The following is a 106143-nucleotide window of genomic DNA, read 5'->3' on the forward strand; positions in this document are numbered from 1 at the left end:
ATTAGGTAAGACATTTTATCTATTTTGTGTTCATCAGTATCTCCAGTGCTTAGAAGAGTGCCTAGTATATAGTAGGTACTCAATAGATACTTATTAAGTAAATAACCCTAAGTCATTAATTTCCCCTTTTGGGCTTAAATTCGTTTAAGATGTGTCTGTCACTTACACCCAAAGTCCTGACTAATACACCATGAAGTCAATGGTCTACTCTAAGCTTTTCTCCCTTTCTCTGAGATTGAGACCCTTCATCTTCCTTTTACCACTCAGCAGATGCTTTTTACTCAGCAAGTGACAGAAAACACAAGTTGAACCAACCAAAAAAAGCGGGGGAGGAATTTATCATGTCATGCAACAGTGGTGTCAAGACAGAGTACATGTCAGAGAAGCCTGCATTCAGTGCCCTAATGGTATCATATGTAAGACTTGGTTTCTGTCTGTGGGGCAGATTTATTCCAAGCTGGCTTCCTCATGGTGGCAAAATGCCACCTGTCACTCTTTTGGCGTTATATTAGTCTTCTTGGGATGCTATAACAAAATACTATAAATTGGGTGTCTTAAACAACAGACATTTATTTCTCCCAGTTCTGGAGGCCGGGAAGTCCAAGGTGCCCGCTGATTCAGTTCTTGGTAAGACCCCTCTTCCTGGCTTGCAGATGGACATTTTCTTGATATGTCCCTTACTTGGTGGAGAAAGCTAGCACTCCTCTTATAAGGACTCTAATCTCATCATGAGGATCCCACCCTCATGATCGTATTTAACCCTAATTTCCTCTAAAGGCCCCACCTCCAAATATCACATGATGTTAGGGCTTCCACATATGAATACCAAGCAGTCCTTTCCCCAGCTTCCCTAGCACATGGCTCAGACTCCACCATGGTCTACTGGACCACTTCTGCAGTGAAATTCTTCCTGGCTGTGTAGACTCCAAGCCTGGTCCTCCCAGAGATTCTATGAATTACCCTGATGCCTATAATAAGGTCCTTTTCTGCATAAAAAAGCCTAAATATATTCTGTTGCATGTGTTGACCTTAAACAAATAGATATTTCTTTAGCAAAACAGATTTATTTGGAGACAACAAAGAATTACGATGGTGAACCACATGCAAATCCAGAGAAACAAAGGAGACTAATTGCTCTTTTATGGATGTAGGAGGGGCTATTATAAAGAGTCCATTGGAGGAAACTGAAAGTTCGAAGTACAGTGACTTTTCCTTGGCTGAGTTATGGCAGTCTCCCATTGACTGAGCTGTTACTGGGCAAGGGGAAATCTTTTCTTCCTTCAGCTGAGATAGTAAAGTAGTATCACTTCCTGTCTGAGGTACAAAATATGTCTCTTTCTGTAAGGGTTGTTGAGAGACACGTGCATGAGAGTTCTCTCTTCTAATCTCCCAATTCCATTTTAAATGAAGTTTCTGTTTATTAATTTTCACACATGCAACCAGGAACCCTGGCTGATATACTCTCACACCTTCCAGAAGGGGAGATAGGAGTATCTTCCATTAGTCTTCACGGAAGAACAAGGATGCATCTTTTCCCAAAGCCACAGTTAATTTCCCTCGCATCTTATTGGCCTGAGCTGTTTCATATGCCCAATGTAGTCACTTTGTCTAGGGTAAAACCATATCTGATTGACCTTGGCTTGGGTCTGGAAGCAGTCACTCTAGCAAGGTGATAAGAATTAATTGATTGGGTTAAAACAATTAAGCTCCTCCTGGAGCTAGGAGTGTCAGTTCCCTCTAAACTCAAGTAGCTGCAACATGATGGAGGTGGGAGGAGGAATTGTGGGGGAACTAGCACAGTGTCTACTACATTAAGGGTCAGTAAAGTTTGGCCTATGGGCCAAATTCTGCTTTCCACATGTTTTTATATGGCCTGTGAGCTAAGAATGGTTTTAACACTTTTAAATGGTCGAAAAATAATCTAAAGAACATCAAACTTTATATGATTATATGAAATTCAAATTTCAATGTTCATGGTTTTATTGGGATACAGCTATGTTCACTCATTTGTGTTCTGTCTATGGTTGCTTTTGTGCCATAATGGCAAAGTTAAGTAGTTTCAACAGAGGCCATGTGGCCTGCAAAGACTTAATTACGTCCCAGACTTTTACAGATAAAGTTTGCCATCTCTTGTACTGCAGGCTGCTGGGAAGTGGCTCACTTCTCAGGGAGTGCTTACTTCTCCTATTTGCCTATCACTGTCACCAACTGTTAGTCACTTCTGGAGGCATGATGTGACTCACATTTTCACTATGTTCATGAGGCTTTGGAATACTCTTTCCAATACTTTATAAATTTTTTTTTTTTTTTTTTTTTTTTGTCAAAGAGGCCTGTACTATACAGTACAGGGAGCTAGGGATAGATGAGTTTTGTTGCAATCAGGGACGAGTGTTTTGTTAAAGGCCCACATTTTCCCTAGCTACCCCATGAGTACATATATTTTTTGTTGCAAATTATGCAATTCCTGTATATGGAAATTTAGTATATGAAGAAAATGACATTTTGAATCAATTTATATAAATGGTATGAGACAAGCTATTTGAACATAAACAAAAACAAAAAACAATTATTTAATTCCTTACTTCCCCCCAAAAAATTCCATTTTGATCACAATTTTAAATGAAAAAAAAAAAAGTACTAATGGAAAACAGAGGTGCATTTTTTTTTTTAATAATAAGCTTGGAGTGATGAAGGTTTTTTAAAGAAAGACCAAAAGTCAGATACCATAAAGGAAAAAGATGATAAGAGTTGACAACATAAAACTGGAAAAGTTCAACATAGAAAAACTACCCTAAACAAGACAAATTGCAGAAAGGAAAAAAAGTTGACAAAGTAAAACCATGTGACAAATTGTTAATATCCCTTGATTTCATAAGTTAATCAGCAAAAGACACGTACAATGGAAAAATGGCCAAGGATGCCACGGTTGGTTAATTTAGCAACTCATCAAAATCATCGAAGACCCAGGCCCAAAATAAGCTGGGAGTGGCATCCTAGACAGTGGGAAGAGCAAGTGCAAAGGCACTGCGGTAGAAACAAATTTGGCATGTTCAAGGAACAACAAGGAGACCAGTGATAGAAGGGGTTGAGCAGTGGGAGATGACTTTGGAGGAGGGAGGGGAACAATCTCTTTAAGCAGGGATTTAAAACTCAGAATCACCTGGGGAGTTTTAAAATATATGGATGCCTAGGTCTCAACTCAGTCAATTAAATCTGAATTTCTCAGGGTGAGGGTCTGAGAGTTCTATTATCTTTTTAAGCCCTCTTATGTGTAGCAAAGGTTGAAAATCAATGTTTGAGTTTAAGTCTAGTATTACACTGAACAACCAGAGTTTTGAACAGAGAAATGACATTCTCTAATTTTCACTACGTGGAGCATAGACTGTAAAGGGTGGGAATAGATGCTGTGAAAACAGTTGGGAGGCTGTTGTCATCGTCTAAGCCAGAAAGGATGTTGGCTTGAACTAGCATAAGAGCAAAGGTGTTTGTGTGTAAAGAGAGTGGGGCTGGGACTCAGTGGATTTGACTGTACGTAGGAAGGGCAGGCATGGCAGAGGAGAAAAGGGAGAAAACCAGGGGTGATTCCTAGTTTGTTTGTTTGTTTTTTGCCTCAGCAACTGGGTGAATGATAGTGCTATTGACTGAGATTGGGGAAGAGTAGTAAATTGAGAGTACTGTTTGACGTACTAACTTTGAGAAAAGCCTATTAGACACATTAAATGGAGATGCCAAGTATATATGAGTCTTGGGCTTGGTGAAGAGGTTCAGGTGAGAGATATTAATGTAGAAGTCATGTTAAATGGATCCCCAATCCCCGGGCCACAACCAGTACTGGACAGCATTTGTCTAGCAGGCTTGGTGGTAAGAGTAAAGGAGAAATGGGGCAGACCACAGGCAGGAAAAAGCCATGTGTTTGGACTTTTTAAAACATCTTTGAAATACTCCTGGGTCAAAGAAGAAATAATGGTAATTAGAGAATATTGAGAGCTGAAAAATACAAAATATATTCCACATCAGGCCTGTATGACTCAAAGAAGCGACACTTTGATAGATGTTGATAGCTTTAAGTACTCCAAGTTGGGAAGAACTTAGAGATGGATTAGTGATCTGTACATAAGAGGTTGAGCAAATGACATAAGACTATTCACATTAGGGATGTTCAAAAGTTATACTAGAAAGGAAAACAACAGAATGCCACATGAATCAGCTTGGCTACCACCTTGTGGTCAAAATATAAACACTGATCCTCTAGATTTATAAGGTCTTTGAGCACAGAGGATTTTTCTCTTTTATTCACTACTTTCATTCACTACCTCCAGTCTCTAGAACAGCACTTGGAATGTCAAAAGCATTCAAAACTATTGTCAAATGAATAAATCCAACCAAAATTATGACTTAATTACATCAGGATACAGGGACAGAAAATGTACATGCATATGCTAGCAGTGAGGTGAGAGTGAAATCCTTAAATTTTACAGCAGGAAAACACTAGGTTAATGCCTAAAATTGAAGACTTATGAAGTAGCAACGGAAGCATGTGATTTAGAAAGAGATGGTAAATACTAAAAATGAAACAAAACATCAAAAAGACTGGATGCCTTTGAGAAAAGAGAAATGAGCAGACTGCTTTAAAAAAAAAAGCCTTATAACATCATTCAATTATTTTAATCAATGGGCCTGTGTAGTGAATTGCATGGTGCCCCACCAAAGGATATGTCTATGTCCTATGAACCTATGAATGTGAAGTTTTTTGGAAACGGGTCTTTGCAGATATAATTAAGGATCTCGGGATGAGATCATCCTGGGTTATCTGGGTGGGCCCTAAATCAAAGGACTAGTGTTCTTATGACATAGAGGAGAGACAGAGAAGAGGAGAAGGCCATATGAAGACAGAAGCAGAGATTGGAAGTATGCAGCCACAAGTCAAGAACCACCTGGAGCCACCTGGAATTGAAAGAGGTAAGGATTTTTCCCTAGAGCCTTTGAAGGGAGTGTGACACTGCAGACATCTTGATTCTGGACCTCCAGAAGTGCCAGAGTAAATTTCTGTTGTTTTAAAACACCAAATTTGTGGTATTTTATTATTGCAGCTCTAGGAATTGAATACAGAATGAATAACTGATATAAAATGAAAATAAGAAAATTTATTTGATTTACTTCACCACACTGTTTAGAAGAGCAAATAATAGGTACAGAAAAAGCATTCGATGAAAGTCAACACTTATTAATGATATAAAAAAAATCCAAACACTTCGCAAGCTAGGAAGAGAATAGGCTTACTTTAACCCACTAAAAGACTTTTAGACTAAGTAACAGCAAAAACTGTAATTCTTGTTCTGCTTCTGCAATATACATACATGTAAAATAAATGTGTGCTCTGGAAAGGCAGTATTATATCATTGCAGCATGGTATTAAATATGGAGTTTTAAAACTGGGCTCCTGAATTTACTAGTTATGTGACTTTCAGCAGATTATGTAACCCTTCTGTGTTTCATTTGCCTTATCTGCAAAATGGGGGTAAATCTACAGCAAACATCATACTTAACAGTAAAACCTTAAGTCAGGGACAAGACACCATCAGTACTGCTTCTATTCATTCCTGTACTAGATCCCGACCAGAGCAGTAAAACAAACACAAAAAGACAACTTTTAGGGAACAGCACTCTTCAGTTGTTTCCAGGGAGTGAACCAGGAGAGGGAAAGACTAGAGGTCAGACAATTGAGAGTGAGAAGTAAGGGGTGGGCAGAGATAAGACTTAGCAGAGTTGAGTCAAGTTCTCCAGTACCCTCACACCCTGGGAGCTGGAGCAGGGGAAAAAAAAGACAGTGGGGGCAGGGTGGCTGGGAGCTGAATTGGTCAGTGTCAGAGCTGAGGATAGGGTACTACCAGGGGCAGTGATGCAGTACCCATCCCTGGCACCCAGCATGGGCAGATCCCTAGCCTCCTCCAAGCAAAGTTTCCACTCATGTAAACATCTACACTCATCAGTATAAAAAGCTTCAGCCTTTATTAAATAAAAAGGAGGTACAAGACAGATAAAGGAACAGGCTAGGGACCCCTCCTTCCAACTACACATGTACAGGCATACAAACACGGACACAACTGAGTAAATGACAGGGATGATTTAGGGGACAGACTGAAGGGCTGAGGGAGGCAACACCCTCCGAGAGTGAGCCCGGACCCAAGGGTGGGCTGAGACCTGGGCCAGGGGCAGCCGTTCCGAGGGATTATGTTTGAGCAGCTTGGAGATGAGGTCCTGGGCTCCTGTGGGCACAGAAGTAGGGAACTTCAGGTCTACCTGCAATAGAGAAAGGCAAAGGAAGGACCCCATTAGTTTCATCCTGGCTGCTTTTTCCTTGACCACCCATTCTATTTGGAGAGTTACGTAGACCCCACAGCTATGTTCTTCGTATTCCCAGCCCCTGACCTGTGGTCAGCACAAAACCCCAGCCAGGCACCCAGCTCTCCCACCTTGACGATGCGCCGATAAGTCTCATTGTGCGAAGCACTCTCGAAGGGTGGGTTTCCCACCAGCAGCTCATAGCAGAGCACTCCGATGCACCACAGATCCACCTTCTCATTGTGCGTGCGCCCCTCAATCATCTCTGGAGGAAGGTAGTCCAGGGTGCCACACATTGTCTTCCTCCTGGGTTGGGGGAGTAGTGGGCAGGGATCCCAGAGACAGATGGCTTCTGCTTTTCCTGATGCCCTATGGCAAGGGGCCAAGAGACCCCAGGATGCACCAGGACAGTGTTCCAACCAGGCTCTGATAGGGTCTTGGGGTAGGAGTGGGGTGAAGATATAAACCAAAGCCCCAGAGGTGGGCTTACATACTACCTCAGCATTTCCACACTGAGATATTTCTTGAAATAATCAGCTGGGAAGGCTGATTAAAGGAAAAATTGGGGACGTCTCTAATGTTCATCAAGAATGTCCCGTTTAAAAAAATCCAGGTTACATCTCTACTATGCAATACTATGAAGCCACTAAAAATGATGTGGGAATAGATTCAATGATATGGCAAGAGCGTTCCTATATATTTCATAGAAATCTAGGCAACCAAAAAAATGCGAGTCTCCTATTTTTGTAAAGATATTACTGTGTCTATATATTTAGATAAGGACGAACCCAAATGTCTCTGGGTAACATGATCTGGAGTGAATTTATTCTGAATGTCCCAGTTTCACACCCAGGGCTAGCCTCCTGGTCTACCTTACCTCAGGGAGGGGGCGTGTACAGACCAGCCGAAGTCAGCAATCTTTAGCTCTCCTTGGAGCCCCAAGAGCAGATTTTCTGGCTTTATGTCTCTGTGAATTACCTTCTTTCCGTGGCAGTATATCAGAGCATCTGCCAGCTCCTCCATGATCTGGGAAGGCCAATGACAGGGAGTCAGACAAGGATGGACCTTTAACTGAAAGCAGTATTCCCCCAACCTTGCGCCCCCTGCTGGCGCCCCAGGTGCCCACCCCTTCCCAACCGTGGCCGTTCGTTGCTCATCAAAAGTGCGGCTTTTCTGTAGCTCCTTGTAGAGCTCCCCACGGGGGGCATACTCCAGAATCAAGTAGATCCTCCGACGGTCATAGAAATAGTTGTAGAGACGCAAGATGTTGGGATGCCTGGGAGAAGAAATAGAGAAGGCCTCAATCTGCATCCTGGTATAAGAAAATGGGAAAGATGACAGGTCTCATGTGGGGCAAACTAGGCTCAGACTTGGGCCAGTCCAGGGACAGTTGGGTTGGCAGCGGTAAGGGGGTGCTGGAGGCAGCTCTCTGGATTCAAGGCTTTGGCCAAGATTATAAGCTCAATAGCTAAGTGGCTATAGCTGCAGAGAAAACAGTCTGGAAGTGGTAAGGTTGAAAAGAGGAGTTAGGGGCTGGGAACAGGGGGTATTGGCCTAGAAGGCCTTGGCCCTTACTGCAGATGGGCCTGGATTTCGATCTCCCTGCGCAGCTGGTGCTCCACACCCTCTTTCTCTATCTGAGACTTGAAGAGGACCTTGAGTGCCACGATGAAATGGCTTTTCTTCTCCCGAGCCAAGTACACATTTCCAAACTTGCCTTTGCCCAGAGGACGCCCAATCTCAAAGTCGTCGATCGTGAAGGACCGCCTGATCAGAGGGTGGGGAGAAGGCAGCTGAGTACCGGTTTTTGGATCACTTGAGGTGTTTGCCTTCTCCCTGTACCTCAGCCCATCCTGCCCTCAGCTGCATTTCTCTTCCAAGGAAGTTGAAAATGGACAAGACTTTCTTGCCTGCATCCTTACTCGTCTTGTCTTTAGCTTCTACCTCCCTCATTTCCCACCTGGTCACTCTCCTATCCCACTGTTGCCAAGGCTTGGGCACTTACATTAAGTTGGGTGTCCCACTGCTGTTCTGGCCAGGGGCAGCTAAGGAAAGAACAGTTAAGTTGAGGCTGTCCTTTGACATTTTCATCCCTGTACCCTCCCCAGGCTCTAGTCCCCTTGAATCAATCCACTTCCCCTTGTCTCGGTTACCTGTGGTCTGCGCATTGGAGCGGTTCATGAGCACAAGTGAAGATGGGGTGGTAGGCTCCTTCTGGAGGACTCTCTGGGGCAGGGTGTTCAGGCCAGAATAAGCCTGAAAAGGAGTATGGGGACCTCTGAGGGTGCCTTTGTCCCATTGACCGGGTTGGAATGTGCCGCAAGCAGCATTTCAGTACTGGCTATAGAGCTACCCACCCACAGTTCAAAGAGGAGCACTGAGACCACAATACTGCTACTCAGCCCCAAGACTTCTCAGAACCCCATATTAATGGTTATTAATAAACAAGCTAAGTTGGCCTAAGATAAGGAGTAAAGGACTTAGCCTAACACCTAGCATTTTACCTCTCTGGCCCTGGCCTACACCATATTCTCAGGCATGAAGCTGTCCAACCTCCATAGTACTGTCCATAGGACCACTCATTCACCCAGTTGCCTACTCCTGAACACCCACAATTCAAGAAGTTTTAGCACAGGGGCATTCTCACAGTCCCCTAAAAAGCTCAGTCCAGTAAGGCTTAGATAAGGTCCTTGAGGCCTTGAGTGTTCGGCAAATATTAGTATTTACCCCTTGCAAAAACATGCTTTAAGGACACTGAGGGCTACTCTGATGGCCTTGGCCCACTTCTCACTTTTAACTTCTGGATAATATACACAACTTTCTTTTGGGAGTGACCAATGTAGAAGGGACAATAGTTTCTCATTCAGTCTCCACTCTTGACAGGGTCACTCAGTGCTCTGTGTGGGAGGGAGCTGGTGGACAAGAGGACAGATGGATCCTCCAGGATACCCACGCCCCACAAACAAGGAGCAAAGCCTGTGTGGGCCCCTTCCTTCCTCTTTAGCCAAGAGAGGAAGAGAGCCTTAGTGCCACTACGAACCTGTTCCCAAACAGTGATATTAGTATAGAATTTAAAAATAAGCAAGTTGGACAAAATAGAGCACTAGATCCACATATACTTAATATATAACATATATATTTATATAATGTAATATATATATAAAACAAAGGTGGCATTTCAAATCAGAGACTCTTCAATGAAAGGTGTTGGGACAACTGGAAAATAAATCTGTTTAGATCCTTATTTCCCACCAGTCATTAAAATAAATTCCAGATTATTAAACTTATTTTTTCAAGACAAGGGTTGGGAGTCATGGCCTGAAGGCCAGACTGCCTGCTCCGTCTCAGTTATCATTTGTATATGACAGGTAGGTTTAGCCCTGTAGAGGTCCTCAAAAGGCTGATCAGATTAAAGATGGCAGCACCTGACAGGATGTGGCTGCAAATGACCAGACCAGGTTCTGCCAGCAAATTCTTGGAGCATAACGGAGAAGAAAGTGCTCAGAGGATCGCCCTCTGCAAGACCTCAAATCTCCAAGCAGGTACTCGTCTTGAGGGTGGGGGTAGGGTAAGTGGGAAAGCCCTTACCGTTTGTCGGCAGTAGGGCCAGGGGTAGGCGTTCTCTTTCTGGGTCATCCTTAGAGGGAAAGGGAGAGGAGAGCTGAGCAAAGAAGAAAAACAGTCGTTAGCAGCAGAAAAAGTAGGGAGTGAAAAAGGAAGGAGTCGGACCGAACTAGCCAGAAGTGACGGCCAGGGACTGGTGAAAGGGAGCAGGTCAACAAGCTGACCGCATGAGGGCGCACCCGGACCCTGGCTTTGCCGTTCCAGCCTGCTACCGGCTCCACTCCTTTCCAGGACCCTCTCTACCCTTGAGCGCCCAGCAGCCGGACGAAGTGCGCGCGGATCCGCCCAACGGACCCCTGACCTGCCTGATTACCTGCTTTTCCCCGGCGTAAGGCCTGCGAAACGAGGTCAGCTCACCTGGAGCCCGTGGCGCTGCCACCTTCCTGACTGCTCGCAAACAACTGAATAGGATCGACCGCGCTGCCGCCGAGGTCCTTTCAAATCTCCCGCCCTGGCCCCATTGGCTGAGGGCGCCTTCCATGCCCAATCTTCATTGGCTCGATGTCCCATGATGTAGCCCGCGGGGGCCCAATAGAAGAGGCGGAATGCAAGGCGCAACACTCGTGGATTCTGGTTTAGGAAAGTTTCTCTTATTTCCCAACCAAATATTCTCATATCTTTTTTTTTTTTTTTTGCATTTAAATCTTTAATATAACTGGAATTTACTCGTATGTATGTGTGAATTGGGGTCTGTTTTCTGCCAGATGGAGAGCCAGTTACTCCAGGACCATTTGGTAAATAAACTACACCATTCCCTTTGGAATTTAATATATGTGCAGCCGAAGCGAGCACTTCCCTGTGGAATTTAAATGCTACTCTTTATATATGAAGTCATTGTAGATACTTGGATCTATTTCCGGACTCTTTATTCTGTTACATTGTTTGTTCGTTTGCTTGTGTGTTTATTCTTGTGTCATTACTATTTTCTTCCTCAAAGTTTTTCGCTCACATTCCTAGTAAGAATTTTTCAATAACAGACCTTTCTCTGCAGGTCTCCTGAAGAAGGCCATATTATTCCGACCAACTCATTTTCCACTGCCTGCCACGCTCCCTACTTCTCTGCTTTTCCAATCCCAAATTTCATTATGGAGTTAGATAAATACATCTTAGACTCTTCTATGAAGTGACTAATGGATATTTGTAAGTATTATTGCCTTTCCAGCACCATTCCTCTTTCTTCAAATAATAACACCCTAACTTTGCTTTAGGGAACCACCTGTCTCTCCATTCTGTGCTGCTGGTTTCTGTTGCTGCCAACTCCAAATCCCTAACTTGATGAAGATCTCTTGTTGTGGGCATTGTGGTTATCTAGCCAGCGTCCATTCTCTGAGTGATTCCCACTTCCTGAAAGCACCTAGAATTTTGTGAGAGGGAAGCTGACCCCATCCCAGGTCCAGGAGTGGACCTTATTTGATTTACATCAGTCAACACCTTTTAATCTGGGATCATGGTCACTGATTCAGGGATAAGCATGTAACCTAAGAAGACCATTTTGTGGGAATTTTAGAATTCTCTAGAATGCTGGGCAAAAATTCCTTTTCTCCTGTTGGAAGTGGACAAGGAAGCACACAGCCTGCACTGCTGCTGCTGGTGCTCCTAAAGGGATCAGCCTGAGAATGAAGTTGACATTGCAAAAGGCAGAAGAGAGGCCTGGGAAGAATCCAAAACTTTGATAATATTGTTGAGCCTCTGGATGTCTATTTCAGCACTTTCCTCATATGAAACAATAGGTCTTCTTTCCTAATGCATTGAGTTAAAGAGTTCAGTTATTTGCTGCGAAGAGCATACTAGCTATTACACATCTACAGACCTAGAATGTTCTTAGTTATTTAGGATGAATGATACAAAATTGTTGATAGTGAATCATTTTGACCTACAAAAAATACCAATTTTATACAATTCAATCAAATATAAATCAAATTCTTATGGGTTTCTAGATCACTTCATAATGCTTTTGGCTACAAGTGACAGAAAATTCAGTTAACAATGGCATAAACAAGGATCTATTTTCTCTTACATAACAGGAAATCAGAAAGTAGGTAGTTGGTTCAAGAACTGAACAATATTAATGATCAGAATTGGCCTATCTGTAATTCTCTTAACATTTTCTTATGATTATTAGGTAGCTGCCAACTGTCTCTGTCTCTTATCAGGAAAAGCAGAAGTCTTTCTAGAAGTACCCAATAGATTTCTCATTGGCCAGAATTGTGTCACATGACTACTGCAAAGCGGGCTGGTAAAGTGAGTATCTCTTCTAGCCACAGCAGTTAAAGCAGCAAGGGTGTGTGTGGTGGTAGAAACAGGTGTGTGCCACAGTCACTTAGTTTCATTCTGGAGAGCCTATGATTAATTTAAAAAATCAGAGATCTATGCATGATGAGGTATCTATACAGATTTGAGGATCATGGCCACCCTGCTGCCATTTGTGAAAACTCATTTTGCTTCTGGCAGTTTTCACTTTCTAAGATCAGAGATTTCATTTCAATTTCAGTGCCTTTATCAAAATACCTGGCATAGAAAGACTAGCCAATAATGAGCTTTAATAAAAATTCTATCACTTGCAGTATACTTTATTTCTCAAGACATAATGAAAGGAGACTTTTTCTGGAATCTATCAGGGGACATAGTGCATGGGTAGGATATGCCTGACAGATCCTCTGTTCCCTGGAGTCTTTAAATACCCGCTTGCAGATTATATCAGAAGCTATTTGGCTTTTCAGGAATATTTGATGGGTCAGTATAAAATCTGGATTTGCATTATTCATAAAAACAAAACAAAACAAAAACTGTTCTATTAGCTAGGCAACTATCCCGTTCCAGTTAGTATACAAAAGCTCAGTTATATACTCCAGTGCTTCTCAAATCATCTATGAGGAAGAACCAGTCTTGATTATTTTCCATCTATCGCAGATGATACTTTTATAAAATACAATAAAAATGAATTCTTTGAAAAATGCAATCTAAAAATTATAAAAATTACAAGCCCACTTTTTTTTTTTTTTTGGTTAGAATCAACATATATAAAAATTCTCTGACAACTGCTGTATGAGTTTTAAATATACATGAACATGATAAAATTTACACAGGCTAGTTAAAGGTAAGTTTCTCTATCAACTTTATTTTTTACAAATTCTATACTTATCCTGGACCTGAAAGAAACAGTTCATGAAGCGGCACCAGTCTGTGAGCCACACTTTGAATACCACCAAGCTGCACTCATAGGGATAAATGCAAAATTACACTCTGCTCTTTTTGGTCAGGCACACTCAAAATTCACTCTTCTGCCCATATTCCCCAGGTTTATAATGATATAATTTAGCAAGTTCCTCCAAGTAATTCTTTTCTTCTTTCGTCTTGCTTTGCTTTTTGCCTCCCAGTTCATGTTAAGTGTGGATTCTGGCTTCTGGCCAAGTAATAGTGAGAAGTGTAGGCGAGGGGGAATTTTCACTGGTCTCTTTCCAGGGCTGAGTTTTCATGTGAATGAGAAGGGTCAGAATTGTGTTGTGTTCCAAAGGTCAGAGCAGCGGGACTGGGATACAGTAATGTTCGTGAGGCGCAGATATCAGTTCCTTTTATTTCTGACAATGGAATATGCCAAAAAGAAATTTCAAAACATGAATTCCCATCATCAGCCAATAAACCCCTTCCAGGAGTGAGTAGTAGACCCAGAAGGGTCTTGAAAAGGCTTGTCGTGAGATCCTGGCCAATATCCCCAACGTCTCTCTACTAAGTTGTCCTCCTTAAGGTAAACCTGAGGCAATGATGCGGAGTTAAGTAGGCACATCTAGACATGGCTGCCCTTCTCCATCCAGACTCCTCTGATCATCCCCAGGTCACACTTCATTGCTGGGGCTTGCTCTCGGCTATTAGAGCCCAAGTGTTCGCCTTTGGCACAAACCACAGGCCTAGACTAAATGTGCCTCTGCCAAAATTTCCCTGCAGGACCTTAACACCCCACTGGGCTGTCCACCTGCAGACTCTGAGCCTTACAGATCTGTACCATCAGCCCCATTCAAAGCTTTGCATTTGTGGTACTGAATTGTCTTTTTCTAAGCCTGATTTCTAAGCCTGGTTTTTCTAAGCCTAGTTCACTATTTTTAAAATATTTTCTCTATCAGTACTATATATTTGAAATAAAAGGGGCTAGTGTCTGTCTTTACTAAAAATCCAGATCTTTTCTGAATACCAGGTTTTCAGAACATATGCTAGGATGGCATATGTAGACAGGTATGAGTAAAAAACAGGTTGGAAAAACAACAAGGAGTGGTGGGAGGTGTGGCAAAGTATGTGCCTGAATGGGTGAGTATTACCAATACTCAGCACTATTGGATTATTATATATGAAAATATAGCTTAAGTATGGACAGATCTTTCAGTTTTTAAAGAGAAGCTAGATATCTAGATTTACTTTACTTTTCAACCATCCTTTCCTCCCCAGGAACTCTGTCCTTACCTAGTCACTCAAAAGGGCTTTTAGAGAATAGCATGCAGCAGGGTATAGCAGAAAGACCATGTTCTTGGATGTTACAGGAGTTGCCTCTGGGCTTGCCATTTGCAATCTGTGTTACTTGGGAAAATGTTCTTCTGCATATCAACTCTACAGTGGGCATAGTTATATTGCCTTGCAGAGTTACTGTCAGAATTATATGAAGTAAGGTGGCTAAAGCACTCAGCACAGTCCCTGGCATACGGTAAGCCCTCAATGTTAGCTATTATTATGACTAATAAATCAGCTGTCACCAGTAGATGAGAAAAGGATCTTCTTGTTGAACTAATGTCAACTAATAAATGTAGAAGGAAAGATAGATTTAGAAATTATTGTTTTGTAATTCCTTATAAAATAATTTAGGTAAGATGCTCTGCTTTGGGCGGGTAGTGAGGGGGTATAGGATTGCCAACTGCCAGCCTCACACACCTTCTTCATTAGGTCACCAGAACTCCTGGGCTGTTGCCTTGCTAAATCATCAGCAGTTCTCAATTTGGGCACACAGCTTCTGCAAAAAGGGCTAGAGGATTGCCTGTCTCCATCTTGGTGTATGTGACACAGTGGCTACTCTGGCAGAAGGTGGGTCATGGGTCAGAGAGTGGAGAGGAGGGTATGGCACAGATTCCAGCCTGGGCAGGTGGATGCCTGCTGCCCAATTCCTTGCCAGTAGTTCAAGCCTATTATACTAACAAAGGTGCTATTAGTTAAGGAAAGAGATGACAAGGAAGAAATTTCACACTGGGAAAGATGAGGTCTATGGGGTGTTTGTTCTGGATTATTTTGGTTTTGTTTTCAATATACTGGAAACAGCAAAAATACACTTGGCTCTGGGCCTCTAGTGGCTGCTGAGAAGTCTGGAGAAAGGTAGTATTTGTATTTACTATCCTTGTGTTTTACTTCAGGTTGACATGGAAAAAACATCTGAGATGATTAAAACATAAAAAGAAAATTTGGAGTGAAATTCTGAATATAAGAAGACAATAATAGAAACAATAATTAATAATAATAAAAAGAAAGATTGCTTTTGCTTAAAAAAGTAGCACAGCCCTTTGAATAGTAGAACATTCAGCCATATAGCTAAGGAGAACCTTTAACTTTGGAACTAGAGTTTCAGGAATTTTTGTCATGGTTCTAATTCAGCAGAGGCAGAGAAATAAGGATGCACAAAGATGTTCATGGTAACATTTTAAATAATGAGAAGAAAAGTGCAGACAATCAGACAACCAAAAATGTGTACCTTTTTTGGTTTAATTGTTTAATAACAGTAGTCCCCCTTATCCACCAGGGATAGTTCCAAGACCCCCAGTGGATGCTTGAGACCGAAGATAGTACCAAACCCTATACAGCAGGGAATAATGACAAGTTCAATGCAGACGTAACCATGCAACCATTGTAGGCTTACCTATGTAGTACATGTCAGCAAAATTGTAGCTTTTTTTCCCCCTATATATTTTCCATCTGCAGTTGGTTGAATCCACAGTGTGACACCCCTCCGATACAGAAGGCCAACAATATATGCTACCCACCAATTAGTAATTTAGTAGCCGTGTTGGTAATCAGATTGACTGTTGTGGTACCACAGTGCTTGTGTTCAAATAACCCTTACTGGACTTAAAAATGGCCCCAAAGCCTAAGAGTAGTGATGCCAGCAATTCAAATATTCCAAAGAGAAGCTGTAAAGTGCTTTCTTTAAATGAAAAGGTATGTATGTATAAGAAAAAACTTAGTAAATACGGTTGGACCTCCATATCCACAGTTTTCTCATCCACAGATTCAACCAATTGAGGGTCTAAAATATTTGGAGGAGGGGGCTTCCAGTCAAGATGGTGGCAGAGCAGGTTAACACTGTGCTTGCCTCCTCTCATGAACACATCTAAATTACAGCTAAACTACAGAACAACGATCATTGAGAATCACCTGAAATCTAGCTGGCTACGAAGGGACATATGAATCTATATGTTCATTGCAGCATTATTTACAATATTTAAGATATGGAGGATACCTGGGTATCCATCAATGGATGAATGGATAAAGAAGAGGTGGTACATATATACAATGGAATATTACTCAGCCGTAAAAAAGAACAAAATCTTTCCAGCTGTAACAACATGGATGAACCTAGAGGGTATTAGGCTGAGTGGAATAAGTCAGACAGAGTCAGACAGAAGAAGACAAATGCTATATGATTTCACTTACATGTGGAATCTAAAAAACAAAACAAATAAACAAAACAAACAAACTCATAGATACAGAGAACATTTTGTTGGTTGCCAGAAGGGAAGAGGTTTGGGGGATGGGTGAAAAAGGAGAAGAGATTAAGAAGTACAAATTAGTAGTTACAAAATAGTTATGGGATGTAAAGTATAGCATAAGGAATATAGTCAATAATATTGTAATAACTATGTATGGTGTCAGATGAGTACTAGATTTATCAGGGTGATCACTTTGAAATATAAATGTCTAATCACTATGTTGTATACTTGAAACTAATATGATACCGTATGCCAACTGCATTTAAAAAATGAAAAGAAATTATTAAAAAACAACATAGGGAATCTATCTTAGGGTAAAAATTGTTATAATTATGTTATTTTTCAGAATGTTGTGATGTTTGAGTTTGTAATTTCTTGTTATTTCTTTTCTCATTAAATAAGTGTTCACCTTTGTAAAAAATGTTAGAAAAAATGTTACATTGTTGCTGATGTGTACCATGTAGTTTGGCCCAAGATGGTTGCATGGTTACCTCTGCACTGAACATGTACAGACTTTTTTCTTGTCATTATTCTTGTCTTTAAGCAATACAGTGTGACAACTGTTTACATAGCATTTTCATTGTATTAGGTATTATGAGTGAGCTAGAGATAGTTTAAAATGTACAAGAGAATGTGCATAAGTCATATGCAAATACTACACCATTTTATGTAAGGAACTTGAGCACCTGCGGATTTTGGTATCCAAGGGGGTCCTGGAAGCAATCCCCCTCAGATACCAAGGGATGACTGTGCAGCTTGAATATGCTGGACAAAGGAATGATTTACATTCCAGCGGGACAGAGTGGATGACACCAGATTTCATTAAGCTACTCAGAACGGTGGGCAATTTTATGGATTTTTTATTTCTGGAATTTTCCATTTAATATTTTCAGACCTCAGCTGACTGAGTATCTGAAACCTCAGAAAGCGAAACTGTGGATAAGGGAGGAACTACTACAATTTACAGAGTTATCCTCGAATTTTAGGTGGACTACTGCAATTTACAGAGTTATCCTCGAATTTTAAATCATAATTATAAGGACTATGGAATTGTAGTTCTATGACAATGATAATTGAAAATACTGGATTACAAGATTAGGGACACTACTGGCAAGTGGAAGTTAAACCACCAAAATTTAAAACAATGGTTTAAGATGAGTATAAATTACTATTATTACTTTAAAATTATTCATTATTGCTATATTCTTACTAATAAAGAACATTTATTACTCCAAATACATTTTGTGAACAAGAATAGGGGACTGTTCATGAACAATTCCTGTGTTAGGATACCTAAAATATCTATGAGATTAAAGGTATTACTATTTTAATCGATTGATTTGACAGAAATAGTTAAGATGAAAATAAAATTTCCAAAATTTGTGCTTTAGGAGAAAATTCAGACACTTCGGGGAAAACAATTACAGAAATACTGTTTTTGTTTTTCTCACATAAAAAAACAAGTCGTTTTATTCTGAAAGGCGTCATTTCGAGTTCATCGGATGCTGGAAACGGGCAATCGTCGTGACCCCGCCGTAATTTGAACACATAAAAGCCAGTCTTCGTGACTTCACCATAATTTGAAAGCGTAGCCTTTTGAACATGGACTCAGAAGTACACCAGGAAACCTCCTAGGAGTTATTCCTTGAAGGGTCTCGGGAACATACGTAACATCAGCAACTAGGGCCGGAGTTTTATCCTCCACCCTGCGGGTAAGATTTTGTCAGCGTAATTCTGTGAGCCGCAAGTGGGCTAGACGCACGCGCACATAGAAGTTAAACTTCCCTGGACAAATTGTGCGCATTTGGTTTAAAGCCCAATTCTTTAACCTTGGGATATATTGAGCTCATTCAAGATAGAAGCGATTTTATGTCTTTGAGATTTATCTCTGGGGATCATAAAGCCATCACTGTTCTGGCACCTGCAGTTCTGGCACCTTAAACAAATCTGAGCTATAATCCTGGCCCTGCTGGTGACTCAGAAAACTTTTACTTAGCCTCTCTGGACCTAGGTTTCCTCGTTTGTAGACTGGGTATAATCACCCGGTCTTTCGCGGAGCGGTTGGACCTCACTGGCAGTGATGGGAGTCAAGCCGCTCATACATGCGTGCTCCGTAAACGACAGACGTTACTTTCGTCTGGGTCTCGTTCATGTTCACCCGTCGTTGTCCTTGGTTTAACTCCAGAATCACATAATTCAAGTCACGACCTTGACGACGTAACTAAGCCTTAAAAAACTTCGGAAAAGTGCTTTACAAGTAGCGTTGGTGGTATAGTGGTGAGCATAGCTGCCTTCCAAGCAGTTGACCCGGGTTCGATTCCCGGCCAACGCACGTCCTTTTAAAACCTTTTCTTCCTATGTTCATTCCGTGGTTCTGCCCCGGCGTCACCTTCGTAGAAGGTTGCTTGAGGTGACCAGCTTTCTGTGACCTCGGTGGGGTGCACCCCTCACCCTCATCAAAATAAGCGAGTTGGAATCTGTTCTCGGCATTGCGGACTCGGCGTTGGTCGCCGTGCCAATCCACAGACATGAAAAAGGAGAGACGAAAGGAAACAAAAAAATCCCAGTCTCGGCACCCTCGTTGGTACGGGGCGCCGGCCCAGGATCCAGTGCTGCAGCGGGAGAAAGAGGCTTATTCAGTTTCAAGCTGAGACTGGAAACTCGTATTTATGTCAAGGAGAAAGCACCGGGCAGGAGGCCAAGGCCGGCTGGCGGCAGGATTACGCGGGCTGTGTCAGTTTTGTGCTGTTGCCCGTATGTGTTTTTTAAATTATCGTTAACGAACACGTCTAATAAGCATACGTGAAAATGTTGAAAATAATAATAAACAGATCGAATGGAGAGAATAATGGCCAGTTTAGCTACAATGCAAGTTATTCGAAGCATAACAGAAGCTCAAAATTTAGAATGTGAGCTCGAGAATCAGGACAAACTATTCCTCTTCCCACTCCCACCCTACTCCACCCCGGTCTTCTTTTTATCTCCATTCTCAGGCCCAGGACAGTACTTCCTAAATAATTAGTTTAAAATAGATCTCTATAAAAGGTAGAACACGCTTCTCCCCGTCGGGGAATCGAACCCCGGTCTCCCGCGTGACAGGCGGGGATACTCACCACTATACTAACGAGGAATGAACTGCAAAGGAGGCTCTCTGAACCCTGGATCTGATTTTTTCACCGAGTTCGGCGTGCTAACTTAGAGATTCCTGAGGATTTTGTTATTTAGGCCACTGAGAAATGCTCACCTCAGACCTATGCACTTTCTTAACCACATCTAAGCGCGAGTCCCCAGAAGGGCGGAAACGAGCAAGAGTCACCGAGCGAAATAGAGGCCTCCGAGACTGCAGGGACCTAAGTTCTGGGAGAATCTGGATTCTCCCAAACACATTCCTGAATAGGTCCCACCCCTTTTCACTGTCATCCACAACTAAATGTTGACGAGCATCAATCGAACAGAGAGCAGGCTCTGGCGGCGGTGAAGAGGCATCGAGCAGGGAGATGGAAAGCAGAAGCAGAAAGTGTCTTGCCCAAGTCCAGATCTTCTGAGCTCTTCCTAGAACGTCAGGAAGGACTGCGCATCGTTTCTTCCTGGCACCTAAATATTCATTCAGAATAAAATTGCTCTCTGCACATCCGTTCAGGGGATCAGTTCACACTAATCAATTTCCAGGGAAGCCTCCTTAGATCCGTTCAAATACTAAGTACCTTAAGAGTGCTTTAGGCTCTGCAAAAACTGAGGGAGGGCTCGTCCGGGATTTGAACCCGGGACCTCTCGCACCCGAAGCGAGAATCATACCCCTAGACCAACGAGCCACCGTGAGAACTCCCTTTCACGTGCCTTGAGAAGAATTACCAGACTTGCTACAGTTCTGATATTGTGAATTTTGGCGTGTGCTCAAGGACCCTCCGTCCCGACGCTGAATACTTTGATACAGGGATCTGGGAATCTCTCCGCTCGGGGTCCGCAAGTTCCGACTCCTCCCAGGAAATAACGTTGAGGAAGTGGAAGGGAGTGGTCTCGGCCTCACCCCCGCTCGCCCCTCCAGGACTACCTTGAGCACCCGAGTTCCCACTCCCTCCAGTTACTGTCTCGCTGCCATACCATAACTTGTAGTCTCAACACTTACTGCTTCCTCCCGCGGTTATCGGATTCAGCAATCCGGCTCAGAGCTTTAAAGAGACAGCAGTGGACTTGCCTGGTTGCGGACAATTAATGAGCCCTGAAATCTCTAGGTGAACCAGCCCTTATTTCTGTTCTTGCATCTGTCCATCCTCCTGGAGTGACGAGCAGGGCCAGCTCCAGGCTAGACCCTTCAGTAGCCCACGGTCTCGCTAGACCATGTGGAAGTGCCCAGGCGAGGTAATAATTCCTGCAGCCAAGAAGACCCACTGAAGAGGCGTCATTGAGATGAGTGGCTGGTGGGTGGGGTAGGGGAATCGGCTTTCCAACCTGCTTGAGTGGAGTGGGGCGCCAGGCCCTGTTTCCTGACGCTTAACACCCCTACCAGCACTCTCCGCTTGTAAGATCAGGTGATCAGGTTTCTCTTGCCCTCCTGTCTATCCTCCTGTCTCCAGTTCCCTCCTAGCACGGCTGGGAGGGAGAACCTTCTACCAGAAGGTAAGGACCTCTGAGGCAAGCGCCCACTTGGTATGGTCCAAGACCAGTAGTCCCTGACTGTTCGGTGAGCCTATATGCTCTTAATACACACTCGCCATGCTCTCGACCGGGGGCTGCCAAGAGCCCTGGCAGGATCTGGTGGGACAGTTGCAGGCCACGTGTTCTGCCTTCCCTCAGCTCAGTACCTACTCTGGGGAGTCTTCCCAGCAGGGTTCTGACCTGTCGCGACACTTGAGCATCTCTGTGCTGAACCATTTTGCTCCATACCCTAGTGGTGTGATTTGTGGGGTCTGGCCCTTCCTAATCCCTAGCCCACAGATGCTTTGGTCGCGGCGACTTCAATGAAGGGTTCAGCTTTTTGCTTTTTCTTTCCCGGGTGTCCCTGGCCTGACAGTGGGGGAGGGCAGCAGAGAACAGCCTAGCCTTTCTTGTCAGTGTCCCAAGCCTTTCAGGTGGATGAAGAAGAAGCCCTCAGGGCTGATCTGGCACCTCCCACCGCCACCCCCGCCCCCCCCCCATTACCCTTTTTCAATCCCTGTCTCCCTCCAGCTTTCCAGTAAGCCTCCAGTCACCTCTCTCTTACCTTGTCTCAGACACTTAACCTTCACAGAGGTGGAGGCCTAAGACCCTTATAAATCACGATGAAAGCTATGGCCTTTTTTCCTGGTAAAATTCATGCAATATTAGGGAGTTCAGAGGTATCCTGAAACTCCTATCCATGAGCCCCACTTTTGGAATCCAAGAACTAAAGTGTAAACAGCTGATTATGGTTTACAATTTGGTGCCAGTATTTTACATTTTAACAGGAGCCAAAGTTTGGCACAAAAAAGATTAGATTCTAAGGTATAACTTTGGACAGTCACAATTGTTTGAAAGAGATTGGATGAGAAAGAGTGAAAAGATATTCTTGGTGACTATGAGATGGTACCAACCCCCACCCCCACCCCCACCCCCAGCACTTCCCTGAAGTAGAACCCTGGCAACATCCTGAATTTCTTCTCCCTCTTCTTCAGACTACACATTCTATCAGTTACTGAGTCCTATATTTTTTTATATTAAATAGGTCCCAAATTCATCCCCTTCTCTCCATCTCTCCTACAATTAACCTAGTGCAAGCCTTTGACATTTTCATAACTAACCCCCTCTCCCACACACACATACTCTCTGATCCCTTGTTATTCTTCTATGTAGCATTTATCTAGAATGTTATATAATTTAATTTTTAAAACATTTCTGTTGTGTTTTTTTGTTCCCTGCTGTATTTCCTGGACCTAGAACAGTGGTTGTTATTTGGTACAATAATTGTTTAATAGAACATAAGGCAAATTTCCACGTGGTCTTTAAGACTTAGCCTGCCTCCTCCAGAAAGCCTCCCTTGACCACTCTCTACTCTCAGGCCCAATGAGATGCCACTTTTGTTCTCTGTATTCTCACAGCATCTTGTGGTGTGATTGTGTCTTCCTTCTAATGAGCTCTCTGAGAAAAGGGGCTGTGCCTTATTCATTTGGTTATGCGCAGGATACAGCCCACCGCTTGGCACAAATCAGTCTCAGTGTTGCTGCCTCACTTACTTATCTGTCACCTCTAGATGACGATTTCTTCAAGCCAACACTTTTGCTCGGATATCTTACAGTGGTTCTTGGGCCAAGGGATGGTGTCTAGACCTTTCTGCCTATCTTCCAAGGAGGTTGAGGCCCTGCCAACCACCTATAGATCCTACGTCTTGCCTCCTTCTCCACCGCATTTACTTTTACCCTAACCAGCCTGGCTTCAGTGCCCCACAAACGGGCACTGCCCTTCCATAGGGTCTGGAGATCCCACCGGGAATACACACTCTTCTACTCCCACCCTGTCCACAGGGTCCCAGCCCTTCAGCGACCTTTTGCAAGAAACCAGAGGTGGCCAGGCCAGACATCTCTGCTAACTCCTAACCCTGATTGCCAGCTTGTGGAGATGAATGAAAATAACTGTATATAAAGGGCCTGGTATAAGAGCTACATATAGAAGATGCACCCTCCCTGCTCCATTTTTAAAATTTAAAAATTTATGATATATACATGTATAATTTTGAGGCCTCAAACCAAAATAAATATATTGAAGAACCAAATAAAACAAACCGACTCAGTTTCTCGGGGACATCCTGGGGTAGGGCATGGGAGGTGGGGCTGCCTCTCCGCAAGGTATAGAGTGGCCACCTGACTAGCCCACTAGCACCAACGGGGTGTGGCATCAGCTGGGCAAAAGAAGGTGTAGGTGTCAGGATTCCTGCCCTGGTCACAGGGTGAGCTTTTAAAGTGTTAGTATCATAGGACTGGCAGCTCTTCTCAGCAGGAATTCTGAATGCTCTGAGTGTGGAACTATAACACTTGCGTCTTTTAGTATAGATTCAGAGACAAAAAATAACAAATCCAAGAGTGGAACATAAGGCACCGCTGGGATTCGAACCCAGGATCTCCTGTTTACTAGACAGGCGCTTTAACCAACTAAGCCACGGCGCCAACGTTGCTCGAGCTGTTCCAGATGGTGCACTACAAGAATGTACATCCTGGAACCTGGCCACATCAATTTTTTTCAGGTTTCCCTAAAATTAATTTTGACAAAATAATTAGATTTGATGTCAAACATCAATCCATGGATCCCCAATGTTGAAAGAAATAAATCGAAGATCTCAACCGTAGCCAAAAATGCTTGGTTGGGGAGCATCCAAGAGTCTAGGAGTTCCGAGACGGGAATTTCTGGAACACTTATGGAAATAAATTTTTTGTCTTACCTTGGATATAAAGAAAGTAGAGTACGAGCGGGGGAGAAAAATTCAAAAGACCACACGTAGTCGGCAGGATTCGAACCTGCGCGGGGAGACCCCAATGGATTTCTAGTCCATCGCCTTAACCACTCGGCCACGACTACATGGCTACACTTATCCTTCTCCTCCAAAAGTCTTCTTAGTTTCTGGGTCTGGCAAACCACCCCTTTACGATTTTGCGGTTCTGGGGCTAGGAGATTGGTGGGTGTGAACATCGGAGTAGGATAGAATCGTAATGGAACTTTCACTAGCAACCCCGCCCCACACTCTGCCTTTCTGGGGTCCTCGTCTCGTTTCTTCCCTTTCTTTCATCGGCCTCCAACGCGCTCCCAGGAAAGAGAAGACGCGGCAGCCGCCGGGAACCGTTCCTTCTGCCCTAGCCCAGAGAATGTCCTTCCAAAGCCTGGAGTGTTCAACAATTCAGGTTTCGAAAAGCCATGGGTCGTTTGCGATCCAGAGCCAAGTGGCTCCGGGCAGAAACTTCCTGGTAACGGCATGTATAGGAGATGGGAAGGAAAAAACAAAAACAAAAACAAAACAATAAAAACTCAATCCTGGCCCGTACGGGGATCGAACCCGCGACCTTGGCGTTATTAGCACCACGCTCTAACCAACTGAGCTAACCGGCCAGCGATGACAAACGTTGGCTTCAACTACATATACCTATATCAAGAGGTATAGCAGCAAAACCGTTTCAACCTTTTAAGATTTTTTTTGTGTGACTTACCCATGACTCAAGAGCCTCCCAAATACAATCTGGAAGCAATCTCTTAGAGGGCCAGGAATGACCTCTGAACAAAATTTTCTTACTATGCTAGTCTTTTAACATTTTGATCTAAGGGGTGTGGCTAGGCTCTACCTCTCCATTGAGCAAGCAACTCCCAGGAAAAAATTGGAAAACCACCAACCAAATACATAAGTACCCCCAAATATTTGATTGTGCAATCCCTAAGTCTACGGATTCTGACTTAAGAATTCCTACCAGTCTCACAGTGTGGATCAAAGATTTGCCTTAGGCCTAGCCCATGGGAAACCCACAGTACTGACCACTTGACTGGTGTTCCATAGTAGGTTTCTTACAAGCCTCTCTTAATGGTTGGCATTCCCCTCACTCCCACTTCCTTATATCCATCTTGTACTTCCCATTAACTCTAGGCTTGCATAATTGACTTCCTCCTCAGCGCAACCTTGCTGACTGAGACCATCAAAGTAATGTTCTCTACCCTGCCCCCACCTCCCCAATTTACTCCCTTTAGGGTAGATAACAACCAAACTGACTTTTGGTATTATTCTTCCACTGGACCAGCTCTTCAAACCAGTTTTGGCACTGGTGGAAAACAAGGGTGGAAATGATGGTAAATGATGGGCCAGCTGCCAGGTCAGAAAGTCTGGGACTCCAGGAGCACAAGTGCAAAACATCACCAGAGCTTTATTACAGTCCAAGGGACTTGTCACAAGTGTTAGATAGGACAAGAGTCTCAAGGTCTGGGCTGTTCTTACTAAATGCTATTCTTTTAACATTTTGCTAAATGTTAATTTCCATCTCCTCTACTTGCTAAAAGTAAATGAAACTACCTATAACACAAGGCGAGTCTTCTGTTCCTCTGGCCCCTGCCACAATGGCAGAACCCAGGGTCAGGGTCACCTGTGAATGCAGGTGCTTTAACCCCAAGCAGAGGTAAAATATCAACAGCGCCATGATTTGCCTATTTCCACACTTTCCCCAAGGTGGGCTAGCACCAGAATATGAAGGAGAAATTACAGTAGGGTAGCAGTTTATGAATACAGGGCTCTGGGGTCCTGGTTCAATCACAAAGAAGGCAAGGGCTACGACAAGGGGGAGGAGCTGGGGCCTAGCTCTCAAGGGTTCCAGCAGACAGAAAGAACTTTCAGGCCATTGTTGCAGTTCAGGTTAGCAGGAAGAAGCAAATGCCCCTAGAGAGCTGGAGTGCTCAGGCTCCTGGATAGAGAGACATGACAGTTGGATCGTGGGATTCACACGAGTCAGGAGAGGGAGCTCCCCACATTGGAATCGCTGTAGCCGAGGAGATTCTGAGATAGGAAGAGAGGAAAACACATGCGCTATTCATTTGGTTTTTAGTCCTCATCTACCATTCTCTTCCCCAACTCCAGAAATCCTCTATCAATCCCTCATCCCTCTTCCTCCTGTGACCCATCTATCTACACCCCCACCCTTCCATCCTTACCTAAAGGGATGATCTTGGAGGGTTTCCTCTCAAGCTCAAATGAAAGCACAATAGGGCGGAGGACAGAGAGGCTGGTACAAAGTGTCCGGAGGAAGAGGGTCAAGGGCTCATCAATCTTGGCTGAAGACTAGAAAGGGAAACTGAGGATTAAGCAGAACTCAAACTCCTACATCCTCTACCAAACCCTCAGGAACATGGGTATCCGAGACCCACCTCCTAGCCACATCTCACCTCAGGTTGGGCTCCAGGCCCTGTAAATTGCAAGGCCACTTTCCCTGGCCCTCTGACAAATTCTAGGAGGGAGGTCCACTCACTAGGACACAGCCCTAGTGCTGCTGCCACGTGATGATTCCTACAGGTCACCACAGCTTCAGCAGTTCCATCCTCCACCAGAAGCCTGAGGGGGGGGAGGGGTAAAAAACAAACTCTCACAGCAAACCCACGTGGTGAGTCACCTGAACTCAATATGCCTCCATCCCCACTGTTTTATCTTTAACTTGTTTACCCTTAGTTCATTCAAAAATATTTATCAAACAATTCCCCCAAGCTGAGAATTATGTTAACACAGGGACAGCACACAGGCGAAGTTGTGTAATAGGGAAGTAAATGGTGCGATGGGTGCCCACCTTGTGCTCTCACCTGATGCTGGCCTGGCTTACAGATGTCTGAGTGGGGCAAGTGGAACTCTGATGAGTACACCTCCCCTGGGAAAAAAAAAAAAGTGGTTGGAAAAATCCTCTTGGTCTCATCACATCCCTCTGGCACCCTACACCCAGCTTAGCCTCTCCCCTCCCATACCTGGTGGCAGAGGCTGGTACAGTGAGCACACACCCAGAGGAGCTGAAGGCTGAAGACAGAAACAATATGGCAAGAGGCAGTGGCACGGAATGGGGACTGCCCACCCTGTAGCAGTTCAGCCAGGTAGATGTGGGGCAGCGGAGCACTAAAAAAATGATGGGGGAGGGAACTGTGTCAAGAAATAGCCAAAGGAGTGCTGAAAGCAGGGTGTGTCTGGAAGGACTTTATTTGGGGCAGAGGAAATCACTCTGACTCAACATATTCTGTTAGGATTGGAGAAGACTGTAGTTATGGCAAAAATTCCTGAGCCAGGAACATGTGTGGAATACAGATGTGAGGATGTGAGATTTGGGGATCAGAGCCTGGGGCACTGACCTAATTGTGGTCTCCGGGGGAAAACTCAGGACCTGCATATAAGTGGATGACCGGAAACAACAGTAAACATTGTGGGATCTGCAAGAGGAAGGAGAAGGAAGTCAATTTGAAGCTGAAGTTGAGACTCTATCAGAGACTAGGCTACTCCTCTGAGGGATGTTCCCTAGCCCAGGCTCTATCAAATCAGAGGGAAGAATGAGGAAAGGACTGGTCTGGAACATCTCATGAGAGTAGAGGGCATAAATTCCAGAGTAACATATAAAATGTAATTATCAAAAAAGAAGGTGTCATTGTAGCATAGTTAGGTAGGGGTGACCATTCAAAAGAACCATATCAGTCGGGAGAGGCAGCAAGGCCAGCTTCATAGATCTTCACCTGGAAACTCTTTTCTCCAGCTGGTTAAAGTAGACTCGGGCTCTTGGAAGGAGTCCTAGTGGTGGAGGCAAGTGTGGGCCTTCAATATATATGTCCAAGTGAGGGGGAAATTCACAATCAGCAGTCTCCAGAGCTACGGTTAGCTTCACACACCGTCTTCTGGCCTCAGTGCTCCCTACAGGATAGGGGAGGGGTCAGTGGTATCTTTCTGGACCATAAAGTCCCATCGCTCCATTTCATACCTTCCCTTAAAGGAAGTGTCATTACCAGGCTTTGTCCAGATAGGGGCCGGAAGTGGCTCACACAATGTCCGTGACAGAATCTCAGCTGAGAAGGACACCAAAGAATCTGTGAAGCTGAAGGGTCAGAGAAATACAGTGAGAATGAAGGCATAAGAAAACAGAATGGAGAGTCAAGTCTAAAGACAGAAAAAGGAGCTAAAGTATCTGTTAGAACATCATCTAAGATCTCAAAAATTCTCATGCTGTGTCAAATCACACACTAAAAGTAACAGGATTTATAGGAAAAATAGAATTGTGGCAGACCGCTCAAAACCTATACAACTTTGTAACTAACCAGAGGCCTTATCAAGAAGTACACCAGCTGAGTTAAATCTGCTCTTGCATTTATGCCTAGAATATGTCAGTCCATCATTTGCAGCTTAATATGCTGGAGCTCATGCTCCCACCTTCAAATTAGATCCTTAAAAACATTCACTTCTAGTAGAGACCAGTTTCATAAAAATTACACATACACTCCACTACGGTTTAATACAGGGGAAAATATCTCTGCAGCTTCTTCATTTGCATTTGCAGGTACCCCAAAAGGTTGATATGAAGGGAGTACATCTGTTCCTGAAGCTATAAGCTAGGTACTTCTTGTACTAAAAGAAGGCCCTGCTCTATAGATTTTCAGCTTTTGTCTTTACATTTTAAAAAAATTTCTTATATTTCCTTTTGTTGCTAAGGCTGCTCATGATCATTTCAAAATAGTAACATTCTGGAGGGGCAAGGGGAATCAGGTATGAAACACAATTCCCATCGTACACTGACATCTTTCCTCTAGGAGCTAAATCACATGAAAGAAACACAGAAGCAGAGATAGGACTGTGCACCAAACCTAACGACGGCAGAGGAAGGGAGAGCAGTCTAATGAGCTGGAGAAGCTGAAAGACATTTACTTGCCACTGAGCAGGTCGGTCAGTGAGGACTGAGGCAGTGCCTTGTTGATACCCAGCACATCTGGGATGTTCTGGGAGCTCTCAAGTTCCAGGGTCCACTCATCCCGGATAGTGAGGCAGGATGTACAACCAGCCAACTCCAGAGGACGCTGCGATATGCAGGATGAACTACCCTCCTCAAACAACATTGGTGTCTGCCAGGAAATTGGAAGACAACAGTCTCTGATCCGGAAGGAGGTTCACAAAATACTATGACCCAATTTTGTGTTCCTTCTGGAGCCTAGTGAAAGAAGTGATCTAGAAATAGACAGGTCTTCTATTTGATCTAGATCTACCCTTCTATTAGAAGAGCTAGACAGTGACCAGGCACTGGCACTTCCTCTCCAGACCCTAAACCAAAAAGAAAGTTTTCTGGGGAAGGGTATAATGAAACTGAGCACTCACGGGAGGGCCAGGAGCCACAAGTCGGTATACTTGCCCAGGGTGCAAGAAATCGAACCAGCGGACTGAGGAGCCAAGAAAGATGAGGAGAACCTGTAAGGAAGGAGAGCAAGATGCTGGGGTTCCAGACAGGTCAAGCCCTAGATCCCTGCAATGCCAGCTTACCTTTTGATTCTTGTTCTCATCTCCCTTGAGCTCAAGTGAGCCCCATCCAGTTCCCTCCTTCCTCTGGGTGCTCCCAAGCCAGCTCCCTGATACGTAGAAACTGAGTGTGGGCTTGTGCACCTCTGGACTGGCTCCTGGGGGAATACAAAAGTTCCTCTTCATCAGTGCCTCCTTGTGGGACAGCAAGAACAACCGGCTCTGTCCTAAGTGGGGATCCTTGGGGAGGGTGGGCTCTGTCTGAGGAGATGTTGATGAGGTGGCTGAGAGAAGGAAGGGTCTGGGCACAGGAAGGATCAGGGCATCAGCCAGGAGGAACTGGACGTACACTCTGTTGGGAGAGACAAGAAATAGGTGTCTTAGTGACACAGACACTGGGTGTGCAGGCCCCAGCATTCTAATATCTGCACCAGGCCCTGCCCCTTCCCCTCAGAGACTTGGCGTACAGCCACCATCCCAAGAAGCCAACCTGGCCTGCTGCTTCTGGATGAAGCCCGTCATGCTCAGTTCCTTCCAGGAAGGAAAGTTGCTTCTGACATTCCTCTCTATGACCAACTGGAACCTCTCTGCCCGCACCAAACAGCCTAGAAGAAAGAAGTTTTCTATTTTGACAAGAGGAGAGAACTGTGGAATGGGAAGTGAAGCAGATCGCCCTGCAGGTCTTGCTGCCCAACACAAGCCTGACCTGACCTCCACTTTAGAGGGATGACACCTCCAAGGAGAAACCATTCCATCTGCATGTCCAATCCCACCCCTGGCCTCCTAGGCTGAAAGGCCTTGATTCTACTTTCTCACAAATCCCTAAAATGCCCATTCCTAGATCTAAGATGCTTTCCAGGATTTTCCTGTCCACAAATCTCAATAAGTCCAAGTAAGACCATCATTATTCTTCCAAACTAAGAATGCAAGAAATAAGAGCTGCCATCCTGGTGTGCATATTAGGCACTATGGAAGGAGAAATGAATATTGGGAATTGGAGTTCTGGCTAGGGAACCCCTTGCTTCCTTTCTCTACCTGCCAATACTGGTCTTCCAAACTTCTCCCAAAACCTATTGATTAACCTATGTAACTTCAGCATCTCTAGAAAATCTCAGCAGGTACTTCCTCCCGAAGCCCCCATTCCTAGACCCTCCACTCTGCTACCACCACCTCTCCACCTTTGGACTCCAAACCTATGAGCCGGGGGTCAGTGATGGGTTGTGAGTGCTTGTTCAAGAGTAGGCAGGGGAGGGAACCACTTTGATCCCGAAGTTGTAGACAACCTTTATGAGATGAAGCCACTAGGATCCCAAGTAAAACCTAAAGGGAGATGAAAGCCAACGTATCAAGTATTTATTAAGCAAATATTGAGCATCTACTATGTGCTAGGCACTGTGTTAAATGTCAGCTACAAAGTGAACACAAGAGACATAGCCTCTGACCTCAAAGAATTTATTTTCAAGTGGGGAAGACATATGTGAAAAAAAAACATAGATGCGTTCACATCGAGGTTAGAGGTAGGAGAATAAGCATCGGACATAATAAGAAGTTTGGATTTTATTTTATGTGCACTGGGAGAAACAAGGATTTAAAGCAAGACAGTTTTGTAATCCAAGTCACATTTTACCTCACTCTTTCTACTTGCTGTCGCTAGGGGTCAAGAAGAGACGGAGTAGTTTAGTTAGAAGGCTAGTCAGTAAAAATGACAAGAAATGACTACAGTAGTGGTAGTAAGGATAGCACAAAGAGAAAGTGCCCTGAGCCCTGCTGGAGCCCCTCTTACATGAGCTGGTTGGAAGGTGGCGGGCAGCAGACAGAGCCAGGACCAGGCAAGGCGCTGATTGAGTTGGTAAGTGGTCAGGTGTGAAGCCTCTGGGAGGGGCAGAAGGGTCTTAGGGTCAAAGGAGGCCCAGGCCCTGCACTCCCCTTCCTCTTTCAGGGTGGCCAGAGTGGGGAAAGAGCAGGGAGTCTGCAGCCGAGCATACTGTAAGGGAGAGAAGAAAAATCAGATTGTGTATTCCATTTGTACCCTCCATATATTAGCTCTGCCACCCAACTTTCCTCACAACCTCATACCTTCTGGAGTGGACAGAGATGTGGCTCTTCAAGGATCTCCTTATGTGCATTCCGACTGGGGATGCATGGTGGAGACAGAACATTCAGGGTAGGAGCCAGCAGTTGTAGTCCCAGGCTGGAGTTCCCAGGAGAGACATGCTGAAGGAACTGGTGGTGTCTCAGCACATGGGGACACAGCCTTGGCCAGGGAAAAATGGTGAGTCACTTCCCCCAAAGACCCTGCTTCTTCCAAGATCCTGCTTCCCTTACAGAGGCGGTGTCCTACTCCCACTGCCAGCCCAGACTCCTCATCCTCCTTACTTGCGAGCCAGCTCCTCCAGGGCCTTGGTAGCCCACAGGTAGAGGGGAAGTCCTAGCTGATATTCCCATACCAGCTGCTCATACAGGGAGGCCCCCTGGGCTTGGGGGGATGTCTGAGTCTCAGGCTTCTGACGAGAGAATCCTCGAAGTAGAATGGCACCACGGAGACAAGGGGCTAGCACTGGCCTTCTTGTCCCTCCACCCACTGACTGAAGGAGGTGAACATCCTGGAGCTGGAGAAAGGCAGAAAAAGTGAAAAAGGAGAAGTGAAGCCAACTCAATGACTCCAGGCAGTTAACTGTAGTTTTCCATTTCCTGAGTTCTAACAGAAACCCAATTTTTCCTATACAGGCGATTTCCTTTCGGCCTCCATGCCTTACCTTCCATCACAACCCACTGCCCTTGGGGTAAGGCTTCATCTTTCACAAGCTTCACCCAGTCTTTCCATGGACCAGAGGACTCCTAGCTGGTATGGCTTACCTACTCACCAGGCCACCTGACATCATTCTGGCTCTTCCTATAACTGTGCATCTCTTCCTCCAGTTAGAAGGCCCTTCTATGAAGGAGAGACACTCTGGTCCCAACCCCTTCTCCATGAGCCCCAGATTCTACTACTTCCTGATCTGCACTCTCATCCAAATCATTCTTAACGAATGCACATACTCCCCGACCCCGATACACACTTATTTTTATATTTTTGCTATAAAGGTTCTCACCCTGCTACCCAAAAAAAAAAAAAAAAAAAAAAAAAAAAGACCAGCCTATAAAGGTTAAAGAAGCTGCTGAGAAGGCCTCTCTTTATCAGCAGCCCTGATCCCTCATGTACCTCCAGACAGACTCCTGGTCGCACCACCCGCCTGAGGCCATGGAATTGCTGGTAAGCAAGACAAAGCCCCAGCTGCCCATCCAGTTCATAGAGGCCAGCAAGCTGATTCAGCACACCCGTGACCGTTCCCTGCAAAAAGGTCAAAGAGCCAGTTGATCTCTATTTCCTTCCCCTTTGAAGATAAACATTTCCTGCCCCTCAAGCTCTAGGATCTCTTCCCTATACTCACCGTATATGATAAGAGTCTGGAGTCCCGGACAAGACCTTTTTGCTCCTTCCTGTCTTGGGAGTTGCTGGGCCTAGGGTGTGGCTTGGGGTCAGCCTCTAAGAGGAGTTCGTCTGGCTCTAATTTTAGTTCCAGCTCTCGCACACATTCTGGTTTCAGCGGCAACAGACGGGAGGAGGGACTAGTTGTCCAAACATGGTAACGGTGACCATGGATCTTGGATACTCGAAGCTCTGTCAGCACATAGGCCCTACCAGGCCAAAGGGCTCGGTGCCAGACCAGCTGGGCAGGGACCTGCAGAGGCAGGCAACATGGTACATGAGATGCTTCCCACAATGCTGTCCTTTTGCCAGAGTCCCTTTCCATCATGATTTGACCTCAAAGATCTGTTCTTCATGAGCTTTCCTTGCTTCTTCATCTTCCTTGTTTATAAATTAAATTTTAAACCATAGAACTTTCAGGATCTCTCCTCTCAAAGGAGATGCCAAATGTTTCCTAATTCCTCCCCCAAGATACAAACCATCTGTAAAACTTCCTCCAAAACACATAAACATTCCATTTAGAAAATTAGGTCCTTTTTGACTTTTCCCTATTCCACCCCATAACATATAAACAACTTTCACTTATTCAATCAACATGCACTGGGTATGTAGGTATGTATCTAGTATGGAAACAGATGTTAAGGGAAATATAATAGACTATTCCCTCTCTTCTAACATATTTTAAACCACTGGGAAACACAGACGTAAACCCAAGTCATAATATGGGGCCATGTATGATCAAGTGGCAAAAAGAATACACATTTGCTAAGTTTTCCGAGAAAGAGAGAGGAGGTTAGGATGTTGGAATGATCAGGAAGCCCAAGTGAAAGAAGTAAAACTTGAACAGGGTCCTGAAGGACATCTCCAGTTTGTCAAAGTGGAGAGAAAGAAAGGTGATTCAAGCAGGAGGCAACAACATGGAAATGTGCAGAACTCAGAACAAGCAAGGCAGTGAAAACACTGGCAAGGATGAAGAAAAAGGAATGTTCCTGGGAGGTGCTGGAGACAAGATGAGACAGCCAAGTTGAGGGGGAAAAAAACACACTGAAGACTTTATAAGAAAATAAGATATATCAAAGCAGGAAAATAAAAATAAACATCTGACAACAGGGCATTATATGGACTGGGGAAGGATGGTTGTTGAAGAAATTTAAGCACGAAGTAAAAAGAGACTGTTCTTAAGTATACCAGTCTTCTAGGGTATACTCCTACAGGCACAATGGTACTGTTGCCATTCTGAGGGCCTTCAAAACACAGTGATGGTCAAGACACTTGAACTTCAGTTCCCTGTGCTCAACTTCACAGACCTCTAATCTACTCTAAAACCAGCTGAGTATCACCAATCAGACCTTGGATGTCACAATTCATTGTAAGGTATTGCTAAGACCTCACTTAAGCTTACTGACTGTGCAAAACAAGTAGTTAATAATGGTTTGACTGAACAAACAAATGAATACTGGTGCTTCTGCTCTCCCCCAACCCTCCTTTACTCATTAACCTTTCACTAGGACCTCCAATATTGCAGGCCCTTCTCCTTTATTCAGACACTGAGGTCCTTCCCTTCCTCTGTTCTAATACCACATCACCATGGCTAATTCCACAACTCCTTTCCTAAGGCAAAAAACCTACTTGAGGAAGACAGACCCATGCCACCCCAGTGCCAAACGCTGATAGTGACCAGCTGGGTCCCATCACTGTTTAGCAATCTCTTAACCCTGACCTTTACTCCTCTTTACTGAGTCCAGTCCTTCATTTTCAAGAAATGACCTCACTCTTCTACTATAGAAGAGATTTACTGGGGTCATCTAGAGTGACAGTATGTCCCTTCAGTAGCCCACAAACACACCAAGATCACTCCTCTCCTCACCCCTCAGGCTTATTCCAAAGCCCACCTCTGTACCCTCATAACCTTGTGCTTGGACATGTACTTACCACAGCACTTATGATCTTGAACAGTAACTATTGACTTAATTATCTGGCTGAGAGCTTCAATTTTGTGCCTCTGAACTGACCAAAGTGCCTAGCATTATATTACATACTCGATAAAAGTTGAATCTTGGTACAGGTGATTCTCTAGTCCTAAATAGCCTCCCCTCTCTCCTAGTGATTTAAATCCTGTCCAATCTTCAAGCCTCAGATCAAGTCTAAACTCTCTCATAAGGCTTCCCTCCACATAATAAACTCCAGATAACGTGCTACAGCAGTTACAAACTATACCACACATCTTAGAACTTACATACTGTTTTGCATTTCTCTGCTTATTTCATAAATCAATACCATATAAAATCTACAATAAGATAAACTACCCAAAGGGTTTACCGGACTTCGGTCACCCTGCAGAAATTCAGAGATTTCTCTCTTGACATATAATACATGAATGAGCCAATCCCACTCTGCACAGACCATTTGAATGGTCTCCAGGAGACTTAAAATATTCTAATGTGGAAAAAAATACAAAAGCTCCTCTTTAACCCAGAAGGAAAAAGCAGGATCAGAAATTTGGGTGGCTTCTAAGAATTTTTAGTTTTAGCATTTTTAGATCCATTATACTCTAATCACTGTTATTTAAACTCATGACACACACAGACACAGTTAAGAATTCTAATAGTGCTAATAAATTTCAGTTTCCTTTTTTTTCTAATATGCATGTTAGAAAGGCTTTTCATTCTTTAATTGTTTTGAATGCTTTTGGAACCCTGTTCAGATAATTTATAAGACATATAACAATAATTGGTGTATACATTAATGATTTTAAAATTTTACCAGTTGATAAGAGTCTACAATAAGTACCAAGTTATAAGTCATATAACAATACACTTTTAAAAAGTGTATATATTTAATGTCTTAAGAATGTTCAGATAAATAATTTCCTTGGTCATCCTTCTAATGTAGGGGAAAAAAAATCAAGTGATTTTGGCAGATTTTCAAAATGTCACACACAATACAAAAGTTGTCTACTCAAATGAACTGCATGGCAGGCAAGTCCATTCCCCACCTCCTGTACACAGAAATGACGTTACCTGGAATCTTCCCTCAACATCACTATTCCAGAAAAGAACACTCCACCTTTCCTTTGTGGTTCCTCCTAAGATGTTATCTTTCCTATTAAGAGTTCTAACACCACTTCTATATCTCCATGCCCCTGAACTGACCCCATTCCTCACCTGAACGATGATGGACACATAACTGCCAGTTTGGCTGCCAGCTGGGGATGATTCACCAAGAGACAGGACAAAGTAAGCTTTCTTTTGACTTTTCACCAGGGCACTCAATCGAACCAGCTTCCCAGCCAGGTTTGGCTGCACGACTTTGAGCTTGCTCCTAAGGAAGGTAGAAAGAAGAGAGAAAAAATCATTTTTATTTCTTTTCTTTTACCCAACAAATGCCTCCCCTCCCACATAAAGAAAAATCCAGTTGTGATGTAAAATTTCCCTATTTCCCCAGCGATTCCAAAGATATTATTCTAAAAGAGGCCCTATCATTCCCTTGATTTGGAACATTCCATCTATATTACTCTCAATACCCTCTCACCTTCTTTCCACCGACCCATCATCATCCTCCCAGTTTCACAGTGCTCCCTCATCCCCTAAAGAGGGAAGAATTACCTGTGCCTGAGCAGGCGGGAAGCAGCCTCAGGGTAGAGAACAGAGATAGGGGTGAGAGGGCCAGCACTGATGGTCAAGGGAAACACTGGCACAGGGGCACCCCAGAGCTCCAAGTGCCCTTCTTCTGAGAAATTACCCCTGGCAGGAGGGAGGTAACTCCAACTGGGGAACAGAAAGAGATGGCTCAACCAAGAAAGGTCCAGATCTATGAGCTAAAAAAGACCAAGAGAAAGGGTTAATCAAGATCCTCATATCCCATTTAATCCCTTCTACCTTTGCTCCCTCAGAGACTTAACTGCCTCACTCCTAGGTACCATTCTTGTTAGGATCTGAGCATCTAACCTCCCCTTCCTACTCACCTCACAGCCCAGGATACCAGTGTTATCTCTCACATAAAGATTTCCATTCCTGCACTTTTGTTCCAAGTCCCCTGATAGGTCTGTTAGTGTCCCTAAAAGTAAAAGCCGCTCCCGGGGCAGGGTCCCACTTAGTCCAGCTTCTTGGGCCCAAGCCTGGTACGCGGTACTGCTCCAGGACAGGTGGCTGCAGCATGGGAGGTGCTGGTGGGTCTTGAGGTCCTGTACTGAGACAAAGCTGCAGAGTGAAGGAAGCAAAGTCTTACAAAGCTGTATCCAAGCCTAAGAAGTTAATTTCAACCCCAACAAATCCCCCCACTATCCCAAGGAAAGGTCAATGGGGAACATGGACTAAGAAAGGAGGTTGTTTGATTAACTAAAGGCGGGGAAAGCTGGGGTGAAGAGTCTAAGAAAATGAGGATGGGATCTGGGTTCAAAGACTGGGTAGTACCAAGGGAGAAAGTAGAAAGAAAGTCTGCTGAATAATATCTTGAACAAGATAAAGCCACAGAGAAGACTAAGAGAAATGAAGTAGGAATGCAAAAGCAGCCTGAGGAGATGAATGTGGGGAGAACATTTTACAGAATATTTTACAAATAGCTCCTTCGATAGCATCTCAGAGCTCTTAAACAGAAAACTCCAATGGGGCCACTTAGGCATCGGCCTAATGGCTCAAACTCAATGGACCTAGCCGGGTTTCCTTCCTAGTCTAGAAGATCACAGGACTAGAGACTAGCTGGGAAACTGAGGCTGAGATGGGAGTTAGTATCAAGAGTTTCCAAATCTCAAGAGATGTATGAGATCGGCCATTCTTAAGCAAAGTATTGCAACACTGCTGAGTCACTATTGTGAGGTATATCATGGATAATGTGATAACAGTTAAATTATCAAAGTTGTGATAGATTCACATCTTTGTAATACCATTATTCCACACTTGCATTCCTATGATTTTTTGAGTAGAAAAGAAATAGGATATGGTTACGAAACATCACAATTTATCCTGATTGTACTCGTAAAGATCAACCACACATGAGTACTGAAGCGTGGGAATGTTGTTCTAGATGGCTCACTGCCCTTCCATATCTGCTTCATTCTTTCTCAAATGGCTTTGAAGCAGGTAAACAGCAAAGATAGAAACTGACATGCGTTGAGCCTCTCTTACTATACTATACTGGGTCCGTTCACGCTTGATATTGTATTGAATTTCACTAAAACCCCTTGTAAGACTACCAACGAGGAAACAGAGAGGTTCAGGTACACAGTGGTGCAGGTGGCAAAGCTAAGTGCACCTCACTCAAAAGTCCATGTTCTTTCTGTGTTTCTCTACTTCTCTAAATGCCCAGGCAAAAGCAGTGGGAGAGAGCTGTTTCTTAGACACCTTCAGGACAGAAAACAATAAAAACAGGGGTCACTTTTCCCAGATTCTTTAGGGTTTGGGTCAGGAACTGAAGGTGATAACCTCAAATCCTTTGCATTTATCATTGCTCTCCAACTTTCAAGGCCTAGCACAATGCCTGGCATACAACAGGCACTCAATGAAGGAGAATGAAGAAATGAATATTTATGTCTGTCAAATAATTTCTATTTTACCCTTATTCACTTTATGAACTCGTCATGTCTATATATTATACTATCAATTTTATATTTATCTTGAATAACAAGAAACTTTAAAAAGGTTCCAAGTTTTCTAAAAATTGCTGACTTACCACTTTTCAATTATTCTAGTAATATCAGAATTTGGAGAGATTTGGATCTTCCTTTAATCAGACTGTGATCACCGAGGCCACTAGGCATACACTCAACTCACCAGTGGGAGACCTCAACCCCACTACAATTAAAGACTTCATGGAAATCACAATTTCTTCAACTATGACTGGTTGATAAGTAGCTCTCCTGTCCCAGGGCTTTTCCCATACTAGTAGGACAGTTTCAGATGAGAGCTCATTCTATATTTAAAAAAACAACGGAATCTTAAAAGTTATGAACATAGACAAGAATTATAGGAAAAACAGAGTCCAAAGGAGAAGAGTTACATAGGAGGAAAAGAAAAAAGCCCCCAGGTAAAAGGGCTCTCAGAAATTAATTTGGAATTACGATATCATTTAATCCTATCAAATAGGCCAAAAAAAAATTTTTTTAAAAGGCAAAAACAAGATATGAAAAAGGTTCAGGATATAGATATATACTGGTATGTGTGTCAACTGGCACAACTCCATCGGAGAGTAATGCGAAAACAGCCAGTGAAGCTGATAGTGTGCTTATTGGATGAGGCTGTACCTCCTCCCTTCAGAACACTGATTACTTAAGGAGAAGGGGTAGAGAACTGGATCAGGATAGAGCACTTAGGGGACTTTACCAAATCTCTAACACTTTACTTCTTATAAAAGAGAACTGAAGCAAATATGGCAAAACGCTATGGTTTTCAAAACTGAGAGTTAAGTATCTGGCTAAACACAATGCCAAACAACACAGTTTAGTTCAGCTGACATTTTTTCATAGGCGAGACTTCTCAGTAACGGAAGCAGTGCATTGATTTACATTCTGGAAGACCAGAAATTTTGGTTATCACTGGTTTATTGCATTTGCGATTCTTTTTGTCTTTATTCTGAGGATATAGTTGAAAGAAAATTTTCCTGTTCTGTGTAGTTATGAATAACATTGTAATTGTTAGATTCATTTGTTTCCCTCAGTATTCCATCTTAGGATTTCCCCCCTATCCTTGTTGAATTTAATTTTTTTAAAAAATTACATTTATTGGGGTAACATTGGTTAATAACATAATTTTCAGGTATACGAGATTATAATTCAACATCTATACTCTATTGCGTGCTCTTTATATAGTCCAATTTCCTTCCATTACTGTATATTTGACCCTCTCTACCCACTTCGTCCTCCCCACCAATCCTGTTTCCCCTCTGGTAACCATCACTCTATGAGTTCATTTTTGTTTTGTTTGTTTTTGTTTTATATTCTACACATGAGTGAAATCAACCAATTTTTGTCCTTTTCCATATGACTTATTTCACTTAGCATAATACTCTCAAGATCCATCATGTTGTTGCAAATGGCTATATTCCATCTTCTTTATGGCTGAGTAGTATTCTATTATGTGTGTGTGTACACACACACTTCATCTTCTTTATCCAATCATCCATCAATGTACTTAGACTGTTTCTATGTCTTGACTATTGTTAGTAACGCTGCAATGAACATAGGGATACATATATTTTTACATATAAGTGTTTTCATATTTTTCAGGGAAATAACCAGAAGAGTAATTGCTGGATCATTTAGGTAGTTCTAGTCTTAATTTTTTTGAGATACCTCCATACCATTTCCATAATGGCTGTACTAATTTACATTCCCACCAACAGTGGACAAGGGTTCCCATTTCTTCGCCTCTTTTTATTTCCTATTGATTCATAATAAAGTCCATGGATAAGAAAATTACACAGAATTTTTTAAATGTTTTTTTGGATAACATGGAGTACAATTAAGCTGTCTTCTCACCAAAGATCCCTTGCCTTTACAGACTATGACAGATTGCTAGGCTGAGTGAAGTGTTTCTCAAACTGCTATAAGCAGGTTAAGGGAGTGCCAGGGAAAAAGTATCCTGTGCTCAAAAAAATCTGGGAAATGACAAATTAAACAAAGCTAAACAGATTTCTACCTTTTTTATTTTTTAAAAAGATAAATGCACAGTGATATGTATATTCACATAATAGAATACCATACAACAGTTGAAATAAATGAGCTAGAGCTATTAATATGAATAAATTTTGGAAGCATAATTTTAAGTACAAACAGCAAATTACAAAGGATATATAAGGTATAGTACCATTTATATAAAGTCTAAAGGTATGCAAAACTCTACTGTATATTGCTTGGGGATATACACATGTGAAGTAAAAATATAAAGATATCTACAGGAATAATATACATACTCAAGATAGTGGGTACTTCTATGACAAGGTAAATAGGCTTCTTTTTGCAGTACTTTTCAGCCTTTAATGTTAATGAGCCTCATGACCCTCCTAGAGAAGCTTATCATATCCAATCTCTCTCAAATTTATTTAGCCACGGTGCTTTTTTCTTGTGGTACTTTATTAATATTGCCTAGAACAGTTTAGGAAATGCTAGCGTAGTTTAAAAAAAAAAAAACCTTCAGAAGATCTTAAACTCAGGTCTTCTTAAACACAACTATTTGCACCTAGTGAATCTTAGTTACCTAATATACAAAATGAAATAGTATCAGCCTCTCTCCCCACTTTGAGAGCTTTTTCCAAATTTTCTTTCAATCTTCTCCACACCCTCTTCCTTCCTTTCCTTGTCTCTAAACTTGACTTAAGCTAATTTCGGAGAACTATAGGAAAAGGAAAGCAGCTTGATGGAGAATGGAAAAGTCTGGCAGAAGGGGATTGTGTTTATACCACCTTTTCTTCCCCTTTGCAAGTTTCCCCTCACTCTTCTCAGTTCCTTCCTTTAAATTCCAAATTGAACTTCTCACTGAAGCTAACCTCTCCTTACCTGTAGCTGAGGGGCAGTGTAAAACCTTGGTTCCTTCCCTGGGACAACCAGGTAGTCTTCACACAGTCAATTATCAACTGAGTCAACTGGACGTTAGACTCTTTGCCAGCTGGACACAGGGTCTCTTGGATGAAGGCCTGGGCAGCCTCAAGCCAGGCTTGCTCCTGAGGAAAGTAAATCTAGTAAGAACATCTTCATGACCATCCTGCCCACCAAGGAAATTCTGGGAAGAATAAAGGAATAGAAAAAAGAAAAATCAAGAGGGTATGTAAATGAAAAAGAAAAGTAAAAAAGTTTAGAGCTTAAAGAAACCTTAGAAGCCTTTAGTCCAGCCGTACAATCATCAGCTCAGAGAGTTGGCCATCCAGCTTTGGTCTTGTCTCTTTCTTTAATAAATCTGTACCAATCCTTAAAGTGCTCAACTAGAATATATATTCCTCTGTGAACCCTTCTATGATCATCCCAGGCAGAATGCTGCTCCCTCCTTGGAACTCCCACAGCACCTTGCACCTATCTCTATTAAAAGCAATGATCACCAAAGATAGTGGTATTCCATTTTATGTAGGGTCTGCTTCTAAAGCCAGTAAGTTGAAAAAAAGATTGGTCAAAAATCACCCTTGAAAAAAATCCTTTGAATTGGATATAGTACTATATAGTAACTTATATGGAAATGGAAATGTATCTAATAATAAACAGTACATTAAAAGAAAAAAGACAAAGTATAATTTTTAATTATTCCACTTTTTTAGTCATCCATACATTTGAGTTCCCATAAGCTAAATGCATATATGATACAATCCTACTGGATGTTTCCTGTTCTGTCTTTTCGGCTAAGATGTGAGCTTCCTAAGGAGGACATGAACCACCTTTATATACTCACCATAGATTCTGGACACATAGTTCCCGCTCTATGTAGATAACTCTAGGACATGGGACCAGCTTGGCCTACTCCTGGTGCTGGGCAGTTTTAGTTTTAAATTCCAACAGAATTCAACAAAACTTAGAGGTAGGTCTTTTATCCTTCTTGATCTCCAGTGTTAATTCTAAACTATTACAGTTCTATCCCTGTTCCTCCAATGCTCTTCTATTAGCCTTCTGGTCAATACTCCACATTCGGTGAATATTTAGCAGCTTGGAAACAGCTCGAAAAACCAGTCTTCAAGTTCTAGATGACTTCAGTGTCCTCGTGAACAGTCCTACCACTAACCTTCACCTTCATTTCACCTCAGCCAAACACTCCCACTCATGTCATGGTTGTCAAAACTGGACCAGGTTATCATTCAGAACTGCCCACCAATATAATCTAAGCTCAGGCTCTCATACATCTGTCTTTCTCTCTTGGTCATCTTTTTTACTCCTATTCCTCTGAGAGGTTGTCCATTGCTTGGCAGATTGAACACTACTGTTTCTCAAAGTGGTACCTCAGAATCGCCAGTTTTATTTAAAATGCAGGTGATTTTTGGGTGACCTCAACTACTGAATCAGAATGGGGGGGAATGGAGTCTGTATTTTAAATAAGCTCCCCAGATTGATACTAATATAGGTTAATATAAGTTTGAGAACACTATATATTTTCTTATCAATGACCTCATCCACTGGATGGCTTTATTAGCTGATTGTTCCTATATCTCTACTTTAGTTGATCTCTCTCTAGAGCTCTAGTTATATCCATGTGCGATCGGATTCCCCACCTGGCCAACCTACATGCACCAAGGATGCCCAACATTGAACTTTTCACAAAATCCACTCCTCTTCCAGTGTTCACTAACTTAGCAAATAGCACCCTCAACCAAATAGTTCTATCTTGACTCCTTAACTCCTTTCCTTTCCCTACACAAGACCCAAGTCCTTTAGATTCTATCTCCTTGATTTTTATTTTTTTTTTACTGTCTTCATCTCTGGTACCTCAACATTGCCGCCATGGTCAGAGTCATCATCTTCTCTCATTATATTTCAACCACAGCCTTCTAATTGGTACTCCAGTCCACTCTCTACACTGCTACCTCAGGAAAGGGAAATTAAAATGTCACCTACTTTTCTGTTTAAAACCCTTAATAACTCCCAATGGTCCTCGGGTTAAAGTCGCTGCTTAACAAGACTTATAAGACTGTCAGCTTTGACCCCTCTACCACCATCTAATTGAACTTTTTGAGTTTTTCAAAGACATTTTCTCTGTCTCGCCTTCGAACATGTTTTTGCCTCCACCTTGAGACCTCTTACAGTGTTTTGTTTGTTTGTTTGTTTTTTGCTTTACTAACTCCTACACGTACTTTGGGTTTCAAAAGCTTTTCCTGATAACCAGTTAGAGTTGAATCAGGGGTTTCTCTCAAGAACCCACAGCCCAAAGTTCGCCATTAGTCTGCTCCTGGCTTCCTACTGGTCTTGATGCCTAGAGAGTGGAACGAGACGTGTTTAAGGCTCACAGTAGTCGCTGCAGTAATGAACAAATATATTCGCAGAACCAGTGAGAGGGGGTAGGACGAACAGCCTCACAGGCTCCCCATCACCCGTGCGCGGCCAGCGAAGTCAGGGAGGGGAAGAGGCAAGGTGGAGGGAACAGAAAAGAAAATCCGGGACAGACAAGAAAAAAGGACGAGGGTCAGAGAACGGCACTCACGGAGCCTGGAGCTTGTGCCGGGTGAGCCGTCATGATACGCCACAGGACTTGCTCCTGGAAGGTGAGCAAAGCGCCGCTGGCCAGAATGATCAATAGAGGGCCGACCTGTGACGTCATCAACGGGCGCGTTCTCGGCTCCACCTCCGGCTTCTCCCCACCCTACATCCGTTAAGACCTCTCTGTTCTACTCTCACCTCTGCCCCGCCCTCTGGCACCTCTGCCCCGCCCTCTGGCACCTCTGCCCCGCCCTCTGGCACCTCTGTTTCTATTCCCCAGTGATATCCTGTCTGGCAGTCCCTGGGACGGGGTGGAGGAGCTCAGGAGCTCAGGACCTCAGACACAGCCGGCCTGGTTGATAACTCGTAAGCATCTTTGGATCTCCCAGATCTAGCCAAGCAGAGAGAGGTGTTTCCTCTTTAACACAGCCAGAGTATATAATTTCTATATTACTGTAATTATTAACTGTTTTTCCCCACTTGGGTGTGAGTACCTAGAAGCTTTATCCCACTTATTTTATTTATCTTTGAATTTTGATGCGTAGAACAGTGCTTGTTGCTAAATGAGACGTGATAAATATTTGTGGATCAAATAATGAAAGCCATTGCTCTCCCTAATTTAGTCAACCGGCCAATCATTTCATGGTTTAGCAGGCAGTGGAGTGCACAGAATTTATGCAACTATGTGGCAGGCACTGTTCTAGGTTCTGGGCTTACAGTAGTGAACAAGACAGAAATCCCTGCTCGCATGGAGCTTAAATTCTAGAACAAGGAGACTGGAAAAAAAAGGTAAAATGTGCGGAATATTAGTAATAGGGAATGCAGGTGGTGGTGTGTCTCTTTTATGTAGAGAAGGCTTTACTGAAAAGTTGACTTTATAGTAAATAATTGAAAAACATGAAGGATTCATATGATGGGGATCAAAGAGAAGGAATGGCCAGTGGGAACAATAAACAGAAAGGCCCTGTGGTGGAAAGAAATGCAATGAAGTCAGTGAGGCTGCAGAGGAGGAGAGATCAAAGCTGTAAAGTGAAAGAGGAGTATTGAAGGCCATTGTACAATTATGGCTGCTTCACATCATTTTTGGACCAAGATAGAATAAACATTGATTATGATATTGTACATATAAACATCGTAAGACAAAAAGAATGCTCTAGTCATTTAACAGGAAAATAAACACTTTCATTCTACAAGTTATGATATCCTAATTCAACTTCACTTTTGATGCGAGCTGTCTGTCAAATGTTCCCAAAACATTTGAGAGTCAGGAGGCTTTGTCTAGAAATAAATGACAAAGATTTGGGGTTTGCACACTGGAAACACAGCTAGGCAAAAACCTAGAAGTGTTCCAAAGAAGAAAAAAAAGTCAAGAGTTCTTACAGTAAAAAGTACATTCTTGAGAAATATCAGTTCTGCATTCTTAGCCCTAGGATTGATCCAGGATAGTTATCAAACATTAAGTGGCCTAGATGATGGTTGCCAAGTGGTCTAGAAGATGGGTGCCAGGAGGTCTGGTCACGTCTAGTAGTCTGAATAATGGATGTCAGGTGGTATGGATATGTGAGACTTTCAGGGGGGTACTCAAAGGGTTACCTCGAGTCTAGAGTGTGTCCGGATGTATATCCAGATGTATATCCAGGTGTTGCCACAGGACTGGAAATTTCAAAAAGTTTGTTTTCAGGCTAGTTAGCACAAGAATAAGTCTTTCCTCATGCCTCAACCTTCATAATGCTAATAATTTTAGCAGCTTGGTTAAAGCGATGCCATTTTATATATTCCTGATCTTTACTCTTTTCTCATCTCTATTCCTTATTGCATGAACTTGTTATGCACTGTGGTGCCAAGTTCTTTATAAAGTGAATGTTTGCAATTATTTCTCATTATTTCTTCAGAGATGTGTTCCTTCCATTTCCACCAAAACAACAACAAATCTCCAGAAGAAACTGAAACCTGTCTCTCTCCCTCCACTCCAGCCACACTGTCTCCCTTATTAGAACATTAATGAAATCTTAGTGAAAGTCCCAAACCTAATTATTCCTTTTGCTTTCAGTATTTTCTCAACTCCAGAAGGCCCTCTCTATTTATTAAATCCATAGAGATGTGCCCTATATCCTGAGATTTACTTTTTTAATTTGTATTTTTCAATTAGAGTTGACATTCAATATTACTTTATATTAGTTTCCGGTGTACAGCATAGTGGTTAGACATTTATATAATTTATGAAGTGATGCCCCATTATGGGATTTACTTTTGATACTTCTTAGGAGACAGAGTTGAGTTTATGCTACAGTGATCAGAGGGAGTTGTACTGGAACCCCCCACTTCCCCAATTCGTGTGAGGTTAGGAGCTCAACCTGGTGGAAGCATACAGGACCAAATGAGAGGGGCACTAGAGAGCAGGAGGCCACTGAAGTAAATCAGGCTTAATTTAATAAGTGTCTTAAAGGAAAGTAATGGTGGAAAGATGTTAGGGAAGCATGGAGAAGAGTAGCTGGTGTGTTTCAGAAGGAGAGAAGTGTGGAGAATTGGCAGCTGTTTCAAACCTGGTGATTTTGAACAGGCTATGCTTGTCCAGGGGACTGCTAGACATATGGGACCAAAGTCAGGAGAGGGATCAGGGCCAAATGGATGAATCTGGAAGTCACTATATGGAAGTGAAAGCTGAAATGTCGTGGTACACTGGAAGTGCTAAAATGTAGAGGAGAGTCTATGGCCATGCTACCCTGGACAAGCCCGATCCCATCTGATCTTGGAAGCTAAGCAGGGGTGGGCCTGGTTAGTACTTGGATGGGTGACCACCTAGGAAGACCAGGTGCTGTAGGCGTAAGAAATAAAAAAATAAGGGATTGTAAGCTGACAAGGTTCTTGCAATCTGTGAGGTCAAGCAAGGGTTGCCTCACCTAAAAAATAAAAATAAAAAATAAAATAAAATGTAGAGGAGAGAGAACCAGATAGACAGAGAGCTAAGCAAACAAGGGTTTCCAGAAGGAGCTGGAAGGCAGGTCTGAGATGAATTCAGGGAGTTCCTGGAGGAAAAGAAATCCAGGAGTGATCAGATGCCAGGGATCAACATGTGGCCTCTGTCAGAAATGAACCAGAGAGTACTTATTTCAGCAGCTTGGAATCGTACACAGCCAACGTAATAATTGTTATGTCTGAGGTAGGGCTGGAATTAGGGTGAGGCAAGTGAGGCACCTAAAATTTATTAAATTTTGCACTCTAGGTGCCTCACTTGCGTTATTCTAATCTTGGCCCTATATTGGAGAGGGGATTGGGAAGGGGAGAAGGATGGGGATAATGACTTTCACTTTTTACTCCAAACATTTCTGTGTTGCCTGACTCATTAGAAAGACCATTGGACTGGGTATTGTGTTTCTCTGGTGCACCACGTCAGCTTTCTTTCCCTCATCCCTTCCAGCTAGCTTTGGCTGATAGAAAACAAAATAGTTTGTGCAGAGACAAGGACAGGAGAGAGAATCCTGTTTATTCTCTTTATCCCTCAATGCTGTACTTGTGGCAATGGCTTCCTTTGCCCTATTGGATGCTCTTTCATGGCTCCACATCTCTCTCAGCTGATAATACCATTCCTCCCTTTGTCGGTTCAAGCCTACAGGTGGTAACCATTTTCTGCAGTTGTCAGGCTCTGGATTCCCCACTGTACTATGTTGGTCCCTTAATCCTGCTCATATCTCTAAGTAGATTATTAAATTATTATTGATTAAATCCTATTCAGTGTGCCATCTGTTTTGTGATAGGATATTGACTAATACAAACATACATTTATGTATTATGGTTTCAAAATGCACAAAAATATGTACATAGTAGAAAGTACTAAGTGTTTTGAGTTACAGAACTAAGAAACAAGTCACTGTAATGAGCCTCAGCTTCTGCATCTGTAAAATGGTTTTTTTGTTAATATCAAAAGAGATCATGCCTTAACGGGTGCTCAATAAATGTTTCCTATCATTGTTATTGTTACTATAACGAGCAAGAATATGGAAGCTAAAAAATATATACCTCCCACTCTGCTAGGAATTAAATAATTTCTTTCATTAAAGAAAGAAAAAAAAGTGGAAGAAAGAAAAAAAGCCAAGGGAGTAGGGATAGGGAAACTGAGTCCTGGACACGGTAGATACTTCTCATTCCGTTTCCTGCATTCAGAGTATCTGTCTCTGTCACAGTTTGCACGGGAACAAGTGAGGCGGGGATATGGAGCTGACTGTATTTTCACAAACGTCAACTCAAGATAGATTTATGGGATAAACCACATGCGCGAAGAACCTCTCTAAGAATCAAAGGACGGACTCGGCGGCAGCCCCTCCCCTGGCGGGAGTAAGAGAGCCCCCAGGCTCCGCTTCCGGCCGCGGCGCACGCAGATGACGCATTCAGCGCGCCACGATTCAAGGAGCTCCGGGACTGGAAGAACCGCTTCCACGTGCGTATGGCTAGCGATCGGTGGTTGGGTTCCCTTTCTTCGCTGCACCCCTTCGACACACATCCCAAGCCTGATCCAGGTGGCTTCAATATCCCCACCAAGCCGAGCTGCGTCCGTCGGGGGCTCGCCGGCTTGCTTTAATGCAGGCGTGTATTTGACGCACGACGAGGAGACCTGGCTTAAACTCATCCCCTCTCTCCCAACGAAGACAATCTGTAGACTCCCTATTTTATGTCAGGCACCATGCTAGTCGTTAGGTCTACAGCCCTGATGTAGACATCTCTCCCTGCGTTTTTGGAGCTTCTATTTCACTTGGAATGAGACGAAAATCAAGTGGTTTAATAAAATGATTTAAGGATGTGATAATTCTCGTGAAGGAATTATGTGATGGAGGACGGCTGTGAGGGGCCTAACCTTAGAAAAGGTGATCAGCTTGGGGTGGAAGGGAGGAATCAGGACTAATCTGGCAGAAGTAATGTTTCATGAAATGAGGCCTGGCCTGAAAGGGGTAGGGCAGGGGAGGCTGGTGAGTGATGTAAATCAAGAGTTCAGTCAATAAATTTTAGATTTTTTTTTTGCTTTTTAAGCCCCAGGTATTGTTCTAAACCTTGGAATCCAATACAGTCCATGACCACATGGAGATTTTGTTCTAATTGGGAAGATAGTTCTAAAAATAAAATGTCAGATAATAATTTCTATATAAGAAATTAAAATCGGGCCATCCGATAGTGACTACTCAGAGTGGTTGGTCAAGGAAATCCTGTCCAAGGAAAATTTCTCCTGAAAACTAATAACAAGAAAGAACTAGCCATGCAAATATCAGGGTGATAAAAATGCCTATGGGAAGGGAATTTGGCAAGTTAGAGGACTAGAAAAGAAGGCAGTGTGGTGATGTATTCTGGGTGAGAAGGAGAGTGGCCTGAGATAATGTTGGAGAGGTAGCCAGTGGCCAGACCAGGTAAGTCAATGTACTGACTTGGAATGTTTTACCATGTGTACTGAGAAGCCATAATCTCATTTATGCTGACACATGGCAAGTGGATTGTGGTTGGGGCAGGAATGGAATCAGGGGTACTGGTCAGGAGACCAGTGCATTAGTCTGAGTGGTGGTGGTGACTTGCTCTAGAGTGATGGTAACAAAGATGAAAGGATGTGTACAGACGTGGGATATGTTTGGAAATAAATCTGCTAATGGATTGGGTATAGAGGGCTCAGAGAAAGGAATTAAGGTTGACTTTTGTGCTTTGGCTTGAGCAACTGAATAGGTGATGGTGATGGAGAAGACTGGGAGAAGATAAATCAAAATTTCTGTTTTAGCCCAAACGGGCTATCATCTATGTTTATGAGACATTTATGTGGAGATATTATGTAAACATTTGAATATCCTAGTGTAGAGTTTCAGGGAGAGTCAGGGTTGAATAAAGTTATGGAATCTGTTGGCAGATATTACCTCGAATCATGTGAAATTGCCATTTTTGGTCAAAAATGGTTGATTGCTGACAATTTCACTGGTTCAGTTTATTAGATGGTATTTAAAACCACAGGTCTGGATGAGGTCACTTAGGAAGAGCATGTAGAAGGAAGAGAACAAAGGACAGAGCCCTGGGCACCCAACATTTAGAGGTAGAGCAGAAGAGTATGAGTGAGCACAGGTTACTGAGCAGTAGCAATCAAAAGATAGAGGAATATCAGGAGAGTGATGTCGTTGAAGCCAGCAGAGGCTGATGTTTCAAGAGATAGGGAATGAATAAGTCAAATACTTCTGAGAGGTTGAGTAAGATAAGTGACCTCTGGATTAGCAACATTACAATCCTTGGTGACCTTGACAGAATAGTCAGATTCGGTTTTGAGTAAGTTAGGTTTGAGATACATATTAGTTAGTTGTCCAAGTGGAGAAGTGAGGCAATGACTTTCTCTTCCTTCTTCTTCCTTGGGAAGAGGCCATGTATACCTGTGAGCCCCTGTGCATGATCAGGTTTGAATGAGTGGCACAGATGCGAAGCCCTGAGCACTGGGGCAGCAAGGAATGCTTCTTAGAGTTGGTGAGATCTCTATGCATCTTGAAGAATGGGAGGCTTTGGATAGGATGGGAGTAGGCATAGAAATTCTCGGAGGGTGCAAAGGAATGGAGAGGAGGCCAGGCAGGGTTTGTTGAGTAATGCCAGGGTCCTGCTGAGAAGCAGTGGCATCAGAAGTTGGAAGGGTAGTTGGGGATAGGTATGGAGGGCCTTTGAATTTCAGGCTAAAGGCTTTGGATTGACCTTGAGCAGGGACATAACATTTTGAAGCACTGAAATAAAGGAACTATCATTTGACTTCACCAGCCAGGCCAGTCCAGCTCATCCTCCAGGTTTACAATTAGATGCCATTTCTTCCAAGAGGTCATTCCCGACTCCTAAAGTATGAGGTTGGTACCCACAGTCCCTTGGCCTTAACCACACTGAACTAGAAATGTATGGGTACTTGCCTGTTTTCCTCAGTAAAATGTAAGCTCTATAAGGGCAGAAGTAGTGTTTGTCTTGTTCACAGTTGTGTTCCTAAGAACGTGGCTGGGGCCCAGCAAAGTGCAGGTGTGCAAGGGACCACATGTCATGGATATACTTGTGCTCCCTGGTCCCACATCACTAAAGCCTACATTTTGCAGGATTAGTTAAAACTTACATTTTCAGGATACCTTGTTTCTCTGAATGCTCCTACTATTTTCTCCACTGATCCCTATTGTCTCCAAAGCCTAAGCTGTACTTGAAACTTGAAATTGGTTCAACAGATAGGCTACAGTTAATGTTATTTCTTAGGAACCTAACTCGTTTCCAGCAAGGGACACCTGAAGAGATGTCCTCAGTCCTTCACTTCTATGTTCGTCCCTCTGGCCATGAGAGTGCAGCCTTTGGCCACACTCAAAGGAAGCTGCGAGGGAAACTGCCAGAGCTGCAGAGTCTCAAGACCGAGCTGTGCTACAATGTGAACTGGACAGGTTGGGACAGGTTTTGGATTCTTTTTTTTTTTTTTTTTTTAATGCCTACAGAACCTGGTATTTCTAGGTGGTCTCCCATCTAAGTACAAACCAGGCCCGACCCTGCTTAGCTTCTGAGATCAAATGAGATCAGGAACATTCAGGAGGGCATGGCTGTAGACAGGTTTTGGATTACAGGTTTGGGATACCTTCAGGAGGTATCCCAGTGCCATTGGCAGTGTCTCAAGGTAGCCTTGCTTTGTCTCCCTGTAGCTGAGTCCCTTCCAAGTGCTGAGGAGATGAAGAAGCTGATATGGCTCTTTGGCTGCCCCTTGTTACTGGATGATGTCGCTCAGGAGTCCTGGCTCATTTCTGGTTCCAGTGACCTGCTGCTAGAAGTCGGACCCAGGCAAGCTTCTCTCCTGGGGCAAGCTCCTTCCATGTTCCAGGCACATGATCTCTTCCAAACGCACTGCCCACCCCTTCCACTTCCATTCTTTCATTTCTTCCTCTTGTGATCCTTGGGAGATTTGTTGATCCTTCTCTGCATCCCACTCCCTGCCTACAGCCATGTGTATGCCTTCCTCACATAAGAAGATGTGCTACAATGTGAATGTCTTTGAAGAATGAACTAGCTCCCAGACATATTCTGGAAGTAAAACTGGTTGCATTCTGAGAAGTTGAAATCAAAGCATTTTTATGCTAGGACAGTTATGGTTTGATTTGAATGACCTTTGAAAGCAGGTTTCTTGGTGCCCAGGTCTGAGGCTGGAGTCCACTGGTAGCGGGTAAGAGATGGGCAGTGGCTGGTTAGCAGTGGGCAGGATCCACCTTCTCAGCTGGGGCTCTCAGGTCCTAACCATATGGTCCACTCCTCAGGCTGAACTTCTCCACCCCGGCATCTACCAACATTGTGTCAGTGTGCCAGGCTGCTGGGCTGGCGACTGTGGACCGTGTAGAGACTACTCGTCGCTACCTGCTCTCGGTGAGGTAGTAGGCAATCAGGGTGGAAGATCAGGAGGAGATGGACCAGAGACAAGAGATTGGGTTCTGAACTATGAGGAAATAATGGGAGAAGCAGAAGGAGGAGCTCCTGGCTTTAGGCCTGCCCTGTTTGCAGGTTATTCACTGCCTGAGGGCACCTGGTTGCAGAACGAATGGGACTGAAATCCAGCCTATGCTCCCTTTACTAATCTCTGTATCCTGACATCATTCCTGGGAGGGGTATCTATTTCTAATCTGAACAAAGGTGCCTTATGGGCTAGCAGTGGGCTGGACCTGTATGGCTTGGAGGATGGTGAGTGGACCATTCTGTCTATTCTTCAGCTTACTACCCCTGTCCTCTCTGTGTGTCTCCGCCCCTAGTTTACCCACCCACCTTCAGCTGAGATGGAGGCTATTGCTCTGGCTACCCTGCATGACCGGATGACAGAGCAGCACTTCCCCTGTCCCATCCAGAGCTTCTCCCTTGGGAGGATCCCAACACCCCTTGATGGCCCAATCGATATACTGGCTGAGGGCCGGCCTGCCCTAGAGAGAGCCAACCAGGAGCTAGGTGAGCAGAGGTCCCTGGGAGGAAGGCCCACGCTAGGCTTGTTGGGGTACGGAGACCTGGGAAATGGCGGCCTGAGTGTAACAGTTCTTCTGGGGTTTGTGTCCTAGGTCTGGCCCTAGACTCTTGGGACCTGGATTTCTACACCAAGCGCTTCCAGGAGCTGCAGCGGAACCCTAGCATTGTGGAGGCCTTCGACTTGGCTCAGTCCAATAGGTGAGGAGGGATGGGGATATTCTGATGTCTGAGCCTCTGGAGGTTGGAAGGAAAGAGCACAGGGACTTGCTTTTATGGTTTTCTCTTGCCTTAGGGACCTCCCTGAGTCTGTTTGAGGCCTGGGCTCCCCATCTATCTACTGGTCTACTTTCAAATCTTGGTTTTCTCTTTACTTTGGATTTGGACAATCCACAATGACAGAATGTTTGAAGATTATAGGAATGTACTTTATTATCTAAGTATGAGCTGGCCGTAACTCTGCTGTTAATGCTAGTGAGAAGATATGGCAAGGCCTGAGAAATGACCCCATATTTCCACCCTGCCTTCCCCTCCTCCGTCACCTTCTGCAGTGAGCACAGCCGACACTGGTTCTTCAAGGGTCAACTTCACATGAATGGGCAAGAGCTGGCACAGTCGCTGTTTGAGTCCATCATGAGCACACAGGCATCCTCGAACCCCAACAATGTCCTCAAGTTCTGTGATAACAGCAGGTAGGCTATGTTCTAGGCTGGAGGTGGAGAGGCCCCAGGCCTTGGTGGGGTAAGCACAGATCCCAGGAAGGAAGCAAGGTCCAGAGTGGATGTGTTTACAGTGCAATCCAGGGGAGGGAAGTCCAATTCCTGCGGCCTGAGGACCCCACACAGCCAAGCTGCTTCCGGCAACAGCAGGGTCTGAGACATGTTGTCTTCACAGCAGAGACCCACAACTTCCCTACAGGTGAGCTGAGTCCCAGGAGGGATAAGTCAGAGAGTGTAGGGTAGGGTGAAAGTCCCAGGCCCCTAGTCTGGGCCTAGGAAAAACAGTCTGGTAGGCAGGTTGTCCTCATTTTCCATGGGATGGTCAAAGCTGGGGTTTGTTTCTTCAGTACCTATATCCCCCTCTCTTCACAGGAGTAGCCCCCTTCTGCGGTGCAACCACGGGCACAGGGGGCCGGATTCGAGATGTCCAGTGCACAGGCCGTGGGGCCCATGTGGTGGCTGGCACTGCTGGCTATTGCTTTGGAAACCTGCACATCCCAGGTCCTATCTCTTTCCTCTAGCTATCTTCTCTTCCAAATTCCTTGTCCTGGCAGGCACTGAACATTTTTATTTCTTAGGTCACAGGTCATCCTGGGTCATCTTTTCTTGGGAGGAGGGCTCTAGAGTAGCTGGCCTTTCACCGACCATGGTCAGAAGGACTATAGGCCAGGGAGACCCATGTTGCCAGGCTTTGTAGAACCACAATTTTCTTTATAAACTGGTGTCCACTCAGCAAGAAAGTATGATACTGACTAGAACTTATGACCACCGCCTTCCTCTAAATCCAATTTCTTAGACAGGCTTAAGGATTCTGGTCCTAAAAGTCAGAAGGAAGTCTGATGTGGAAGGTAGGGAGCAAGACCAGTGCTTTATGGCAAGTTCTATACCTTCCTAAAATAGGACTTCCACTATACAGGTAGTCCTTGGTGACTTTAACTCTTCTTGAAGGACTGACTACTCTGTCTTCTGTCTTCTGACTTTCTCTTTCGCATCCAGGATACAGTCTGCCCTGGGAGGATCCGAGCTTCCAGTATCCTAGGAACTTTGCCCAGCCCCTGGAGATTGCCATTGAGGCCAGTAATGGGGCTTCTGACTATGGCAACAAGTTTGGGGAACCAGTGCTGGCCGGTGAGACTGAGGGACATTGGGAATAATAGACACCTAGTGCCAGAGGTGGGATGGAATGTGTGACCGAGTGAGTGCTGAAGACACTGGGTGACTGGAACCCGTCCCCTCTCCCTGTGATGTCCATATTCTAGGCTTTGCCCGCTCTTTGGGCCTTCAGCTCCCAGATGGCCAGCGGCGTGAGTGGATCAAGCCCATCATGTTTAGTGGGGGCATTGGGTCCATGGAAGCTGAGCACGTGAGCAAGGAGCCTCCAGAGCCAGGTAAGAGCCACCAGCTTTCTCCAGATCTGGCCAGCTTTCTGCCCAGCATGTGGAGCTGCAGAAGGGGAATTTAGAGGACACGTCAGTGGTTAGTTTTTAATCTCTCCTTGATGCAGGTTTTAATCTCTCCTTGATGCAGGTTTTCAAGGCAGGACAGGGCTTTATGCCAGAGGGGTCATCTCAGTCTATGTTACCTCTGTCTACTTCCTGGTTTACTTCTGCGTGGCAAAGGCCTACCCTGCTAAGTCAAGGCATCCAGTGTTTATTCAGAATGTGCTGTGTGCTTGGGCTTTTATTTGCTAGCTCAGTTAAATCAGGCAAACATTTATTGAGCACCCACTCACTGTGTACTAGGTTCTGTGCTAGGTGCTATGGTGGAATCAAGAGAAAGGCCAGGTTTCATTTATTGAATAGGTGACCGAGTCACATGGTTCAGCATTTCAGAGATAAAAAAGGTTATGCAGTGAAAACTCCTTGTAATGGCTATGTATAGTGCCATATGTATAGAGTAACTGGGGGATCACTTCATAAATTATATAAATGCCTAACCATTGTGCTATATACCTAAAACTAATAAAAAACAAAACAAAACAAAAAACTCTTTCCCTTGATTGTCAGCTACCTAGTTTCCCTCCCTAGAGATAACCAGTGTTAATCTCTTTTGTACCCCACCAGAGTTATTTCTTGCGCATGTAAACAGACCCACATGTATTTTTGACCCTTTAAAAATAATAATAAGTAGCACATGTGCACACTTCTTTTTCTTTTACTACTTTATTGAAATGTAGTTCACGTACTATAAAGTTTACCCTTTTAAAGTGTATGAGTTAGTGGTTTTTAGTATATTCTTAACGTTGTACATTGATCACCACTAATTCCAGAGCATTTTCATCACCCCAGAAAAAAACCCTGTATCCATTAGCAGTCACACATCCCATCCCTCTTCCCTCAGCCTCTGACAACCACTAATCTACTTTCTGTCTCTATGGATTTGCCTATTGTGGACATTTCACATAAATGGAATCGTCTAATACTTGGCCTTTGTGTCTGGATTCCCTTAGCATGATCTCTTCAAGGTTCATCCATATTATAGTGTATATCAGTACTTCATTCCTTTTTATGGCTGAATCATATTTCATGTATAGATATGTTACATTTTGTTTATCAGTTGATAGAGAATTAGGTTGTTTCTAATTTTGGCTGTTACAAATAATGCTGCTATAAACTTTTGTGTACAAGTTTTTTTTTATGTATTTACATTCTTACTTATCTTGGATATATGACTAGGAGTGGAATTGCTGGGTCACATGGTAACCATATTCAACTTTTAAAAAAGACCGTTTTCCAAAGCAGTGTACCATTTTACAGTCTATGAGAATTCTGATTTCTCCAAATCCTCACCAACACTTGTTTATTAGCTTTCTGTTTGATTACAGTCATAGTGTGTATGAAATGGTAGGTCATTATGGTTTTGATTTGCTTGACTGATGTTGAGCATTGTTTCATACACTTGTTGACAATTTGTATATCTTCCTTGGAGCAATGTCTATTCAGATCCTTTTTAAATTTTCACTTGTGTCCTTTCTCTTTTTTTCTTTAGTGAGTCTAGCCAGAGGTTTGTCAATTTTCTTAACCTTCTCAAAGAACCAGCTCTTTGTTGCATTTATTTTTTCTATTTTTTTGTTTCGTTTTCAATTTCATTTATTTCTGCTCTAATTTTGATTATTTCTTTCCTTCTGCTGACTTTAGGCTTCATTTGTTCTTCCTTTTCTAGTTTTTTATGATGAAGCGTTAGGTTGTTTCTTTTGGCTTGTTCTTGTTTTTTTGAGATAGGCCTGTACTGATATGAACTTTCCTCTTATGACCGCGTTTGCCGTGTCCCAAAACTTTTGATTTGTTGTACTATCATTATCATTTGTTTCTATGTATCTCTTGATCTCTCTTTTTATTTCTTCTCTGACCTAGTTATTCTTCAGTAGCATGTTGTTTAATCTCCATGTATTTGTGGTTCTTCCTGCTTTCTTTTTTCAGTTGATCTCTAGTTTCAAGGCATTATGATCAGAGAATATGGTTGGTATGATCAACCCTCTTATATTTGTTGAGGCTATCTCTGTGTCCCAGTATGGGGTCGATCCTTGAGAATGTTTCATGTGCACTAGAGAAGAATGTATAAGCAGCTGTTTTGGAATGGAAGACTGGAAACGTCAATTATGTCCAGTTGGTCTAATGTGTCATTTAAGGATGTTATTTCCTTATTGATTTTCTGTTTGGATGATCTGTCCATTTCTGACAGTGGGGTATTTAGGTCCCCTACTATGATAGTGTTTTGGTCTGTTTCTCCCTTTAGTTCTGTTAGTAATTGCTTTACATATTTCGGGGCTCCCTGATTGGGAGCATAGATATTAATAAGTGTTATGTCTTCTTGGTGCATGATTCCCATTATCATTATGAAGTGTCCCTCAGTATCTTTCTTTACCTTTTGATGTTAGTACCGCTACTCCTGCTTTTCTCTGAATGCCATTTGCCCTTTTTAAATTTAAATTTTTATTTATTTTATTTATTTTTTTAGGTGAGGCAACCCTTGGTTGACCTCACAGATTGCAAGGACCTTGTCAGCTTACAATCCCTTATTTTTTTATTTCTTACGCCTACAGCACCTGGTCTTCCTAGGTGGTCTCCCATCCAAGTACTAACCAGGCCTGACCCTGCTTAGCTTCCAAGATCAGATGGGATCGGGATTGTTCACAGTAGCATGGCCATAGACCTTTTCTTAATTTTTAAATGGGATTATTTGTCTTTTTTTGATAGAGTTTTAAGAATTCTTTGTATATTCTGGATACTAGACCCATATCAGATAGATAAATGATTTGCAAATAATTTATCCCATTCCATGGGTTGTCTTTTTACTCTCTTCATAATGTCCTCTGAAGCACAAATGTTTGTAATTTTGGTAAAGTACAATTTACCTACTTTTTCTTTTGTCGCCTGTGGTTTTAGTGTCGTGAGTGAGAAACCATTGCCTAACCCAAGGTCACAAAGGTTTACTTGTATGTTTTCTTGTAATACTTTTATTGACTTTTAGCTCTTCTATTTAGGTCTCTGACATTTTAAGTTAATTTTTATATATGGTATGAAATAGGGGTCCAACTTCATTCTTTCATATGTGGATATCTGGTTGTCATAATACCACCTTTGGAAAAGACTTTCCTTAGCTGTTGAATTGTCTTGGGACTCTTGTCAAAACTCAGTTGGCCATAAATGTATGGGTTCATTTATGGACTCAATGGTTTTAGTACACCGATCTGTATATACATCTGTCTTTATGCTAGTACCACACCATCTTGATTACTGTAGCTTGGCAATAAGTTTTAAAAGCAGAAATGTTTTGGTTGTCAAGGTCCCTCAACTTTCCATAGAAATTTTAGGTTCAGCTGATCGATTTCTGTGAAAAAGGTAGCTGAGTATGTTGATTCTATAGATCAGTTTGGGGAGTAGTGCCTTCAAAACAATCTATGAACGTGGGGTCTCTTTCAATTTATTTAGCTCTGCTAAGATATTTTATAATTTTCAATGTATGTCTTATATTTCTATTGTTAAATTTATTCCTAAGTATTCTTTTTAATGCTATCGTAAATGGGTGTGCATACTTCTGTACCTTGCTTTTTTCACTTAGCAATATATCTTGGAGATCATTTCATACTGATAAAATTATATTGCTTCATCATCTTCATGTGTAATTCTCTTCTTTGGTGCTTTAATTTTTCATTGTATAGATATTCTGTAATTTTATTTAATCAGTTCTCTGTTGTTAACATTTAGATTATTTCCTAAATTTGGTAATACATATAATGCTGCAGTGTTTAATTTTGGACATAGGTGATTTTGTACCTGTGCAAATAAATCTGCAGGATAAATTCCTCGAAGTGCGTTTACCCAAAGAATATGTGCGTTTGTAATTTTGATATCTCTCTCCTAATATTACTTCCCCTTATCCTCACACTTTGTTATATGCATTTCTTCTGGTCACATCCTCGGTGTTCTGATTCTGTCCTCTTTCTTTGCAGGCATGGATGTTGTAAAGGTTGGGGGTCCTGTCTATAGGATCGGAGTTGGGGGTGGAGCTGCTTCATCTGTACAGGTAAGTAAGAATAGTTGCAGGTATCACCAAGTTATTATCTTTGATATCTCCAGGCCCCTTGTGTGGGTAGGGTATGAGAGCTCCCAATCCCCCTGAGCTAAGCCATGCCATATATTCCCCAGGTGCAAGGAGACAATGCCAGCGACCTGGACTTTGGGGCTGTGCAGCGAGGAGACCCGGAGATGGAACAGAAGATGAACCGTGTGATCCGGGCTTGTGTGGAGGCCCCTAGGGGAAATCCTATCTGCAGCCTCCATGACCAAGGCGCTGGTGGCAATGGTGAGAGAAGAGGCTGGGACAAGGGACTGGAGAGGCATCAAGAATCTGCAATACTGCTCAGCTCTGGGTCTCAGTCTCCATCCGCTGCACATTCTGGACAGGCTCAAGTTTGGGGGGTGGAAGCCTGCTGTCATGGAATAGTTGGTGGTGAGGGTGCAGCAGCGATTCACACAGGGACCCACAGAATTTGGAGGCCAAGGACTGCCCTTTGTTCACCTGGTGCTAACCAGATCCAAATTGCCACCTCTCCCTGGAACCCTGTCACCAGGCAACGTCCTGAAGGAGCTGAGTGACCCAGCTGGAGCCATTATTTATACCAGCCGGTTCCAGGTGGGTCTTACCCTAGCTGGCCCACTCATCTTCCCCCTACTCCTAGCAAGAACATGAAATTTAGAAGTACCCACTGACCCTTCTCTTTCTTTTTTCCTCATGGATGTTCAGCTCGGGGACCCGACACTAAATGCCCTGGAAATCTGGGGGGCTGAGTACCAAGAGTCGAATGCACTTCTGCTGAGGGCCCCAGACCGGGACTTCCTAAGTCGCGTTAGCATCCGGGAACGCTGCCCAGCTTGCTTTGTGGGCACCATCACCGGAGATAGGAGAGTGAGTTGGCCCCAGTAGCAGACACTGTGGGTGGGCTTGAGCTGCTTGGGTACAGTTGGTAGCAAACATGTTGTAGGAAACAGGCTGTAGGAAGTGGGAAGGGCTAGGGATTTACAAGGAGAAGCAAACAGGGTGGAAAGGACATTTCTGCCCTGCTTTCTAAAGTACTCCCTGCTGCTGGTCATAGACTCATTCCCTTTGGGCATTGTCCCTGTGGTCTATAGATAGTGCTGGTGGATGATCGGGAGCATCCTGTGGGGAGAAATGGTGAGGGAGATGACCCACCAACACCTCTCCCAACCCCTGTGGACCTGGAGCTGGATTGGGTGCTGGGCAAGATGCCTCGTAAGGTATGTGGAGGTGAAAGGGAAAGCTGTGTTTCTTCTTTTCCTGGTCCATTTATGCTGGTCGTGCTTTGTCACCCATGTGCTCAGCCCTCTCCCAGGTGCTCACACCCTTGTTGCCATCTGTGTTGCAGGAGTACTTCCTCAAGAGGAATGTCCCCATGCTGAAGCCTCTGGCCTTGCCCCTGGGACTGAGCGTGGGCCAGGCCCTGGAGCGGGTTCTGAGGCTGCCTGCTGTGGCCAGCAAGCGCTACCTCACCAACAAGGTCCTCTCTGAAGCCTTGCCCTGCCCCTCAGACCTCTGCACCCTCCCCTCAGCTTACCTACCCTGATCTCCCACTCTTGGGGACTGCTGTGGGGGTCTACCAGGCTCAAGGGAGAAGGGCAGACAGCCTGATGGCCTGGGTCTCCTGCTGCCCACCCTCAGAGTCAAGCTCTTGTTTGCATGTTTGGGGCGAGCCAGACCTCCTACCACTCCTGTGTTCCTAGTCTCTTGTGCTCTTGTCAACCTCACCTGGTTCTACAGGTGGACCGCTCCGTGAGTGGCCTGGTGGCGCAACAGCAGTGTGTCGGGCCCCTGCAGACCCCTCTAGCAGATGTGGCAGTCGTGGCACTGAGTCACCAGGAACTCGTAGGGGCTGCCACGGCCCTGGGAGAGCAGCCAGTCAAGAGCCTGCTGGACCCCAAGATTGCCTCGCGGCTGGCTGTGACTGAGGCCCTCACCAACCTGGTGTTTGCTCTAGTCACTGACCTGCGGGTGAGTCCCCCACAGCTTCTGCCCTGGGGCACCAGGCCTTTGAGACATGCTTATATTCACCATTCAGTTGTTCTTCTTGTTCTTCATGCATGTGGCCTCCCAGGCCCTCTGTCCCCACCCCGGACTTCTCATCTCTCCTCTCCACTAATGCCAAGTCTCCACCACTTCCCAGGATGTGAAGTGCAGTGGGAACTGGATGTGGGCAGCCAAGCTCCCAGGGGAGGGTGCAGCTCTGGCTGATGCCTGTGAGGCTATGGTTGCACTGATGGCGGCCCTGGGTGTGGCAGTGGACGGTGGCAAGGACTCCCTCAGCATGGCAGCCCGGGTTGGCTCTGAGACTGTGTTGGCTCCTGGTGAGATCTGGGAGCTGCAGGGAGAGGGGCGGGACCTATAGGTTTGGGCTGGCACCTTACTCTCTTATTCCTTGCTTTGCAGGATCACTGGTCATCTCAGCTTATGCTGTCTGTCCAGACATTACAGCCACTGTGACCCCAGATCTCAAGTGTCCTGGAGGGAGAGGTCTGGGTTCTCCTCACTGTTTTGTGTATTCAAAGTCTGGTCCTTTATTTGGGGTCTGTGTTGTGAGTGCTGGGCCCCCTCGTTTCTGCACTAGGACTGCAGTGCTTTCTGGGACTGGTGGTCTGAGTATCCTACTATTGGGAACTTTAGTGCTTGTGGGCATCTCAGGAAGGGGTCCTCCTCAACCATGCGTTATCTTTTCCTTTACCCCTTCCCTGTCTCTCCAGGCCATCTACTCTATGTGCCTCTGAGCCCTGGGCAGCACCGGCTAGGGGGTACAGCTCTGGCCCAATGCTTCTCCCAGCTTGGTGAGCAGCCTCCCAACCTGGACTGTCCTGAGAACTTGGTGCGTGCCTTTAGCATCACCCAGGGGCTACTGAAAGGTAAGTGAGGCCCCGGGGGAGATGTTGCATGTGGCTAGAACATGGCAGACATTCAGCAGCTGAGCATGAGAGAGAGGGGCAAGAAGGAGGAGACGCCCTTCTCTCTGGTTCTCTATGTGCCCATATTCTCACACATATTCTACTCAATCAGGAAGGGGGCATGGAACCATCAGGTTTGGACCCTGAGGTTGCTGAGCCTTTTTCTCCTTCCTCCAGACCGCCTCCTCTGCTCAGGCCATGATGTGAGCGATGGGGGTCTCATCACCTGCCTGCTAGAGATGGCCTTTGCTGGGAATTGTGGGATAGACGTGGATGTGTCTGCTCCTGGGGTTGATGGTGAGGAGTCCAGGATCTAGACCTATGGCTGCCTGCCCTACCCTGCAGTCCTCATGTCCTGTTAATGAATAGAGTGCCCCCAACTCCATTTCCCCTGAGTCCCTTTCTGTCTTCTCTGACCACTGAGCCAGATAGCACCCATTGTTCCCAACTGTACCCCTCCGAGACCTCCTGTCTACACTGATGCCACATACTTGGTCCTATTCTCCCAGGCCTTATCCCACCCTGATCCCTACCTCCACTTCCTCAACCCTTGGCCATACTCCCCTGACTCTACCTCTGAGTTCCTAACAGCATACAAGTCACACTGACACCCCGTTGGCTCTCCCAGTGCTGCCTGTGCTGTTTGCCGAGGAGCCAGGCCTGGTACTGGAGGTGCAGGAGCCATACCTCGCCCAAGTGCTGAAGCGCTACCGGGATGCTGGCCTCCACTGCCTGGAGATGGGCTGCACAGGCCACACCGGGCCCCATGCCATGGTAAGGAAGTGAGGAAAAGTGGCATATGGTGGGGAGATCTGGTTCATCTGCCAGCCTAATAGAGGCCCAGGTTGGGTATTCTTGCTCTTGGCCTCTGATGGATTTGTCCCTCTCTAGGTCCGGGTATCAGTGAACGGGACTGTGGTTCTGGAGGAACCTGTTGGGCAGCTACGAGCTTTCTGGGAAGAGACAAGTTTCCAGCTGGACCGGCTGCAGGCAGAGCCAAGCTGTGTGGCAGAGGAGGAACAGGGGTTGAGGGAGCGAACAGGGCCCAGCTACTACCTGCCCCCCACCTTCCCCAAAGCTTCCCTACTCCATGAGCCTGGTAAGGGAGTGTATGCAGAGGTTTGGGTTCTTGGGTACTTTGGGCCTAGATGCCTGGGTGCACCCTGGAAAAGGTATCTGGGGGTTGGGGTGGGGAGGTAGCCCTCTGGTTCAAAGATACTCCTCCCCTCAGGTGGTTTCACCCCCCGAGTTGCCATCTTGCGAGAAGAGGGCAGTAATGGAGACAGGGAGATGGCTGATGCCTTCCACTTGGCTGGGTTTGAGGTGAGCAGTGTGGTTGGCAGAGCTGGGACTGGGCCTCGGACTGTGTGTCCTCTTATACTTCCCCTACCCATCCTGCCAGGTGTGGGATGTAACCATGCAAGACCTCTGCTCAGGAGCAATCAAGCTGGACAAATTCCATGGTGTGGCCTTTGTGGGTGGCTTCAGCTACGCAGATGTCCTGGGCTCTGCCAAAGGTTGGTGTACAGGCTTCTGCTCACTCCGTCACCATACATTCTTGAAGAAGTGCCTTAGCTCCTCCTCTTCCTTGACTGGGCATTGATTGGCCTTTCACCTCCATAAGGCCAGTAGAGAGTGAGCACATTCATTCTGGGCCATGTCCCAACAGAAGGCCTGCTGGTAACTTAAAATGAGGTGGGTAGCTGGGTGGGGCTATGCTACCCTGGAGGGCACACATCTGTCTAAAGGGGCAGCTGCTACTCAGCTTCTGCAGATTGTCCTGTTGGAAAGCTGGCTTGGCATGGCTAGATCTGTTTTTCAAGAAAAGCCAAAAATCCAGAGTGTTCTATATAACTTTATTTTTAAATGTTAGGCAACCGAAGTAAAATTTTTGATAATACTCTGTTGGCCAAGCAAAAAACTTAACATGGGCCATATCTGGCCCAGGAGTTGGCAACATCAAATTTAAGCAGTTAAGCCCATTTCTTCTCTTACACTTATATACGAGACGGGGCGGTTCTGGGGCAGTATAACAATAGGATGGAAAAGCAGCTGTCCAAGTCTTACCCTAACTTCCCTCTTCCCTCCTAGGGTGGGCAGCTGCTGTGACTTTTCATCCCCAGGCTGGGGCTGAGCTGAGGCGCTTCCGGAAGCGGCCAGACACCTTCAGCCTGGGCGTGTGTAATGGCTGTCAACTGCTGGCTCTGCTGGGCTGGGTGGGAGGCAACCCCAATGAGGAGGCAGGGGAGATGGGCCATGACTCTTCGGCAGCCCAGCCTGGCCTCCTGCTGCGCCACAACTTGTCTGGGCGTTTCGAGTCTCGCTGGGCTACTGTGCGTGTGGGGCCTGGGCCCGCCCTGATGCTGCGAGGGATGGAGGGTGCTGTGCTACCTGTGTGGAGCGCCCATGGTGAAGGTCAGGCTCCAGGAAGGCAGGGAGGAGGGTCTGAAGGTGGGGGCAGGGTGAGGGCATGAAGGAGCTTTGCTCTCACTCCCCTTCTCCTTTCCTCCCAGGTTACATGGCATTTTCGTCTCCGGAACTCCAAGCCCAGATTGAGGCCAGGGGTTTGGCTCCACTGCACTGGGCAGATGATGATGGGAACCCCACAGAACAGTACCCTCTGAATCCCAATGGGTCCCCGGGGGGAGTAGCTGGTGTATGCTCTCCTGATGGCCGCCACCTGGCTCTCATGCCTCACCCCGAACGGGCTGTGAGGCCTTGGCAATGGGCATGGCGACCCCCTCCATTTGACACTCTGACCACGTCCCCCTGGCTCCAGCTCTTCATCAATGCCCGAAACTGGACCCAGGAGGGAGGCTGCTGAGCAGGTCAGGGAGGCTCATCTGGGCCTCATAGTTTGTTGCTGCCTTCTTCCTTATCACCTTCAGAAGCACCCATATTATTTCCAAATGTATCTTTTAGACAAGGACCAAAATGCCAAAAGAAACCTCAGCTAATGTTATCAATCTGTCCACTTTTGCCTTATGCTATTTGATCTGTTTTTGGTTCTGCTATAACATATTTTGTCCTTTATGGGCCCAGGAAGCTGCATATAGTGCAGAGAAAAGAACCTGCAGTATAAAGTTAGGATTCATGGAAAGGAGAGGGTTCCGTTGCTCCACTTCTTTCACCCACTTTGTGCCTCATCTCACTCATCTGGGCTCAGAGGGATGTTTTCTGCCCTCCTTCCTCACCATCATTGTGGTTTAAGGGGTGGGGCTATACAAAAGCATGCAAGTCAGGATGTCAGTGTTATCTGAAAATCAGCAGAAGCGTTTTGGATTCCTCGTTAAAAATGTAGCATTGTGTTAAGTGTAAGCAGTTGTTTGCAGAAGTTTCCCTGAAGGTGTCTGGGCCTCTGAATTCAGATTCCTGATTTTTGATTCTCCTGTTTTAACAGCTCCTTTCCTGAATGGTCAAGCATTCTCACCTTAGAACTGAACCTTAAGCATTCATTCATTCATTCATTCAGTGAATGTTGGGTGATTAGCTACAATGTCAAGTGCTATCACTGCCCCAGGGAATTTATATCTAATAGAATTTAAAACAATAGCTGTATATGGCACCTACCAGGAGCCAAGCATGTGCTAGGCAGCTTGTATATATCTAAACTGTTTCTCACAGAATGCAGCAAGGTATATATATGATAGCCTTTTTTTTTTTTTTTTTTAAAAAGAAAACAAAGGAAGAATTGAGGTTAAATTGCCTAGAGTTCACACAGATTATAAGCAGTAGAGCCAGGGGCCTATGCTCACCCATGCTGCTTCCCATTGTCCTGCAGTCACATTTCCTGGCAGCAGCATTATCAAGAGTTCCTGCTAACAGCTATCTGTTGCTACCTTCACTCACAAGACTGTGTATAGAAGTCACTTCCTTGTGACTGCTCCGTTAAACAATGCAAGTCAATTTGCCCCTAAGTATTCTAACATTTTGATTAAAGTTTCTCTAAAACCAGGTGGGTACCAGACTTACCAGGGGGATAATGACATAAATTATATAAATGTCTAAGCACTATGCTGTATACCTGAAACTGAATGTAACATTGAAAAAGTTTCCCCGAGAATGGAGATATCTTAGATCCTGGAGTGTACAGGGCCTAGTGGTGGGTAGGAGGCCAGAAATGAGTCATAGCTCTCTGAGAGAGTAGCCACCCTAATAAGAAGCTGGTCATAATGAAACCTAAAATTATGGCCAGGTGAAAACTTTCAGAGCTTTTTGTCATTGTTTTACAAACGGACCTATCTTGAACAATGGGGCTAGTAAGGATCATTTTTGGCATTTGAGTGTTCCTGACAGGAAAGTTATATATAATTTATAGACAAATGTACAATTTTGGGGCTGATACCATGGGTTAGATGTTGTTTACCAAGCAGCTGATACAAGAATAAGATTAAGTGTATGATAACCTGATTGGCTGTGATAGGTAAATTTATACATTTTGGTGGTGGAGCAGGTATCTGGTTTGGATCACCTTGGCCAAGCAAGACCCACCCGCAAACACTGCAAGGACCAAGTCCACTAAGCTTCTCATTTCTGTATCCAGTGGCTCCTCAAAATAATGACATCCCCTGGCTTCCCTTATAGCTATAACTAAATTCTGGCCAATGGGAAAGTGATATATACAGCTTCCGAGTGTTCTTAAAGGAAGGGTGCATGCTTCTGTGCATTCATTGCTTCCAGCTGTCTGGAATGAAGATGCGATGGCTGGAACCTCAGCACGATATTACTGTGAGGTAGCTTTGGAGATTGGTACCATGCAGAGCAGAGTAACAAGATAGGAGGAGCCTGGGTCTTTTGACACTGAGGAGTACACATGAGCCCTAGAGAAGCTACCACTGGATGTCAAGTGTAGGAAATAAACTCTTGTTTAAGCCCTATTAATATAGGTTTCCTGTCACTTGTAGCCATATGTTTTCCTGTTCAACCCTTATTCAACCTTTCCTATTCAACTTCTCCCTTATTCTTCAAGGGCATTGGTCTTTGGTTCTTAGTCTTGTTCTCCACCTTAATTTCATCCATTATTCTGAATCCACGTCATTGACCATTTAACACTCTGAAGTTTTCTCCAGTGACTTCATTCCACCTCAGCCAACCACTTCACCTTGGATTTTGTCATCAACTAGATCTGCTCTACCTCCAAACTCACGTATTCAAGCACCTTACTTCTGACTATAACCTCTCTTCCTTCCATCTTGCTGCTTTATCTTCAGTACTCAGATTTCAAAGTCATTGGGACCTCCAGATCAATAATTATGTTCCCTCAATCTCTTTCCTTCTTATCCAACCTCCAGTAATAGCTTTTCCAATGCCCTTTAACTTGAGCCAATATCTTTTCATCAAACCCATTCAACAAAATTCTGACCTATCAGACAAAAGGCAGGTTGTCTCATAAATTCATTATTACCTACGGGGTAAACAGAATGGGAATGAAAAATAGAGATCAAAATTAATGAGAGAGCACTCAAGTGGAATGATGATAATGTGCCGCAAACTGAAGGGGTACAATGACTTCAGCTCTATGCCTGAGGTCTTAAAAACCATTTACAAAAACCTCCAAACCTAATAACTAAGTCTTATCCTTTTTTGGGGTCCTATCAGCACTATGCTGTATGCCTGATATTCTGGTGAAATCCTTTGTTAGACACTGGAGGCTCTTAGAGTAACACACCTCCCTTCTTATCCTGTCACTGTTGTAATCTTTTTTCATCATTGCAATCTTACATTGAACTATGTGTTTCTTTGATGAAAGATCTGTCTCCTCAGTAGTGTCTCTTCTGTGAGAGCAGTAACTCCATATTTGCTCTCCACTGTATCCTACTACCTAACACGGTGCCTGGCACCTACTAGGTGCTCAACAAATACATGTTGAGCAAATGAATAAATGTGAATGTTAACATTCATAAAGATTGATACATATTTTTCCTTAATATAAGAGTGAACTTAGTGGATTGGGTTTATGGGTGGCTTTCCTTTGCAGGTCTTCTCAAGCATTTCCCCTTTTAATTTTTCCAGTCATTCTGTTATACATTCTGGTCATCACATCAAATGAAAGATACTATGTGTGTGTTCATTTGGGGGTGGGGAGACAGAACCAGTAAGTCTCGTCTTTTCCTTAATTTAACACCAGGTTGGCAGGCAATGTGGCTCTTCACAGAAAGATAGAGCACTAAACTGAACATGCATTATAGTCTGTCAGCATGTACTGTACTGGAAGAAGCATTACTAAAGGGGCTGAAAAGAGGGAGGAAAATGTGCAAGGGGGTCTAGATGGGACCACCTGGAGAAGGTCACTTTCTCTGGAGAGGCTCCCAGCTTCTCTAACAGGCTAGCCTACCCTTGGGTGTCCCTCCAAACAATATCTGAGACACCCAACCCAAACCAGCCCATGGGCAAAGGGGATAGGATGGACAGAAAGGAGGGGGGTGTCAGACAGTCATGAGCCTTTTGAAGGGATGGAATCTACAGCAGCTGAGTCTTCAGAGTCTCAGGGTCTGGGTAAGCTGTACTCCCCTGAGCACCTGCTATATTTTAAAACCCTGGGGTGGAAATCAAAGAAATCTTCAGTTTGTCATTTGACACTTGGGGGCAGCAAACACACATGGTGGAGCCCTGAGGATTGCTGCAATTGGACCTGGGTCTTCGGGGTCTGGGTCTTGGAGTCCTGTTTTGGGTTTCAGGAAAGACCTTTCTCTGTGAGCAGCCCACCAGAAGCACCTGTGACTGGCCCATTATCCCCAAGAAAGGGTGGGTTTGCACCGCTTCATCTGCCTGGTCAGGCTGGAGGAGCATCCTGCAGCTATAGAAATGGACAAAGCGTATGATACAGAGCCCCATCAATCTGTCATTTGGGTAAGAAAATGGTCAAAGGCCTCCTCCTAGGGCATATACGTGGAAGGAGAAAGACTCGTAACAAGCAATTTCAATGAAGTATTTTTTTAGTGGAAGCTCAGAAATCATGGGAGCCCATAGAAGGGGCTGTGGCCCAGACTTGAAATCAAGGAAGGATTCTTGGGACTAACTGAGTCCTGAGGGATGAGTATCATCCTCAGAAGTGAGCAACACAGCAAGTTAAGGAACTGAAAAAAAGTGTCTGGAACGTTAAGTATAAATGAGAAACAGGACAGACACTAACAGCATATTAAGGAATCTGACTTTATCTTATGAACAATGGGAAGCCATCTGAAGGGATTTATATGGAGGAGAAACAGATTTGCGTTTTTTAAAGATCACTCCAGCTGCAGAGGAGGAAGATAGGAGAGGATGTGGGGAGTCCAATAAGAAAGCTTTGCAGTCTCCAGACAGAAATAATGCTGGCCAGGATTGTTGTGCTGGCAGTGGATATGGAGAGAAATGGGAGGATTTGAAACATTAGGAGGTAGACACAGCAAGAACTGGATATGAGGGGAGAAAGAAAGAGGGGCCAATGACTTCTTGCTTTGACCACTGGGTGGGTAATAATTAGCTGTGATAAGAACACAGGAGATGGCGCATGTTTGGGAGAAAGTTGATGAGCTTTGCTTAGGAGGTGTTGAGTTTGAGGCATTGGTGGGACATTCGAATGGAGGTTTTTCAGAAGCAGTCAGAAAAGATCTGGGGTGGAGATAAAGTTTTGGGAGGCACTAGTATATGTATGGGTAAGATTATCTAGGATGAATGTGTAGGGCCTGGTAACCCAACATTTAAGGGGCTGGCAGAAATGAGGGAGGCATTAGAAGAAATGGCTTCACTAACAGTCTAACCAACTGAGTGGCTTCCTACTGCCCAAGTCACTGTAATATCCTGGGATGCCCCGTGGGAAGGTATCCAGGGCAACAGAAAGGACTAGGGAGGCAGCCTGTTATTCACCACTGAATCCTAGCCTTGCTGACCCTGCCTTCACCTGAGAGCTAAAAAAGGTTAAAAACTCCTGCTTAATAAAAATATGTGTTGACCTACCTCTTCCCAAAGGGATGCTTGTGTTGAGTTGTATTGAGTCAGCTCTCTGGTCTGAGTTCAGGAGGTCCACCTCTTAGTTCCCTCAAAGTTGGGAAGGGGCCCTGGGATGCCTGTCCCCAAAGCAAACAACTACATCAACTGCATGCAGGGTATTGGATAAGGGCATATCCCAGGGTTACGGAATCAATCGGTTGCAGGCCTACTTCAACCAGTGAGCTAAGAGCTGGACATACCCTCATACCTTCCTGAGAAAAGTGGCTGTGGGCCATCTTGGCCAATGAGATTTGTCCCATGATACCCTTTATCCTAGCTACAGCTAGCTAGACCAGGTATCTCACACGTCTGGCTAGTGGCCTGGGAAGTGGCCAAGCAGGAGAGCTGGCCAAATAGGTACTTTCAGATTGAATGTCAACTAATGAGCCCAGTTGATCCTGTCTCTTGGAGAGTTTGAATTTGAACGTGCAGGGGGAGTTAGCAATTGGGAGGGCAAGAAGAAGGGTCAGACACAAGGAGAGAGGTGAAAGGTGAGAGGAAAGTGGAGCCAAGAGTAGGAATTTACCATGTTAGGGTGGCGGCCTTCAACCCTACTCTTCCAGAGGAGGTCTGGCCCTGCACCTCTGTCACTTCATGGAGGTCTCCTTCCTACCACCTGGAAGCACCTAACTGACCTATGCTCCAAGAGCTCAAGAAATCTGGAGGGCCAGAAGTCCCCAGCTGTACAAGACTCATAGCAGAACATGATGCCTAGCATGCCAGAGATCCAAAATGAGAAAGCTGGGAGGCTGTCTCCTTTGTCTCCATAATCGAGTGTGAACTTCTCTTGGCTCATGAAGAGACCCCCGCCCCTTGTACACAGTGCCAAGACTCTGTTAACATCTATGTCCTTGCAGTTCCTTTTCCAAGGGTTCCCTATCTACTTTACTGCTCACAAAGCAGCCAGAACTGGTATTGCCCCCGGGTAGGGAGCAGGGGCAGATGGCAGGCCAGCAGAAAGGGGGAGGGAGACAGAGAGGTCTACCACTCCACATCTGAAAGAGAGGCAGCATAGGGAAGACCTCTCTGACCTAGCTCTCTTGGTTTCTCATGTCTGGGCTCCTTCTCTCCCTCTGGGGTCTTTAACAGTCCCCTCCTCGATAGAATTTATCCTGGATCAAACCTAGTCCACTGTCTTTGCCCAGAAACAGATACAGATTCAGCTATATTCATACCTCTTTTACTCCTAACAATGTTTTAGAGATGAAATGAGGCCGAGAAGTTTGATGTTAGCCATCAGAAGTGAGGAGTCCAAATTCCTTAGTATGCTCTTTAAAAATCCTGCATGTGGCCACTTCTCCAGCCTCATCATTCACAGCTGCCTGCCACCCATTCCCCACTGTACTCTTGCTAAAGTGATAAACAAATGCTCCTCAACTCACGTCCCATAAACCCATTGTAAATGGAAAATACCATAAGTCAAAAATACATTTAATACACCTAATCTACTGAACATCATAGCTTAGACTAGCCTACCTTAAATGTGCTCAGAATATTTATATTATCCCACAATTGAGCAAAATTATCTAATGAATGATCCAATTAATATACTGTAGAGTATCATATTGTACATTGCTTTTAGTCCAGCAAATGATCAAAATTCAAAATTCGAAGTAGTTTCTAATAAATACATATGGCTTTTGCACCATCATAAAGTCAAAAGAAAAATCAGTAAGTTGGTGGTGTCTGTACTTGCATTTCCACAAACACCCTTTTCATTTCCAAGTCTTTGCTCCTGATGTTCCCTTGTGCCCCCTGCCCCCAGTGTTACTAAATTATTAGGGTTCATAGGTATGGTCAGCACTTGGAACCCTGTGGGTGGGATGGCTTTAGGATGAGAACCTTCTTGCTCAGTTCTTGCCCAGGAATTAGGTGACATCTAGAACCCCTGAGGGCATGGGTTGTCTCCTGGGTCCCAGAATTCACACTATTAGGTTTATTCAATCACTCAATACATAATGGATCTATTATGCTCTAAACACTGCCAGGTGCTAGGGATCAAAGATGAATGGAGAAATTAGCTGGGAGGATATAATTAAGCAGAAACTTTAAGTCCACTGAAAATCTATATATAAAAAAACAACAGAGGGTTTAATCCGTGCTTTTGTCCAGGTGTGCTGGGAGCAATACGCACCACCCCCCTCGTTCCCACTCCCTCACTGCATTCTCAAAGCAAAGATTTGAGCGGGATTAGATATATAATCCCGGGGGTTGGGTCTACATTTCAGGAAGGCGTGAGGACTGAATCCTAACCTGGCCCACACCTGGCCCCATTGTTCCCTTAAATCGCTGCATCTGATCCGGGATTTAGCGGCCTGTTTGGCAGCTCATTCGCCGTTAAGAGGCCAGGAGGAAGGGAGCTGGGTGGCCCTGAAACTGTTTTTCCCTAACTCTGAGACCCTACCTAGACATTGGTCCCTTAGACGAGCAACGACCCCTAAGTAAGGAATGTCTCAGGCAACATTCTTAGAATGTGTGACCCTTTTAAAAGGAGGAGACTGCCGGGTGCGAGTTAACGACCACAAGGACGTCACAAACCCTAAACCGAAGATTTAGTTCCTGCAGTCCCGCCTCGCAGTCTCCTGAGAGCGTGACTTCCGGGAGCAGCACTACTTGGGCGGTGGCCGAAGGCGCAGGCGCCAATTGGCCAGCGCGGGCGCAGGGCGGGGCCAAATCTTAAAGGGCCAGGAGCTAAGGGAGGCCACTGGCGTAGGTAGCTGCCGCGGAACCTTGGAGGGTCATGCCACATGGTCTCATGTAGGTTTCTTCTAAATCTTACTAATGCCCGTACCCTAGTCTCAGGCCCATGGAACCCACGCGAGACTATCCACTGTTCGGGGGCGCCTTCTCCGCCACTCTCCCTCCCGGGGCCATTGACATAAGGTGAGAAAGCTTGGGCGCCAATGGAGGCCAACCGGGTGGGTTGGGGAACCAAGCCGGGGTCAACTAGGGTTTGCTTTGCCACTCTCCAGCGACCTCCGACCCGTCCCGGACAATCAAGAAATTTTCTGCCATCGGGTGACGGACCAGAGCCTGATCGTGGAACTTCTAGAGCTGCAGGCCCACGTGCGAGGAGAAGCGGCTGCCAGGTGAGGAAGGCAGGCCGGAGGCTGGCCAATGGAAGGGACGGACCCGAAGAAGTGGGCGGGGTCTTGGCTGGACGGTTAATCAGAGCAAAAAGAACTCCAAGGGCAAAACTGTTATCAATCACCAGACGTGAGCAAAAGTTTTGCTTAGGGGGGAGGGGTGCGGTGAGAGAGACCCCTTCATGACACTACTTCCTCAACTACAGGTACCACTTTGAGGACGTTGGCGGGGTGCAGGAGGCTACGGCTGTGCAAGTGGAGGCTGTACAGCCCATCCTTTTGGAAAGCCTGGCCCTGAGGGGTTGCTGTGAAGAAGCCTGGGTCCTCTCTGGCAAGCAGCAGGTAGCTAAAGAGTGCCAGCAGGTAAGGGCCGGTGGAGTGAGATGTCCTGGAGGGGTAAAAGGGATGGCCCTAGGGGATTAGGTAAGAATCCTGACTGATCCTTTTAGGTAGCAAAGGATGTGACACTGCACCAAGCCTTGCTGAGGCTGCCCCAGTACCAGACTGATCTCCTGCTCACCTTTAATCAGCCCCCGTAAGGAGAAAGGGCATGTGGCTCATGACTGGGGTCCCCAGGAGAATCAGCTGGGAGGGGGAGAGCAGGAAGACTGAATGGTGGGGTCCTCCAAGGAAGTGGGAGTGGGCCAGAGGTTTGAAGTCACAGATACTCAGGTCCTCCAGGGAACAGGAAGTGGGAACTTCCAAACTGGAGGCCTGAATGATGTTCTCTCTCCATCTGTTCCCCCACTCTCAAGCCCTGACAATAGGTCATCTCTTGGCACTGATGACCTGTCACTTCCACCCTGGAGCCTGGGTGACTTTGAACAGCTTGTGACCAGTCTGACCCTTCATGATCCCAACATCTTTGGTCCCCAGTAAAGATGGTGAAATGCTGCATGGTGTTGCTAAAGACTTTGGACCGTATTCTGGGTGAGAAACAAAGGGTTGGATGTATTACCCAAATTCCTTCCCTGTGCATAAACATAAGACACCTCTCTGCAGAAATAAACTTGCTTTATAACCAAAATAATCTCTGTGCCTTTGAATCTAAATGGACACCTGGGACCCCCCAATTCCCTTTGGTCTTATAGGGAGGAGTTAAAAGTTGTACATGGGATCAGAAGGGATCCAAAGCTGGCAGTGGAGAAGGGGAGGAAATACACTTTGGAGTGACTGGTTTAGCCCTGAGGAAGGGGTGTGAAATGTACAGGAGGACAGGTAGAGAAGGTTTAAAGCAACACTCAAGGAAAGGAGGGAAACTATGCCTTGTAGTGATTCAACCCTGAGAAAACAGATAAGGAATGAGATTGGCTGTCTCCTCCTGATGAAAGGTCACCTGATCAGAAGTCACCAGATCATAGTAATGGAGGCAGAAGTGTCCAAGGGGTGCCAATTTGGTGGATTGTGGAAGAGTGGTTGTTATTTGATGTATGTGTAGTAGAGGATGCGCAGCTGGTCCCAGAAGAAGAGAGAAAGGATGGTGTGGGGGCCAAGTCGGAAGTAGGAGGCTCCGATACCCTTGTACATGCCAAAAATGCCCTCTGTCCGAGCAGTCTGCAGCAGAACATCCAAGATCCCCCGGTACATGAGGCCCTGAGAGCAAGGGAGAGCATAAAGAAGGAGTTTATCAGAGTTTACCAGGGGTCTCACCTCTGCAGGCTGCCTTTTAAGCTGTCCCACCTGAACCCAGCAATCTGCTTTTCCCCACCTGCTGGCTTTCCTTGCCTGCCTGTACCCCAGAGCACTTCCTTACCTTGCCCTGAGCATCTGTGGGCTGGTTGTAGAGCCTTGTGCTGACCACATCAAAGGGTGTCATGGCCAGGACCACTGCAATGCTACTCACCATGGAGGCCACCAGAGTCAACTTCCAGCTCTGAGGAGGAAATATCTAAGCGGGTAGGGAAGAAGAGCTTTGTCGATTAGCCAGTCAATACTAGGAAAGGACAGGTTCTTCTCTGGGGAGATAGCAGAGAGCTGGTAACTCAGGGAGCTTCCACTCTACCAGTTATAACACCGAGTGATAACACTGAAGAACTCAGATACACCTTCTGGGGGGAAATGACAAGAGAGCCCTCCAGCTATTCTCTCACACTGAGGTTGGCACTGACCCCTCTAGTGCCCACTTCAGCTTTCACTCCCCCTGCCCACATTCTCAGGGTGGTCCCACCCCTTTCCCCAGGCAGTACCTCCCACTGGGTCATGAAGTCCTTCGTGGATGAGAAGGTGCACAGCTGGGTGGAGGAACCGACGAAAACTCGGGGCAGGCAGCCCATGGCCCCACGCCACAACCCCACCAGACCATGTTTCTGGGCAATGTCGGTTAGTGCCTGAAACATGCCCTGGTTGGGGGAAGACCATGGGGGTGGGGCTCAGTCACCCTGGCATCAGGGTCTGCCATCTCGTAACACTGCCAAGGGTGGGTCCTTAACAGACATCGGATGTCTAGACAACCAGTTCTGTGTGGGGTTTAGTGCCAGAATGTGGTCCCTCAGTTGTCTACCACCCTGTTGTTCCCTCCTTCGCCATCCCAGAATATGGTCAGGGTGTATAGATGTGAGAACATTAGCAGATTAGGAGAACAGGGCAGGAGAAATAGGTGCAGAAGACTAGAGGAACTGGGGAACATGGGAGAAAAAGAGAGGGGTTGGGTGGATTTTAGGGGCAGAGTAGGGCTGAATTGATGGGTTGGGCAGAACCATGGCTGGGTTAGAGCTGTTGGGTGCAGGCACAAAGCTGGGGACAAATGGGCAGGGACTCTGGTGGGGATGGAAACACCTTACCTGATGCTTATACTGGTACCCTACAGCAATTTCTGAGGCTGCCTGTGCCTGTAGGTGTGTCTTCACCTGAGAATGAGAGAGTATTACAACCTATAGCCCAGTGGCCATCCTCCTACCTCAGAGACCCAAATGTCTGACCCCCTCATGCTTCCTTGAGGGTGTTCAGCAATGAATATCCTTTAATCTAATAATTATTGTTGTTCCCACTTAACAAATTGGTTGTGACACTCTGTGTCCCATGGCTCCAGTCCCGGAGGATGGATCTCCTAGCACTGCAAGACACCCCACTCCCTCTATATCACCCTTCCCTTGTGGGTAGGAGTTGAGGATGATGACATTGGAGAATGGAATCATTTCCTAAGACTGTTCTCGTTAGGCAAGACCTGGGTGGCCAGCCTCTCGTGCCAGCTCCTTTTCCAAGAATGGACATCCAGCCACCAGCACGACCATCAGACTCTGGGGTAGGTTATGAGGAGTCATCTGCAAAACTTGCTCTCTGTTCTCTGAGCCCCATGGGAGCATCTCATGGGAGCATGAGATGACTTTGGAGATGTCACTGTCCCTGAATCTCATACCCTGGGAGTGAGACCAGACTGCCTCTCCTTCTACAGAACTCACTGCCTTTCAGTGTCTTTTTAGGAGTTGCAGTAAGCAAGGCCTAGTCCTAGCGATAAGCAGCTGTGTAACCTTGAGCTGTCACTTCCCCTCTAGGGCTCAGACTACAGACTTTTCACCCAAACCAGATAACTCAAAGGGGCAGACTGTGAGATTATAATTCTGTGATGCCCAAGACTTCCCCTGATCCCTATACTTGTTGAGGTATTACTCAAATTCCTCATTTCCTACACACAAATCCAATTCCAACCTCAGTATCAGGTTATGAAGGCCTAGGCCCCCATCCTACACCAAGGGTCCACAATGAAGGCCTCAGGCAAGACCCTTTTTCTCACCATGTAGATAGGGCTTCCCAAGTAGGCTCCAGTGATCCCAGCCAGGGCTCCAGTGGCTGCACTGAGAGCAGGGTTGACGGTGCCTTCAGCTGTGTGTAGGTAGCCCCCAGCCTCAACCAGCCCATAGGTGCCAAGCCGGATGCCATTCATCAGGAACTGGTATAGGAGGGCAGGGGCCAGGCCCTTCTGCAGGGCCGCCAGGCCATCCACCTTGCCTATGGTGATGAAGGCATGGAAGACATTTTTGTAGTGTCGCTGGTAGGTGCCAGGGGACTGCAGTTCTCCCTGCAACTGCATCCTGGTCTTCACCACCTCCAGGGGGTTGGTGAACAAACAGGCCCCGCAGGCTGCCAGGCCGCTCATCAAGAAGTCCATGGTGGGGTAGCGTTAGCAAGAACTGGTCCAGGAGTAAGAAAATCAAAATAAGCTTCAGAAACGGGGTCAGAAATCAGGGAAGACTTCAGTTTCAGCAGTCCAGATTTTAAGAGGTAGGAATTTAAAGCTCGGGAGTCAACAATATCAGGGGCGGATATCAAGAGGTTAAAAGTTCGATGAAATTTGGGAGTCAGGAGCTGGCAAAGAGTAGAAAGAGGGGTTTAGGAGAGTCTGGCGAGAAGGTTATGACAGGTCAAAGGAGTTGAGGTCAAGGAGGGGCTGAAGCCAGGAGGCCGGCAGGTGGAATGCAGAGACTGGCCGGCTACTGGGGGCCGGAAGTAGGGAAGGGAAACGCGGAGCTGGGAAATGAGAGCCGGGGAGGAAGGAAAAGGAAAACCGTCAAGGTATGGAGGAAAAAGATCCAGAAGAGTAGCGTCTCTGGAACAGCAACGAGATCTGGAACCCGGAAGTAAGTCGAGACTCCAGCCAGAATGAATTTCTCCAGGCAGCTGAGGGAGTCCGACGCAGCTTCCCTCCAGACGGCCTGCGGCGGCCAGGCCGGCATACTCCAGTCAGTGGCGTGCGGTACCCAATGGGGAGCCTTGGAGAGTCGTGGCCAAGAGCCTCAGCCAATCAGTGCCGAGCTGGCTCCACGACTCATTCCGCGAAACCAGCTGAGGGGGCGGTTGGAATTAACTCTCTCCGCTCAGGCGCAGGGCCAGGGTCTCGGTTCACTGCAAGGAGTGCCGGGGTGCAGAGGTTTTATTACTGGCGGGGAGGGGTTGGACCCTGGGTACTGGGCGAGCGCAGAGGTTGAACGCGAAGGCAGCAGTCCACTGTTAGAATGCTTGGGGCTGCTCTTCCTGCGGACGGAGGGCTCCTTCTATCCCGGCTCATCGCCGAATGAAATTGCGCAACTGTAGATCCACACCCTGCTGGGTTCTGGCGCCAGGATAGCCAGAGGCTGCGGCTCCGCCTGCGATGCAGATGAGATGCACCTGTTGGACTCGACGGATCTCCTGAGGCTGAATAAACTATTTGTAGGTTCTAGATCCGGGGTGTGTGTGTCTGCCGGCACGCAGGAGAGGGCGCGAGGGAGAATAGTCTCATCCTTACTTCTTTTAATCCTTAGCAACCTGGGGGAGAAGGTTGGCCACGCCAAGGCAGAGATTTAGATCCCTGGGTTTAGGTTACTTATACACAGGGCCAGCAAGTGGTGGCAGAGATCCTGAGAATCTGGACTCCTGTCCCTTGCTCAAGAGTCTGGTAATGGTTAATTATGGAAGAAGTTCTGAGAAGAGACTAGGGAAGCTAGCTGAGAAGAAGGAGAGGGCTTGGAGAGAAAAGCCAGGAGGATAGGGGATGTCATCTGGGATTGGAGAAGGAGGTAGAGGCTCCCAACTGTATGTGAGGCAGCCACCAGACTTAGAGCGTCCTCTGAGAACCAGTTTGGTTCTTCTTCCTTACCAGCTGGAAGCCTTGAGTAAGTTACTTAACATTTCAGAATCTTCTTTGTAAGATGGGAATGATAATTATATATTGTACACACCTGAGTGAAACTATTAGACTTCCACCAAGTGTTCAGGTTTCAGATTTTCTGAAAAATCAAGAGCTGTTGGACCCCTGTCCTTGTGTGTTCGGTTCCCTGCCAGATTTGAATTTCCTTGCCCACTTCTTTTGTTGATCTCCAAATCATTACGCACTTTGAGCTTCATCTCTCCTGACCCTTGAAGCTTTTCAAATTCTTTGAGCCACTTCCATCCTGCTTTGCTTCTCAATCATTTACCCACATGTCTCATTTTAATTAGTAATTGTTTACTGACTCCTTCACTACACTGGGGGTTCTTGGATATCCTGCTAACTTGGTCTGAGTCATTTCTATCTCACTAATACTGAGTCTTAGGATGAGGCAGGAGGATGGAGGATAAAGGAGATAATGGGACTTCTCCTGGGCTCTGGAAGTATCCTCAGAAAATTTCCAGGGAGTGCTCCCCAAATACCTCCACCTGCTGAATGGGAGGAGAGTTACTCATTGTTTTAATCCTTGATTTTACACCAGTGGTTCTCAAAGTGTGATCCCTGGAGCAGCAGCAGCAACAGCACTTGGGTTCTTCTCAGAAGAGTGCATTTTCTAGTTCCACCCTCTATCTTCTGCACCAGAAATTCTGAAGTGAGGCCTGACAATATGTTATTTAACATAACAAGCCCTGTAGGTTATTCTGATGTGTGCTAAAGTTTTAGAATCACTGGCTTAAGCCTTTTATCTTTAACATTAGATGGCCTAGAGATAGGCCACTTTTAAAGTGTTATTTTTAAAAATAAGCTTAATTTTTAGAAGTTTTAGATTTATAGAAAAATTGTAAAGATACTATGTATGTTTCCATATACCCCACATCTAGTTCTCTTATTAACTGTTAATATTATATTTTGTTAGAATTATGAACCAGTATTGATATATTAACTAAAGTCCATAGTTTATTGAGATTTTCTTCATTTTTGATTTAAGTTTTCTTTCTGTTTCAGGATCCCATCCTGGATACCACATTACATTTAATTGTCATATATCCTTGTTTTTGATAATCTTAACAGTTTTGAGGAGTACTGGTCAGGTATTTTGTAGAATGTCCCTCTATTGGATTTTTTTCTTATGATTGGATTGAGGTTATAGGTTTTGGGGGGGAAGACCACAGAGATAACTGCCATTTATCACATATCAAGGGTGCTACTAGATACATACTATCAAAATTACTTGTCACTGTTGATGTTGACCTTGATCACCTGGTTGAGACAGTGTTTGTCCAATTTCTCCATTGTAAAGTTATTCTTTCTTCCTCCTTTCCATACTGTAGTCTTTGGAAGGCAGTTACTATGCACAGCCTACACTTCAGGTATGCAGAGTTAGGCTCCTCCTCCTTGAGACAGAAGTATCTACATAAATTATTTAGAATTCCGTGTAGGAGATTTGTATCCTTTATTTATTTATTCATTCACTGAACCATTTCAATCAGTATGGACTAATGGATATTTATTGCATACTTTCTTTAGGTTAAAAATCAAATATATTTTATTTTGTTGCTCTAATTGTTTTAGCTTTGGCCTTTGAGAGTGCTTTTACTTGATTTTTGTGTTTCTTTAACATAGCTTCATCAATAATTTTTTTAATTAAAAAAATTTTAAAGCATTTTCTTACTTTCTGGAGCAATACAAAATGCTCCAGGCTCATTTTGTATATTTCCTGCCCCAGTCCTAGAATCAGCCATTTCTCCAAGAAGCTCTCATCCTTTGATTGAAGAATGGTATTAGAAACCAAAGTCTGGGCACTGGGTGTGCTTGTTGCTATTAGGTTGTCATTGCTTCTAGCCCTCTCACCTGGAAGAGCATTTAAATATGTATACTAACATATGTATGTCCATATATCTATATATATATTTCTATATGTAACCATCTACCTATATTAAGTTAAACATGAGTTCATACTATTGTCTCGAACTCTAATTTATTACTACATGGATCATTCTAGCCACCTCTCTGTGCTTATCTGTAAACTCTCACTCCAACAGTGAATAACCTGGTTCCTACCATCTGCTGTCCACTTGCTTAATTGTTTATTTCCAGTATACATGTATAGGGGTATCATAATTGTTAACCTATAGCCCCATGGGAAATCACCCTATGAATAAGAGTACAGTGCTTATGTACAGTTCCTTTTGCCTTTAGTCTTAGAGACTCCATCATTTCTAAAGTTATTTAGGCCAGCACCTTTCCCCTCCAGTCCTTTTAGTAAAGTCATTTCATACATTTGTAATACAGTTATTACAAATACCTCCTAAATAATTGTAATGCAGTTATTATGAATACCTCCTAAATGATTTTTTAAAACTTGCATACATTTACGTTCACTCTTTGTGCTATAAATTCTAGGAATTTTTCACAAATGCATTATATTATGATACAGAATAATCTCACCACTCTAAAAAAAAAATCCCCTGTATTTCACCTACTTAACCCCCCCAGCAATCACTGATCTTCCTACTATCTTCAGTATTTTTGCCTTTTCCAAAATATCATATCTAAAGGTATATAGCCTTTTCAGACTGACTTCTTTGACTTAGCAATATGCATTTAAGTTTTATCCTTGTCTTTTTGTGGCTTGATAGCTCATTTCTTATCACTGAATAATATTTCATTTTATGGATGTACCAAAGTTTGTTTATCCATTCATGTGTTGAAGGACATCTTGGTTGCTTCCGGTTTTTGGTGATGAATAAAGCTGCTAGAACTATTTGCGTGCAAGTTTTTATGTAGACATCAATTTCCGAATTAGTTAATACCTAGGAGTACAATTGCTGGATTGAATGGTGAGACCATGTTTAACTTTATAAGAAACTGCCAAACTGCCAAAGTGGCTGTACCATTTTGCACTCCCACCAACAACGGATGAGATTTGTTGCTCTACATCTTCATCAGCATTTGGTTGTTTTAATTTTTTTTTTTGAATTTTAGCCATTCTAATAGGTGTGTATTAGTATCTCCTGCTGTTTTAATTTGCAATTCCCTAGTGAAAAAATGATGTTGAGTATCTTTTCATATGCTTTTTGCCACCTGTAATCTTTTTGTCAGCTTTATTGTGATATGGACATTTAACATATGTAATCTTAAGGTGTACAACTTGAAGATTTGATACACATATATTTTGAAACGATTACCACAATAAGGTTAACATCTGATTCCTTCTTATAATTACCTTCTGAGTGTGTGTGTGTTGATAACTTTTAAGATCTATTCTCTTAACAACTTTCAAGTATATAATAGAGTATTGTGGTTAATGTTGACATTCTGTACATTAGATCCCAGAACTTACTCATCTTACAGCTGAAAATTTATACCCTTGTATATCTCATTTAGTGGGGTGTCTATGTAGATCTTTTCCTCATTTTAAAATTGGGTTGTTTTCTTATTATTGAGTTTAAGAGTTATCTGTGTATTTTGGATAACAGTCCTTTATCAGATAATGTGTTTTGCAAATATTTACTCTCAGTCTATGATTTGTCTTTTCATTCTCTTGACAGTGTCTTTTGCAGAGAAGTTTTTAATTATTATAAAGTCTAACATCAATTTTTTTTCTTTCATGGATTGTGCTTTTAGTATTGTATCTAGAAACTTACTGCCAAACTCAAGATGATCTAGATTATCTCCTATATTTTCTTCTAGAAATTTTATAGTTTTACATTTTATGTTTAGGTCTATGATCTTTTTGAGTGTGAATGATGTAAGGTCTGTGTATAAATTCGTTTGTCTTTTTTTTTTTTTTTCATATGATGTCCAATTGTTCCACCAACTTTTCTTTAAGAAAAGTTCTTTCCCCATTGAACTGCCTTAGCATCTGTGTCAAAATCAGTTGACTAAATTTGTGTAGGCTTGTTTCTGGGCTCTCTATTTTCTTCCATTGATCTATGTGTCTGTTCTTTTGCCAGTACTATGCTGTCTTGATTCCTGTAAGTTGTTACCTTTTTTTCCTGGGCATGAATATCCTGAAACAAATGTGAGAAGAGTAGAGGGGAAACACAAAGGTGGGTCCCAGGTGTCTGAGAGAAGAGTTGGAACTACAGAGAGTGGAAGGAGTATGAGTCAGAGGATTGGTGGTGGGCACCGGGCTATGCCTCTTTTGCACCTCTGCCTAGGGTGGCCTAGACATGATGGGTTCATTTTGGCTTCCAGGCCCCACACCTGAAGTGCTCAGACTCCACTTGGTGACAGTTGGGCAGAATCCTCTATCCTTACCTAGATCAGAACATGTATGGATTCCCAGAGCAGGCCAGCCTCTCCTTACTGCCCGCTTCCTCGTTTATTCCACACCACAGGCAGGCTACCTACCACTAATGGCTTTCTAGACAGAAAAGAGGGCTCAGGTATTCTATACTCCATGAAGGATTCTACTTGAGTTCAAGGTCCTGGCCCTACCAGAAGCCAGATAGACTCTACACGTCTTTTATTATGAGATCTTCTCCCCTTGTAAATGATTTTTTTTTTTTGGTTGTAAGTGACAGAACCCCAACTCAAACTAGCTTACAAAAAGGGAATTTATTGGCTCACATAACTGAAAAGTGCAAACACAGATATGACTTCAGGCCAGTGGGATCAGGGACTCAGATCCGTCTCTCTATGCCTCTCCCTTTTGTTGGTTTTATTTTCAAGCCACATCATTGTTGGCTGCCAACAGCTCCAGGCCTATCTTCTACCAGTTTAGCATCCACAGTAGAGAGTGTTTTGATTATCTATTGCTGCATAATAAATCAACTGAAAACTTAGTGGCTTAAAACACAGACCAGATTGTTGCTCATGAGTTTGTGGATAAAGAATTTGGGCAGGGATTAGTGGGGCTGCTCCGTGTCAGATGGGTGCTTGTCTGGGACTGGAAAATCCAAGATGGCCTTGCTCACATGTCTTAAGACCTAGATGATGGCTGGGGCATCTTGGTTCTCCAAGTGGCTTTTCTCTCCACATGGCCTCTTACCATTCAGTAGTATAACCCACATTGCTGTATATGGTGGCTGGCTTCTAAGAGAACAGAGAGGAAGCTGTAAGTCCTTGTAAGGCATAGGCCCTAAACAAACAGTGTCACTTTCTTTGCATTTTCTTGATCAAAGCAAGTCACAGGGCCAGCCCAGATTGAATTGGAGGGGAAATAGATTCTTTCTTTTAATGGAAAAAGTGGCAAAGCCATATTGCAAAAGGGCATTTATGATGGGAGGGATTGTTGCAGCCATCTTTGAAAACAATCTACCAAAGAGAGTAGAGTCTCTTTTCTAATAATTTGAGTAGAAGTCTTACGTGGATTATGCTTTGGCCTTGTTAGTCACACGCTCATTCCTGAACCATTCTTGGTAGTTAGGGAAGAGAGAAAGTGTTAACTGGCTGCTTCTGGGTTATGCTTTCCTCTCCAGAATGGGCCATGTGGACCTAGAATGATGGAGGGATAGATCCCAGAAGAAACCTAGATGCTGGTTCCAGAAGAGGGGGAAATAGGTGTGGAACTGGTTTAAACTATGTCTGTCTACTCCCCTACCCCTACTTAGAAACCTTCAATGTCTGTTCTGCCCTGTTGGGTTGCCCACTGTATGGACTCTACTTGTTCTTCCAGCCGCATACCTCTCTCTATATTAGCTAAGCTTTCCTTTCACAGTTCTCCATATAGGCCTAGTTTCCTCTTCACTGTGCCTATGCCTCTGTGGTTTCCTCAAATGGTCACACATGCCTTGCCTGTGGGCATGTCCAAACTCTACCTGATTTTCAAGGAACAATTTAAGTGCCTCTCCAATATGAACTCTTTAACAATCAGGTGAATGAAGAAGAGTCAAGGCTATCTGATATGGAGGTAAGGAAATGTTAGAGAAAGACCTGAGGACTTCTCCATCCTTCCAGAAAAGAATCTTCAAGCAAAATCAAAACCAAACACATTGAAGCTTCTAGGATTACTGTGTTAATCATATTTCAAATTGAAAGTGTTTTGTTTTGCACAAAGATGTTCACTGCAGCATTAATTGTAATGGCAAAAACTAGAAGCTACCCAAATATCCTGTACAAGGGAATGAATTAAAATGATCAAGCTTCTTTCAGCAGCAAGTGACAGAAACCCAGCTTGAACTAGCTTAAACACAATAGGGAATTCAGTGGCTCGGGAACCTAGGCAGTCCAAGGGGCTCAAATGATGATGTCAGGTTCCCCCATCTCTTGGCTCAGCTTCCCTCGGGTTTGGGCTCATTTTCTTCCACTATTGACTAGTTTCTTTTATTGTGGGGAAAAGAGGCTAAGACACAGATTGCTCCAGACTTATAGATTCCTGCTTTGTGACCTTGGAGGAAAGATAAAGCTGTTCTTTCCCAGAGCCCCAGGATGGAAGGCTGTCCTGGCTTGAGTGACTTGATAATTCCTGGGTCAATATCTGTGACCAAAGCAATGGGATACTGTGATTGACCAAACCTGTAGGTGGCCACGAGGAGTCTGTTGTGTTTGGCCATTCCACTAGAACCATATGGAGTGGGGTGGGAGATGGAGAGTTTCCTAGAAGACTTTTACTGCTATTACCAGGATGGCAAAATCTAGATTTTGCAATATTAAGTTCCCAGAAAAGGTATAGTTAGAAAGACCACGTAGCAATGTAAAAAATGGTTATACAGCAATGCTAAGAGAAGAAGGCAGAATACAGACTTGAAACTGAATGGCACCTTTGGAAATATAGAAAACTTCTGCTTTGTGAAGATGGCAGGAGAATGTATCATTACATCAATAATCTTCAGTACCTTTGCAAAAATATTTGTACAATAAATATGTGCAAAAATAATCTGGTGTATATAACATGATGTGATTTTCAGAGCTCAATTTATTTTTGGAATGAGATAGGGCATAAATAAATAGATGGTGATTTGTATAGATCTGAAAAGTTATGGTTTTCATCTTTGTGGTTGCTTTGAGCAGTGGGCCTAATGGAACCTCTTTGTCAGGAGTGTTAGAACATTCTCACTGTAGCTCCAGGGAGCTCTCGTTCCCCAAAATATGCCGTCCTGACTTTGGGAGTGTGGGAAGTCTATTCCCCAACAGACAGGTGAAAAGCCTTCAGGTGGGTCTCTTAGGGATAGAGAGAAGAAAAGGGAATATGCTCAGACAACTCAAGGAGGACAGGTGAAGGTCCATGGGTGGCCCAACCTATCCAATTCCTCTTCTGCCAACATCCCCACTCAGACCTGGGGTGGTTCATGCAGTACAGGTGCTACTCATGTTTGCAGCTAACAACCAGCACTTTTGGTTAGTTATCTTTTTAAAATATTTTTGTAAGTAGCAAAGCTAATAAAGATATTCCCATAAAAACTATACAAAACCTGATTTATTTGTATATCTAGCTTATTTAATAAGGTCTCTGAGACACTCTTGGAGAGAATTCCTCTTCCAGGAAGCTCAGAAAGATCTAGAGTTGAGGGCTCGGAGGTTAGGTGCCTGGTACGTGTGTGTGTGTGTGTGTGTGTGTGTGTGTGTGTGTGTGTGAGAGAGAGAGATGGGAAATTGGTGGAATCAACAGAATTATGGAAATGATCTGTAGGGAAGGAGAGTCAGGGGAGTAGTGGGCTGTGGGGGAGGATTCAAAGCAATTTGGTTTAATTCATCAAATATTAAGCACCACTATACTTCTGACCCTGTTCCAGAACTTTGGGGTACATCAGTGAATAAAACAGATGAAGATCCTGCCTCCAGGAAGCTTACTCTCTAATGTAAAAGATAATTAATTATAAACATGCCAATTTAATAATAAGCTATATGGTATTTTATAAGAATGATAGCTGTGGGTAAAAAGGGAGGTCAGGAATGTGGTGTGAAGTTGTGGGTTGCAATTTTAAAGAGTGGTGGGGCAAGCCTCATTGAGAAGGTGACCTTTGAGCAATGACTAAAAAGAGGTGAGGGAATCATCCATGGGAATGTCTTGGGGAGGAGGTTTCCAGGCAGAAGGCACAGCCAGTTCAAAGTCCCTGAGGCAGAAGTGTGTTTAAGAGGAGAGGTTAGAGAGGAGGGAAGATAGTATAGGGTCTTGATCATTGTAAAGACTTTGGTGTTTATTCTGAAGAAAAAGGGGTTAAAACATATTTTTATCCCAGCTTTCTGGATTTTCTTCCCAGTGTCTTGTTTGGAGGGTGTGTGTGTGTGTGTGTGTGTGTGTGTGTGTGTGTGTGTGTGTGTGTGTAAAGGTCTGGCAAATGCAGGCACCTGGGTGTGGGCAAAGGCCCCAAGAGTTCATAACTGCCCTTCCAATCTTCCTCCCACTACCCTACTTCCCAGGCTGGGGTGTGGCTCATTCCGCCCCCTCAGTTGTTTTTATGACACACACCCCTAGCCCTGGAACTCAGCTCCTCAACCATGGAGCAAATTAGAGGTAAGAAGGACCCCTGCTCCTCCCCCGCGAGGGGTACCAAATCCCAGCCAATGAACATCAAAGCCTTCCAGTGAGACATGGAAAATCAGAGGCTGGGACCAGAGAGACAGGGACTGAGAATGGTGAGCAGGCAGGGGGCCCAACAAAGTCATAGCTTCCTGAAGGAGGCAGATCTCAGATCTCTCTCCTCACCTCCCTACCTCTCCCCTCCTCCCCTCCTCCTTCCCTTCTACACACACACACACACACACACACACACACACACACACACACACACACGCCTGACACAATGGCCGGGTGGGGCTGAGGAACTGGCTTCCTCTGTGGAGATCTCAATCTGGGCCCTCAGTTCCCGCCTGAGAAACACAGGAACAGACACTCGGAGACCTGGCCCCACACTCCTTGCTCGCCCGGGCAGGCAGGACAGGCTGAAAATAGAAACTGCTTCCAAAAAGATAAAGGTAAATCCAGGGGGAGCTACTGCAGAGTTAGGGAGGAGAAAACTTGAGGAGGGGGTCTTTCGGTGTGAAATAGTGGGCTGGCTCACACCCAGGGAAACAGGTCGGAAGCTAAAGGAATAGGCCGTGAGGTGTGGGAGAAATAGTTAGGCACACTGTGGAAGAACACACATACCATTCCTTAGCTGATACAGAGGTGTCCTACTGTCAGTCCAACCCTGTGCCATTTCTACCCCATCTTCACCCCGACTCCTGTTCCCCCCCCAGCTGGTGAGCCCCTGTCCAAACAGCAATGCAGGCAGAACATGCGCATACAGAACAGCCCACTGTCCACACCCGAGTTCCAGCCTTTCCCCACACCCTATTAACCACCAAAACCCAGGACATGGGGGTCCATCACATCTTCCAGAGCCCCAGTGTACGCATGTGGAATATGGTGTCGTTTAGGGGGGAGGTGTCCGGTTGAGAGGAGGATCCGATTCCTGTTTCCTGCTCCTACTCACTCAGCCCTGGGAGGTGACTGAGAGTGGAGAGGACTCAAGGGTGAGTGCTTGGTCTGAGTACCTGGGTCCCTGTGAGAAGTCTGAGTTGGGGGTGGGAAAGGAAGTAAATGAAGGTACTTGAGAAGTGGGGTGGGATCCCTGAGGGGAGCAAGGCTGGGGAGGAGCTGGCCAGCTGACGATGACACTACCTGGGTCATCTTCATAAGGGGCTTCCTGCCAGGATACAGAGGCCACTGAGCCGTAAGACTCACAGTCTACAGCCCCCAGCCCCTACCCTGAGTCATTTCTCAAGAACCTAGTCTGGAGCCTGTGGGGTCTGACTTTCCTACTGACTCCAGAAGAGAGTTGGGGGTCACCCCAGTCTCTCAGCCCTGACCTTGCAGTCTTCTCAGAATTACAGCCGCCTTCCCAGAGGGAGGAGATAAAGCCTAGGCTCCTGTGTCTTGGCCCTACTGGTCCTCGCCTTCAGTCTGGTCTCCCCACTACCATTCAGGCATCCTGGCCGGCCCCAGGCTTCCACTAGGGTCTCTCTCTCTGTGACCACATGGGGGGGAGGGGGCACTCAAGGATAAGAGTATGGGCCACAAGACACCATACCACGGGCTTCCTGGTCTCTTGGGGTCAGAGGCTCCAGGAATCTTCATGGCAGGAAAAGGATACTAAAAATAATCCGGAAAGGGAGAGTCCGGAGAGAGGAACTGGGAAATGGGGGGCGGAGAGCCTGTCGGAGCAGGGAAATAGTGATGCATCCCTCACAGCCCAGGCGTGGGCGTGCGTGTGCACAGATGCACACACACTGCACATACCCCCATACAGACAGCACATAACACACATAAACCCTCTCACCCTCTCCCACCACACACTATCATATACTGTATACCCCACTCTCTTATTGCATATCCACCCTGTAAGCACATAACAAATATACTGTTGAAACACATTCTACAACACCCCTTTCGTATAGCAGTAGAAACAGCACACAGACACTGTGTCCACACATACTTAAACCACACATACAAACCTATACAACACACACTATGGACACACAACACACAATTCATCAGGCAAACATGTGGTGTCTCCGCTGATCCAGTTCTCTAAATTCCCGTTATTAATGAGGTTCTCTTGTACCCTCTCCTCCTTACTCTGCCCCCCAACTTGGGTCTCTATCAAGGCACCCTCCACCCCAATCTCACTGTCTTTTCTGACCTGATTGTGGCAGCAGAGAGAAATAGAGTCTGGAAGGGCCAAGAAAGGCTGCCTGGGAGGGTCTGGGGACCTTGGGAATGAGAAGGAGGAGTGAGAAGTAAAGAGAGAAGACTGGAAATGAGAAGGAAAGAAAGGAAGTTAATCATCAGCTTTCCCTCCTGACTCCCAAATCATGGCTGATTAGCTTGCAAACAATTTCTCCTCAGAGGCCTCAGTCTACCCATGGCAAGGCAGAGGGCAACACTAAGGGTCTCTCTTTCTCCCTCCTTCTTCTTCAGGGGATGACTCCAGCAGAGCACCCCACTCCTTTGAAGAGCTCAAAGGAAGATGTCAGACCAATTTCTTCCTATAGCAACACCGCCTACCCAGAAGCCCCCTCGGATCATCCGCCCCCGCCCTCCCTCTCGACCACGGGCTGCCCAGTCCCCAGGGCCCCCCCACAATGGCTCCTCTCCACAAGAACCTCCCATCACCTCCAATGATGCACCAACCCCAATATCCACCCCCATCTTCTGGGAGCCCCCAGCCTCGTCCCTCAAGCCCCCTGCCCTTCTGCCCCCTTCAGCTTCTAAAGCCAGCCTCGACTCCCAGAATTCCCCAGACTCGCCTTCCAGCACACCCAGTCCATTGTCCCGGCGCTCCATCTCCCCAGAACCTGCTCCCAGGTCTCCAGTCCCTCCACCCAAACCCTCTGGGTCACCTCGCACACCTCTGCCCCTGCCTCACACAGCCCCTAGCGTCCTGGCCCAGGATGGCTCTGCCTCGGCTTCAGGCACTGTGAGGAGATTGGCTGGTAGGTTTGAGTGGGGGGCTGAAAGCAAGGTCCAGGCTGCAGATACCATGGAGCCAGCTCCCCAAGGGGGAGTGGATGTGAACGGGGAGAGAGAGACCCAGAGAGAGACTCCCCAGGGCATCCTCACTGGAAGGGAATCCCAGGAGAATGGTGGTCCGGGTAAGCATGTCATGAGGTTAGGGTGGGCTCGATTCAGCTCATCCTCTATGTTTTCAATGCTTTAAGCCTGGGTACTTTAAGCCTGGGTACCTTTTCAAAAATGTATTTCATGTTTGGAAAGTCTGATTTCCATATTTCTGGGGGTTTGAAGAGAGTCAGGGCTGAAGAGATAGATTCCTGGGGCTGGACCATGTTCTCACTGCTGGGGAGGTTAAGAGGAGGAAGGTCTGGGCAGGGTGGGGCCAGGCCCAAGGGTCTTTTCCTTAGGACACCTGTTTCCCACAGATGCTTCCCTGGCCTGCCCTCCATGCTGCCCCTGTGTCTGCCATGTAGCCCGGCCTGGCCTGGAGCTTCGATGGATCCCTGTGGGGGGCTATGAGGATGGTCCCAGGGCCCCCTGCCGAGCCTCCCCACTGCGGACCTCTCGCTCCCGCTCCAACCCTCCTAGCATCAGTCACCCCCCAGTGGTCCTCACTTCCTACCGCTCCACTGCTGAGCGAAAACTTCTGCCACCTCTCAAACCTCCGAAACCAACTCGGGTCAAGCAAGATGCCACCATCTCTGCGGATCCCCCACAACAAGATCTTGATCTGCCCCCTGAAGATGGAATCCAAATAGGTACAGGGCCTGGGGGAGTGGATCCCTTGGCTGGGAAGGGAAGGGGTGGAGGTGAAGCATTTTGAAAACCAACAAACTGTAACCCCCAACAGGCCCTGAGCTTTTTTGTTCCTCCACCAGCTGCCGCTTTGAGGCTGATGGGAATTATAGTTTTTATAGTATCAGTCTCTGCTGGGGCCAGAGTCTAGAGTCCCCAGATGGGGATCCTGGAGGTTTGTTCTCTCACTCTGAGTTCTCTCTCCAGGAAACAGTCTGGATGAAGCTCCTCAGAATGCTCCTCCAACAGCCATGGAGGGCAGGTACCAAACCCCCCTACCCTTACTCCCATGTGAGGGCAGACTCACCTTTAGGTCCCGCTGAACCCCACCTCTACAATGGTGGAGCGAAGAAGGGCTGGGCTCTAGCTCTGTCCTGTATCAGCTATGTGACCTTATATAAGTCACTTAACCTTTCTGGGTCTCACGTCCTCATCTGTGAAATGGGGGTTAGCATATCAACTACTTCATAGAATTGTTATGTAGGACATTGGTCAAAAGCTGGTCCCTAGTAAGAGCTCCATTTTAGTCCTCCCGCCTTAAGCCTCTATTGTAATTATTGTCTGCAAGTCCATTTGGCAACCACGAACATCTCTTCTGCGTCATCTGGGCTTGTTAATGATCTTAGATTCACCACCATCACCAGAGTTAATCTGAGCCCATTCACTTGTTTAACAAATATTTACTGCTGTTCATTCTTCTGGGTTTTTAGCTTGGGCGAATGGGTGTGTGGTGGTGCCAAGGACCAAAGCAGGAAAGACAGAACCGCAGGTGGTAGGGAGGTACAAGAGTTTGGGTTTGATCATATTGAGTTTTACTGAGGCACAAATAGGACATTCCAGACAATGGTTGCTATGCGAGGGGGCTGGAGATACAGACTTAGAAGTCTCTGGTACACAGTATTTGAGATAACAGGAATGGAGAGAGTCCACTTAGTTCAGGGCCTCCCATACAACAGGCACATAAAAAAAATCTGAGGTTTGATCTGGGGAGCCTCCAGTGTCCCTGCATACAATCTTACACTATCTTGTGTACTCCTTTACACTGTCATGTGAATAGCACCTCCTGGAGGTGTGCGACAGTAGTGGCTCTGGGGGACTCCATCCCTTTTTCTCTTCACAGGGATGAAGACGGACTGGAGGAGCTAAAAGAGCAGAACTGGGAGCTGCCCTTGCAGGATGGTGAGGGCCTCTGGGCCTCAGGGCCCTGCTGTGACCATCAAGCAGAGGAAGTATTCTGGGGCACTGGACTCCCCTGATGTGCTAATTTGTTCTCCAGAGCCCCTATACCAGACCTACCGAGCAGCTGTGCTGTCAGAGGAGCTGTGGGGAGTCAGTGATGATGGAGGTCCCTCTCCAACAAATCATGGAGAAACTACCACCTTCGCCCGGCCCCCTGGACCTCGCAACACTCTGTGGCAGGAGCTTCCAGCTGTGCGAGCCAGCGGCCTCCTGGACACCCTCAGTCCCCAGGAAAAGCGCATGCAGGAGGTGGCGCACCTGGGATCTGGTGTAGGGGAGGAGTGGGACCTGGGCCTTGAACTGGCTGGGAACTGGGCTTTCCACTACAGCCCTGCCCTTCTTCCTCAGAGTCTGTTTGAGGTGGTGACATCTGAGGCCTCCTACCTGCGCTCCCTGCGGCTGCTGACTGACACCTTTGTGCTGAGCCAGGCTCTCAGGGACACGCTCACCCCCCGGGATCACCACACCCTCTTCTCCAATGTTCAGAGAGTTCAAGAAGTCAGCGAGCGGTCAGTGGTGTCCTGTCCTCTCTGCAAACCATGTCTTGGGCTACTGAGTGCCTATTCCAGGGCCTCACTTCCATAGGCCCAGTTAGGGCCCAGCTAATCCCTCAAGAAGCCAGGAGACCTGGTTTTCTGTCCTTCATTGCGTGTTCCTCCACTCCTTCAGGTTTCTAGGGACATTATTGTCCCGTGTACGCTCTTCCCCCCACATCAGTGACCTGTGTGACGTGGTGCATGCCCATGCCGTGGGTCCTTTCTCAGTGTATGTGGATTATGTGCGGAACCAGCAGTATCAGGAGGAGACCTACAGCCGCCTTATGTGAGTGTCCCAGAGGCAGGTCACACATGTGGGAGGAAGCTGGGGGGCAGAGTTGGGGTTCGGTCCAAGGGAGGCTGGGGGATCAGGGCCTTGAGGCAGATGCCAGCCGCCTAGGTCTGCTTTTGCAGGGACACGAATATGCGCTTTTCCGCGGAGCTGCGCCGGCTGCAGAGCCTCCCCAAGTGCGAGAGGCTCCCGCTGCCGTCCTTTCTGCTGCTGCCCTTTCAGCGCATCACACGACTCCGCATGCTGCTGCAGGTACTATTCTGGCCTGGGCCATTTCTGCCTCACCAACCCAGCTGGAGAACTCTCCTGGGGCCTTCTGCCTGGCCATCACCACCTCTTACCCCACCATGAATACACGACTCCCTTAAATCAGACCTCCTAATGTGAGCCTCTTCATCTAGGACCCACCAAACCTTGCCTGGAGCTACCCAGATATCTCAAGGAGCAATCTGGGTTCAGGAAAAGAGCCTCTGGCTACAGACATAAGTTCTCGACTTGGCTCTGCCACTGGCTGAGTGACCTTGGGCAAATTCCCTTCTCTCTCGGGGTCTTAGGGAGAATGTTGTGGGTGGTCTTTGAGGTCTCCTCAGCTGTATCTTTCTCTGCATGCCTCCCCAATGGGGGTCAGTCATATCACCCCCAAGGAGGCAAAAATTTGTTTTTCAAGGGGTGGAAAAAATCTTAAATATTCCAATGGTCATGATACTTCAAAGGGCCATAATACATAAATAGATATATAGTATAGCTGTGGTATTAAAATTTCTAAAAAAGTTCCATAGCAGGGTGATACTGAAGGAAAAAAGAAAAGGTTAAGAAACACTCTTCTATTGCAGAGTAGAAACTTCTCCCTAAACCAGGTCACCCGGTGTGGGGATCTCAAGGTGAAGAGTTTCCAACCAGATGGTCAGTGTCTTTATGTCTTATTCAGCTTTATATATCCCCAGGGTAGGCAAGATAACTATAATCATAACCTTAATAGTTAAACAGCTATTGAATGCTCTGTTCTTGGCATGGCGCTACATGCTATATACCTGTTTAAACTTACCAATGACTGTATGAGAGTAGACACTATTATCGACTCTACTTTATAGATGAGGAAACTGAGGCACAGAGAAGTTAAATAACTTGATGCAGGTCATACAAGTAATAATTGATGGAGATAAATTTTAAGTCCAGGCACTCTTAACCACTGTGCTATTAATAATTATTAAAATAATAGCAACCTTCTTTTCTGTATTTACTATGTGCCAAGGACTGTGCTAAGTATTTTACATATATTACCTTGCTGAATCCTCACAACATTGCTATTGGTAGGCTAGGTGGGTATTGTTCCCATTTTACAGACGGGGAACTGAGGCTCAGGGAAGTAACATGACTTGCTCAGCGTTCTGCAGATGGTGAGTGGAGAGGTCTCTCAGCCTTGTTGAAGCTGGTCCTTCAGCCCTGTGAACTCCACAGTGAGCACTTTTTCAAGCCAGGCAAGGGTTTTCTGAGCTGTAGCCCCTCTGAATCCCAGGGCTGCATAATATCCTTCCTCCTTGTCCTCAGAATATCCTGCACCAGACAGAGGAGGGGTCCAGCCGCCAGGAGAATGCCCAGAAGGCCCTGGGTGCTGTCAGCAAGGTGGGCATGGGGATGCTGAGGCCAGAGGAGGTGAAGAAGCGGTAGGGAGAGAGGGAAGGGGAGGAAGGCAGTAGGGGTGGGTGACTCAGCTCCCCTTACCCAGATCATTGAGCGTTGCAGTGCCGAGGTGGGGCGCATGAAGCAGACTGAGGAGCTGATCCGGCTCACCCAGAGGCTGCGCTTCCACAAAGTCAAGGTGAGTTTCTGCCCAGGCTCCCCACCTTTCCTTTCCCCACTGGTGGTGCTGCTATGAAGAGGCCAGAATCTCCTCCCTGCTTCCTCACAGGCCCTGCCTCTGGTTTCCTGGTCAAGGCGCCTGGAATTGCAGGGAGAGCTGACGGAGTTAGTGTGCCGGAGGGGAGGCGTGCTCTTCACCTCGCGCCCCCGCTTCACACCCCTCTGCTTGTTGCTCTTTAGCGACCTGCTACTCATCACTCAGCCTAAGAGGTGTGTCCCAGGGAGGCTGGGAACCCAGGCAAGGGTGGAGAGGAGGAGTCTAGCTGGACTTCTGCTCTCCCTCTGAACTCCCTCTTCCCCGGGCAGTGGGCAGCGGCTACAGGTTCTGGACTATGCCCATCGCTCCTTGGTTCAGGCCCAACAGGTTCCAGACCCATCTGGACCCCCTACATTCCGCCTTTCCCTTCTCAGCAACCACCAGGGCCGCCCTACCCACCGGCTACTTCAAGCTTCGTCCCTGTGAGTTGTGTCTCCTTCAGAAAACACCCTTGGGACTTCCACCTGACCTCTCAGAGCCCACTACCCTCTTCTCCAATATTTCTCCTACGTGGCCCCTGCTTAACTCCTAGTAGGATCTCCTGGGCCAACTGTGACCCTCCCTATGTCCTTACCAGATCAGACATGCAGCGCTGGCTGGGAGCCTTCCCCACCCCAGGCCCCCTTCCCTGCTCCCCAGATACCATCTATGAGGATTGTGGTGAGTAACGCCTAATGGAAGGAGACAAGGAAAAGTGAATCTTAAGGGAAATATGGGGGAGAAGCTAAAAAAAGTCTTGATTCCACTGCTCCCACCTTTAAGCAGACTGTTCCCAGGATCTGTGTTCAGAGTCTTCTGCACCAGCCAAGACCGAGGGACGGAGTCTGGAGTCCAGGGCTCACCCAAAGCACCTGCACAAGAGCCCTGAAGGTGAGAGATTCTTTTATTTATTCAATCAATAAATATTAAGCACCTGTGAGGTGCCGCTCTCTGTTCTAGGCACTGTGAACCAAACACTCAGATTCCTGTGCTGCTGAAGCAGACATTCTAGCAGAGGAAAAACAATAAAGAATAAACAAGATAAATAAGTAAATCATATATAGTGTGTCTGGAGGTGATAAGTGCTGTGGAAAAACAAAAGTGGAGCAGAGCCAAGCTGGTCAGGAGTCCTTGGGTTGGGTGGGCTACAGGTTTAAAAAGGAAGGTTGAGGGCACCTTGATGAGGAGGCATCATGTGAGCAATGACAACTGGGGTGAGGAATTTAGGCATGTGGCATCTGGGGGAAGAGTGTTCTAGTTAGAGGGAAGAGTCAGTGCAAAGGCCCTGTGGCTGGTGTGTTTGAGAAATAGTAAGGGGGCAACTGTGGCTAGAGGGAGTGAGGAGACAGGAGAGAAGCAGATGAGGTCATAAAGAGAATGGGGACTAGATCATGCGAGCCCTTGTAGGTCCCTGTAAGGACCCTGGTTCTCGGGCTCAGAGAGATGAGCAGCCATTGCAGGGCTTGATAGAGGAGTAACCCCAACCCTCTTTGATTCTGCTGTCACCTCCACCTCCAATGGCCTTTCTATCAGTGATTCCAGGCTTCTCTACTAATTCCTACATTCACCATGACACTAAGACAGTAGACCTCAGGGTGCTTCCTTTCTCTTCTGACCTGTCCCCTGCCCTGACCCCACTGAGGCCCCTCTCTCTCTTTCTACAGGCTGGCTAAAGGGACTTCCTGGAGCCTTCCCTGCCCAGCTGGTGTGTGAAGTCACAGGGGAACACGAAAGGAGGAAGCACCTTCGCCAGCACCAGAGGCTCGTTGAGGCAGTTGGGCCCTCTTCAAGCAACCCCAGTGCCCCCCAACCCTAATGCAGGCTGGGGAGGGGGTACAAGTTAAGACAGCTGGCGGTGTGGCATGGAGAGGACAAAGCTCATCCATTCACTGGGTTAGCTGTCAGTGGAAGCACTACCTCTAGTGGCATCCAATAGGGACCAAGCTTCAGGACAAGGCAGCCAATGCAAACATGACTGTCTGAGCCCAAGCAATGAGAGAGAATGAGGATGGCTTGAGTGTGTTGTCAATGGAGACAGAAGCTTAGTGCAGAGCGGCTAATGGGTGCGGAACTGGCTGAGCCCTTGGCCAATGAGTATGCCTGCCATGCTCATAGCCTAGGAAGATGAAGCTAGGTCGATGCAGTTAAAAACAGCCGCGTTGGAGATAAAGTCCTAGGATTAAAATAGCCAACAGCAATTGGCAGGGACCCATCCAGCCAAAGAAGATGGTGATCTGGACCCAAGAGATAAATAGTGACCCTACTTGGTTCCACGGCAAAGACCAGTCCTGCCCTTTGAGTCTAGAAAGTATTAGATTCCATTCCTGGATGCCTCCTGTGTCCTCTCAAGCCACTTCTCTTCCAGAAGAATCTAGAATGTGTTTCTCAGAGGATCTGTGAGCGTGTGTGTGTTCATGTGCATATATGTGTGTATGTATCTGTGGACATGGTGTGTTATCTTGTTCCCCTCCCAGATGATTGAGTAGTCCATTTCTTCCCTCGCCACCCATAATAGTTCACTCAGGGAGAACTATTATTCTCTCTGAGAAAGACACTAGGTCTGAGTGCCAGAGGAGAATGTGCTGGGCGTGGCTTGGCAGCCAGATGCCAGAGATGAGTATGAGAGCCCTGGGTTCTGAGTCTCTTGGAGGCCAGGGTTCCATGACAGTCAGAGAGTGATATTACGGAGTAGCCAAGCATCCTGGCAGAGGAGCCTGAGGGACTGAAGATGGCCAGTAGCTGGGGTCTGAGGCACCCTGAAGCCCACAGGCCCTTCTCCTTGTCCCAGAGCTTGGCGTCCATAATCTTTGCCTGCAAATTGCCCAACTGAACTATGATCAGTCAACCAGCCTCAGCCTTGGGCTTCAGACTGGCTCTGGACCCCTAAGTTTGGGTGAAGAAATGGAACTGTGGATCATGGGCTGACTGGTGAGCCCCCTGGGGTTTTGCCTTCATCCTGGTGCTCTCACAGAAACACTGGACCAAGCAGTGGGCAGAGAGCAGAGAGCGGTGTTACTGCCCATCCTCATCCAGAATATCTGCTTCCGGATGAGGAACTGCCCCATACGATGCCAGAAGGAGATGAAGGATGGAGACAGAGTGGAGCAGATAGTGGCTGGCGAGTGGAGCTCAGGCCTGGCATAAGGTCTTCCTTTCAGCTCATGCATAACAACTTGCCCAGGACAGAAGCTGCCATGCTGACCACAGAAATGAAAGAACTCTGGGAGACTCAGAGGGAGAAAGGCACTGGCGTATGGAATATTCATGACTTTGGAGATTTACCTAGTACAGTGCCTGGCGTATGAAAAACCCTCAATAAATGTTGGTGGAGCTGTAATGAGCCTCTTTGGGGCATTGTGTGCTTAAAGGAACAGTAGTTTCTAAATGTGGCTTTATGGGGGCAGGGGCATGGGACTGGTTGGAAAGGAATTCTTTGAAAGTGGAGGTCAGTTCTTCTGGGAACTGGGCTTGGAGACTAGGCACAAGGCCCTAGCATGTGGCCCACTCATAGTTACAGAGGGATCTAAGGCAGTGGGGGTGGTGGATTTCCAGATGTCTAGGGGAGTTGCCTGGGGAAGCTGGGCCCCATTGGGAGTCTCTCTCTCTCTCTGAGTCAGTATATGCTCTCTCCACCCACAGCCCTGCTCTGGTGAGTCAATGATAAATACAGATAGGTCAGGGCACTGACCCCTCTTTGCGCTGGTCCTTCTATGGTCTCTGGGACAATATCATTGTGGCCATTACTGCCGGTGATCTGAGGGGGGTTGCAATCATGACCACAAGTAACAAATGGATGAGAGGAGTTCCTCCTCCCTCGCCTTTCCCTGCAGCCTGCTCATTAACTCTGTTTCCTCTCCTTCTAGCCCCACAGATCCTCTAGCCCACTTTCTGTGGTCCTTTCCAGAGCCCTTTCGTCAGGCTCTGTCTATTCCTGAAAGCTTCTTTCTCTTTCCTCCCTCTTTCGCACGGCTCGCCTCTCTCTTCAGCTACCGGGATATCTTCTGGTTACTGTTCTCTGATATGGCCAGTTTACCAGGCAGGCACACCATCCCATGCAGGAGTACGTCTCCTCCGACAGTTCCTCCCCCAGACTGGTGAAACCGGAAGGCTGCCCCGACCTTGCTCCCCAGCACGCCCTCTTCAAATGGGCGGGAGCGACGGGAGTAAAAGGGTACAACTCGCGGACAATTCACTCTAACCCAACCTGGACGCACCTGAACGTCAGGGGCATGACCGGCCCTCCTGGCCCCTCTGGGATTGGCCCCGCCTCCAGGCTGGGCTCTGTCCCTTCTCTCCGCCCTGCGCCCCTCGCACTGTCCTAGGTGGACCCAGATCTGCTAGGCGAGGCGGGCTTCCAAATCCCGGCCTTGGCACGCTTTCTGGCCCAGCCGCTTCAGCTGGTTCTCAGCGCTCGCCTCCCACGCGAGCCAGGGCTGGAGAGGCCCGCGGCCCCGCGGAGGAATCCTTAAGACGTTGAGTCGCAGGCTCTGCGACTACAGTTAACTGCGCGTCGACTCGCCCGCCCTGAGGGCGAGTGCTGGGCGCCCCTTCTCCTTTCTACTCCTACTATCCCACTCACCCGCCGACCTTCCTGAGGCCCAGGGCTGTCGTTTAGCTAGTTGGTTGACCTCGGACCCAACTTGTCATCTCCGAGCTCAGCGCCCAAGCATCGCAAGCGGAGTTGGCGTTTTCCATTGTTCTCTGCACGCATGCCTGTCTCTGATAGTTCAGTCTTGCCTTCGTGTTTAAGCTCAAACTGCTCCACATTCTACCCACTGACTTCTGGAGTCCCATCTCATTACTCCTTGCCCCAATTTTCTATTTTCTCTTTTCCACTAATCTGTTTACCTTCCTGCCCCCAGGCCTTGGAATCACCCTCCTCTTCACTTTGGAAGCCTTTGCCCACTCTGCACACCTTTGGAAATCTCAAGCTGCCTTGTGTGGGAGGCGGCTGGGGTTGAATTCAGGTTTTATGCGGTCCTTTTAAAGAAAAGATACAAAATATGAATTAAAAATTGAGTACAAAAGTGAGTTTTTATTTAGAATGATAAAATTAACAAATCACTTATTTTAAAAAGCACAAGGAACAACATAAAAACCCAGAAAAGTAATTTTATTTTCTTTGCCATTCTAACAGGTGTGTAGTGGTATCTAAGTGTAGTTTTAATTTGTGTTTCCCTAATGCCTATTGGCCACTTGAATGTTTTCTTTGGTGAAGTGTCTGTTCAAATCTTTTGGCCTTTTACAAATTGAGTGGTTTATTTTCTTCTTATTTTTTCCTCATTAAACTTTGTTTTAATGAGTCTCAAAGTTCTGTGACAGATTTTTGGTCAAGTTGTTTCTATTAAAAAGTGCTGATTTTAAAAACAAAAACTGCCACACACGCTAACCCCAAAATGGTTCACAAAGCACTCTCCTTACCTTCTGAAGGTTTTACGATGCATTTTAATCATTAATCAGTCTTTTACTGTTACACTTAAATGACCAATTGAGACCAACAGTTCTAAGACTGTTCTGCTTGAGACCTGGGTGGCAGGTATTGGGGATAATATTTTTTAGCCTTCTAAGCTTTCTGGGCAGACTTGGTGACCAGCTCCAGTTGCCTTCTTGTCTACTGCTTTGATGACAGCCCCAGCAACTGTCTCATGTCACAAACAGCAAAATGTCCCAGAGGAGGTTAATCAGAGAAGCTTTCAACACACATGGGCTTGCCAGGAACCATTTAACAATGGCAGCATACCAGATTTCAAAAACTTTGGGCCATCTTCCAGCTTTTTCCCAGAATGATGATGAATTTTCTCCTTCAGTTCAGCATAGTTGCAAGCAATGTAAGCTATGTGACAATCCAGCACAGGTGTATATCTGGCACTAATTCAGCCTCAATGGTTTAGGATAATCATTTGAACCATGCAGCTGGCTGCTTCCATTGGTGGGTCATTTTTGTTGTCACCAGCCACATTGCCACGACGAACATCTTTAACAGACACATTTTTGATACTGAACTCCACATTGTCTTCAGGAAGAGCTTCATTCAAAGCTTGATGGTGCATTTCAATAGACTTCAGTTGTTACTGGGAGTTCACTGCAACGGAGATCCACACTGGCATGTGTTCTGGGGTGAGCTGGCCTGACATGGGACTGTTTCTGAATGCCATACAGGCAGCACAGTTAGTTCACATGGACAATCAAGGAATGACCAATAAGCCTGTGTAAACCCAAGTCCATGTTCCACGGGTTGGCTTTGTCCAGTCATTGAGAGGCTATCATCCTATGAGGGATGTCCAGGCACTTGTCCTTACCAATGGAACAGTGGGCAGTTTCCTTTTCAGAAAACTCTTAGGCTTGCACTCCATTCTGACTGCACTATGTACCTGTGTGAGCAAGTTATCATTGCTTTTTGAATGCTTGGCTTTCTTTCTTTTGAGAAACTATTTCTCCCTAAGTCCATTTGGTTCTGGTGGACTATCAGTCAGAACATCCACCTTCCCACATTCCCTTGATTTCTGCTTAGTTCTAGGCCTGGATGTTCAGCCTCCTCTTTGAGTCCGTGTTTACTCAGTATTGCCCCAATAGATTCTTTTCTGCCTAACTTAGTCTAGGTTTGAGCTTGCGACCAAAGAATTCTCACTGATACACAGCCTTACAAGATAGTTGCTTAGAACTGCTGCTAGCCCATAAGGCACTTTTGTGCTTTTAACCTTGGGGTTAAAAGATAGCCCCTCTGAATAGATGTAGTGGTAATTGACTTGGGGGGCAGAGAAGCACCTTTACGAAATATAAAATAAAGTGCCTCTTCCTCTAGGCCAATGAAGGTCTCTTAGAGGGGCTTAATTTGTCAAGAAAAACGCAGACTGGAGTTCAGTTCTCACTCACCCCCTCAGCACTCTTGTGCAGTGCACATACTGCACAATCTTATGTGGAGACCCTTTGTCAGGTCCCCCATCCTTCCTTTCAGCTCTCGTCTCCTCTTTTCATCTTCCAGTTTACCTCTTCTAGGCTTTTACTTGGACAATCTCAAGACTGATAACAACTATGTTTACTTTTGTAGCTGTAGTTGAGTCTTCCGTGCTTTGTCCATCTGTTGATTCTAAAAGTTGAAACTCAGTTAACAGTGTTTAGCTTATGTATTGTGATTTAGAAATATCTTTCATTACAGAGCTAGTAATCACTAAGATTACATACATTTCCTTTCTTGAACTATTTTTAATTACCTTTGAAAAACAATATTTGATATATTCACAGGATTATATGAAATATGTTAGTTATAAATGCTTCTAATATCATGAATACCTGTGTACCTTTCACTCAGATCAGGAACCAATAACCTATTGCCAATAATATGTATGTGCCAATGTAATCCTCCCTGTCCTATTCCCCTGCTTCCTCTGAGAAATAGACACTATATTATATTTTGTGTTTATCATTCCACTACTTAAAAAAAAACATGTATGTGTAAATAAATGTTTTGTTAAGTTGTGCTCTATAAGAATGGTTTCATATTTATGGTGTAGTCTTTTGGGTGTTATGTTTTTCGTGAAACATTATATTTCCAAGATTCTTCTATAGTGTTTTGTTTTGCTGTTAGAACTGCTTGTTATGATTAGAAACACTTAGAAACTCCAGGAAAAACTAAAACAGATCTAAGGAAGGAAATAAAATCCTGATGATCACTAGCTCTGCATGAATGACATTCCCAGGAGCCTCAGCACCCCATCTTCCAGTGCTACTCCCTCCTGGTGCAGAACATTCATCAGAGTTATCCTAGCCTATGGCCGAGGAAGCTAGAGAATTTATCCACCAACTCTCTTTCTCTCATTAGTTCATGGGTCAGCTTCCAGACCAAGGTGCCCCTGACTATGGCGGATTGTTCCAGGGATGATATTTGTCTCTGGAAGGGCCAAAGAGTGTTTGACTTGAGACTGAGAGGTTTCTGCTCTGATGGCCAATGGTGAATATTCTGGGTGTCTCACTATGTGGACCAGAGATGAAGAAGAGGGTAGTCTGCAGAAGAAGAGCAAGATGTTCAAGGAGAAGCAAGACCAGAGTCAGAATGCTAAGGTCCGAATGTCTGTGTTCCCTCAAATCCATATGTTAGAAAACTGATGATATTGTGATGGTGGAGCCCTCATGAATGGGATTGGTGCCCTTATAACAGAGAGCCCACAGAGCTTCCCTAGCTCCATGTGAAGACAGAGCAAAAAGTCTGTAACTTGGAAGTAGGCCTTCACTCCACTATGCCAACCATGACAGCATCATGATTTTGAATCTCCAGTGTCCGAATTCTTGATTCCAATCATTCTTGAGGTCCAGCTGTGCGCATGACCTCAGGATTCATGATTAACTCCCCTTTTGCTTAAATTAATTTAGGTTCTGTTCCATCACTCGCAGCCATTAATATGCAAAGATATCTGCCACAAACCTCTGTGCTTTTGCTCCTTCTCTGTTTGCTAGTGAAAGAGTGCAAAACAATTAAATTGTAATTTAATAATAATAAGTACCACTTTCTGGGAATTTACTATGAACCAATGAATGCTTTTTGTTCATTATCTCATTCAACACTTAAACCAAGTCTGAGACAAGTATTAGTGTCCCTGTAAACCAAGGCATAAAGAGACTATATGGCTTATCCAGGTTCACAAGGCTATTAAGAGGAAGGCCCATTATTCACACCTCTGCTTGTTGGACCCTAAAGCCTGGGGTTTTCAATCACTTGTATCACAGTCTCCACAAAGTAAACCAACTCTGGTGGGATTCAAACTCATACCCCAAGTTTGAAAGGCTTTCTCTTCATGAGAATTCCAGTGTCTAACAGGTCTGGAAGCCACTATAATTGGGCTGCCACAGGTGACATAGATTTCTTTTAACATAACTTAAAAAGAGAGGTTAGAAAAATCTCCTCAGACTGTGTGACTCCTATATACCCTGTCTTTATTCTATGTCCTCCCCACTTTTGGTGCTGAGAAAAAAGGAAGGATAAAAGAAAGACAGAAGAGGGAAGGGAATGACAACTGTTAACCAGAAGTGAGTAGTAGTGGGAGAGAGGCAAAGGGGTTGGGGGAAGTAGTGAGAAGGTTGATTACGCATGTGGAAGATATTTCCAAATGTTTTTCTGGAAACAAGCTGCTTCTCCCTCCTCTAGTGAGCATTTAGGCTCAGGGTTAGGGCAGAGGAAATAGAAAGAGAAGAGGAGACCCTCCGAGACCATTGCTCTCAGGTGAAGGGAAGCAACAGAGCCACAATTCTGAATTAGGACCTGAGGAGCAGGGTTTTGAGAAGGGAATTGTGGGCCCCTTCTTCCATTTGCTGCCTCTCAGGAATATTCCATGGCAGTTAGGGGCCCTGTCCTGCTGAATGAGTTGTTCTTTCCCAAGTACCCAGCCCTGTGATGGCAACTGCTCTGCCTGATGAAAATATTTAGAAGATGAGGGACAACTGAGCCTAGCAAGGGAAGGAACAGTTGGTTAAGATGGAAACAGGAAATATTAGGAGTGAGTTCTCTGGATCAGGAGAAAGTGATGAGCATTAGAAGCCTGGAAAGAAAGGGGAGGGTTGGGAAGGATGAGGGGTTGGTAGTGAGCCTGAGGCAAGGTTGTGGAACTCCATCTCTACCCCCAACAGAAAAAGGTTGTTCCCCAGGGTGTACTACTGGGACTTTCTGTTGTCCCTGCAATGGAGAATCACACACAGCTCCTACTGGAAGGTGCAGGTGCTGGCCTCAGAGCTCAGCCTGGTTGCCTTCCTTCTGCTGGTGGTCATGGTCTTCTCTAAGAAATGGCTGTACCTCTTTAAGAACAGCTTCTTCCAGCGCTGGCCCACATATGTTAGCAACAGAATCTACATATTGGCCTATATGATATCCATAAGGCTCCTGGAAATCTGCAAATCCAAGAGCTGTTAACTCAGAGAATAGAAAAAGTGAGACCTTTCATCCCTACATCCCACTCCAGGCCTCCAGCTTACCTTGGCCTCTCCATTTGCACCCTGATATTCTTGCCCCCTCCTTCTTGTCATCCCCACTATTTTGGCCTACGAGATGGCTCCAGTGGCACTGAGTCCGCCAAAGATCATTTTAGCCTGGCCAAATCCCAGATCAAATGGAAAGTGTCACCGCTTTTGATAAGGCTCATAGCTAAGTTTGTACTATAAAAATGTTGTGAGGGGCGTGGACTTGCAATGCATGTGAATCACTCATTAATCACATAATTCACCATTATCCTGGGAGAAGAGCCCCAGTGAGGGGGCATTACTTCCTCTGGGCTTGCAAACACACAGCTTTGAGAGGAGTCCCTCAGGCCCTGGCCCCAGCCACTTTTCTTCCCTTTGACTTCACTTTGCTTTTCTGGGCCAGCTCTGGGTATCCATGTCTGATTTCCTTGTCCTTTTCTTCTTGGCTTCTTGCAGCCACTTCATTTCCCATTCTTGTTAATCTCCCATTGTGCTGTCCTCTCACTTTTGAGGTTTGAGCCCTCCATTTCAGATCTCATGGAAAAACAAAGCTTTTGACCTCCCATTTCCATTTCTTCATTCTTATTAACCTTAAAAAAAATTTAAAAGGTTATACAGCTATTATTTTCTTCTGTTGGGAAAATAATACACCTTTCTTACATTTGGGGAAACAAAAGCTATCATTTATTGCATATATATTCTATTTGCTCAATTTAATCCTCAATCAATCCTAATAGAGGTAATTATCCTTATTTTACAAATGAGAAAATTGAGACTCAGATTAAGTACCTTGCTCAGGTCATAAAGCTATTAGATTGAACTACATGAAATGGCTTTTCATTTACAAAAGAGAAATTCATATGGATAAACCTCATAACAGCATGTTTAGAATTATAAACATGTGTCTAGTTCCACAACTCACATTAGCACCTAAGTTTCTCTATGATGCTTACTCAAAGACAGCAACTAGTAGCAGTGTGTTGAATACTCAATTTTTTCCAGGCTTTGAAAAAATTTTAAATGACTGTTACAGAGTTGTACTAATTTTTTATGAATAATTATATAT

The 106143-nt window shown here is 45.3% G+C and overlaps 7 protein-coding genes, 1 long non-coding RNA gene, 7 other non-coding genes and 3 pseudogenes across 24 annotated transcripts in view; 7 read left to right on the top strand and 11 right to left on the bottom strand.

Moving 5' to 3' along the window:
• Nucleotides 1-5986: 5986 nt before the first annotated feature.
• Nucleotides 5987-10428, bottom strand: AURKB (aurora kinase B). Of its 5 annotated transcripts, none has more exons than XM_011358925.2 (9): nt 10324-10428; nt 9931-10003; nt 8496-8598; nt 8348-8387; nt 7918-8109; nt 7480-7618; nt 7220-7368; nt 6474-6648; nt 5987-6300 (listed from the first exon to the last, which is right to left on the bottom strand). In XM_011358925.2, the coding sequence occupies exons 2-9, from the start codon at nt 9976-9978 to the stop codon at nt 6127-6129; spliced, it is 1020 nt and encodes a 339-aa protein (XP_011357227.1). In that variant the 5' UTR covers nt 9979-10003; nt 10324-10428; the 3' UTR covers nt 5987-6126. The 5 variants fall into 5 exon arrangements, with proteins under 5 accessions (XP_011357227.1, XP_011357226.1, XP_011357225.1 ...); XM_011358924.2 differs by having other exon boundaries at nt 10280-10409; XM_011358923.2 differs by having other exon boundaries at nt 7220-7618.
• A 140-nt stretch (nt 10429-10568) lies between these two features.
• On the top strand, nt 10569-11085 carry LOC111738847. The gene is made up of 2 exons (XR_002779991.1): nt 10569-10700; nt 10958-11085. It is a non-coding gene; the product is annotated as an uncharacterized LOC111738847 (long non-coding RNA).
• A 7878-nt stretch (nt 11086-18963) lies between these two features.
• TRNAG-UCC lies at nt 18964-19035 on the top strand. The gene has a single exon. It is a non-coding gene; the product is annotated as a tRNA-Gly (tRNA).
• Nucleotides 19036-19761: 726 nt separating this feature from the next.
• On the bottom strand, nt 19762-19833 carry TRNAD-GUC. The gene has a single exon. It is a non-coding gene; the product is annotated as a tRNA-Asp (tRNA).
• A 610-nt stretch (nt 19834-20443) lies between these two features.
• TRNAP-CGG lies at nt 20444-20515 on the bottom strand. The gene has a single exon. It is a non-coding gene; the product is annotated as a tRNA-Pro (tRNA).
• A 3229-nt stretch (nt 20516-23744) lies between these two features.
• Nucleotides 23745-23818, bottom strand: TRNAT-AGU. Its single transcript has one exon. It is a non-coding gene; the product is annotated as a tRNA-Thr (tRNA).
• A 327-nt stretch (nt 23819-24145) lies between these two features.
• On the bottom strand, nt 24146-24227 carry TRNAS-AGA. Its single transcript has one exon. It is a non-coding gene; the product is annotated as a tRNA-Ser (tRNA).
• A 451-nt stretch (nt 24228-24678) lies between these two features.
• Nucleotides 24679-24752, bottom strand: TRNAI-AAU. The gene has a single exon. It is a non-coding gene; the product is annotated as a tRNA-Ile (tRNA).
• Nucleotides 24753-25527: 775 nt separating this feature from the next.
• On the bottom strand, nt 25528-44370 carry CTC1 (CST telomere replication complex component 1). The gene is made up of 23 exons (XM_011358928.2): nt 44215-44370; nt 41598-41761; nt 37074-37308; nt 36715-36926; nt 36274-36430; nt 33072-33362; nt 32843-32971; nt 32017-32249; nt 31717-31894; nt 31424-31624; nt 30834-30960; nt 30131-30245; nt 29665-29992; nt 29503-29592; nt 29059-29252; nt 28146-28234; nt 27879-28053; nt 27504-27581; nt 27129-27273; nt 26970-27034; nt 26562-26727; nt 26331-26457; nt 25528-26175 (listed from the first exon to the last, which is right to left on the bottom strand). Exons 1-23 carry the CDS (start codon nt 44329-44331, stop codon nt 26036-26038), a joined length of 3756 nt encoding a protein of 1251 aa, XP_011357230.1. The 5' UTR covers nt 44332-44370; the 3' UTR covers nt 25528-26035.
• A 94-nt stretch (nt 44371-44464) lies between these two features.
• Nucleotides 44465-66536, top strand: PFAS (phosphoribosylformylglycinamidine synthase). Of its 3 annotated transcripts, none has more exons than XM_011358930.2 (29): nt 44465-44576; nt 48392-48645; nt 51441-51619; nt 51872-52007; nt 52478-52583; nt 52964-53153; nt 53261-53366; nt 53717-53857; nt 53959-54083; nt 54257-54385; nt 54881-55012; nt 55144-55272; nt 59337-59410; nt 59533-59689; nt 59958-60019; nt 60131-60292; nt 60517-60642; nt 60771-60902; nt 61163-61393; nt 61566-61746; nt 61829-61912; nt 62140-62295; nt 62512-62631; nt 62963-63108; nt 63226-63433; nt 63566-63657; nt 63737-63851; nt 64426-64749; nt 64848-66536. In XM_011358930.2, the coding sequence occupies exons 2-29, from the start codon at nt 48587-48589 to the stop codon at nt 65156-65158; spliced, it is 4113 nt and encodes a 1370-aa protein (XP_011357232.1). In that variant the 5' UTR covers nt 44465-44576; nt 48392-48586; the 3' UTR covers nt 65159-66536. The 3 variants fall into 3 exon arrangements, with proteins under 3 accessions (XP_011357232.1, XP_023385695.1, XP_011357233.1); XM_011358931.2 differs by lacking the exons at nt 44465-44576; nt 48392-48645 and adding exons at nt 48652-49069; nt 50970-51052; XM_023529927.1 differs by lacking the exons at nt 64426-64749; nt 64848-66536 and adding an exon at nt 64083-64222 and having other exon boundaries at nt 63737-63857.
• LOC111738883 lies at nt 46916-47034 on the top strand. The gene has a single exon (XR_002780017.1). It is a non-coding gene; the product is annotated as a 5S ribosomal RNA (ribosomal RNA).
• LOC111738921 lies at nt 51662-51780 on the bottom strand (annotated as a pseudogene).
• On the bottom strand, nt 57918-58036 carry LOC111738909 (annotated as a pseudogene).
• A 6422-nt stretch (nt 66537-72958) lies between the features above and the next one.
• Nucleotides 72959-74415, top strand: RANGRF (RAN guanine nucleotide release factor). Of its 2 annotated transcripts, XM_011358934.2 has the most exons (5): nt 72959-73185; nt 73275-73391; nt 73595-73751; nt 73838-73923; nt 74144-74415. In XM_011358934.2, exons 1-5 carry the CDS (start codon nt 73109-73111, stop codon nt 74265-74267), a joined length of 561 nt encoding a protein of 186 aa, XP_011357236.1. In that variant the 5' UTR covers nt 72959-73108; the 3' UTR covers nt 74268-74415. The 2 variants fall into 2 exon arrangements, with proteins under 2 accessions (XP_011357236.1, XP_023385698.1); XM_023529930.1 differs by lacking the exon at nt 73838-73923 and having other exon boundaries at nt 72961-73185.
• SLC25A35 (solute carrier family 25 member 35) lies at nt 74386-79228 on the bottom strand. Of its 3 annotated transcripts, none has more exons than XM_023529929.1 (5): nt 77119-79228; nt 76169-76234; nt 75575-75715; nt 75142-75276; nt 74386-74981 (listed from the first exon to the last, which is right to left on the bottom strand). In XM_023529929.1, the coding sequence occupies exons 1-5, from the start codon at nt 77491-77493 to the stop codon at nt 74808-74810; spliced, it is 891 nt and encodes a 296-aa protein (XP_023385697.1). In that variant the 5' UTR covers nt 77494-79228; the 3' UTR covers nt 74386-74807. The 3 variants fall into 3 exon arrangements, with proteins under 3 accessions (XP_023385697.1, XP_011357234.1, XP_011357235.1); XM_011358932.2 differs by having other exon boundaries at nt 75575-75727; nt 77119-79226; XM_011358933.2 differs by lacking the exon at nt 75575-75715 and having other exon boundaries at nt 77119-79227.
• Nucleotides 79229-87808: 8580 nt separating this feature from the next.
• On the top strand, nt 87809-97276 carry ARHGEF15 (Rho guanine nucleotide exchange factor 15). The gene is made up of 16 exons (XM_011358935.1): nt 87809-87873; nt 89861-90534; nt 90820-91152; nt 91397-91451; nt 92310-92368; nt 92466-92677; nt 92777-92937; nt 93098-93250; nt 93379-93508; nt 94805-94879; nt 94983-95075; nt 95166-95326; nt 95423-95575; nt 95731-95813; nt 95919-96023; nt 96797-97276. Exons 2-16 carry the CDS (start codon nt 89910-89912, stop codon nt 96946-96948), a joined length of 2550 nt encoding a protein of 849 aa, XP_011357237.1. The 5' UTR covers nt 87809-87873; nt 89861-89909; the 3' UTR covers nt 96949-97276.
• A 3359-nt stretch (nt 97277-100635) lies between these two features.
• LOC111738838 lies at nt 100636-101200 on the bottom strand (annotated as a pseudogene).
• A 1903-nt stretch (nt 101201-103103) lies between these two features.
• ODF4 (outer dense fiber of sperm tails 4) overlaps nt 103104-106143 on the top strand; it is a 7176-nt gene continuing 4136 nt past the window's right edge. Inside the window, 3 exon segments of the mRNA XM_011359116.2 lie at nt 103104-103198; nt 104769-105026; nt 105028-105047. Of these exon segments, the coding sequence (XP_011357418.2) occupies nt 103104-103198; nt 104769-105026; nt 105028-105047 (373 nt within the window).

This window comes from Pteropus vampyrus, unplaced genomic scaffold (genome assembly GCF_000151845.1).
Source record: "Pteropus vampyrus isolate Shadow unplaced genomic scaffold, Pvam_2.0 Scaffold44, whole genome shotgun sequence".
NCBI classification, from domain to species: domain Eukaryota; kingdom Metazoa; phylum Chordata; class Mammalia; order Chiroptera; family Pteropodidae; genus Pteropus; species Pteropus vampyrus.

Excerpts from the sequence above, each read along its gene's own strand:
- CTC1 (XM_011358928.2), bottom strand. The coding sequence starts at position 44,331 with ATGACGTCACAGGTCGGCCCTCTATTGATCATTCTGGCCAGCGGCGCT. Across the intron at positions 30,246-30,833 it reads CACTGACCCCCGGCTCATAG|GCTGTTTGGTGCGGGCAGAG; the intron begins GTTTGGAGTCCA and ends TCTTTCTTCTAG. Across the intron at positions 26,458-26,561 it reads GGCCTGGAGCCCAACCTGAG|TCTTCAGCCAAGATTGATGA; the intron begins GTGAGATGTGGC and ends TTCCCTTTCTAG.
- RANGRF (XM_011358934.2), top strand. The coding sequence starts at position 73,109 with ATGGAACCCACGCGAGACTATCCACTGTTCGGGGGCGCCTTCTCCGCC. Across the intron at positions 73,392-73,594 it reads CGAGGAGAAGCGGCTGCCAG|GTACCACTTTGAGGACGTTG; the intron begins GTGAGGAAGGCA and ends CCTCAACTACAG. Across the intron at positions 73,924-74,143 it reads CTCACCTTTAATCAGCCCCC|CCCTGACAATAGGTCATCTC; the intron begins GTAAGGAGAAAG and ends CCCACTCTCAAG.
- PFAS (XM_011358930.2), top strand. The coding sequence starts at position 48,587 with ATGACGCATTCAGCGCGCCACGATTCAAGGAGCTCCGGGACTGGAAGA. Across the intron at positions 62,296-62,511 it reads CACCCAGGGGCTACTGAAAG|ACCGCCTCCTCTGCTCAGGC; the intron begins GTAAGTGAGGCC and ends TCCTTCCTCCAG. Across the intron at positions 64,750-64,847 it reads GTGGAGCGCCCATGGTGAAG|GTTACATGGCATTTTCGTCT; the intron begins GTCAGGCTCCAG and ends CTTTCCTCCCAG.
- ARHGEF15 (XM_011358935.1), top strand. The coding sequence starts at position 89,910 with ATGTCAGACCAATTTCTTCCTATAGCAACACCGCCTACCCAGAAGCCC. Across the intron at positions 92,678-92,776 it reads AGGAAAAGCGCATGCAGGAG|AGTCTGTTTGAGGTGGTGAC; the intron begins GTGGCGCACCTG and ends CTTCTTCCTCAG. Across the intron at positions 93,251-93,378 it reads GAGACCTACAGCCGCCTTAT|GGACACGAATATGCGCTTTT; the intron begins GTGAGTGTCCCA and ends CTGCTTTTGCAG.
- SLC25A35 (XM_011358932.2), bottom strand. The coding sequence starts at position 77,493 with ATGGACTTCTTGATGAGCGGCCTGGCAGCCTGCGGGGCCTGTTTGTTC. Across the intron at positions 76,235-77,118 it reads TGGGAAGCCCTATCTACATG|GTGAAGACACACCTACAGGC; the intron begins GTGAGAAAAAGG and ends TCTCATTCTCAG. Across the intron at positions 75,277-75,574 it reads ACTTCATGACCCAGTGGGAG|ATATTTCCTCCTCAGAGCTG; the intron begins GTACTGCCTGGG and ends CTACCCGCTTAG.
- AURKB (XM_011358923.2), bottom strand. The coding sequence starts at position 9,978 with ATGACCCAGAAAGAGAACGCCTACCCCTGGCCCTACTGCCGACAAACG. Across the intron at positions 8,110-8,347 it reads AGTGGGACACCCAACTTAAT|GCGGTCCTTCACGATCGACG; the intron begins GTAAGTGCCCAA and ends CCCTCTGATCAG. Across the intron at positions 6,649-7,219 it reads GTACACGCCCCCTCCCTGAG|GAGGAAGACAATGTGTGGCA; the intron begins GTAAGGTAGACC and ends CCCCCAACCCAG.